Below are 105,374 nucleotides of genomic sequence, written 5' to 3' on the forward strand. Positions count from 1 at the left end.
TTTTTAATAGTTGCATAGATCTAGCAGTTTTCATACCTCTGTGTCGCTCTGCATGGTCATGTCGCTGTGAAAGTGTTGCATCGCGTCTAGTGTGTGGCAGCCCTAACACCTCCCAGTCTGTTCTTTCACAAGTAACATGCTACAATATCATTGTTTGAACATAATCGGTACATTATATGGTAACTGCAAATGCTTTATGGTATTGTATGCAGAGTTGCCCTGTTGGTTTGTATACATTTTCTTTTTTAATAAAAACAGCCAAAGGATATTTTCAAAGATCAAGACTTACTGGCTTGTACAGTAACAAGAATCATAAGCAAGAGAAACCAAATGACCTGCAGCCAAGTGAATATAATCTGAAGACCACAGAGACATCTGTTTTATTTATGTATTTATTTATTTATTTTGTATTTCTTTGTTTCTGTCTGCTGTAGAATGTTAACATCCGCCTTCCTAAATGCACAGAATTCTCATATTTAAAGAGATTTTGCTTTGTTATGCTAGTCCACTCATGGGAGAGGACAGTGCTACAGAGACCGAAAAATGAGAAATGAGAATATTGAGAAAGTGCTATATTAACTAGAGAGAAAGTTGCAATTACTGTAATTTGATTTCAGTTTTCAGTAACTTGTAACTGTAATGGTTCCTTTTTCCGACGGGTAACAAAATGCGGTGATGGATGAGATTTTATATTAAAAAAAGGTCTACAGCTGATGCATAACATGGAAATCTGAAAGCACTTCAACAGCGCAAGTCAAACCTCACATGTCACTTCAACATGCTTCTAATATCTTGCTGGAAAATGGCATCAGAGGAGTGGATTAGATAGCTGGATCTTCAAAGATATTTCGAGCTGTGCCTGACCAAACTGAAAACATAACTCTGTAAAATGTATACCGCATCTGAGAAGTAACTAGTTGTTTTGGCCGTGTGCTAGAGCCACTAAACACAGTCACTGGTTCCTTGTTCCTGTAGTCCCGCTTCTCTTCGGCACTCTTTCTCTCACTACAGTTTTTCTCTCTGTCTCAGCAGCAGCACCCCGCTATGTATCCACCAATCCCAAGCAGACACGGCTTCCCACTCTCGATCCCCTGATGGTTGCAACATCTTGTCCCTTGGTTTGTGCCAGCAATGTTGCAGCGGGGTACCACTCACGGTCAAGCTGAGCCCCTGATTGATGGTGATTCTTCCATCACTGATGTCCCTGAACACCTGCTGCAATTGAACTGTGACCTTGGGCTACAGAACCTTCCCCGATGTGGCTATAGCAGGCCCAGGGTCGTTACAATATCATGCATCTATTTCTTTGATATTGTTATAATAAGCATATATACTTTTGATACTATCTTGCTGTTTTATTAGATTTCCTATTCCTATCAAGAAATATGCAAGTGTTTGCAAGAAAGACATTACTTTGCCTTTTCTGTATCCTGTTTTGTCCATTTGTTTTTCAACATATTCCCAATTTTGCAGATATTTTTTAATCACACATCAAAGGGAAAATAAACTCAATCAACTTTTATTCACAGTGTATGCAGTTGTAATAGATAAAGTGACAATACACTGCAATCCTTAAGCCGGAGATACACAAGCAATGTTTTAAGCACTCAAATTAACAAAAACCATTGCTAGAATAGGCACTGCTCTATTTTTAGGAAATCAGTTGTCTGTTTTGTGTTGCTTGTGTACCTCTGAATCTCTCTTAGAAGAATAAGCTCCTGAGTAAATGTTTAGCATTATATCGCCCAGTTGACGTATTACACATGATGTGTGATTAAAACTTTCAAAAGAGCCTGCAATATGTTAGAAAATATAATGCTGAGATACAGACAACACATCATATTTTTCTTGTAAACTTTGCAGGGTGTTCTGTAACTCTGTAATATGTGGAATTTAATGATGGATACTAATTTTAAAAAACAATACAATAACTATAAGAAAAAGCCTCTTGTATACAAGTTTGAAATCAAGCTATAGCATACATAAATAAGCAATACAGATTATATTGCAGCAAACTGTTTATCCACAAGGCTTAGCACTTGTTAAAAAGACAGGAAAAACATACTGATATGAATTACTATTTTAACTATGACTGTGAAGCAATAATTATTTATGTTTGTGTCTGAACCGAAAGACAATACAACTTAAATTATAAAATTAATAAATAAATAAATAAAAGTTTTGACTACCCTCCTCTCTACTATGAGAATGTTGCCACGGCAGCCTAATTGCTGTATAATTGTTCAACAATTCCAGAAGAGCTGAAGGAAAATGTCAGAATATTTTTCTCGTACCACTGTATAAGTGCTTAGACTGAAGCCAATATATATATATCAGAAACTCAATATTAATAACTAATAATAATAATGACTAAACCATTCAACATGTCACATACAACATACATTTGTATGCCAATAAAACCTCAAATCAAGCACATTTTCAGAAGAGGCTGAGGTTTGTTCAGCTTTGTTTTTCATGCCTCTTTATGTCCTCATTTGTATTTTACAGTTCATGTGATTTCCAGATGGAACCCAGGAATTGACACCACTCACCTCTGAAACATTTGTATTCCCAGAACAAAATTACTAAATAAATAAATGTGGACAAAGACAAGATATATGAAAGTGCAGACACCTCATGGCCACTACAAGAAGAGAACCAAATAAAAATCTAAGATGGGGATGAGCAACTTGAGCTAATTTGTGGGCCACATTATATCAAAGCCAAAATACAGTATGATGACCCTCTTACCTGATTTGCCCATATTTTCAAAAACAGAATGAATAACTCATAGCCCTAGGCATCTTTTTGCTGATGTAAACAGCGCTTTCTTCCTTGCATTACATAATTTAGCATCCCTGTGTGCCTTTTATGTTCTGAGGGGATGCATACAAGTCGCTGTTGTTGGGTCTTATTTGGCTAAAACAAATAAACTAATAATCTGTGAGAATATTTCTACCAAAACCCTCCACAAATTGTGTTTCAATATATTTTTTTAAAAAATATTGAGATTTTCACAAATGCCCCTCGTATAGACCATTTTTTGAAAGGATTAAAAAAGACCTGTGAATGCTAAATCATTTAGTATAATAAATTCAGGGTGACCTAAAATGGTTTCAGCAACCACAATACATCTGTAATGTTGACTGTGGTGCACTTACAGTCCCTGTGTAGGTCATACAGTGTGCTCAGAGAAACATATTTATTTCAATGTACATGGCAGTGTCCTAGTTTAAAGAAATCTCTGTTACAGGTGGTTGTGCATTCCCTGTTTCATTTAACCTGTAGTGTGATCACACCTCTTCTGTGCTTTATTTCCAGCCATTTACACTATTGACTACCATGCTTTGAACCCAGAAACACAGCCGTCTTGAAGAGAAAGTTACTTCAAATGTCATTTAAATTGTTTTTTGTTATATTTCCTTGACTTGTTTTCCAGTGTTGGCAATCATTCAGTAGTTCAGGGTTCTGTAACTCCAATATTGAATTGGATTAAGTCACCTCTGAAAACAAGTCAGTCATAACAAAGTCATGATCAGAACTCAAATGCAAGCTATTATGTCTAGCTTCTGGGAATTATTTAAAAGAAAATAAATGACAAACATTTTGAACTATATATATATATATCTTTTTAAAAGCAAGAGTCATTGCCTAAAAACAAACTATAGGTTGAGAATTGTTTTTCCTACAAGGAATCTACATAGTTTAAGTTAGTAAGCTTTTACCAGAACAAAGTTTTTGCAGCTATTTGTTTGCAAGCGCTTGGTGCCCCAAAAAGATTAAAGAGGCCATAAAACTCAATTAGTCGAATCCAATTTGTATTGATAATGTCCATGATCAATTAGAGTCCAATTAAAAGAAAGGCTGACGTTAGAAACGATTGACCAGAGGGCTAAACAAACAATTGAATTCACCCAACAAACCAAATCTAATTAGCCGAAATCTGAGAGGCAGCTGCATCAGGGAGCACATAAATGGCAAAGAGTGGATGAGAGATAGTGCAAGTGAGAAAGAGAGAGACACAAGAAAACTCATCACTTTCTGAGAATGCAAACTGGAGGAGAAAGGTCCTGCCTCCAAAATTACAGAATGAGAAAGCTGCTGTCCATCTACTTCACCATGCTGGCTGTGGTGGTCGTGATCCTGCTGGCTTCATTCCAGGGAGCCAGCCCTCGCGGAGATTACTTCCCTTTTCGAGTGCCCCTGGACCCACTTGGGACCTTGGAGCTCTCCTGGAACGTCAGTTACCCCCAGCAGGAGGTCTGCTTCCAGCTTCTAGTGAAGGAACTCCACTTCGGAATTGTGTTCGGCATGTCGGATCGAGGGGAGCTAGAAAATGCTGACCTTGCAATCCTGTGGAGCGATGGGCACAAATCCTACTTTGGGGTAAGGTCAAAAGGTCAGGTTTACCACATGTAACTATAGCATAACATCACATTTTCGCTTTTTTAAGAGTTGCCCCGCGTCGGTAGATGTCTGCTTTTTGAATTGCAACAGATCTATACATCACTGAAAGATGTGCATTAAACAATCTGAATATTGGACCTGATTATCTGAATAATCTGAATATTATTGTTGTGAAAAATTGCTACTACTGTGAATTTTACCAGTAGTATTTGATTTGTCTTCTTGAACCTTCCATTAGCATGCAAATAGGAAAACGAGGATTTGACGACAACATGACACTGAAACAGGCATATTAAGTGGTTGTAAGAGTGCCCATTGTAAGGCAAAGCAACACCCTTGTGAATTACCACATCTGCTACCATGAAAAAAAAATCAGTTCGGGGACAGTATTTAGTATAGCAGTTGTACCATTAAACATCCTCCAAAGAGCTTTTTAAAAATGTATTTAGAAATACTGAAAACAAAAGTAATAGATTCAATAACAAACATTTCGTCAAGAAATCTTTCTCAATGTCTTTAATATATGTTTCGGCTAGAAGTCTTTCTCAATGTCTTTAATATATGTTTCGGCTAGAAGTCGTTCTCAAATTCTTCAATGAAGACATTAAGAAACATCTCTAGTTGAAATGTTTGTCAGTGATTTTAATATGTTTCTTTAAGAATTTCTAAATGCAGTAATAGTGAGATGACATTTAATTTACTGAAAGCAGCTTGCTCTACATCAGCAGTGGATTGAAAAAGGCTGAAGATGATGATGATATATATATATATATATATATATATATATATATATATATATACACACACTGCTGTGCAAAAGTCTTAGACATGTTGCATTTTTCTACTCTGATGCATTATGAGCATCAACAATTTACTCAAAGCCTACACTAGTGTTTTCTACTATTATAACAACTTGACTTGCACAAAGAAGGAAAAACATTGAGTGAAATAGCTCGCATCACTCGATTTTCAAGGTGTGGTATCTGAAGCATAATGAACAAGTACAGAGAAACATCATCTGTAATTGACAAACCCAGGACTGGAAGACATAAAAAGTTGTCTAACAAGGATGAACAATACTTGAAGATAATATCCTTAAGGAATAGAAAGAAGACAAGATTGAATTGACAACAGAACTGGCAGAAGGCACATGTGTATGTAATGTTTTAATTGTTGAGATAAGTAGCTGATTGTTTTTTTTTTCTCTTTTTGTCAGTGTTCAGTTTTTATATCAAGTCATTGGTTAGCTCAGTCACTCAAGCAATTCTACAGACAAACATTGAAGCAACTTGAAGGTGTCATTTCCACTGAGTTACTCATATGAAGAATCTAGAACTTTGCTTCAAAAGCTGCCAGGAATAAAACTGTACCTGGTATTTTGATGACATAATGTCCACAGAAAACAATTGCTTACGACCTTAACCTCTAGCTGTATTCGATCAATCTGAAATGCCTCTCACGCAGGGGTATTGTAAAAGGTTAATGCATGTGTGTCTCCTCAGGACGCCTGGAGCGATGCTCAGGGACACATTCGATTGGACAGCAAGCAGGATTACCAGCTGCTAGAGGCCCATAGGGCTCCGGAGGGGTTCTACCTCACCTTCAAGAGGCCTTTCAGCACCTGTGACCCTAACGACTATCTCATCGAGGTACTGACAGGCAGGCCATCCCTGTCACTTACCCTAAATACACTGTACACTTGAAATTAATTGCAGCTTAAAGTAAGTGTAGCTAACAAGATCATTTCATATCCCATTTCTGTCACATGCTATTATTTTATTAGTTGAACAGGTAAAAGTATAAATATAACACTTGAGCAAATACTTTTGTGAGCACCTATACACGTACCTTACTGAAGGTTAATCACAGTTAAAATTAAATTGCTTTTGTTCTGCGCTGTCTAATTCTGTTTGTGATTACTCACTGCTGTCTGGCTGACCGTTGCCTTCCGATTCTCTCTGCTGCAGGATGGAACTGTTCATCTCATCTATGGTGTCCTGGACAGGCCAGTGACCTCCCTCCCGGCTGTAAACATGACCGTGGTCAGCAGGGGTCTCCAGAGGGTGCAGCTCCTCAAGCCCAATATCTCCAGTCCTGAGCTGCCTCCGGATGTCCAGACCTTAGAAGTGCTTGCTCCCAACGTGTCCATCCCTGGCCAGGAGACCACCTACTGGTGCTACATCACAGAGCTGCCCAAAAACATGCCCAAGAACCACATCGTCATGGTAATCTTTTGCTTTACTCCACAACAGCCCATGCTAGTGGTTTTAATAAAATTGTATTAATACATTCATTGGCTTTTGTGAAAAGCCTTTGAATGGGAAATAATGAACCCGCCAAACACTGAAACAGAGGCACTATAGAGTTGCAATGATATAAAGTCACTCATGTCTTCCATCCTCAGTATGAGTCGGTGATCACGCCTGGCAATGAGGCCCTGGTTCACCACATGGAAGTGTTCCAGTGCGCCCCGCAGTTCGACTCCATCCCCCACTACAGTGGACCCTGTGACTCCAAGATGAAACCCCAGCGCCTCAACTACTGCCGACATGTGCTGGCAGCCTTGGGGGCCAAGGTAGGAGATGTTAATTCCTACTGACTTTCCACACTTAGATCACACACAAAAGATACCTACTTGCTCACACACTCGGGCAGACAATAAACTTTGTTGAAACTTTATGACAAAGTTTATTTTGTGAGATTTTGTATTTTATTTTCTATTCTTGGACTAGCTTACCTAAGTTGATATTGAGTAGTCTAAGATTAGTGCTAATTGGGGTCTTTGAAACTAGCCATAAATTATAGATTAAATATTGGCTTGAATCTTGATGGGCTCATGCCTTGTGATATGTATTTAATCTTAACTGACACCTTATGCAGTGGTATTAGAGTTCTGTTCAGCCCTCTGATTGGGTGTCACACACAATCCCAATACAAGGAGCTTCCAGCCAGGGACATGTGTTACACAGCATCTGCCACTTGCACCCACCTAAATATTAAGGCTTGTGTCACTGTAACATCGCAAGCAGGAAGGATACACAGATGGCAGTGACGAAAAGGGTTTCTGCGTGACGAGACATAATTTACAGGTTTTGTCCTTGTTTGATAGAAGCAGTGAGACCCATAATTTTTAATGACATGGGCGGTACCATGATGCTTTCTGTAACCTTCTGGATTGGATAAGATAAAACACCCATTTTATGCTCTGTAGACTCTTCAAGTAGGCTAGTTTTGCCAAAGAGATCTAATGTGACTGTTGACACTGCAAAAGTCCATCACAACACAATAAAAAAGAATGCACAGATGAGACCTCACTCTGAGTATGGCGTACAGTTCTGGTCACCACAGTACCAAAAGGACATTGTGGCCCAGGAGAGTCCAACAAAGAACAACCAGACTAATCCCAGGGCTAAAGGAATGAGCAATGAAGATATGCTGAACAAGATCTGATTAGCCTAAAAAAGAGAATAAGGGGGGCTATAGAAGTTTTTAAAATCTTAAAAGGAATTGACAAAGTTAATCCTAACCAGAGGTGCAGCACAGACAGTAGGAGACACTTCTTCATATACAAAGTGATGAGAGTATGGGATGGGTTAAGTAGACATGTTGTGATCCCAACTTGACAAACTTGATCAATCAGCTACTTTGTACTGGACAGGCATAAATGGTCCGAATGTCCTCCTCTCATTAGTTCTTATGTTCTTATATTCTTAGGTGAGTATGTAAGTAAGTCACTAAATAAATACAATCTTTATATGTATATAGTATGGGGAAGATGGATTTGATTTGAACATTTAAATCAAATTGAAAGAGTATTTGAAATGGGAATTGCCTGTAATATTTCTAAGGATGAAGCTGGAATCGAAATAAGATTACTGTTTATCTTCTGCCCATAAAACCCATGAAGTAAACTGTTGTGATGGATAAGGGCAATGCCAACAAGCTTCAAGTAGGCGGCATTTAGTGTGGAGGCAGAGCATTGAATGGATTATTTATAAAGGGTGAAATAAATGCAAATCATGCTTGTTACAAATTGTACAGCCAAAGCTGAAATGATGAGATTAAGATTGCAATATTTGTAAATGTAAGTATGGTTTAAAACAAAAATATTTAAATAGTATTTACAAAGTATCTGCATTTGCAGGACAAAAATATGGTTTTATAAATAATGAATACATGATCATGGAAATGTTTTATAAATCTGAAGCATTGAAAGATCAGATAAGGATCAAGACTTCTTCTACACTGTTTATCGCAATAATGTACACTGAATTAAAACAAAACAAAAAAGTTAGAGTCAAATTCTGAGGATGAGACAATATTTAATTATATGGCTGTTGCAAGTTGTGCATGTGTGTGTTTAATAGAGAGAATACATGCATGACTCCAGTTTTTCACTATCATGTCACATTAAGTTCTAGCCAAATTTGTAGATATTCATTACTGCCATAGCCTTATCTTTTCGCCTATTGATTCGCCCTGTTGCCACTGTACTTTATGCATCCCTTCCTGCGATGTCATTGGGCAGTGTGTTCCGGGCTTAAAGTTACAAATTGTTAAAACAAGTGAAGAAATCTCATTCATAACCACAAGTATATAAAAGTCTAATTAAATATAAAAGTTTGTTAAGTTTCTTTTTCAAGGTGAGTTAGAGTTGTTAATTTAAACCCTCCAATGGGTTTTCAAACACTTAAAAAATGTAAATGTAGATGTTAAAACATATCCTTAGCCCCTGCATTTGTATTAGTAAACTGGATTATTTTACTGTGCACACGGGTTGTAGAGTGCAGTGGCGTATGGGAGGGGTACCTGTTGGTAAAAGACAGGTAGGGAATGGTAAACAGCATCAGCACTGACCTTCTGAACTTTGGCACTTTGGTTAAGCATAGAACAGGGATCACGATAGAATCAATCAAGCAAACATAAATGTCAAAGCAAATGTTAAGGAGCCTGTAACAGAAAATGTGTATCTCACACTTTAAGAACCGTTTTTAAGTGAAAAACTTTAATACCAAAATAATGATTACATTAAAAACAGGCTTTAACTTTTTCAACACTGCAGACCTTTAAATGGCCTCTATAAGTATACCCACACTCACACACAATTTGTATTACTTTTTCAAAATACAGTAGGACACTGACACTTAATTAGTTGTTATTATTAGTGGTATTGTTCTGTATAATCACCCAAGGATTCAATAGGTTTGCATGCCTGCTGTGCCACGTGTCCTAGGCTGGTAGCGTACTGAAATCTGCAGTCAAACTTGTGGGTGTTTGTGGCATGGCGGTGGGATAGGATGATGCCTCTGACTTTCATTTCATTGTTGGATGGAATGGAATTTGACATTCTAAATTGGGCACAAGAATGGGTAAAAAACAAATAATATCCATAAGGATTTATATCTCGAATCATATCATGAATTCTAAGATTAAACTTGAAAGAAAGTGATTCAGGTAGACAAATGTTCGAGTCAGTGATGTAATAATGTAAGCATAATCTATTTTGAAAAGAAAGGGCAAGACAGCAGAAATAGGCTGTGTGGTCTAGTGGTTAAAGAAACTGGCTTGTAACAAGCAGGTCCCCAGTTTAAATCCCAGCTGAATCATTGACTTGTGTGACCCTGAGCAAGTCACTTAACCTGCTTGTGCTCTGTCTTTTGGGTGAAATGTTGTTTTAAATGACTGCAGCTGATGCACAGTTCACACACCTTAGTCTCATATCTTGTAAAGCACTTTGTGATGGTGGTCCACTATGAAAGGCGCTATATAAAGATTATTATTATTATTATTATTATTATTATTATTATTATTATTATTATTATTATTAAAGGGAAGCTTTGTAAGACCTGCCTATGCTCTGCCGTTTCAGGCCTTCTACTACCCTGAGGAAGCAGGGCTAGCTATTGGGGGGCCTGATTCCTCCAAATATCTCCGTTTGGAAGTCCACTACCACAATCCACTACAGCTAAAAGGTAGTCTTTCTGTTGTTGTCTGCCACTACAACAAGCAGCCAGGCTAATGAGGCTTTGAGCAGTCAATCTACAGGTTACTATTACTGTATCTGTAAACAGTTGAGGGTTGCACAAGTCAAAAAGTGAATGCCAAAAATTAAAAGCAAAAGGCAGGATGCCAGAGTTAGAAAAACATCAGAAAGTAAGATGCATTGCTCATTTTATTATTCCAATGCAGTGCTTATGTTTTGATATATCTTCAATAGTCCAGGATTGGCTTCTATAATTGGTAAGAGGTTAAATGCATTTGCTTTTTAAACAGCGATGGTGGGATAATTGCACAGATTCTCAACCTATTAGTTACGTTCATACCTGAAATATGCAACCGACTTATTTTTCAACTTCATATTCAGTCCAATGCAAATACTTGCTGTATTGTATTGTAAGGTTGAATTACATTTGCTATATTTAATGCTTTACTAAAGAATATGGATCTGCAGCATGCTGTATGTTTCTTTATTTTTAAAGAAATAAATGTTACAGGTCCTTATCTGAAGGATATCAGATATATTGATTGACTAGCTACCCTGTAGGTTTAATTTCACCATTTTTTAAAAGGAAAAAAAATGTGACTGTAGTATATTATAAATATTTTGAAAAATGTGTTCTTTCAGTGAAACAGCTGTCTAAAAATAGACTTGTAATATTCCTCATTATCACCCCAGAATGTGTTATTAACACCTAGACTGTTCATTAGCAGGTTGGTTAGAAGTGCAATGTGTTTGATGACGTTCAACTTCCTCTGTAGGCAGCTTTGACTCATCAGGAATCCGTCTGTATTACACCCCCACCCTTCGCAAGTACGATGGTGGGATAATGGAGCTGGGGCTGGTGTACACACCAGTAATGGCTATCCCACCTCACGAGGACCACTTCCAACTAACAGGATACTGCACTGAGAAATGCACAGCTACAGTAAGTGCAGCTTTCAAACAGTTTGTTGCAGGCAATGGATTGCAGGTTTGACCTTTCACTTCATTAGTATTGCAACGTTTTATTCCTTACTCTCTGGAATATTCAGGACAGCAGGTTAGGTTTTGGATATTTTAAGGTCAATTTAGTACTAAATTGCTAAATAACATTGCATTTCACCTCCCAGAGTGGAGAGACAAATAGAAAAGGATCTCTCAGTGCAGTACCTCTTTGCTGGTAACAGCTTCAGTACCACACTCTCACACTCTCCCCTTCTCTCACTTCCAGGTAGGCTGCCAAGCAGGCCTTTCTTTTCATGAACTCTTGCATTGTTTTTTCACTATTCACAGAAATTGTATACAGAAGTCACACTGTTTTCATGCACAGGGTCATTTCCATACCAATATTAGATATAGATGTTGGTGCCACATCCAAAGTAAACCCTCAAGGAATTTACTATTTTACTATTCGCGAAAACACCCACACAGATTCAGACTCTCACTTCATCTTAAATCAAGAGACTTTGCACTGACAGTATTGACCACAGGAAAGTATTCTTTTTGTTAGAAAACAGACATCAGAGAAATAATGCAATTGAAGTAGATGAGTTCTCAGAGGCTTTTATTTCCATGATCTGTACATGAAGTGTGCTCTATCAGCAATAGACAGGAGATGGAAGAAAAGCACCGGTATGCCAAATGCTGCACAGTAATTGGCATAGTTCTCATAGCACATAACTAAGCTTGCTCAGGGGCTTACAAAATGCCATAATAACCCTTTCAGAGTATGTGTTCCACTGGGGTTCTCAATTGGAACACCATGAAACATGTCTAGCCACTTTCAGTTTAGGAGTTGTTTGTGACTAGCTGAGCTGAGAACATGTCGTGATTGAGTAGGGCCTCATTGAGTCAACAATAGGAAAGTGTCGGGTAGAACTGACACACATTTCATTTGCTTTGATTTCCCTTAAATCCTACATCTCCCCTGGCTACATTTGGCCAGCTGCTGGTCAGAAGCAGAGAATAAATGGAAAATTATTGCATTAGGTTGCCCCTGCAACCCATTACAAATATATATCTTGATTGAAATATCAGTTTTCATGATATTTAATTAAAGAACCTGAAAATAAGTCCTCTAAAAGGTGAGTGAAAAATAAGCACCGAAAAGGTGCCAGTCTAAAGATAACTTTCCCACAAGGACCTTTTACTGTCATGTTCTTTTTGTGCTCCAGACTTCCTCGTCACTACCATCTACTGGTGGGAGAATGATTGTCTGGCCAATAATTATCAATGAATCTTATACTTGTCGTACCTCTGTTCTTTCTACAGGAGATCCGCATGTTGAAGAAGATGGTCACAGTGCTACCTGTAAGTACATTTATAACATACTTCATTTGAATGCTAAGTTTCTCAAATCAATTTCTTACCTCTTATTAGCTGTAGCAAAATGAACACACATCTCTCATTTGATTGTTTGTTAACCTTCAATTAGGAATATGCACGTTTTTCAAAGACAACACCATAGTTGAAAAGTTGTTGCTGCTTATTCACTTTTGTGTTGTAAATCTCGAAAAACTACTCACTTCTAAATCTTTTGTACTCGTATTACTTTAGTATAAATACATGTTAATTTGGATTCATATGTTGTTTTGTTCTGACTTTATGTGAACGAAAAGACACACATTTGCCCGTTTTCCCATTGGAAATAGTGATATTTTGAAATATCACTGTCCTGGTCACAAAAGCAAAGTTTGTGTGGAATAATAGCCATTTTTTGTACTTTTGAGGCATAAGCAATTAGGAAATAACACTTACTACCCAGGAACAAAAAAAATTTTAAAAATTGTTACACGGTGTTAATTGTTGCACCACTAATGATTAGTTTACCTTCACTGAAATAAGTATTCTGAAAAGCTATTATGTATGATACATTTTTATTAGCTATTTAACAAGACTATCATAGGACTATTCTCATTGCTCTTTAAGATACTTTGATTTCTCAGAATATCAGTTTGGCTAGCGGCCATGGGCACCCACTCATTTCAATAAGCTGTGGCTTTGCCCTGGGAAGACAGGAGGCTGCAGCAGCAGAATGCTGTGACCTCAGGAAAAGAAGCAGAGCAGACCAGGGACCAGGGCATAATGACTAGGAGAAGTCTGTCTGAGACTGATATTTTACAACTTAACATTTGTTGTTTATATTATGCAGGGAGATGTCCTTTTAACATCCTGCACTTACAACACACAGGACAGAGAGAAGGCTACAGTGGTAAGTGTAAAATACTTTTAGATCTGAATTCGTTGCAATATTACATCTGCAAAATGTATTCCTGTTAACGCATTCCTCTTAACGTATTCCTTCTCATCATCCTTTCTCTACTCAATGAGACGACACTTCTAGTTAATAAGCTTTCTCTTTAACAAGATGCATTTGCAAGATCATGAAATGGATCCCTTTCTGTGGAACTGTGTCCAGCTCTGGCACATGCGCCCCATCTGCTTTGTGACTTTCTGTGGGAAACCAGTGATTCTGTATCTTCCTTATGTCAACTGTCACTGTCAATAACAGTTCTTGTGCATTTTATAAAATATGAATCTTATACATTTAGCCAGTTTGTATTTACACAACAGCATTTGACTTGCATTTAGATTAACATGATATGAAAACTCAGATTAAAATATAATAACCGTACAGGAATAACTAGTTATACTGGTACCACCGCTTAGCCCCTTGAACACATTTATTGTCTTATAAGGATCTTACAGGATCTGATCACACTGCGTGCGTGAAACATCGACTGTTTTTTAAACTGTTAAAATGCAACATCGTCAAGTTGAGTAATATAACAAGGGCTTTAAACACATGTATCTTTAAAAAAAAAAAAAAAAAATTAACATGTGTTTAGACTTAAAGTAGGACCAACATATGATTTTTTGCAAAAATGTTCTGGGGACATAATTAGTTAAAAGACAAAAATGTCAAAAGGAGAGTATGATGTCCTCTGAATTTATGACAGAGCCCAGTTTACCAGAATCTTCATGTGTGGCACAGTTAACGGGAAGGATATGCCACCAAACTAATTACAATTCCAGAATAAACACAGTTATGCAAACACAGGTGGCTGAGAGCAATGCTGAATATCAGTCTGCCGAGAGGGCGTAAGTAACTTGGGAAATGTATTTCTTGTATACATTTTCAAGGTCAGATGAGAATTCAGAAATTAATATGAAGATGTTATAAACAATGTGTCTAGAAGTCTACAGTTCTCTGTCCTCAGTTGCTCAAATCCATTTCCTGTGTTTCATGCATTTCATTCTGTGATTATACAGGGTGGCTTTGGAATCCTGGAGGAGATGTGTGTTAACTACATTCATTACTATCCACGTACAGAGCTGGAGCTCTGCAAGAGTGCTGTGGATTACGGATACCTGCAGAAATATTTTGCCTTCATGAACAGGTGTGTAAAACCAGGCAGAGTTCTCATTTGTGGACAGTGGGGTGGGTGGACTGGGTTGGAGGATGAGGACGTAAAGTTTTTCTGGCTGGTTGAAGAAAGAATCCTAGCCACACCATGCATTACACTGAGTAACCGTGTTCACAACTTAGACAAGACTCAGTAACACGGAAACAGAACATGGAAGCAAACATGTCACAGATTATGCTCTTTAAAATCCAGTAACCAGGGTGTTTCCATCATGCAGCCACTGGATCAGGGCCCATGCAGTCTCTAAGAGTGCTGCACAGCTAGGGACTTGTCTGATCAGGACCCATTTTTCACTTCTTCTTAAACATCAAGTGCCAATTCTGCCTGTTCTTAGCATCTGTCTTCCTCCTTCTCATCTCATCCCAACCACAGTTCTTCTTCTCTAGTCCTCTCAAGGGGATCTTATACACTTGTTACAATATCTATTCAGTTGGAATTCTTTGTTTAAGAAACTGACTCACTTACTGTAAAATAAGTCATCAGCCACAGTTTGGTTGTGTTTTTTTTAGTTTTACTCCTGGTTTTATGCATGAGTGTTTGAAGTTATGGATGAATTCTGTTGTTGCTGATTTTACTAATCCTTTAATAGCAAATGGTTGCTATGACTATATAGGAGCCAAACCAGTCTGTGTAACTTTGCACTAAATAACTCTTTAGAAACACTACTCTAGCAATTCAATAGTTTCTGTGTGCTATAGTCTAGTTCTAGAATCATTCCTCCCAAAACTCTTCTGGTTCCAAGTAGCTGATTGATCCCAAACTTTGTCACTGTCAGGTCTTAAAGTATCCCAATATTCAGCATCAAGAACATGGTAACCAATCCATTCACCTCCCCTTGAACATGCATGTCGTATCAACATGCATCGTATCAATTAGTAATTACGCTTTATTGTCATTTTATAAGGATGTTTTGCTTACAGGATGCACAAAATGTGATCACACTGCGTGCGTGATCTCCACTTAAAGTCTTCCGTTCCTCTTATCTGTGCTGTGCTTAAAGCAGTTGTTAGGGTTAACTTTGTCAACTCCTATAAACAATTTTAAAGACTTTAATCTAGTCCCCCCCCCCAATTCTTCTTTTTTGAAGACTAAATAAATTCAGTTCAGTTCCATCCAGGGCTTAAGGAGCTGCAAAGATAGCGTTGTGTAGTTTTGAGTGTTCTGCAGTGACATCAGGAAGTTCATCTCTCTCTTTGTTGTGGTAGGTTCCATGAGGATGAGATATGCAGCTGTCCTCAGGCTGCAGTTTCTGAACAGTTTGCTGCTATTCCCTGGGACCCCTTCAGCAAAGACGTACTGCGGGCACTCTACAGCACTTCTCCCATCTCTATGCACTGCAACCAGTCCTCTGCCACACGTTTCCCAGTGAGTGCATGAGCTGAACTGGGATTTGATCATCTCAAGTAAAGCATGTGCAATTAGAATGAAACTGAAATTAACGTTTGCGAAAAACAATTCCTGCCATGACATCACTAAAACACAAAGCTGTATTTCAGGCTTAGCTGGTACTGGAAACCATAGGATGACATGTGTATCTTTAAGAATGTAATATTTTAGGATGGGTTTCCAAAGCAGCTACTTTCCTCCTGTGGCTTGTTTTCTTGAGTGATTTGGCTGTAAATTTGAAATTTAGAAACTTGTGATTCAACTGCTGTTCAATAGGGCTTTGCTTCACACATTCTATGAAGTTTCAGGTTTGTTGTAAAATGTATTCAAGTTATTGCGGAGGCATACCAGGGGCAGATGACACAGTGATCATTGGTACGAGTGCCCATAATAAATATTTTTCAATCTTTATTTTTTTTAAATGTGTTTTGGCTTTTGTCAGAACTAAAGCAATGTCAGAAAGTCTCAGTTTTGAGATTCTGTAATGTTTATAGACCAATCAGTTTAGTTAGTCAATAGCTCTCTTTTAACCAGGTAAACCCACTGAAGACAGGTTCAGAGCTGGATCTTTTTAAACTGGTATTCTACCCAAGGTGGCTCACAAAACTGCAGCAATCCAAAGTAGAAAAACAATGACTGACCTCAAATTTAAAAGCCTTCAATATTAAAATATGAACATCAGCTGTCTCTTGTGTACAGTATAGTCTCACTGACGATTTTGGAAGGACAACATCCTATCAGTTAAAGCCAGCCAGGTCATAAAGGTAGAAAACAATCGTTATTGCATTTGAGAAAGTGGAGAGAAAGGCAACTAGAACAAATAGTATACAAGGAAAGGATTCAATAATTTATAAAATGGCCTGGATAAATGAAATGCTGTGATTGGCTGAACAAGTTTACTGCAGCAGGATGTTTCTAGGAGGACATCCTTGAGTGGGGAGAAGCATCCAGCGTGTTGACAGGACTCCAGGACGCCTTTGTGATGGATCGTTTGGAAGATGGTTGGAGCAGATCTGTTAACTGCGAGTAACGAAGGCGACTGTCAACCTGTTTAGTAACGTTTATCGTAGGGAGACATGAATTGCCTTAAGTAAGCAAAAGCCATCGATTCTATAGTGGAATTTTTAGTAGTCAACATGACCGAGCATGATCGAACCGCGATTAACAAGTGGTATTGTAATCTGATGAGTAATGACATATGTGAAGAGATACACAAATTGCATTGAGTAAAGCTAAAGTAAAATTCTATAATAGGGTTTTCAGTATGCAACCTGAAAGTATGATTGAGTACAGAATCTGGTAACAATTGCCAATCTGTATTATTGGATCCTCAGTGCTTTGGGAACCTAATTTGCCATGTGTTGAATGCCAGACCATAATGCATGTCTTTGAAAAGGGGGTTTCATTCGTACATGACGCTGTTTTGAACATTGGCCGTGAATCCTGTAGAGTCTTGAGCTGGAAGGCGTTACAAGCCGCAGCACAAGCCCTGCTCTGGAAAGGACCCTCCTTACTGACACCACAGTGCAAGCCACACACAGGAGGCTTGTTCTGTACTGAAGGCTGGAGCCGTTAATTATTGTCACAATAGATTATAATGAATCCAGCACGAGCTTCAAGGGAATTAAAATAAGGGGCTGCTCCTACATTTGTGTGTAAAGCATACTGCTAATTATAATAGATTTTCTATTGAATCTGTTCAGATGGTATGTTGCTCTGGAGGATTGGTGAATCAGTGAATGATAGAACGTCCAGTTCATCTAGTGTTAGAATCAATACATTTGAGAAAGCAAGCATAATAGATTCTAAGGTGGCAAGCAGCTTTTGTGAAAACATGTAGAAATGTCTTTGTAACTTAACTAAAGTACCACAGGTAGAAGATCCTGCTCAGAATATTTTTAGCCCAGTCTCATCAGAATATTTTTTTCGTAATTCCCTTCTGGCAAGTTCATGTAAGCCTGTGGCTTTTCCAGAATCAATAGGAAAAATTAAATCGAGATTTTAAAATACTGTAGATTTTGGAACAAACATCATACCATGTTATTTCAGGAAGAATTTTAAGCGAATTTCGACACAGGTAGTATTTTTATTGTAGTAGACAGCAGTGAAATGAGATATGTGTCTGTGGCAAAGTGGTTTGTAATGCACAGATATAGAGGTGATGCAACAGTTCAATGGTGAAAACGAAGCTTTATCAATTGCTTAAATAATAATACTGGCTATACACAGCGATGTGTAAAGATTTTACTACAGTAAAGTGCTGCCTTTTGTATTGAAATCTATGTGAATGGCAAGGTAACAAGGTGGAAACAGCTGATTGGTGGATTAGTAAGAGCGATTACTGCACTAATAAGCAATGCATTAGTTATTGAAATCTATGTGAATGTTATATAACGAGATCCAAACAGCATAAATGATGCCTTTGTTATTGAATCAGCGGGAATGGCAAATGCTCTTTGTCCGATATAAACGGCTGCCTGAAATAACCCTGTACGATGTAAGTGGTGGATACTGTATTGATACTATAGATGTCCTACCTGAAAACCTCACAAGCTTTATATTCTCTTCTCATTCCCAACATTAAATCAATTCGTACCCCAGTTTAAAATGCCCATTTCAAATGCAACCCCACTTACCCTTCTGGAAGCCCTCCGTGCCCCATGTCAAGCTGTCCCTTTTTACCCATGATCGTAAGCAACGAATGATTCCAAGCTACAGAATGCTGGAGTCTGTCAGAGCTCGCTGGCTGTCAGACCAGCAGGGGTCAAGCAGGAGTTTAAGGCCCATTCAGCGCTATCTGTGAATCCCCAGCCACAGCTGGTGTGAACTCGCCCTGCATTCTTAAAGGCAGAGCTTTTTTACTTTGAAAGATATGACATCATACAGAATGTGCTCTTTATAATACTGTTGACATGCTAGTAGTTAACATGCTTTTGTAGAAAACAATCCATTGTATTTTTATGCACAATTGTACTGTAATTGATGTAAATGCACAACTAAACAAGTCAAAGATTTTCCAAATCCACACCTGTGATTTTCACACTGGTAAACTAAATGACTTACCTACAGCAGTATGTGAAATGTGACAGACAGACAGAGGATATAATTTCAGAATGAACATAACCCCTCCCACCTTCCCCTATGCTAATTAACTATCTCATGGGCTGAATTTTTTTCATGGTGAAAAATGGCTTATTTCATGGCACATCAGTCTATAAATAGATGTCATTGTATTTCACAATTTAAATGTAATATTTCTTAAAGTAGCAAAACATAGCATTGTCACATTCAAAATTGATAACACATGTTCATAAACATTTATATACTTACCTGAACAGTAAATGCTAAATTGCAGAATATTTTATTTATGTCCACAAAGCCATCCAACATGCACCAGCAGTTAAATATCCAACAAAAAACTCCAACCCCCCAAAAAAATAACAAGGATGTCATACCTGACAGAGCGATCTTTAGCAAAATATTTCCAATAATTGATGCAGCTCTGTCTTTGCTGAAGTCATTTTAATGAACTTATGCAGCGCTATGAAATGTGTTTAATCATTTTAATGAAATCGTGCAGCGCTATTCAATGTGTTTAATCATTTTAATGAAATCGTGCAGCTCTATGCAATGTGTTTAATCATTTTAATGAAATCGTGCAGCTCTATGCAATGTGTTTAATCATTTTAATGAAATCGTGCAGCGCTATGAAATGTGTTTAATTATTTTAATGAAATCGTGCAGCTCTATTCAATGTGTTTAATCATTTTAATGAAATCGTGTAGCTCTATGCAATGTGTTTAATCATTTTAATGAAATCGTGCAGCTCTATGCAATGCGTTTAATCATTTTCGGAAGCAAAAGGTTTCTAAAAGTTTCTAAATGTGACAGGTAATGTGTCAAACATTAGCTGTATTTACTTTTAAATGGTAAATAACGTATGTACATTTGTACATTTATTTCAGAAATGGGAGTTTTCACGGGGAACTGCATATTGCACAATAACAGGTAAACTTGAATAAATGACAGCCTCTTGTATATTTCAGGGTGACTGGGAGAGACAGTCTTTACCACAGGTCACCACCAGCCTCCCCAAACCCCAGTACAAGTGCGAGACGACCAGGGACCCTCAACCACAGCCTCAGCCTCCTACAGTCATTGAGGTTCGGACCCACAGCAAACTCTAACACCCAGGGTGCAATGGATTGGTAGGCCCTCTTCCCACAGAGGATCACTGGGAAACACCACAAGCATTATCCTGTACAATCATGCATATATCATGGCTGCTCCCGCCCCAGTCTCTTCAACAGGACTTGCTGGGAGAGTCTTCTATGGGGAGGATATTCAGTCCTGACACTCTGATAAGGGGAACTGTCTGGAAAAGAAGCTTCTCCAAGATAACAGACTAAAACAATGCCACCCTTGTTCAGATATTCAGTGATGGGAACATAGGTTTGAAGGGTAGTGAACAAAAAAAAAAAAAGAAAACTTTTTTTTTTTTTTTTTTTAATGCATTTGCATATTAAAACAGAATATGAAGCCAAAACTTAGTCACTGTGTTTATTTGTCACACAATTCATAACAGAACTGGAACATGATCAGCTCTATGGCGGCAGGCTTTCTTGTCGGGTCTGATGCATATGGTGGAGTCTGGGGGGGGGGGGATAGGGATGAAGCACAAAGTAAAGAAATAGATTGAAGAAAAGGTTTACTTCTACATAATGTGAGAAACTGAAATACACAGGTTATACAACCCTGCCCAAGGCTAACCTCCAAAATACAAATCCTGTTTTATTATTATTATTATTATTATTATTATTATTATTATTATTATTATCATCATCATCATCCTCCTCTTTGCTCCAAAGACCCAGCTTCATATAGGTACAGATTACCTATGTTTCTTATGGGATTCACAAGTTCCCCATGGTAACGGCATTATTTTTCCTGGTTCGTATTTAAATTTACAGCCATGTTTTGATATTTTATTCTAAAGTACATGATGGGTTTTTTAAACTAATCAATTGTAAAGTTACTACATGACTGCTGGGTGACATGTCACTAAAACAATTAACACTTGAACTGCACTACCTCAGTAAATAACATTTGATTCTTCAGTTATTCAGATTATAAATACGCTTTCATTTCAACTGGTTGATAAATATAAACTGCAACAAAATTAATAATGGTTTTTGAGAGAGAAATGGATGTTCACAGAAACATTATTCAAGAGGCAGTTAAGTTCTAACACATTGCTAGGTGTCATTACTCACACTGTAATGATAAATGCAGTTGTGCAGTTTAGCATAGTCACGTGTTATTCCACTTTATAAAATAGCCTGGATAAAGCTGTCACTTGGATTTGCCGTAAAGGATTCCCATGCATGTAAATGTTTCAATATAATCACACAGGTCCACACCTTAAATGCACCTCACACTAACATCATTTTAAATAGTTCAGGCCATTTTATAAGTAGAGTAACACATTTTAAGGTGGGTATTTGTACTGAGACAACATCATGCTGCTTCGCTTCAAAACCAAGTGCACTTGAAATAAAGTGGCATCCACTGCACAACTGCAAGGAACCCTTGCAAAGACGGGGATTGGGAAAGATACTTCCACTCAGTTCAGAAGCAGCAGTGGTCATAGCCCAGTCCGCTGTAGGAGAGGGGACACTGAAGCATTCACAGCTGCACATCTTTCAGGGGCAGGTCACTGGAGAGTTCAGTATATCCCCTTCACCCTCTTGTTGTCGGGATCGAAGGGGGACTTCAGGTGGGCTTTGGCAGCATAAACTACGCCCATCCTCTCCAGTGTAAACTCCCCATTTCTCACAAAATCAGGACTGACCTATAACACAGAAATAACAACCTGATCAGATAACCAGGGGAAGTGCACATGACTACATCATTTTCTATTGATCACATGCCGAGCATCATTGCAGGTGTAGCTAGTTCAGTCTTGATTGGTTGAACGGCCTCTAAAGATCCTTGGTGGGATTCATAGTTTGTACATATGCAGAAGATTATACAGGTAATGTCATTCACTGCAAACAAGGCTTCTCTTCTTAATTACTTCAAATGAGTGTCATCTCATCAAGAATCTCTCTATATGGAATCAAGTTCAACAAAAAAGAAAAACTATGACCATGCTAACTGCTACCAGTTGCATACCCAGTGTAATCCTATATTTTTGGAACATAGATCCAACTGCCCCATTTGTGTGCATGTGTGTTATTTTTTGTAATTAATAATTTTCCTATGCAGTGCTATATGGATATAATAGAATGGCTTACAGAGCTTTGCTGACTGAACCTAAGAGATAAATGTTTAAATCAAATGTTTTAGCACATATAGGGGTTCCATTATAGCTAATATATTTATTACGTTCAAACTGCAACGACCAACTAAACATGAACAGTCTCAAATCCTGAATCTAGTCTTCGCTGGTGTTTATTACACAAAGAGCTATACATCAGTAGTTCACAATATTCTAAGTGGTTGGGGACTGGTTAGCTACCAGTTGAAGTTGCCTGCCAGATGAATCTTGGCTCGGAGGTCCAGTTGACACATTCAAGGGCCCCCGTGTCCGGATTTATCCATTCCTCTACTAGATTATTAAGATCATCTCTAAACACTTTAAAAACACGTCCTTCAGTGTGTGTAGCCATGAGCCATGCTGTAAATCTGGCAGCTGTGTAGATGCACTGTCCATACAGAGATGCTGCAGGTCCCCAGCAGACAGCAGACATCATCACAATGACGCAAATTAATTAAACAATTGACCTCCTTCATTCAGCAGCATATACAGCAGCTGGTACACAGAGCACACAGCAGTAACTCAGAACTTTTCTTTTGACTGCGAGTCACTGCAGAGGTTTGTGCTGCACTCAGAAAGGTTGTATCACAATGTCATGTCACAATCACAAGTGCCTGATGAGAAGTGACATGTTTGTATCCCACTCCCTGTCTCATCTGAACGCTATCGTCTGTTAGACATTTAACTGCACAGCAGAAACTGTTTTGCAAAAGCATTATTGTTGCAGACGTCTGGTTTACTTCATCAGCCAACAATCATTTATCCCAGATGTGAAAACTTGTCCAAAAAAAATGGGGGCACAGCGGCTTAGTAAATGAATTTCTTTTTTTAAATATGAATTCCCAGATTTCTGTTCTGTGCCTATTTATGTATGTCCTTGAACCCTGATGTCAGTAATACACAGAGGACCCAGTTCTAATACCTAGCTGTGAAAAACTGAAATTAAAACTGTGTATAAGAACCAATACATATACTTTTTTTTTTTCTCTACCAAATTTGAAAATGGTGAATACAGTGCTTGCTGACGGTCCCCGGGAAAAACACTATAAAATATTTGTTTCATGGATTTTTTTTGAAAGCCCTTTTTTTTCCCAACTACTGAAATGTTAACAGAATTGGTCCAATTGACATGCATTATTCTGGCTTCTGATTTCTAACATTTTCCTTAGCTAAGCCTTCAGTGCACCCTCCGGGATCAAAGACATTGCTGTTTTCACTTTAGGTACTGTGAAATTCTATCATTTCTGCTCAAATACGTTATATTCATAATATTTGTACTTGTGTATAATTGTTCCAATTGTGGAATGTGATTTAAAGTCCCAGGTATAACTGTAGCGCTTGCCATATTAAACAGAGAGTAGTACTGCAGATGGCTGAGAGTGTATTACAACACTGTACATTGGAATAAAGCCTCTTCACATTGGGTGATGTGGCAGAAAGGGAAAAAAAAATCTGGCAGCATATTTGTGAACACGTGCAGTTCATCAGCAGTACCCTGTGCAACTTGGTCAGCTGCCACAAGAAGTGGCAAGATCAGGGAAGAGCAGTAAAAAACAAAAAAAAAATAAGAGATGTCAACCCTCCACCACACTGCAGTTGGGCATTAACCCTAGGGGTCACAGGGAAGACCAAAGGGCTTATTTACGGCACCACATATTCACATTTCAGCACAGCCACTTTCTCACAAATCATTCAATTAGCATTTTTGCAGTTTCAACCCATTACCCAGCCAACAGAAAAGTCAAACAATGATTTAGTTTAACTTCCTGTTTTTTGAACAATAAATGGCACTTAAGTTCACTTCTGCCATCGCTATCATCACTTGTCAAGAGCATTAATTGGTAAGCCATCATGGTTGTGTCAATGTCTATTGTGTCTAATCATAGCAATACCAATTGTTACCGCATTGGAACAGGAATATTGGACCCTGTCCGACATCATTGAAAAGGCATCAGTCACAGGTCCCTAGTCGTTTTTTCTCTAGAAAAAGATGAGAAAAACTGAGAGGGCCGAGAGAAACCGGAAAATAAAAACTGAAGTGGATCTGAGCAATACGTACAGTCACTTCACCACAGACACAACACAGACACAAACAAACAAGACAGCTGCTTCCGCATCCAGCGCTCAAAGAAAATCACAGACATTTACCAAGCTTTTTGAGAGGTTATAGTAATAAAACAATTACTTGGTTTTTTCTTTAAATACATTAACAACTCATGTTTTAGTCTTTTAGTATTTTTTCATCTTTTTCATTTTAGTTTTATTCTTTTTCATTTAATCTTATGTGTCTACTGTTGACAGTTTCTTTTTCACGTGGATTACTGTCTTCACTAGGACAGCTGGTGCTGTACAAGTACTCTGGAGTTTCATCCCCAAATATATTGAAGTAAATGGGTAGAATGTCACTCATTTTGTGGCAGTGATTTTACGTACCTCCATACCTTAAAAATAATAATTTTTAAAATATTTCAACACGCATGTGCCTAAAAATTGTCACAACTGTGCAGTATAATCTTAGACCATCAGTTATGACCATCTGTACACAGTACAAATTGGTTAGTCTCCAACAAAAAAGTTCGGCTTATTTATTATAATATATATATATATTATATATATATATATATATATATATATATATATATATATAAACAATTAATAAACCATTACCTAACAGTACACATTAAGTAGTAATCCGTACATAATATACAGGGATGGGACTTTTAAACTTTTAAATGCATAAACTCTAAAGTGGCTAAACGTTTAATAATATGCTAGATGTATAACCGGTCACATGGCACATGTCACCAAACGCATAGTGCAATGCAACATTTCTTCTTGTTTGTGGTTGTAAATCTGCTTCCAGCATTGCAAACATTTGAAAGACAGAATTTCGGTCAAATCAATCGACTTTCCCTCCATCTGAAAATCCTTCTGTCAAGTGCGGTGCCATTAACTCTTTTTTTGTTTTGTTTTTTGACTTAAGGGACCTCAATGGGACACTTAAGTATTTTCACTTAATTGTCCCCTTAAGTCGTTTTGTGCAACGGATAACTGACTTAAGGAAAATACTTTACAGGTCTGTAGTTTTCAAATGTTTATGAACCACTTAAAATTTAAACCCGAAAGAAACTTTAATTTTATTTTTTTGCTGTAACTCACTTGAATATGGTTCAACTGCCATTATACCCTTATTTTAATTACCTTTTTTTTTTATCACAATGAAGCCAAGGCGGTAGGAAATACTTTTTCTACATTGTATTACAGTGTTTATTATCATTACTTGTCCATCTTATAATAAAGTTTATGTTTTTTCAGTTCATCCATAAATGCAACACAGCACCTCAGGAACGATATTTCAGAGTTTAGCTCATTTTGCACTGCGTGCTATTAAAACTGAACAAAATGGTCCCATGGCGTAGCGATAAAAGCCCATGCTTTCAGGCTGGATTGCAATATTCCAAGGTATTCCAAGGTAAGGATTGGTATTCACATGATCAATGGCTTTAAAGAATAATATGGAATCATCTTAATGTAGATGCAGTAATAAAATTCTAACTCTATGGAGGTTCCCTCCAGAAATGTGTAAGATCTGTGAAAGAGTCATTAGTAGTCATAGTACCAATCTAGCATGCTATACATCTGCAGTGTTACAGCAATATTTTACATTATTTTCTTAATAGTACCCATGCTAGTGTAGCTAGCATATGGGCCTGTAACAAACAGGTTGACCATGGTACAAAAGAGGTGTGTGTACGTGCATGCACCTTCAACAATAAAGGCACGCATTCAGTAGAACAGCAACAGGTAAATAGGGAGCTTTCTACTTTTAGAAACAATTCAAGTATTTAAACCAGGGCTTCCTGGGCCTCCTGCTCTCATGTCTCTGATATACTCACTGTCCCGCCCTCGGGGTCCCTAACGTAGCCGTAGCCGATGGTCTTGTCAATGGCAAATCCAAAGTCTGCTCTACGCAGGTGACCTACTGGCTGTCCATTCCTGAAGATGGCCTCTAGTCCAAACATAGGCACTTTCCTGGAAAGCAAAACAAAAAAACTACTTACATTTTATGGACATGACATTTACAGTACAGTAAACTTTCAACATTAGGAGTAAATTGGAGCAACAGGGCAGTATGTGTCTCTTGTGTGTTTTGCACCTGAGTTTCATAGTCTTGTGATACAGGAATTATTTGCAGAACTTCACCCCTGTAGAAATGATTCAGCTCTGGGGAATTTTTGACAGAGGCGCTGTGTTACCTTTTAAATGTAATAGAGCTGAACTGACAAAAACAAAAAAATACTTTTTAATATATTTTGTTGTGAATACTTTGACATTTGGTGCCAGTAACTGATTATTTTACATATAAATATCCCCAGACAGACAATAAAGACACATCTGTGTCCACAGAAAGGTTATTCTCAGGATGTCTGTTACACCCGGGTCATTTCACCTCAGCAGTAGCTTCTGGGTCAAAGCATGTTATTGGCATGTCAGATCAGTAAGAGAAGCAGCTGACTGGTTAACAGACAGGAAGGAAAGCCGTGAAAGGGATGGGGACAATTTCAACCTGCAGGTGAAATGGCCCAGGAAGTGCAAGACAATCTGAAAGCATGTCTTCTCAAAACAGACTTCTTTAACCTGTTTCATGTTTTAAAACTAAATGCTAAAACATGTGTTTCTTTCAAAACTGCACACCTGAGACCTATACAGTGAAATGATATGCATGGTGGGAAGACTTATGGAACTACTGTATACTGTGAACTACAATTATTTTAAGGGATTGTACTTTAAATCCTGCAGACAATGCCCAATGCCTGCTAAGCCTGGCCCTTGACGGTGCCTGACTGTGTTCCATTACCACACTCAACTCATCGATGGTGAAGCAGACAAGGCGGTGCCGCAGTCCTTGTGCCTTCTGTGCCTCCAGAGCCTCCCGTCCCAGGAAGGGAGTGCTCCCTTTCAGCTTGCAGGTGAAGGCAAGGCCAGCCTGCAGCGGGGAATCGTCAGGGCGTAGATCAGCGTGCCAGTGTCGGTACCCTGGGAGTGGAGAATGGAGAATGGAGAATGGAATGGAGTGGAGAAACTGCTGGCGAGTTCAATCACAAGGTTTCTATTTCCTGAACAGCACATGTATTTACTTTCATGTATTACCTAAATCTTAAACAGTTAAATTAAATATAACTTACATTCAATTGTAGGAAATGCAACTAATACCTCCATGCTGTATTTTTATTTAAAAAAAAACAAAAAAACACTACCTTGACATACATTCTGTAGTAAATACACATATTATTAAATAAAGGAAAACATTTCAGAAAGTCTAAACATTTTTTTATTCTGCTGCTGTTTCTCACAAGATGTGCTCACCGACTATTATAACGAATGTGTCCATGAAGCTCAGATCATACACTTATGAATACATAATAGCATACAATACACTTACTGGCTCAACACAGCCATAATACTGTTTAAAGTGGGAATCCAGGGTTCAGGCAGTAAATATTTCATGCATGTTTTTTGGGGGTTTTTTTCCAACAAGGTAGACAAGACATTAAATGGAACAGAAGCGAGTAGTGCTATAAATAGTTTTATTGAGAGTAGCCTGCCTAAACAAGCCTAAATGAGTGGATCTATACTTCAGTGGTTCAGTTTTTTTTTAACTAATAGGTGTTTAACTTCTTGATGTCACGGTGTGGCTGTTTTGTGCTTGCTGCGATTCTTTTAATATTTTGATGTGCTGGCGCTGCGCTGATCTTTGCTGAGTTGAGACTGTGTGCCCGGGTTGACCCAGTAGTGTTCACGCTGGTGTTTGTGCAATGCCCACCCTTTAATCTCGCACTGACTCAGAGATGCTTTAAAGTAGAGTGCTGGGAAAGTTTTGCTGGATGTGCATAATAACAAGGTCTCTGGTAGAAAACACTGACAAATTATGACAATACCTAATTGTTAAGAAAAATGCTGCTTTCTGAGCACAGTCCCATACTGTGACATAAGCACAGTAACATGACCCTTCACTCGCTGTCAGCCCCTAGCCAAGATCTGGAACTGTGTGACTGCAATTCAAACCAAAGGTCTTGATCACCTTGTATCAACCCTTGACTGCTTTTAATAGGTGAGGAATTGGAGTACGTAAGCATTTGTGAACTAAAACAAAAAGATACATAACCAGACCAGAAGAAATACTATCGTTCCACTGGATTGGTTATCGATTCACAGATCGGCTCACACTATGCTCAGCTAGGCAGCTCTTTTCTGCAGTCATAAAGCCTGATGCACACTCAAACCAACTCTACAATATGCTTCAGTTTCGTGGCAACTTTAAAATGGAGCTGGGAACTTGTACGGGTTTGACAACAGACTCACTTGGTCAAACTGGTATCTTCTTAACCCAGTTTTTGGCAACTAAAGGACAATACTGGATATACAGAGGTCTGATTGCAACTGTGTTGCAGATGTGTACAGTAACTTCAAAACCAATGTCTATGATTATTAAGAAAAGAAAGATTCGCGTTTCAGACTTTTATGAAAATACCTGAGAAATTGCACTAAATTGACTGCTGTGTAAAATGTAGAGGGCATACAGGAGCCAGTGGTCTATTTGACACAGGATGCCTTTAGTATATCTTGGTTATAAAACATTATAAACTACTGGCCAGATCTTGTAATAGTTTGTTTCCAGCATGCCTGTGGCTTTTTGTGTGGGTTCAGCAAGAGGGAGCAGGGTCTACAGAGAAATGAAGGTGATGTGCTGCTAACTTAGACTGACTGCTGTGATACTTTCAGCTCATATTTATTTTTGTAACTCAATTTTTCATGATGATTTAGAAAAAAAATACAATATATATTTAAAATAGATTAGAGCATGCACTACAGTATACATGCACTACCGTACTTTGGTGTCTTAGATACTGATGTTAACCTGGCATCCACCTTTTTCAATGCTGAGGGAGTCGATAGCTCTGTAGCCGGCGTTGCATATCCCATGCTTGGCCCCGGCCTCCATCACTGCTTGATACACAGGAACACAGGCCTCTCTAGGTGTGTGCAGCTCCCAGCCCATCTCACCCACGAAGGACAGACGCATGGCGCGAACCTGAAACAAGCAGGCAGTTACAGCAGAGCTACAGTGCATATCCACTGTCTGCTGTTACTAAGCTCGGCGCAGGTTCACAGATATATTATGTCATGATACCATGTTGATTAACGCTGTGATTTAATCCATTTCTACTGATTGTTGCCATATGGCTATACCCTGTGGTGCCCACACTAATTCAATTTATATTGAACTGGTGTTGCTGACTTGTGAATACAATCAACAATCAGTTTGTATTTTGTATACTGACAAGCAGTAAGCAGTTTGAAGAACTTATTGGAGCATGTACTCAGTGGGGCCAGAGGGATCAGTGACGGACCCCTGATTTTTTAACTACATAAATGAACTCAACAGGGGGCTAATGGGCAAGCCTGTAAAATTACAGCTCATTGATGCAGAATTAAAGATCACATTCATTAATAACATCAACCACTCTGCGTTTTATGGTGGGAGATAAAAAACATTTCCACTGGCAGCAGCAGTCTCCTAAACCATCAAAAATTACATTTTTGTTTTATAATTAACTGCTGTAATAAACCCATCAATAAATCACATTTACAATGGTCAAACATTAACTAAAAAAATAATAATCTTGGCCAGATGTAACTTGTAATATTCTGCAAGCCAAAGGCAGCCAAAAAAACAAAGGGCTTGGCTGCTGGCAGCATGTCTTATTAAAGCACTGTGACAGAGAGCGAACAAATCCAAGTCAACAATCTCCCTCCTGACCTGTAAGGGCGCTGTGTAACAGGAACAGTGTGCATGGTTTGGCAGTTCATTCCTGGGTCAGTTGGAAGCTGGCCATCCAGGAAGGGGCGGAGCCACTATACTAGAAGTCATCGCCTTAATACGGTAGGCAATGTGTCAGTCACGGATTGGAAGATATGGGGGGGGGGGGGGGGATTTGGTTGAGCTATCAGTTCCTTTGTTATGGTTGCGAGAGAACCGCTGAAGGAAAGTAAAAAGTACTGTGACTGTTTAGTGTTTGTTTGTTTTATCGATTCTAATTGTACTTGTTTGTTCTTGTTAAGACCAGCACCAAACCCGGACAACACTTCACCACTTGCACGTTAGCACTCACTCTGGACTTGTGATTGTGTGTTGTGTGTGTGTGTGTGTGTCTTGTGTGTGTTTAATACTGTGTTTATTATTTTGGGACTGTAATCCATGGTTTAACAGTGCAATACATATTACACCCGAGTGCAGAGAAACTGATTGATCGAGCTGATCTCTCACTCCCTGATAAACAGGAGCCTGTGTTTTACGGCCCAGCGTGGGAGTCAGCACAGTGTAATTCTACCTTCTATTGATTTCACATCTTGCATTGCGTGTCTTTGCCCGGCAACAGATGGGGCTGCTCTAATTTATATGGTTTTGTCTTTTCCCTGTAATTCTCCTTATCTTAAATGTGCTGCTCCCACTCGCCCAAGAGTGCCTCCTAGCTGGGAGCTGGTGGAACTGCAACTGCAAACCAGTGACTGCTGCTGGAAAAAATATTCTTTTTTATAATTACTGTAGGGTCCTGAAAAGCTGGAACAACGATTCAGATATGAGAGTAGATTGTTATTTATTGAACATAGCAGAGCTCTGGAGAGACAATCATACACGACCAATGGAGTAGTAAATTGCTCTATGGTTATGTTCTTAAGGGCCTGCTTTATACATTTTGTTGGTACCAATCAGTGGTAACTATGCAGTAAGAAATATATGTTTCACCAATCAACATTCAGCACGCAGTTATGTTAGTAAATTTGCAATAACACCATTAGCATATTAACAGTTTGCATAAGTAACCTTGAACATTCTCCACAGGGGTTGCATCACTCAGTGTCGGCACTTCATCTATTTACTTTCGTCTATTGAAGTTTTGCACACATTCCACACTTTGTAACCTTCCATTGTTCTTGCACTCTTTATAAAGTCAAATACAAGTCAATTGCTGGCATTTTTCGATCCTCTGTTCTTAGTCTCTTCATTGCACATGTGCAGTGTGTCAGAAAAGCAAATTGGCTCCTACAATTACTACAACCTGTTTAAATCAAACAAATTTCAAGAGGTAATTGTTTTGTCCCTGTGGAAGACATTTCTTGATTTCCTTTCATTCTTTCTTCTTCAAGGAATATAAAAAATGTTAACTGCCATTTGGGCAAGACAAAATATTACGACTATATCTTGATCACTTTTTTTTTAAATTATATGTTTAAAAAAAAAGATTAAAGAAAAAAATGTATTTGAGCTTCTTCAAATTAAGATATGCTTATCCTTCTTTGACCGATGATATGCACACTGGGTGTAGCCATCACTGACCTGGCCCCTGTGGTCCTTCTCAAATCTGCTGTGTGTCACTTAAGCAGCTTTCCACAATAACCCTCAGATATAATTCACAACAGTTTTTATTAATATAATAATTTTAATAAGTAATAACCTAACGTTCAGTTTCAAGTATGAAATGTAGCCATTACCACAGGGGTAAATGTACCAAAGCCATCATAAGGGCAATACTGCAGAAGGACTAGAATGCTACAAGGCTAAGCCGAGAGGCTGCCCTGTTCATTAACACATGCAAACCCAGTAACAAAGAGCTAGGGCTAAAAAACTGAGGGAGAAACTCACCTCTCTGCCTGAGTAAAAAAAAAAAAAAAAAGTGCCTCCTACTTTCTCTTCTGAATGCCCCTTTATCTAATCTCCATTTGTGACCTCTGGTGCTTGTTTCTTTCTTCAGGTCGAAAAAGTCCCCTGGGTCGACAATGTCAATAGAATTTTGAATGATAACATAAGAAAGGTTACAAACGAGAGGAGGCCATTCTGCCCATCTTGCTCGTTTGGTTGTTAGTAGCTTATTGATCCCAGAATCTCATCAAGCAGCTTCTTGAAGGATCCCCGGGTGTCAGCTTCAACACCATTACTGGGGAGCTGATTTCACTCCCACAATTCCCCATGTTGTAAGGGCAGATTGATAAGCCGTCCTTAACCCTTAGCGGTCCATTTATTCAGCGCCTGTCAGGCACTCCAGATCCAATTTATTTTCACACTCGCTGTTTAAAGGTATTTTTTTTCCCCACAGTAAAACAGGTTTAAAAGGGCACTGCATATAAAAAGGCAACTCACGACAGCATCTCCAGCCCCGCACCACCCCTTGTTTACTGTATTTATCACATACGTCTTTATAGACGTGCATATTGATAAATCCTCTCCTGATCACTCAATAATGCGATCCAAGTCATTATTTTATTACTATAACATCTCAAAAAGCTCTGCCAATGTCTGTGATATTCTTTGAGCGCTGGATGTAGAAGCAGCTACCTCCTTTGTTTATGTCCGTGTTATCTCTGTGGTGCAGGGGCTATGAGATACGCCCTTTTTTTCAGCTTCATCCGGCTCCTATCAGTCTCACATGGCCATTGAACGGTTTTCTTGGCTTTTTCCGGACAAAAAAAACGACTAGAGACCTGTGCTTTACATCTTTCGGACAGGGTCCGACATTGGACTGGAAAGGGTAAATAAGCTTTCTTTAGGGGAAAATGTTGATTATGCTGAATGATGTCAGGAAAAGCAACAGAAAGCCATATTAATTGTAAAAAGCTTGTATGACACAATTGTGCCCTTGGCTCCTGCGTGGCCAGCAGTACTGCCTGGACAGTTTTGGTAACACTTTAGTTTAGGTATCTGTTATTACAAACAATTGCAAAAAAAAATAAAAATAAAATAAAAACAATGGCAAAATTGCATAATAACAATTTTGCCTCAGACAAACAATCATCTGCCAGCTGCTTCAGGCTGACCTGGAAGGAGACATGCGGAGAGCACACTGCTTGCCAGTAGCACTAAGGGTACCTGCTGCACTAACATTTTATGCCACTGTCTCCTTTGTTCTGTTTTTTATGTGTTTCAAAAATGCCCTCCGTTTGCTATCTCAGATGCATAGATGCTCTAAAAGGGAATGTTGAATCCTTATTGGTTGTAACCTTACTCCCCCCCCACTGTGCTTTGATTGGCTGGGCGCATGATTCGCTGTTTGATATGCGTTAGCCCATGCATGAGACCAGACTTGTAAATCACGCTTTCGTATGCTATCACGGTGGTTCGCTAACGTTGTCATTTTTGCCCGAGCGGAAGCGGGCATATTTATTAAATATGGCACCACATCTGTTATAACCGTTTATAAACAATAGCAAAGAAATAAATGAAATAAAAAACAATGCCAAAAGTATTTAATAATCCATATTACTTCTAATCATATTCTATAATTGTTAATAGCATAATTAATAAGGTGTTTATAATAACTTGTAACCGATACATAAAGTGTTACACAGTTTTTAACCCTTAAGGTACAAGGGACATACGTGACAAATAAATATGATAACTTTCGAATTTTTGCAACGAGTTGCATGAAACAGGGTTTAAAATGTACTGAGGTTGGATCATCCAGATTGTCAGTTTCCTTGTGATAATTGAGCCACTCTCTAATGCATTTTAGAAGAACCCATTTAAAGAACCGCTGAATTCCTTGTGTACCCTAAGGGGTTAATGCCAGGTACTGCCCTCTTACATTTTAAACGATAGCAGCCGAGCAATATTAGCAACCTGTATTTGTTGTATCTGTTAGGATTATTTTCTTAAGAATGTCACAATGGGGCTAAAATCAATGTAATCTTTTTTGCTGGATTCATTTAAAAAAACAGATGCCACTGGCTGTTACTCTTCTATAGGCATGCTGTCTTGTCTAGCATGGGCTATTTGCCTATTTCAAAATTGATTGTATTTTTTTCTACACAATGCTTTATGCTACATATAAAAACATCCTTTTAAATGGCTAATAAAAATCAGACTGGTTCATAATTAATGTCAAATATGGATAAATGGCAGCTCTAAATCCAGAGACGCAACCCACGGTGCTAAAGGGTTATCAGTGTCCAAACTGTTCCATTATTCAAGAGCAATGCTTCACTTGCTGAAATTATATTGGTTCTAGGTATGAGTATAACCGTGGCGGTTCTAGGTATGAGTAGAGCCACGGCGGTTCTAGGTATGAGTATAACCGAGATGGTTCTAGGTATGAGTATAGCCATGAAGGTTCTAGGTATGAGTATAACCGAGATGGTTCTAGGTATGAGTAGAGCCGCGGTGGTTCTAGGTATGAGTATAACCGAGATGGTTCTAGGTGTTAGTAGAGCCGCAGCGGTTCTAGGTATGAGTAGAACCGTGGTGGTTCTAGGTATGAGTAGAGCCGCGGCATTTCTAGGTATGAGTATTACCGTAATGGTTCTAGTGTTAAATGGTGAAATACAAAGTAAAGGGTTTGTCTGAAAAAAGAGTGCTGCATAAGTCCACTGTAATGTAATTTTAAATGTTCATAAAACACACATTAACCATTAAAGCTGAGGTCTATTTAAAAATAAATAAAAAATAAATAAATACACTGTATCTTAACAGGAAAGCGTAATCAGACTATTTTGTCGGATCCAAAACGAAAAGCGCTTACAATTTATTCAAATTGATGCACAGAGCAACTACCGTACTGCTTGTTCTACACACTTGAAGTGCCAGATTTGCAATGTCAGGCATTACTTGCACATGGTTATTTTTTATTTTAGTTTTTTGCGCATGGTTATTAGAAACGGTAAAAAAAACACAACATTGTTTCTATTAATTGGGCATCTCTATATTCTTTAAGTGAGGGGTTATATAAATACGGATGTCTACAAAACTTCTTCTATTAAAAGTTCCTCGATGGTTACCAGCATACGAACATGCAGCAAAAGCTGACATTTTTCAACATCATTCGACCCCATGTGATTTCAGGTCACAGACGCGTGAGAAAAGGCTGTACGACATTCCAAAAATGACGCACGTCGCAAGAGTGTGGATGACTTAATTGGAGACCTTCAATACCGACCAGAAATGATCATTTTAGGAGATGGAGCGTATCATCCCTCATGCCCAGGGTCCTAAAGCCCTTTATATATATATATAAAGCCATATATATGCCTAATTACTTTCCCTCTGTTTTTTTCTCCCCACAATGTCCAGTTACACAGCAATTGCCCACAACAGCCCAGGAGACCTCAAAGTCAGTGGGGGTCTTCCAACCCCATAACCAAGCCAACTGCTGCTTCTCACAGATTCTGGAGGAAAAGACCTGCCCTTCATGTTGCCTTGAGCTTAACAAATCTTTAACCTGAACAAGGTAACAAGTCCCTGCCCTGTGCATCTTCATCAGATATTGGAACGTGTGCCACTTACTTCGTAGCCAGCTGCCTTCACTATCTTGTGTGTAGAGAAAGGGAATGCCTCATTACTCAGGTCAGTGTCCAGGACCTCCTGTAGCACACAGCGGCTGGAGAGAAAAATAGTCTTTTTAAACTACAGAAAACCATGAAAGCTCAATTGCTTTCCCTTTGTTATGGAAGCTTTTGTTCTTAAGTGTTGTGACAGTAAAACAAAACAAAGAAAACACTGTACCCCGGTACCCCAAATCCCACACGTACTTTGTTTGTTATCACTAAAAAAAGCACAGAATATATTAAGTAGAATTAACACAACATTGGCAGGAACAATCACAGCTAGAAAGATCATACGGAGCATTTGTTAACATGAAAAAACAATTTTCAAAACAGCACAATCTTGGAAAAGCAATTATATGAAGATGTTCTTTCTCTCTCCCTGGGATTTCAGTCTGCATTAGAGAAGATATTTAATATATGTGTGGGCCTCTGTGTTCAATAGAACAGCAATGGAGCAAAGCTGATTTACTGAGCCCTTAAACTCAGGGGTAGATGTAAGGATTGCAGCTGTCTGCAATAGTCGCAAATCAGCTGCAAATGAGTCGGAAGTCTAGTATGAAATATACTAAACAGGCACAATGCTGTTTGCGACTTTTTAGGGAATGCTTTGCGGGAGCAGTTTTTCTTTGCAGTTCAGCCTAGATTAACATTTAATTATGGGTGTTCCTACATAAATTTGCAAAAAAAGGGGTGGAGACAGTGCAAATGTTATAATGAGATGTACTAAAGAAGACAGCAATTGTGATAATAAATTAAAAAAATTAAAATACAGGAATAGTATTCACAGAGACTAAAAGCTTGCTGCTTGACTATTGGCCATATATATTGCCCACACGTTAGAGCATCTAATCAACACATGGAAACTTATACATGACACGTTGGGAGTCCCAGGCTAGCAACCCATTTACCTCGGGTCAGTCTAATGCAATCTAATGCCCAGGGTATAATAGATATATATATATATTTTTAATATTCCATGTGTTTGAGTCTGCCACTTTTTAGATGAAAGTGTGCACTACCTGCTATAAACTTACAGGCAACATTTAAATGGCGGCTGGGCTCTTTCCACTTTGAACCACACCCTTGCACACACACACACGGCTAAGAACTCCAAAACACTGTCTCTATTCCAGTAGGGGGAGGATTCCTATTCTTTCAACTCTACTGTGTGAAGTCATTCTGACTCATGATCACAGATTGCGCAGTGCTATAAATGCCAGATGGCATGCAGATTTCTATAAGTAGAACTGTAGTCACAAAACATTTATCCATAGCATAGCCACAGTACTGCTTTTTCATGCGTATCATACTTTTAGCATTTCATTCCATCCGTACTGTTTGCAGTGGCTTACAAAGCATGATCATTTTCCATTTGGCTTAATTTACGTCGGTGTGAATGCAAATTGAATGCACATTAATGGTCGTGCAAGGTTGAATGCTATTTAAATTCATCACGCAGCATACATTTTGAAGGAAGAACAATGTCAGAAGTTGCAGAAGAGGCAGCTCAAGGTTTATTGAGAAGGACGTGGGCAGCTTAATTGAGATATGCAGCATTGAGTGACTCAGGAGGGCAGGATGCTGTCATGATACATCATTTAAAAAAAAAAAAAAAAAGAATAAAGTTAACCACTGATAGTGACAACATAATACATGCATTAAATAAAGCATTTGGAAAGATCAATCATCTCTTGTAATAATAGAGTTTCATGACTTGCCTTGCTAATGTCCTCCCATTAATCACTATATGAAATTGGCAGTATCTTGTATATATTCTCAGTCTGATTTAACTTTTGCTGGTATCTGTAGATCCTGCATGTTTCCCTTCCACCTTGTCACTAAGCGCAAGACAGCATCGTAGAGATGCCTTGAACTCAAAGCAAATCCAATGCATTCCCTGTGTAATGATTGCAACAGCCTTTCTAGCTACTATAATATTTATTGCATTCGTTTCTTCCATCTCCTGATGTCCCTGTTTAACCGTATATGGTTAACTGATTTCATTATCTTAACCAACTTCACTAGAATGAGCCTTATGAGGGTTCTGAATAGAGACATATCAGTACCTCGTATTCCTCAAACCAGTATCTCTCCTCTACAGTGATACTACAGTCATTAGTATTGCAGTAACAGTTTAGAACATTGTATGTTTGGTTGTAATTCTAAAAGAACAATGAACAAAACATTCTCAGTGGCGTCTTCCATACTGGCAAGAAAGGAAAGGCAACTTATGAAGCTCTGAATATACTGGACCATAAGAAAGACTGTTAGTGAAAACATCTGTCCTTTCATTTTATAGTTGCTTTTAGTATCACTCCATGTGAGGACATACGTTCACAACATTGCTTGTATTGTTTCAGTGCCTGCATACAAAAACAGCAGCAAAAACTGTCTTCTTGTTTATCTTTGGGATTTAGGAAAAAAAACATTTCTTAATTTCATTTCAAATGAATAATCTAGCCAAATACAGAGTGGGATGACCTGCCAAGCAACGGCTGTCACTCCCAATTTCTCTTTGCTGTATCTGTGATAAACACGAGGACTGATCTCGTTATTACTCATTCTTCATCCTTACATAACTTAATCAAAAACATCTCAGTAAACAGAAGAAATTGTGTAGTCTTCACAGGCATTTCCCATTGAAAGAGGTCAGACTTCCGTCAGGAACTGACTGTTAAAATATGGTGGGAAACCCCCCCCCCTTGGGAATACCCTCATTTACATGTTGCACCAGGTTAACAGCAGGCAGTTTGCACTTTTATTAAAAAAGTGGCCGGCTCAAACACACAGAATATTAAAAATACCTATTATGCTGTGACGGGGTACACCTTGCCTCTGTGTGTGTGTGTGTGTGTGTGTGTGTGTGTGTGTGTGTGTGTGTGTGTGTGTGTACAGCTCTGGAAAAAATTAAGAGACCACTGCAAAATTATCCGTTTCTCTGGTTTTACTATTTATAGGTATGTGTTTGGGTAAAATGAACATTTTTGTTTTATTCTATAAACTACTGACAACATTTCTCCCAAATTCCAAATAAAAATATTGTCATTTAGAGCATTTATTTGCAGAAAATGATAACTGGTCAAAATAACAAAAAAGATGCAGTGTTGTCAGACCTCAAATAATGCAAAGAAAATAAGTTCATATTCATTTTTAAACAACACAATACTAATGTTTTAACTTAGGAAGAGTTCAGAAATCAATATTTGGTGGAATAACCCTGATTTTCAATCACAGCTTTCATGCGTCTTGGCATGCTCTCCACCACTCTTTCACATTGATGTTTGGTGACTTTATGCCACTCCTGGCGCAAAAATTCAAGCAGCTCGGCTTTGTTTGATGGCTTGTGACCATCCATCTTCCTCTTGATCACATTCCAGAGGTTTTCAATGGGGTTCAGGTCTGGAGATTGGGCTGGCCATGACAGGGTCTTGATCTGGTGGTCCTCCATCCACACCTTGATTGACCTGGCTGTGTGGCATGGAGCATTGTCCTGCTGGAAAAACCAATCCTCAGAGTTGGGGAACATTGTTAGAGCAGAAGGAAGCAAGTTTTCTTCCAGGACAACCTTGTACTTGGCTTGATTCATGCGTCCTTCACAAAGACAAATCTGCCCGATTCCAGCCTTGCTGAAGCACCCCCAGATGAGTCCAATTTTCAGCTTTGCCCAACACCTGGTCGTCTAATGGTTAGACGGAGACCTGGAGAGGCCTAAAAGCCACAGTGTCTCGCACCCACTGTGAAATGTGGTGGAGGATCGGTGATGATCTGGGGTGCTTCAGCAAGGCTGGAATCGGGCAGCTTTGGCATGAATCAAGCCAAGTACAAGGTTGTCCTGAAAGAAAACTTGCTTCCTTCTGCTCTGACAATGTTCCCCTGTGAGGAACGGGCATCCTCGGGCGGTTCGGGAAGCGGCAATGCTGACAGCAGCATGGGGCACTCCAGGAAGTGGCACTGCTAACCTGCCCATCTCCCTCATCTCCTCCTCGAGGATGGTGTACTGCTGCCTCCTCTCCTTCCTTCTGCTGTGCATCACTGGCATGTTGCCTCTCTCTCTCTCTGCCCTCCTCCTCCACTGGTGTCCACTATGGCAACCTGCATACTTGCATCCATTTTATTTATTTTTCAAGCTTAAAAAAAAAAACTCAAAAATTCACCTGCAGTACCTCTCCTGGCCTGGGTACGTGAAGGCGCTGTTATTCAACGTACAACACCATATGTGAACAGGATGACTGGGCGGGTGGTGTCTCAGTACTGCAGGGTGCGATGCAAATGCGCTCATTCTTTAATTAGAAATAATAACAAAATAAACATAGGGGCAGGTGTACCCCATCACAGACACCTTAACCATGGCCACAAATCCTGTTACCTTGGAGTCACCCTCAAATCAGATTCTCAGCTATCGCCAACACCTTGAAGCCACCAGCAAGAAGATGAAATCAAGGGTCAACATCACACAAAAGCTGGCAGAGACTTCCTGGGGACGCTGGGACCCTTCAGACATCAACACAAGCCCTGGTCCATTCTAAGGCAGAGTACTGCACACCTGTCTGGTGCAACAGCTCTCCCATCACACTCGATACCCAAATAAACACTGAGCTGCATGTGGTAAGCGGCTCCCTAAAATCTACACAGTTGCCATGGCTGCCAGTGCTTGAGAACATCCCGATTTCGAACATCCGACTGGTGTTAAGAAGATTTTGGAAAATCTCCCTTTGTACACCGACATCAAATCACCACCACCCTCCCGTTTGAAGTCGAGACGGCCATTCTGGATACATGTCTCGACTCTTCTGTCAGCTGGAAAGGACCCTGCCACCCAATGGCATGAGATGTGGAAAAACAGTGTTTTCCCAAACAAGGACGTTATGGAAGATCCTAGGAAGTTTCTCCTTGCCCAGACGACAGTGGAGCACACAGTATTTCTCAATCGTGTTTCAACAATGCATGGGAGGCGTGGACATCAAGAACTCACCAAGCTGAGAATGTGGTGAGGTGCAAACCATCAGGAACATCACTGATGATTGCTAACTGTAGCCCGTTGCTTTTGAAATGCCATACAAAAGAGAGAGAACACTTTATACACAGCACAGAACCCAGGACAGGAGGTCACAGCTAGAGATTAAGTGGAGAGAGACATAGGACACAGGGTACAAGACACTTCTTGACAGGAGTGGTGAGGGTATGGAATGGGTAAGCTAGCAATGTCACTGATGCTAAATCATTGAGATACTTTAAGACCCAACTTGACAAGATCAATCAGCTACTAGAAACAGGATGAGCACTGATGTCTTGAATGGCCTACTGTCATGTGTTCTGTATTTCAAAGGTTTTCCTAAATTTAATGACATATGACAAACACCTAATCATTTTACAAAACCTGTATCAAAGAACATGTAATATAATTGAATGTTTTTTTGTGCACTCAGTTTTTATTATTATTATTATTATTATTATTATTATTATTATTATTATTATTATTATTATTATTATTATTATTATTATTATTTTATTTGTTGCATAACAATCTTTTGCAAAACATTGAGGTAACTAAAGACAGAGACCATCGTGATGCTTGAAAACAACAACATCAATGGAAGCTGTGCCCCTACCTCTGTGGTCCTTGAATGCTGATCATACCCATATCCTCAGAGCAATCTAGGAGCTTGCACTTGAACTTCATATCCTGCAGTACAGTAGTTATGTGCGTCCAGTTGTGCTGCGCCACAGCGCCCCCTATTGCCAGGTAGTAGCCATCGCCTGTAATTGAAGGGACAGAGCAAAGCACAGCATCAGTAAAGATATTAAAGCAGCATGTCTGTTTGAGACCGTTCCAGAAACAAATTTACAAAGAAAAAAAGCAAATAACTCCCAGAAACACACTCATTAACCCTCGTAAGGACACGTTGGAAAGCTGACTTTCCTGGTAACCCCAAACAACAAAACAACATATAACTAACAACTGGAGTAAAGGAATGAATGCAAATCTGTATAGGAACACTATTTTGCTTTTCCTTTACTTCTAGCCATCGTTTGGTATATCGTGTTGTTTATGCTATGCAAAATGGATAAGACGCCCAATGCACACAGCTGCCTCCTAGCAAGTGAAGGCACCATTATATATAGATATATTTTCTTTAAAAGAAAGCATTGATTTTATGAAGCTTGCTTTGTTTAATTCAAATGCATTTAAAAGCTACAACAACACTCTGCCAATATCTGCAAGCATGCTCTCCATCATATAAACACATTGCACAAAAAAAAGAGTAAAACACAAAGCTTTCACAACTGGTGAACTGAAACTTCACTGCTACACACAGCCCATCTCCCTTAAAGGGGATGCTCCAAAAGGCTGATTGCTATAACGCTTTCTTTCTGTTTCCATTGCGGTTAAACTGATAAAGGTGGTTATGTGACAGTCGGATATGCGACTTTCATTGTGGCAAAGCGTAAGCCCTGAGCGTGTGAATAGTACTGTGTGTGTGTAAGTTTGGGAGGGATGGGATCTCTGCCAACAATCATAGGTGGAATGTGGCCATTTCCCAATTGGGTAACTGAGTGCTAATTGTGGAATGGCCACATGCACATAAAGGAAGTGCAAATCCTTTGCTAGGGTGCTGTTTTGGATGAGAGAAGTGAAGGTGAATGCCCAGCCTGATCTCCGTAAGTGTTGTATGGTACAGCAAAAAGACAAAACTAGAATTCTTGAATTATAAATTGTATAATAAAAAAAAACAAAGCAAAATAAATTCTGCTTGATGTATTTATGTGTGGACAGCTGCCTTTGACAAAGGGGCTTTGAAATCCCAGCTGGTCGTTTCCCAGAGGAGAAAACTAAATATGATGTGATAGAAAGTGTGGTCATCCTGTAAGTCCTGTAACTGCCGTTTCCCACATATCTGATCTAACTGGTGAATAGCTCTGCTGTTAAAAATCACACAAATACATTCTCTCTAGCATGCCTGTGGATTGAGCTAATCAAACCCACAACTGCTTTACTGATTAAACCTGGCCCACAGCACGCTTTCATCATGCCAAACTGACCTGGAACAACCCGCACTTTAACTGAAATGAAACGATGCGGAACACTCTTATTAAACCACTGACATGGAACACGCTTATAGATGCACCTCGAGCACATTTCAGAAGGAACATCATTTGTTTATTATTACTTCATCTTTTGCATTTAGGTAAAGAAAACCAATCATTATGTAATCTTGTGGAAACAAACAATGTATAGAAATGAAACATCAATCATTAAACGTGTTACCTCATAAATATTTACCATACCTCCAGTCTGTCGCTCTGTATTATAAAACCCAGGATACAGTCATTAATCTGGATGAGGGGACATGAATTAAATAATACTGGCAGGAGCATATGGAATAAAACAAACCTATTTAGAAAAAAATAATTGCTAAATACAGACTCTGTTTGCCCATCTCTTCAAATATGCACAAGCTTGTGATTTAACAGCAAAGTTCTTGATTGCTGAATGCACTACTTTAGACTGGTCCAAATGCAGTTGTCCAACTTCACATGTGCCCAGTTCTCAATCCATATCTATGCTAAATAGGACACCCTGTGTATACTTTAAGTATTTACTTTCTACTAAAGTATTTACCATACAAATTGCTGTATAAGCCGATTTTCTAAAAAGGGGGGAGCGACTAATACACTGGTGTGGCATATGCCAGTGTGTTTCTGGATCTACAGCATTCAGGTCATGTTGCTAGGTAGAAACACAAAACCACTGTTCTAATTAAAAGTTTTAATTCGTTATCTCAATACCATTAGTCATTTTGAATGTTAAATGCAAGCTTTTAGACTCTTGACTGACCTCCATAGTGGTTAAAGTTATCAATCTTCGGAATATGAAAACAGCTGTACTGTTTCGCTGTTAACACTACAGCTGTCCATCTTGGAATTTCCTTATTCCCACCCTCCCAAGCCATTGATTTGTCAACATTTAGACTGAACCCTCCCTGGGATCCATAGCAAACAGCTACTGGTTAGAAAGCTGAATAAACTTATAAAGTCTTGCGCTCGTTGTAACTGCAATGGAATATTATAATGCAGTTGTCTTGAGATTGGATAAAGTAGGACAGTCACATGTCAGAGCCAATGTGACACATCCCCCTCGGGGTCCCCAGTAAACTTCGGCATCTTTACACAGCCTGGACTCGAACTGCCGCTGTCCGAGCTGTATAACTCACCTTGCACTCCCAGCGGCAGTGCTTTACCTGCCATTCGGGAACCCATTATATCTATATTCAGATGTATTTTGACGCTGCTTTTAAAAAAAAGCTTTTACTTATTGCAAAAAACATATACATTCTCAACAACAGTACCCAGTAGAAACCATATGCATCACTGCAAAATGTGTTAATTAATAACTAAGTCTAACTGTAAAAGCAGACAATAATAAGAATGGTAGAACAATTCAAACAATAAGTAGTTTATCTTGGTACTTTAATGTAAATTGTTCTCGCCAGGTGTTCATGGTTTTCTACACTACTGAAGATCTACAGAGTGAATGTTCACACATGCTTACACAGACAAACCCTCGCAAAGACATCTACACTTACCCTTATCCCCTCTCACTCACTGCACTGCAACTCTTTACATCAGCATCTACTGGACTGTGAATAAGTACACTGAATGAGAAATTACCTTTAACAGATGCAGCCTGGCAAACCATAGCTAATTCATTTTCTGCAATAAAACCTCTTCAAGCATCAGCATCAATTAGCCCCCTTGCCCCATATTAGAATGTGTGATTGCCCAGCTATATTTTTAATGACACTATACAATTTGTTAAGGTTATTCAAGAAACTAGACTTCTAGTTACAAAATAATAGGTCATTGTGACTTACAGTCAGAGTATATGACAGTGCAGGAGAGCTGAGTCTGAAGGCACCTTAGTTCATATCTCTATAGGTACATGTATGCTACTGGCGTGTGAAACGACTGTTAGACACACACGGTATAGTAAATGTACATACGTTCCACACGGTGCATTGGATGTGTCCAGTATTTACTGCACTCAAGTCTGGACTATGTGGAGTTCACAGCATGTGTATAAACTTACTTGGCTTCTGTCAAACCAGCCACCTACAACTACAGTACAATAAGAACCACAGGGGTCAAGAAAGAGTAGAGATTATGTAGAGATTCACTTCAATTCAGGCCACTAAGATATCAATTGAAAAATCAACATTGACAAGAATGCCTTTCGAGGGTCCACGAACGGCTCATTGGTAAAACCAGTGCCACGCGGTGTGCAGGGCGAGTCACACAAGCAGAGATCGCAAGTTCGAATCCTGGGTGTGGGAGGCAGCCGGTCTTCGCTGGGGACTCCCAGGGTTGGGGAGGTGGGATCCAGCTTAGACTGTTTCTCCTCACTGCACTGCGGTGACCCCTACAGGCCGAGTGAGCTTGTGGGCACAGATTTGCTGGGCTGGTCTTTGTCCACCAGAGGCCAGTAGCCTGCGCACATTCGGTCTTTTGCTCCTGGATGTAAAAAGACAGCGATTGGCTTGTGGGATAGGAGGACGCCCACTGGAGCCTCAGGTCCCTGAGCTGTGTAGGGAATCGTCGTGGTTAAGGAGAAAAATAATAAGGAATTCCAAATTGGGAGAAAATTTTAAATGTTCTCCGATATATTGGTTAGTCTCTTTTTTGCCATTAGGCGATTCCAAATTTAAAAAAAATAAACAAAACATAGCTTTTACAATTTCCTGGTGGGGTAATGACCTGCCGTAATTCCCAGCCTCTCTTCTGTGTGGGGTACTGACTTGCCCTAACTCCCAGACTCTCCTCTGTGCGGGGTACTGACCTTCGAAAGCAGGTGCCAATACAGAGCTTTTTGGTCCAGGTTCGATGCGGCTCACTGTAAGGTCACTCTCAGTCCCACCCTTCTTATTCAACATGCAGGTGTAGACAGTTGTACCTAGGAAAAATAAACCACTTTCCTGTCTTAAAACATTCTCCATGCCATACACTCACCACTCTGGGAAAATGTTTTCCTACCCTCTGTCCTATGTTTGTCTCTGCTTGTGTCCTCTGGTGCTGGACACAGTGCTGTGCTTAAACCTTAGCCAATGTATTAAGCAAAGCACAGACACCAGGACCAGAAGAATATTAAGACACTTTTTACCATTTTGTCAATACCAAATCATTGAGCTCTTTTAAGATCTGACTTGACAAAGTTTTGGGATCAATGAGTTTCTAGGAATCGGAAAAGTAAAGTTCATTAATTTTCTTATGTTCTTATGTCTTCTCTTTTCTCCTTCTCCTCCGTTATGTTGCATAGTTAAGTCTTTCAATCATACTCATCTGCAGTGGTGAGAAGGTTCACGTCACTGTCAAGGAAAAACATATTTTGCCAGGGTGAAGCTTCCTAGAACCTTCAACTAACATGGGCACTTATATAAGGTATGTTAGTAACGTACACATCATTTTAACCTCTGATTACAGTTCAAAGTTAATTTTGCAGATGACTGCTTACCAAGTGGCTTATTCAGATCTGCTGTGAACAGCCAGTCCGCTGCCTTTTTAGCATCAATTCCCACCAGGTAGAACTTGCCGAAATAAGACATGTCAAACACTGCCACAGCATGCCTGCATGTCAAGCAGTCGCTCTTTATCTGGAAGAAAAGGAAGAAACCAAAAACGTTATATACCAGAGTACAAGAATGAAGGTTTCAGGTCTGTCCATCTGTGCCTTCAACATGCAACCTCTAACTCTGTATCCAAGTGGCAAATATCTCTTTCATTCTGAAAGTCAATACCTACAGGTCTCCAATACACTGTTATACACAGATATCCCCTTCATTCTGAAAGTCTCAGTGCATACAGGTCTTCAAGACACTGTTCTACACAGACATCCCCTTCATTCTGAAAATCTCAGTACATACAGTACACACTTTTTCTTTATATTTATTTTAAAACAAACATCCCTATAAAAAGGGGTTATGATCAAGGAAACTAAGGAGAACTTTCAGTTTTAAGTGACAGGCATTCGTGCTGTATAATAAATCCTGTTTGAAGAGTAAAGTGAAAAGGGAGCCGGCTTTCTCTCCTTAAAACCAAGCTGCCAGAATGTCAACCATGGCCTTGTCAGCCTGTATTTTATCAGGCTCCGCATTTACTACATTGACAGTAGTATAGTGGAAAACAAGATGCCCACTGTCTAATACTCTTAGCCATTCCGTGTTTTACTATGAACACTGGTGAACTGGTAGATACGGACTGGTAGAGGCATCTGCAAATTAATACAGTGGTACTCCTGTTATTAATTTCACTTAACTCTACTTGGACGTCCATCACTCTTTGGTCTACATTTCTTGGAAAATAAAAAAAGAGATGCTGGTAAATCGAATTAAACTCAGTGGGATCTGTTTGTCAAAATAAGCCCATGACCAAATCTCTAATGGCTTGATGTGTAACGAGTGTGTACTTTGCAAATACACACAGAAAAATGGAGCTGCTAAACAAAGAAACATCACCTTAAACCAGGTAAATAAAATTCTTGTTTTCAACAGAAACATGAAATCACCATTAACAAAAACTAAAACAAATCAAACAGTGGGGACACAGAGCTTTTCTTTCTGTCACTGAGTGTTCGTACTCACAATGTCATGATGTGGTGGGAAGTCGAAGGTGTACTCTCTCCCAAGCAGCTGCTTGTACCTGTAATCAGTGTGTCGGGGGAAATCATAGCCTCCGTAGTAATCATAGTCCAAGACCTGTCCATGTGGAAGCAGAAAGAATTGTATCTAATGAGCTATACTGACATAAGAACACTAACATGCCCAGATGGGGTATTGTTTGGTTTAATGGAGATTCACTTCATGTGCTGTAGCTGACTGCAGTAACTACAACATAGAAGGTTACTACAGAACAGAATGACCGTCCTCACCCCATCCCTAAATCCACAGTGCTGCACTTACAAAATCTGCAACAGAACCTTTGTTGTGCAAAACCATGGTAAATACATTTTGAATAGGACTTTAATCTTAAAGTTTTCTTTAAACAGTTTTAAATCCAGTACTGGTCACAGAGATAGTGAGAGAGCATGCCTACCGGTGCAGGGCCTTCCCGACTGAACCACCCTGGGCGCTCCCAGCCGTGCCGCTCCTGAAACACACAGCCCTGCTTCTCCAGCTCCTGCAACAACACCAACATTTAGCCATGAGGACTCCGCTGTCTCAATTTTCCATTTAAGATTCACACGCTGAACTGCCCTGAACTTGTGTGGACCTGTGAATAGGATGGTTTTGTAGGGGTGACGTCAGACCAGAACAAGGACAAAGAACAACAAAGGTAGAGCGGTGAATCTGTGACGCTACGGCGTCCAAAGTTTTATTGTAAATAACAACAATCACAAACAAAAGGTTTAAGCAAAACACACAAAACAGGACACGGCACTCGAGGCCAAAATAAAAAGGTAAACAAACAGATAACACTAAACAAGGCAGTGGACGAACAGACAAACAAGTACTATGCTGGCACTTCCACCACACTGTAGCAATTGCTCTCAAAACCCCAAAAATCTCCTTCTCTCTCCCGTTCTCCACTCACGAACACACAACCCCAAGTGAGTGAAAACATGCAGCTTTTATGCAGCTGTACCGAGACTCGATTGCTAATCAATCATTCAATTGGAGTCTCGGTACAACAGCACATGAGTTAATAAAAGTGCAATTCCCAGTGCTCACATATTATTTTACTTGCACATGAAGTGCTGTGCAATCCTCGTGCCTAAATACAAAATATGCATTTTAAACACTTGTGCTCGCAACCCATATTTATATCCTGTGTATTTTATACATAAAACACCAACATTAAAACCCACCACATACAACAGAAAACACTTATAAACATAAAGGGGCAGGACACTCCGCCACAGGACCCTAAATGAATAGTAATGAACTACAGACCTGCCTAAAAGCTGCATAGCTGTTGTGGATCAGCTTCGAGGTGCAACATTATATTTTAGTCTTAAAGAGTAAGTAGCAGGGTTCTGAAAAATATAGCGTTATACATTCCCACGTGTTGCTACAACTGTTTAAATAATGTACCTGTAATTGTTCTTTTCATTGGTAATATCCCCACAACTTCTTACACTCTTATTCTGTTTCAAATCTATTTTTAAAATGGTTGCTCTAGTGCACTGGGATTTGAGATCTGTCCTCTAAATCACTGCAGGAAAAAAAAAAACAACCTAAAAAACATAACTGCTCTGGCTTTTCTTTTCCACAGCACATCATTGATAAAACTTGACTGTTTTAGCAAGATGCAACATTAATAGTATTTTTACTATAGAGGACCCTCTTTTAAAAAATAAATAAATAAATAAATAAATAGCTGCCCATCTGCCTGTGTATCTCTGCCAACATCAGGTGACCAGGTGGGCTGCCATCTTTATGCTCCACTGATGTCTGGGAGCAGAGATGTTATAATTCAGTGCGACGTAAATACGAAGGCTTTTAAAATGCTGTCCGTTAAGTGAACTGGAGAAATCATTAATAAACAATGTCCTGTCGCAGAATGGAGCACTGTTGGTTAGGAATCATGAATGTGCAGGAATTCAAAAACATAAAATATGCCATCTAAGAAGTGGTTTAAGAGGCTCTAGATCTGACCTACAGACACAGTAGGTACCCTTGCAAACCTGTCATTTAATCTTGAACATTAACATTTTGATCCTGGGAATAGTCCATGTGATTGGGATGGAACTAACCCGCCCCGTTTATTCTCCTGTTACAATCTGGTTGCAACAGCATCATTTATTAAATGTATTTATTGTAACTTTATGACATGCTTTTGCTCCAAATAGGATTCCTGCTGCTGCATTCAAAAAGCATTCTAGCTCATTTTTAGAATTATTTTAGAATGAATTCCTTTGTATTGTATATACCATTAATTTAAAACATGCTATTTAAATCCTTGTTACCCATTTCAAATCTAGTTTAAATACCCAATAAATGCAAGATGGAAAGAATGAATGCTTTTGAATCTAATTATCATGGTTAAAATAGCCCCCTGGACTGCTCTCCCTTAAGGCTGGAGGCATGGTGTTTCAATGGCAGCAGCCCTCCCTCCATCCCTCACTCCTGCAGAGATTTATCAGGCATGTCAAACAATGCAGCATGACTCTTCTTCACACTTGCCATCCCTGCACTTAAACATCATAAGACCTTCATCATTCTTTATGACTCAGGATGGCATTGGTGTGATTTTCTGTTTTAAATCTGGCCCAGTTCTGTCGCAAGAAATTTAGTAGGGCCCTTTTTTTTGCAGTGAGAAGCAGAACTCTTTAAATCTGCAGTTCCCCATATTAATGCTTGCTTAAACAGCCATGATGACCTTTTAGACACCTTTAATATTTTAGCATTTATATTAATACAGTTTGTGCTGAAATGAGAACTAATACCCAGCTGACAAACAGCATACTGTGCTGTGCAGACCTGCCTGCTTCATTTTAAAACACACAGTGCTTTCTGCACTATATTAACTGTGTTTATTTATTCATTTGTTTTCTACAGAGTGGCACTTACACTTTGCATAATTTATACCTTTACAATATTGAAGAGTATTAAACAGATACTTTGCTGCTTCGCAAGTAATACACAGGCATTTGATGTAAATTAATTTAAATTGGTTCATTTTGTAGAAAGCCGTTATGATGAACTGTAACCTACTTGGGGTTCTCATAGATGGGTGGTAACTAGGGAAGAAAGCTCCCTGAGAGGAGTCTCAAAAGATGGGGCAAGTGCTAAGGCATCCCAGTCATACAAACCAAAGCTTACATTCTTTGGGAGTTTTCTTTTTAGTGTAAACAGAAAATAAATAACATTAAAATAATTCTCCTGGTGAGCTAGCCTTTCATGACTACAGCTGTGATGTGGTTTTTGTTCTCTTTTATTAGATACGAGTTTTAGCTAATAAGTTATCAGGCAACGTCAGTGGCATAAGGGTCCCCATTTTGCATGCAGATCCAAAATAACTGCTTTAATGAAATCTGCCCATGCTACCGATACAGAACTGTCACACATAAATACAATTTAAAAAGAAATTACAGCAATAAAAACAGACCGCACAAAAATGAACAGTAAGTAATGAGTTCATTATAAAAATACAATCTTCTGTAGACATTTTGGAAAGTTATCTTTAATTTCTAACCAAGGTGATTACACAGTCACTGAGCAATCAGGTTGAGAATCATAAATGAAATCAATCCCCAAATAATTTCCAGATAATACATCTATACCCCGTTTCATTCAGTAATGCAGATCCAGGCTAATTAAACTGTATAAATCTAAATATCTGATTTTTAGACAGAAAAATAATGATTAAAAATATATTTTTTTAAATGTTTGAGGTATATAAATATTAGGACACTCCTACATTCTGAATAAAACTGTAAACTGCAGGGCTGAAAGTTTTAAAGACTACTAGATTTTGGGCAACATCTACAAAAGAGTGCTATTGTGAACAGAAGCAAAGCATCCCCAGAGACTGCAAAGAAATGGCATCTCTGGTAGAATGACTTGTAAACATGATGTAAAACCGACATGTGAAGAAAAATCAGATGTGGTTGCAAAATTAAAGAAATATGGTGCAAGGTCAAAACAAACGTACCCACAAAACAGTTATGGAGCTGTTACATATGAGGGATTTCCACAGCACTGCAAGATGAACACTTTTGTGAGATTTTAGCAGTTGTACAAGCGTGGCGACAAACTTAAAATTCATACAAGCCCACCTAACAGAGATGTTTAAGTAAAAAATGAATAGGACTAGAAAGTGCTTGGAAAGTTTGGGCTTCAGTGTTTAGTTTGGGCTTCAAAGCACAGAATACAGGTTTCTACCAAGTATGACACCAGTATCTCCAAGCATTGGGTCTTTATCATCTGGAAAAGGCACACGACCACAATATAAGTGGCCATATTAGGACACAGGTCAATATTAAGAACGCCTTTGGATTTTTCCCTGACAGTTCCAGAACACTGAAAATATGAATGAATATTACACTCATGCAACCTCACAGGGTGTATAATCAAAAACATGGTCTCTAAAAATGTGGTAGTGGAGATGAAAAGGAATGGCCTGGCTCTGCTGTGAAACACACACCCTGTTAAATCTGACCCAATCATTTTGTCTTGCTTGTTTTTTACTAGGTTTTTTTTTTTTTTTTTTTTTTTTTTTTTTTTAAAGAAAAGTGGAACAGACGTAAGGCAACATGTGATGTTATTTTTGGAGCACTATTTTTGGAGTATCCACGTCACCGTGTAGCCTAGCAACACGTTTCCCAGATATACACTCTAACATTCACACATCCACCCTCGCACCACAAAATCACAATTAAACATTATATAGTGTGACAGTGGCATTTGTTAAAGAATTACGCTAATTATTTTTGGAGGAAAAAAATACAGTAGAAAATGGTATAAATTAGATGTTAATAGGGGCGGCGAAGGGATGTGAAGTCTAATTATTGGCTCCTTTGTGCCACTAATGGAAGATTTATAAAAGTTCCATAATCTATTTCTGTCATTAGGATTAATTTTCTAGCTAAGTACGAATTACAGCCTCCTTGGTCAGGCAGTATAAAGATGGGCATATATATGATATATATATATATATATATATATATATATATATATATATATATATATATATATATATATATATATATATATATATATATATATATACACACACACACATAGACCACACATATATATATATACATACATACATACATACATACAGTGGCTTGCGAAAGTATTGACCCCCCTTGGCATTTTTCATATTTTGTTGCCTTACAACCTGGAATTAAAATTGATTTTTATTTGGATTTCATGTAATGGACATACACAAAATAGTCCAAATTGGTGAAGTGAAATGAAAAAAATAACTTGTTTCAAAAAATTCTAAAAAATAAATAACGGAAAAGTGGTGCGTGCATATGTATTCACCCCCTTTGCTATTAAGCCTCTAAATAAGATCTGGTGCAACCAATTACCTTCAGAAGTCACATAATTAGTTAAATAAAGTCCACCTGTGTGCAATCTAAGTGTCACATGATCTCAGTATATATACACCTGTTCTGAAAGGCCCCAGAGTCTGCAACACCACTAAGCAAGGGGCACCACCAAGCAAGCAGCACCATGAAGACCAAGGAGCTCTCCAAACAGGTCAGGGACAAAGTTGTGGAGAAGTACAGATCAGGGTTGGGTTATAAAAAAATATCCGAAACTTTGAACATCCCACGGAGCACCATTAAAGCCATTATTAAAAAATGGAAAGAATATGGCACCACAACAAACCTGGCAAGAGAGGGCCGCCCACCAAAACTCACGGACCAGGCAAGGAGGGCATTAATCAGAGAGGCAACAAAGAGACCAAAGATAACCCTGAAGGAGCTGCAAAGCTCCACAGCGGAGATTGGAGTATCTGTCCATAGGACCACTTTAAGCCGTACACTCCACAGAGCTGGGCTTTATGGAAGAGTGGCCAGAAAAAAGCCATTGCTTAAAGAAAAAAATAAGCAAACACGTTTGGTGTTCGCCAAAAGGCATGTAGGAGACTGCCCAAACATATGGAAGAAGGTACTCTGGTCAGATGAGACTAAAATTGAGCTTTTTGGCCATCAAGGAAAACGCTATGTCTGGCACAAACCCAACACCTCTCATCACCCCGAGAACACCATCCCCACAGTGAAGCATGGTGGTGGCAGCATCACGCTGTGGGGATGTTTTTCATCGGCAGGGACTGGGAAACTGGTCAGAATTGAAGGAATGATGGATGGCGCTAAATACAGGGAAATTCTTGAGGGAAACCTGTTTCAGTCTTCCAGAGATTTGAGACTGGGACGGAGGTTCGTCTTCCAGCAGGACAATGACCTTAAGCATACTGCTAAAGCAACACTTGAGTGGTTTAAGGGGAAACATTTAAATGTGAATGGCCTAGTCAAAGCCCAGACCTCAATCCAATTGAGAATCTGTGGTATGACTTAAAGATTGCTGTACACCAGCTGAACCCTTCCAACTTGCTGGAGCTGGAGCAGTTTTGCCTTGAAGAATGGGCAAAAATCCCAGTGGCTAGATGTGCCAAGCTTATAGATACATACCTCAAGAGACTTGCAGCTGTAATTGCTGCAAAAGGTGGCTCTACAAAGTATTGACTTTGGGGGGGTGAATACTTATGCACGCTCAAGTTTTTTGTTTTTTTGTCTTATTTCTTGTTTGTTTCACAATAAAAAATATTTTGCATCTTCAAAGTGGTAGGCATGTTATGTAAATCAAATGATACAAACCCCCAAAAAATCCATTTTAATTCCAGGTTGTAAGGCAACAAAATAGGAAAAATGCCAAGGGGGGGTCAATACTTTCGCAAGCCACTGTATATATATATATATATATTTACCATGTGTGACTTATATAAAAATTCAACAGCACTAAATGCATCTCTTGCAAAAGGAAGGGTAATAATAAGAAAAAATAAATCTAGCCATTTTAGAACATCAGTGATGTGGTAATGTGACTGTTGTGTGCTGATACAACACCTCGTGCAGGGGGTCCCGCCTCATATTTCTACTGGCCAGCGGCTCATCAAATGGAAACACCACAGAGTAGTTTTTGGCATAGGATTCATGGCTCCGCTCCCGAATCCAGCGGTTATTATCAGTCAGAGAGTGATGGAATCTCCTGCAATTAAAAAAGCAAAGAAACAGCTAAAACAGATCCACAGGGGTGAAGGCACTAACTTTAAACCACATCAAGGGGCCAGGGAGTCAAATCTGGTCTTTTTAAATTCATTTAGATATCTCACCAACCGAAGTGCTGTCATTGACATCACAAGAATTTCAATGAAATGCCATGAACAAATCTTACTGTCAACATGGGGGAGCTAGGTCCATGATGTAGATAGTTACATTACATTCATGAACCAGGCTAACGAGTTATAGCTAATACTGTGGAGTTTATTGAATTGGTTTGAGCAGCAATTCTAAATACCATGTTCCTATGTTTAAAATAGGGCCCTTTGTGTTCCAAGACTATCAGTATCTGTAATCAAGAGTCAGTGCTTTAAACAGCGGTGCTATTAGGTGTCATTCAAGTATGTGCTGAGTTAACTTCTTCATGATAAAGTACCTCCAGTTTTCATTATTATTCACAACAATCCATAAAGCAGGTTTAAAAAAAACCCTTCTTGCCACCATACTGACAGTTAAGGACTTGAGGCCATTAAGATATTCAGCAGTTGTATATCTGTTTTATTGACAAACACTAACAGACATTAAAATAGAATCATACAACATTAAAATGCTAATTACATTCCTTGTATTTATTTTCTTTTAAATCTCAATCTATTTGGCCACGATAATAGTGCTGTAAAGCCCCGGGCTAAAGTACAAAAATCAGCTGAACTGCAGGGTCTGAAATCGGCACAGAGAGCAGCTGTGTTGGACCTAGGTTCATTTTCAAGAATGTGGTATAAAAGCTCAATACATGACAATAATTGCAGGCGGCAGTGTGTATTATTATACAGTGAGCAGTTTTGTTCAGGTTGGCTGTCCGAGAGACATTCTGCATGATATTTTGTAATGGAACTTATAGTTTAAATAACTAATCAAAATTTATATATATTATATATAATATATATATATTATATATATCTATATATTATATATATATATATATATATATATATATATTTTCACAGCAGTAATACGCTTTTACAGAAAATTCGTAGCTTCAAAAGGATACATTCAAAACTTAAATTTTAAAATCTTATTATATCTTTGTTTTCTTTTTATAAAAATAGAAAATAGAAATAGAGAGCACAATAACCCACTCCAGATATCTTTCCACACTTCTATGTGGTTATGAAAGGGTAGTGTTGTGGCAAGGCTGGTTATCGGCAGGAAGTAGCCCCAGAGCACACAATAAAATCTGTTTTGTTTCTCTAGTTCAGATGTCCCTAAACTGGGGGCAACATACTGGTTTCAGAGGTGCCCCCGGAAAAACACGCTTTTAGGTTTTTGGGGTCATTTAGAATGTAACACTTACTATCTTGACATTAGTTACCATACATTTAAAATCTTCATTCCTAATGTTAACAGTACAGCAAAACTGAGTGTTAGCAGAACAGAGTTTACATTTCTATGTATTCATTGGGAGGGCTCCTCCATCAAGATGTCATGGGGGGGGGGGGGGGGGGGGGGGGGGGGGGGGGGGGGGGGGGGGGGGGCATGAGAACATTTACTGACCCCTGCTCTATTGCAGGAATGCTTGTATAAATGTATGTGTCTTCCAAAGCAGTTCTGAAAACTAGAAATTTGGGACTTATACAATTGCACACAACAGCAGGTGCTGATGTTTTCTGTGAAATAAGGAGATGCTCAAAGTTTTGCCTTCTCTAGGAGCTAAGTATTACTTCTCTATTGTGGAACTGGCAACCAGTAGCAGTAAGCTGATCCAAGGCGCCTCTCTCAAGACTCAATGCTGTGCTGTTAATCTGGCTGTGACTCATGAGCTAATACAGCTTCACACCCACAGCTCCCTGCAACACACTCCTCCACACTATAAGAATTACACAGTGTAACACCTCTTAAGAATGTCTTCATTACTGAGGAGGCGAAGAACCCAGCACACATTGATAGGCTCCGTTTCAAATGATTACGGGAAGCAAGCAAAGTGTTCTTATAGCTGACGTGTTCTCTAAGACGGAGTTAGCCACCAGACACAATATGAATAAATAAATAAATAAAACAGATATGTATTACTTGTCATGACAACACATGTGCATCAACATATGGAATGAACCAAGTAAGTAAAAGCAATAGGCAAGTGTATATTAATAAACTATAATAAAAGTAACAGACACACTAACTTTAATAAAACTAAAGCAAAAAACATGGTCAAAAAGCTGTAATCGCTATGTTCTATGAAAATTAGCTGACGGGTGTGTTTCAGGCTATCACAGTGACAGAGGCAAAAATAATGGTTGTTACTGGGGGTTAACTTAACATTAATAAACTAACTGTCAAACTAAATGAACACAGCATCCCTACACACGTTTATACAATATACAAGACACGCACATTATTTAACAGAATGGTGAAGCAACTCAAAAGAATGGGAAACATCAAATTGCTCAGCGAATTGTGTCTGTTTCAAATTTTTTTCAAGAGCTCGAACAATTTCCAGCTTTTTGTAACAAGAGAAACAGCGGCACATTTTTCTGTTTGTTTACATCCCATTTTGTAGCGATGAGGTGCGCTCGTGAAAATCAGAATACAAAACAATTCAATGATACGACGGTGGTTCTGGAAAGATTTAATAAACCAATCGCTGTCCTTCAAGACACTTTCACGATGACAGTGTTGTACAAAACAGTACTGTATCAGTTGTGAATGAGTGTGAAGGGTTAAGATATGAAGTACGAACAAAACGGTTTGCTCTCTCAGCATCCCGATTAACAAAAAGGCACCAATTTAATTATAATCAATTAATCTCTAAAAACGAAACATTCTTAGCATTCCCATGAAGTTAGATGTTTATTTTCAGTAGTTGAAAGGTCCTGTACATAAGTGTTTCTTAACTGGGAGTTCGATCTGTGTCACTGACCAAGCAGTGATGACGTAGTATGAACCATGCTTAGTGATAAACTTACAAAGTACTGTATTGTCTTAAGTACGTGTGGAGCAACTGAAATAAGAGAACGCTTAGTTATAAACTAACTAGTGACAACTAAGGACTTAACAGAGACTTTACGTTCTAATTTAGGGATTAACTTACGCATAGCTGGTGCAACCCAGCCCAGACCTATATATCAGAGTGTAAATCCACTCAGTGGAAATCACACATGTGTAAATGTGGAACATACAGCCATGACAGAGTCTGTTTTTTCTTTCATCTGCGGTTCACTTTGAGCTGCTAAACAAAAGTGAAATATTTACGCACAGTAGTTTAGAGATCATATATAATACTGTAAAAAAAAAAAAATTCAATACCATTATTTATTTTTTTTTTTAGCTAATTTTTATTTGCATTTCTGAGTCGTTCTGCATACCACCTATGACCCTTAGAAGAATCCCTAGAGGTACGTCTACCCCCGGTTGAAAACCCCTGACAAAGGATCGACAAACAAATCACTACAAAATTGAAATAAAAAAAAAATAGTAACTAAAACAAAGTAACTATTTCACATATATATGTGTGCATGGAGATACTTGCTTCAAATATTTGGACGTTAAAATATTCATGTGTAGGTGTCTATGAACACATAATCTTGTCGTGTCCCACGTGTAAATCTGCACACACACGGAACAGCATAAGAACAATGGCTGAAACGAGGATTCCATTTTAATCATTAGAGAAAGTTAAGGCTCAGATCATAAGCCACATATTCGCCCACATCAAAGACAAGATTTTGCTGAAAGTAAAGCAATACAGTACACTCTGTTCATTGAAGTGAGGAACGATGCAGTGCCTGGGAAGAAATGACCTGAAAGAAGCTTTTTTTTTTGACAACGTCATTGCAGGAAATATGAATTTCCGTGGGTTTAAATTAATGGGCTTGTCAGTTCCAATTGTGTTAATTATCTAACGCCTGTCAGCGGTTATTTTTTACATAAGAAGGACTGAGAGAGACAGAGTGGAACCAGGCAGCATGAACTGCCAGTACATTTATGTAAGAACTGCATCTTCCTGAAATATAAAAGTATTAAAATATAAAAAATGCATTTTTAATAACTACATGACAAACGGTACTAAAGCTTCAGAACTCTATAAAGAATTCTGGTTTGACACCACAAAACGCACACACTTACTCACAGCAGCAGGTGCTTGCTTCAGAGAATAAACCCTGGAATCAAAATGACTTTTTTTGAAAGGTTTTTAACAGGTTATACAACCTGGTTATGACAAAGACACATTTTCTTAGGAGAGTTCCCATAATTAGGAGCACTATGCATTGGTTTTCAGTACATTAATCAGTTATCTGCACCTTTCTCACGAAGACAAAAGGAGATACCCACACACCTCGGGTTCATTGTCAGACCCTTTAGAAAAAGTACGAAGAGGAGGACAATATTGAGCAGTCAACATAGAAAGATTGATCTAGCTAATAGATTCCATGCACTGAGCAATGACGACCTAGTGCTGGATGAACACAGGGGGGAGGTGTTGTTAGCAGGTGATTCAATTATAATCTATGTCAACCACAGTGATTTTAGCTGTAAAGATCCCGTAAACAGGGTTGTTACCTGCCTCCCTGGAGCAAAAGTAAAGGACATTGACTCAAGATGCACAGATTGTTAAATCACAAGAGAGAGTCTGTGGTCATTGTACGGGCTGGTACAAATGACATGAGGAACAGAAAAACTGAGATTCTGAAAGAGGATTTTAAATCATTAACAAGACAGCTGAAAAAGTTTGGATGCAGAATTATTCTTTCAGGTCTAGTGCCTGTTGCTAGTGGTGAGGATGAAGTATTCAGTAGAACTAGGGCCTTAAATACTTGGCTGGCTGGTTGGTGTGTGCAAGAAGGGCTGGGATTTATAAACAATTGGGACTGCTTTTAGAAAAGAAATAGGTGTTATAGAAAAGATGGACTACAGGGGCAAGCAGGCTAGCTGATAACATCCAGCAAGGTATATCAACTAGGAACTGGGGAGGGGAGGGAATCTAAAGAGGCATGTCAAATTCAGGTTAAAGTATCCTGCCATTCCCGCTACCCGCTGAGTAACACAGAGACGTGTGCTACAGTAACCTTGGTCATATTACCCCTGCTCAATCACATGCTCTTGATTGGACCAATTTATACCCAGGTTTATTTAATGCCAGGTCTCTGTCTAACAAGGCTCTGTTAATTAGTGATTTTATTCAGGATTATAACATTGATACTGTACTCTATTCTTTCTTCCAGAAAGCTCGCTCTACTCGGCGGGGAGGTGGATTTGCTACTCTTTTCCGTAGTGAACTTAGAATCAAACATGAAATTGTTGAAGGTTATTCATCTTTTGAAGTTTTAGCCTTGACAATAAACAGTCCATTACCTGTTCATATTGTAATTATTTATCAACCACCTAAATCAAACCCGCTACTTCTGACTCAATTAGGGGATCTGTTTTCTATATTAACAGTCAATTATGATAGGATTCTTTTATTGGGTGATTTTAACCTTCATGTTGACATTGATTCTGATTCTCCTTGGAATTTTTGAGGCTACTGGATTCCTTAGATTATAACCTGCATGCCAAAGGTCCTACGCACAATCGTGGCCATACTTTAGATCTGGTAATTTCTTGTGGTTTAGCTGTTAAGAACGTCATGCCCCCTTGACTAGTATCTTAGATATTGTAGCGCCAATCAAAACTCAGAGAGTGTCTTTAAAAAAAAAAAAAGCTCACCGTGGTTCAATGATACAACTCGAAAGATGAAATATGAGAGTCGTAAACTAGAATGGAGGTGGCGGGAATCTAAACTGCACGTTCATTACATCTCATGGAAGGGCCACCTGGTTAAATATAGGAAGGCTCTTGCATTGGCTAGATCATCATATTATTTTAATTTAATTGAAACAAATAAAAATAACCCTAGATTTCTTTTTGCTACCCTAGATACATTAAGTAATCCTTCCCCTAATAGTCCTACCCTTGACACTGGCTCCTCTCGCAGCTACAACAACTTCTTATATTTCTTTAAAAATAAAATACTAAACATCAGAAATGAGATTCCACAGACACCTTCTATTAAGGAGGCAGAATTTTACAAACTACACCTATTAAGGCTACTTTTTCTTTGATTACTTTACAGGAAGTGACAGATTGACATATGAGAGTTACTACAGGCTCTCTTGATCCTATTCCTACAAAACTATTAAAGATGTTTTTGATGTTATTAATACCCACATTTTAAACATTATAAATGGTTCCCTTTCGTCCGGTATAGTTCCCTCAGCTCTTAAGGTAGCTGTGGTAAAGCCTATGCTTAAGAAACACAGTTTGGACCCTAAAGTCCTCAATAACTATGGGCCAATCTCCAACCTACCATTATTAGATAAAGTTCTAGAGAGAGTTGTTGCAATTCAATTACAAACGTTTCTAACACTTAATGGTATACTCGAGAGGTTTCAGTCTGGTTTTCGGGCTGCACATGGCACCAAGATGGCCCTTGTCAGAGGTAAATGATCTTCTTGTTGATCTAAGTGCTGCCTTTGATACTGTAGACCATTCAATCCTACTGAATCGTCTTGAAAGCACAGTAGGATTGTCTGGCCTTGTCCTATCCTGGTTCAAATCTTTTTCAGGGGAGGTAAAACTGGCATTATTGGAAGTTGTCTGTGGTGTTCCACAGGGCTCCATTCTAGGTCCCCACAGAATTTTCTAATGTTGAATTCCGATAAAACAGAGGTTATGCTAACGGGACCACAGAACCAACTAAAAGGAAATGTGGGACTACATGAGCTTGACCCTTGCAGTCTCTCTTCAAAACTTAAACCAGAAATTAAGAGTTTGGGGGTCATCTTTGATCCTGATCTATCACGTGAAACTCACATTAGGGAAGCATAGCCAAACTTAGACCAATTATTTCAGAATCTGATGCCGAGAGACTAATGAATGCCTTTGTTTCATCTAGAATGGATTATTGTAATGTACTTTTTTTCTGGTGTGTGATATTCCACATGCAGCTTGTTTAGAAAACCAACGCTAGAATTCTGACTAAAACCAGGAAAAGTGAACATATTACACCTGTTTTGGCCTCTTTACACAGGCTACCTGTGCAGTATAGAACTGACTTTGATGTTAAACTACAATGCCCTGAATGGATTAACACCTTGTTAGTTACTGACCCAATATCTTCCAAACCGCACACTGAGATCACAGAATGCAGGGCTGCTGGTTATTCCTAGGGTCAACAAAAGCAAGATGGGAGGTACGGCTTTTCCTTGTAGAGCTCCTAAATTATGGAATGCGCTGCATTCGTTTGTCAAGACTAAAAATGCACTTTTATAAAATGGCCTTCTTATCTTAATGAGTTTTAATGTAACTTTAAAATTGCTGCTTTTGTATTATTATGTGTATACTGTTATTTAAATGGTCTGACTGTGGTAGTTGTATGTGTTACATGCTATTCAAATGTATTGTGGTTTGTTCTTTTTTCTGCTATGTACTGTACAGTGCTTTGTGATGTGATACTTTTGTATAAAAAGTGCTATATAAATGCAATATATAATATATAATAATACACACACATTATATACACCACACATATATATAATATATATATAGATATATATATATAATATATATATATATAATATATATATATATATATATATATATATTAACAAACAATGATTTTCAGCAACATTCAATCAGACTTTACATGTATTTGTTTTTTTGTTTTTTTAAGATTTTGAACCTTTTACAAACATGGTGGTGTTTGAGGGGTGTCCTCCTATGTATGGTTTGATTGACTAGCACCAGGAAAATAACACCGGTCATAAAACAGCACTACTTGTTAACTGTATCTAAATCCATGGTTTGTAGTCGAATTGTAAAATGACTTGGACTACAAGATAAAAGTATGACATCATTAAAAGGTTTTAAGCAGAATGACTGGATAAGATAAAGGCTGGTGCTCAAACCCAGAACTCCGATGGCATGTACAGACTGCATTCTCAGCAGCAGCTTGTGGATCACGTTGATATTGATTAACATGACAACTTGCCACAGAGCATGCAGGCGCCTGCGAGACCAGAGTGAGCTAATGCCATCTGGGGACATGTCATGTCACAACACAATGCACATGTTAATATTTTATATGCTTCTTTAAAAACTGTTTTCAGAAATGTAGTAACTTATGAGCCTGCTTTATCAAGGTTTCTGCATTCTTTTGTATTTGCTTACAATTTATCAACAGACTCTTTATTTTGCTGCAGGAGCAAGTTAACATCTGTAAAAGTATCTGAATGTGCAGTATAATAGCATGCAAGACAATAGTTTCCTACTGTTTCCAGTAAAACAATACTTATTAGATATCTGGTTTCCAGCACAGCCAAAGGTAAGAAAGACCAAGTGTATTCTGCTCTATACCAGTAACTGGTGTGGTTACAAAAACCTTGATAATCTGCATAACTGCTCTGTGTAATTGATGTTTGTAAAGCACTATAAAAACACTAAATATAAATGTAATGATACTGTTGTGTAACTCATATCTTCCCTGCAATATATCCATGTTCACTTACAGACAAAACCTCTCTGGGGGAAAAAAAAAACAGTTGCTTAGCAACCCAAAACCTCAGTCAGGCCTTTCCACTTAAACAGCATCATTTCTCTGATAATGCTGTTAAGTTTCAGTAATCTAGTTTCAAAAGGATTTTTGAAAAACAAACAGAACAGGCATCTACTTTAGGGGCCTCCTTGGCTAACAGAAGCAGATATTTAAGGAGGATGTAGAAGGACCACAGAATTGTGGGATAGATGTAAGCATAGGCATAGTGCAAATAATTGCGGATGCAAAATTCAAATTGCATTGAGGCCAGGCAATTATTTAGCACTGTGCCCTATGTAAGTTTAAGAGCAATGCAAATTACTCAACACGCACAAATAATGAGCCGCAACTGTGATACTGAGGGTATCAATGAGGGCATCAGTCTATACAGCGGCCACACTTGCAGCCCAGAGGTGATGGAGTTTGGAGTAGAGAGAGCAGTAGGCGCTGTAAGATATTTGTAGAGCCCAAAAATACAAACCAAAAAAATAAAAAATAAATGTCAGAGGAAGGGCAGCAATGTCCTCTTGGTGCACGAAAAACAAAAGGAATGTTTTCTGAGAAGGAGCCGAGAGTCCTTAAGGCTGAGGTCACTCAGTATGAAACAGTTGTTTGGAAAAGCCTCAGCCAACATCAATTATGCTAGAATCCTTTGGACATGATATGCATTGGCCTAACCTTTTCAGCATGACATCCAGAAATTTGCTTAGCACTCTGGAAAAGGTGGATTGGGCCAATTCAGCTATTAGGTCTAGGATGATCTGCGGAGTGAGACAATAACAGTTTAGCACCGAATCCTCCGGAATCCCAAACAAAGTGACCCTTGGATTGAATATATGGGGTCTTCGTCGTCTTGCCCTTCTCCTCAAAACGTGTTCCTGCCTCTCCCCAACAAGAGCCAAGAGTCGCCGCATCAGGAAGTGAACCACAGCAGCCATCCTGAAGCCAATGTCAGGTCTCTGCAGGTGTGTGCTTTTATACAGCTCTTAGTTACTCGCTTCTACAATGGTTTGCATCTTGTATAAGAAGTGTAAAGTTTTTGGAAGGTCAGCATCTGCCTAAGTGCAGGGCAAAATCATTGCATCACATTATAATACTTGCAGCCACTTAGCATCCAGACCCCGCCCAATTCCAGGCTCTTCATTTGAATGCACTTTAACATCATTTTAATGGATTAATGATGGCAAAGTGAAGATTTGATTGCGGGTGCAGAACAGCAGGTGAACACCATTCTTTACACATGCCACATTTTTAGCGGCTGCTAAAATCAGAGTTTAAGGCTTCTAAACATGCATTGTGAGGGTTTTGCACCCACAAATCACTTTGCGCATATTCTTACATCGACCCTTGTATGAGCTGCAGATAAGCTCTCAATTACTGAATTTTTAGTGAATAATACTCATATAGAGTATAAGGTAGATAGATCGGTTTACAGATAGATTTGATTGTTAGAAAAATAAAATAGTACTATCTATAATTAAGGAGAACATGCACAAAAATCACTAGAAATACTTTGGAGATGAAGAATAATTTATACAAAAAAAAAACCTAGAAACAGTGCCAGAAAACAAAACAACAACAACAAAAAAACAGTGCTGCATTATTTTCCAGTTTCAAAAGTGCTATTCAATAAAATGTCAAGGTTCACCACGCCACCCTCCCCCCAAAAAAACAGTGCATTTGCAAGTTATAATTCTAATCATGTCCTTACTTTCATCATATCTATACACACTAGGGACATAAGAACATCAGAAAATGCATAAATGAGGAGAGGCCACTTGTCCCATCAATGCTCGTCCAGGTCCTAGTACTGTACTTATCTCAAAACTTAAGTTGGATCTTAAAGGATCCCAGTGATTTAGCATCAACAGCATGACTTTTCCACAGTAACCCATTCCATACCCGCACCACACTGTGTAAAGAAGTGTCCCCAACCCTCTGTCTATCTCCACTTAATTTCAAACAGTGTCCTCTGGTCCTGGTTTCTGTGCTACGCTAAAAGTATCGGTTAGGGTTAACTTTGTCAACTCCTTTTAAGAGTCTGACTATTTTAATAATGCAATACTGAAACAGTAACACTATTAAGGGGAACAGTGCAGAGGCCAACACTTACTGAACTGAATCGAAAGAGGTGTTTTCTAAACATGACATCTTATCAAACAAGAGATCTCTTGATGCATTGTACGGGCACTGCAGTATGAGTGTCTCTTCCACACAGAAATCCAAGTGTTTGAAGCAGAACACAATCAGAATGATGCAATACTTTAAATGGTATCAATACTTAATTGGAATAAATCCCTCTGTGAAAAGCTAATTCATGACATAAATTAACATGCATCATGAAGTATCTTCTGCCTTCGGTCGTTTACAGAGATACACAGTCCAGCATTAGCCTTCATTCTTGCATGCACATTAAACAGAGAGCATAGCTTTCTAGTAGCCCAGAAGAGGAAGGCAAGGGAGAGTACCTGATGTCATATCCATACATATCCTTCTCTGGACGGCCATGGATTATCCAGTGTGCAAGCTCCTTTCCACAGCCTCCTCCAAGCATCATCCCTAGAGAAAGACAGCACTCATTATTCACAAACTCCCCTCCATACCCACCCAAGTGAGAGGTGACTACATAAATATTAATTAAACATTAAAAACCTCTCATGCAGTTAAATAACAACTATGGTAGGGGTTAGGTGGCTCAGCGGTTGGTTTGGTGAATTTAATTTAAGCCTCATCTCAATCTTGTAGTCTTTGCATAGCACAGATTCATGTAGTCAAGTATGCAGAGGGTGGTGAGGAATTTTAACCATAATTGTCTAAATAATTTGCACCAGTCTTCACTCCTATGTTGTTTAAAAGGAAAACAAAATCTCAATAATCTTCAATTTTCTATTGTTGTGCCAGTACTGTTGACATTCCTGGTACTACTCAAATAAGTGTCAGTGGCATCCATCCGCCACGGCTGTAAATTCAAAATCAGTAATGTGAAAAAGTAAAGTGATTGTTACCTATATCAAACTCAAAAACAAGATTAAGGCCATTGGGCTCACCTATGCTTGCTCGCTTTGGTGCCAGTGTGGTCCGTTACCCCAAAACTCTGATGTGAGAATACAATGACTTCTCCTAAAATAATGTCATGAAAACTGCTAGGTCAATTGTAAATGGGTCGTCTCCCTAGATATTAGGAACGTAACGATACACATATCACAATATGACATGCATCACGCTATGCAGACCGTGGTATGATAGGTATCCTGATGGGCTCCTTGTATGATACTGTGGCGCAGCTTCTCGGGCAAAGCTGGACTGAGCCCTTTGAAACAGTAGGACCCTGACACAGAACCTGGAGTTTAGCACTCCCACACCTTTATTGAACAAATCAAAACAGACAAACAAAACACAGGAACAAAACAAAAGGTTTGAACAAAACACTACAAACAAAACACTACAAAATTAAACACAATACAACACCCAAGCACAGGTTATCCAGGGCACAAACAATGAGCACAGCCTGCTGCTCTCTGTCTTTTTCTCTGCTCTCCACGCCACACTCTCATAAACACACATTTATTTGGTCTTTTTATAGCATGTTGGCAGGGGTGATTGAACATTAATCATCCAATCACCACCTGGCAACATTCCACACTTTTCCAATGACACAATTAAACAATGAAATAATCAAATAAACGTGATTGTGCAAACGGTGGCCATCTTGACTCCAGGCTGTTTCTTCACTCCTGAGCCAAGATGGCCAGCAGACACCAAATACACACCCATGTGCAGAGCCTCTGCTCTGCCACACATCCTCCCCCTTGTGTAAAACACACATGACCATAACCACCCCTTCCCTTTAAAAGTCCCACATTGTCCATCTTCTCCATCTCTTCTTCGGGGTGGGTTGGAGGGTGGGCTGGCCCCCATGCTGCCTCCTCCAGCAAGAGATCCGAGAACAGGCGACAGGGGACTTGGGCGAACGACTGTGCCTGGTGGTGCAGTGACCTGAAAACTAGGCCCAGACATACAGGGGTTGCACAGGGGTGGTGGTCGGGGCTGTGGTGGAGGTGGCCTCAACTCCTCCTCCTCTTCCCCCTCATCCTCTGAATCTGGAACTGGAGACGGCATCAGCTCCTACCGTTCTGACTCTGGAGACGGCATCAGCTCCTCCCCCTCAGGCACTGGATACGGCAGCAGATCATCTCCCTCTAGCACTGGAGACACCATTGTCTCCTCCCCCATGGCTCTGGAGATGGCAGTGGCTCCTCCCCTTTGGCTTTGGATATTACAGCTGCTATGTTTGATTCCACGCTATGCCTCCTTTCTCAGGTGGGTAACCCATTAAGCATTAATCTACTGTTAAAACTAAACATTAACAGAACAAGATTATATCTGGTAGACTTGCCGGTCCAGTGGTTAAAGAAAAGGGCTTGATCCCTGGTTCAAATCCTGGCTCAGCCACGGACACTGAACAAGTCACAACCTCCCCATGCTCCGTCCTTCAGTTCATTGGTACGTGACTCTGCAGCAACAATTGTTGATGCATAGTTCACCCACTAACTAAGTTTTTTTTTAACAAAAGCATCCGCTAAATGACTACTTATTAACAATAATAATAATAATAATAATAATAATACATTTTCAGGGGTACAGTTCCTGTGCATGTCTCAGTAGTGTGAAATAGCAGCACATTTGCCTTTTGGGCAGATTTGATACAAGCACACACACACAGATTAATGACATCACACAGGGGTCGTCTTCCTCCAAGACAGACCTGCTCCAGGGTGATGCTGTCATTGAATCTATTGCTTTTATAATAGATAGGATTGTGTGAACTATGACAAGACAGCGACCTCGGCACAAGGCTAATAGATTTCGAGGACATCCTCACCGGGAGTGGGAGATCTACCTTGGGGGAAGATGGCCCCTGTTGGATGTAATTTGTTTGTGTGCTCTTTGATCAAATCAAGTCCAAGGGCAAAAAAAAATATTCTGTAAGTAATTGTAAGTAACTGTGGGTAAGCTGGAATGTAATAACCCTACAGCAGCCCTTTCTAGAGAAGCTCACCCAGTAGCCTTTGTAATTGATGTTGGCTTATCTCTCCACCCCTGCTGTACATGTATGACAATGACACTGTGCATTACCCTCTATACAGTCACTCTGTCTCAGATTCTCTCCCATGCCAGTCGTGATCATCCATCTCCATGATCCCATGGGCACTGACCTGTACTCATATTGCTTAATCAATCATTACAGGAACTACAACTTACTTAGGCTAAACAAACAAACACACAAACAAACGCATGTTATTATCCCTGAAGTAGTGCTGTTTACACAATCTGTAATCTCTAACCACAAATCTTTGACATTATTGTGCACTTGATTTCAGTCTTCTCATACTAAATTAAGAAGCAGCATCAGGATAACAATGTGGGAGATGAAACCCACGTGTAACCCAGCCCCTCCCACTGTACCTGCACTGTTGAATCCACACCCCAAGAAGAACCCTCGCACCTCCGGGGCCTCTCCCATGAGGGGCTTGTGGTCAGCCGTGAAAGATTCTGGGGGAAAAAATGAGACCGTTACCAAAAGCTGAATTTAGAGTAACTACTGTAACTCGTCCCCCCTCTCAGCAGAATTTATTTTTTTCCAGACAGATTAAACAATCACATACACACATGGCATGACGGGCTTTAATGACCAGTCAAGTAACCACTCTAGTGTTCTTCAGTGTTCTTCCAATATTATGCTTGTGTGAAGCGATTTGCCAAACTGCCTAAACCTTACTCAGGTAAAGAGCACTTTATCCACTGATTCACTAATCATTCAGAAAATTTGCAGGACGCACTAATCCCAGCTTAGATTCTCCTTATTCAAAACATAACTACATACTATAGGATCTCTACCAATAGCATTACTAGTTAAACTCCAAGTTTGTCGACAACATGTATACATAGAGGAAACTCCAGGACAGCTCATAGAGTACTGTTATTCTGCGAGTGAGGATGGCTGAATAACCAATGAGCCCCTTATATCACGCTTCGTATCTACTTATCAACACAACATAATTTGGAACAGAGTGATTCACTCTGCCATTGGGTTCGATGAATACAAAGTACTGTAGATTTAAAAATATATTATAATGAAGCCTTTATTACAATGAGAGTTAGAACATGGATAAGCAGCAGAGGCACATGAAGACCCAGAGCAGGAAATTAAACGCAGAGCAAGGAAAGGAAAGACATATCATTTATTCATATTCCTTTAAGTGCACATTAGGGTGAGGTGCATGCAAGTCTAACCCACATGATTATCTTTAAGTATTTGTTTTTATTTCCTTTTTTGCACTGCAAAAATAAATAAATTAATTAATTAATTGAAGTCATGAAATATTATCTTCCACTGGGACACAATGTCAGATCATATAGTTTGTATTGTAGAGACATGCAGCTATTCTGTGCAGATCCACAGAGTATAACTGGTGTACTGTTTTATCAAGATCTAGTTAATTCAAAAACATGGACTGTTGGAGGTTCCTGAGGACTAGGAGTAGGAGCCATGGCTATAAGACACAGGAAACACTAACTCCTCAGCTAGGGTTTGAGACTCCTAGCTACCATGTCAGTTAGTGAGCGGCTGCAGTGAGCGAGCTCTGGCTCTGGCGAAAGTGCCACTGTGTACCTGTCATGTTTCATTAGCCTGGGCTGAATGCGCAGGCCAGCTTCCCAGGCAGTACTGATATGGATTAGGCCCAGGGGACAGACAGCAGCTTTCTCTACTTAAAGCTCCTCATTCATTTTTAATCTCCATTCTGCCTCCAACTTGGGCTCTTAAATCACTTACCGGCTCACCACTGTGGGGATATGTGCAACCTGTAAACTCAGGTAGATTTACAGTGTGGTCCAGACATGGTGTGTAAAAGTGAATTGATGCACCACTGTAACACACAGAAGTCTTAAGTCCAGCAGCAAAACTTAACAAGTATGATCAAAATACCTTCGGGCCAGTATTAAACTTTCATATGTATTGTAGTTTAATCACCCCGGCCACACTACCAGTAGGGGGCGCATTTTCACATTTTTGGGCAGCACAAAATTCTAACCGCAGATAAAGCAGTAATATATTTATGTGATTCACCCTTTTTGTTGTGTATCCTTTACTTATACACGTTTGTTTACAGTGTACACGCACACACACACACACACACACACACACACACAGGCCACACAGATATTAATGTCCAGCCGTACAGAGGCTGGAGCTGTCCAGTACCTGGCCCACAGACAGTAGATTTAATACCAGTTGTCTCCAGTGCAGGAACACGGTTGATGGCTCCCTCTATGTGCTGAGTGAAGACATCCCAGTTCAGATCAAACAGACTGAATGCAAAGCGGTCGGACACCTTCAACAGAAAAACTTTGATTAGCTTTAGCACAGCTTTCTCCTCATAGTTGAGGAGCTTCATATTTGAGGTGTTCTAGGTGTGCTTGTATGGGTGGTGGGCAGCTAGATACAGTTCCAGTGCGTTTAGATCACGATTGGGCAATAAAAGAAAACAAATTATTAGAAAACTAGTTATAAAAACCAAAAATAAAAAGTACTATTTTATATCTGTTAACCAAAGAAAAAAAAAAGAGAGACCATCACTTTGGAGTAAAAGACCTTGGCACATGTTTGGAATTGCTTAAACTGTGGGTTACAATGAGGTGAATTTACATTGCAATCAAGACTTTTCCAGTTTAGTCAAGTTTATGCAGACAATGAACCATTATTTGTATAATGTAAAAGAAAGCCAAGTGACCCTTAGAATCTCATTCTTCATAAAGACAGCACACTTCTGAGCTTTCCTAAAGGTTCCTGTGCAATAAAACCAATTTGTCTGCCAAATATTTTGAAATCCTGACGGTTATACCAGTAAATGCTGAACACAGAAAGGTTATTTAAAAAAATGGCCTGCATTCATTTAATAGGAACATTTTAATAAAACACTTTATGAATTTTGTCTGGCTTGATCTCTAAATGTAATTAAAAAAATAATAATGAAAACTAAAACTAAAAGGGTTTAGTGCTCCAGACACTATAATAAATCATGCTTTCATTCTGGCTGTACATTTCTACATGAAATGACACACTGTATACTGCATATTTACCAGTTTAATATATTGCATGCAGAACAATGTAGTTATTTTACTTGTTTCTTTTTTTAAGCATTATATCACCATCTTTATATTCATAGTGAGTATCAGCTGGCAATGGCCTGGATTCCAACTTCACAACTCACAGGCAAGCACACCAGCACTGCTCTTAGTGGTACTTTCTGCAGTGCCAAAGCGCACAATTACACTTTAAAATAGTGGCTGCAAACTCACATGAATTTCAATAGCGCTTCACAGGATTGCATAGGAGTAACAAATTAATACAAATGTTTTGTAATGTAATGATTATCATGAATATGAGCAATTCTTTATTTATTGTAGGGCTGTGCTCAATGAGGTTCCTTTACAAGCCATGCCTGCTTCACAGTCACTGCACTGGCTGACTTTTGTAAGTTAGTATTTGTGTAAATGATTTTGGTTCTATTGAATATTTCTCAGAAGATAGCATTGGAGACTGAAGTCCTATGCATTGTTCACTGAACACTAGTAATGTGAGTGAACCTTCAGGCTCCTGTCAGTACAAAGCCTGCCCTGGAGGGACTCAGCCCCTATGCCCATCCAATTATTGGTTTATCTTTTTAAGACCTACTGTAATACTCTTGTTGTTTGTGTGTTAAAACCAGTAAAGTTTGTACCATGTGTTTTGTAATATATCCAGGATTACCGAATATCCAGACTCTATTCTCACAATGTTTTTATGGACGTCAGCCAATCTGTTATAACTCAATAACTCAAACGCTTAAATTAACTACAACTGTTCCAAAACCAGTTTGTACTGATAAAATACACCACAGGGACGATTATGCCCTGCTCTCAAAAATTTAACCCTTTCAGTGGACTTCAAGGATGATTTCAGACAAACAGGTAAATACATAAATAACTATGAAAAGCTCTAGCATCAGGGGGTCGTAAAGTCTTATCACTTTGCAGAGTCACAGCTGAGACACGGTAGAACATATCGAGGAGGTTGAAACCATCCAATATGAACTGGGGAATGCAAGCTTCTTCACGTCGAATTGCATCCATCAGTATGGGTTGCGATTGAAAAGCACCCCGATAAACATGAGCCCTGAGGTGACCCTATAATCAGTAATCTGCCGGGATGAGATCAGGGATCAAGGTGGCCACTGACTGTAAAATCTGCTAATGACTTGACAAGCAGGTGCATGTCAGCGCGCTTTCTCTTCTGCTGCATATGCAGTTTCAGCAAGTGCTTCCACAGGGGCTGCTGACTGTCCTCTCCAAGACTGGTCACAAGCTCTTCCTGTTTCTTCAATTTCACAGCTAGATTTAGTACGGTTTGCGCAATACAGGGACCTGGACGAAGACCTCTTTGTGTGTGGTGGCAGCGCAAGGCTTTTCCTGCAATGCTCCCATTTTCATAGAAATGCTTCACTAACGTTGCCTTCTCTTGTGGAATCACACTGACAGTTATTGTATCCAGCATCCTGCTGCAGCATTTCCTTTTATTTGATGAATTATGCACATTAGGGCTACTACTAACTTGTTTAACATTGATAAAGGTGTTTTATTTTAGTGCTTCATCTACTGTTATAGAGACAGGAACATATTCTGTACTGTGGACTACTGCGGATATATGAGACAGAACTTTTAAAACACCTGCACACTGCTTTCCTCAATGCAACTGGACTGGTGCAAGTACTTAAAATCTCAAAAACATGAAGACATGTCTGTCCTGTCATAACTAATCTGGAGTTGCTGTTGAGCTGTATGTTAGCACAAGAATACAGGGCACAAAGAGTATACAACATTGCCTTTGCATCAGACCTTGATAAAACTAGAGGAACAGGCTCTCACATTTATTGATTAATTTATTTTTGTTTTTAAAAAGATACAGAGACTGAAATTACTTTTCATCTACACCCAGACAGCTGCACCACATCTTACCTGGGAGGAAAGACAATGGAATGCCTAACCTTCGGATACTGCAGTTCCACAGGAGGTGGAGCTGATTTTTCCAGAGTAGGTTGTTAAGTTCAAGTTTGAATGTAAAGAGTACTGGTCGGTATTTCTTTCACTGTCCTTTTAGCGTTGTTATGATGTTTACAATCATTCTAGTTATTGCTGCAAATTCTCCAATTATGTGTTCATATCTGTCAACTCTTCAGAATTTCCTGTATGTCTTAGTTTTATATTTTTTCTTTCAAATTTTTTGATACTATGATTTTCGAGACAGAGATGAATTTCTTAAAGTTTGGAAGCATTCCTCAAGGGTTTGAAAGCTCTGGTATACAAGCTGGGCTCAAAAAGGGTTGGGATGTTTTTGTATTGCTGGCAATAACAGAGCTGTGCAGTCAATGTCGACTCTTGTTTAAAGACATTTTGGCTGATCTACCTTGGATTTGTCTATGTAAAGCAACTTGGAACAGAAGAGCAGTTCCTGAACTTGGCTCTATGCACCTTAACACTGGAAATATCAAAATAAAAATGTTTTAACAATTCAGGATTACATTATAAAAAGGCAAAGGGACAAGTAATTTACCTACTTTCTGATACTGTGAGGCTTATAAGAAAGTTTATGAATGAGAGGAGGCAATTCAGCCAATCAATGCTCATCCAGTTCCTATTGTATAGCAGACTGATCCCAAAAATTTGCCAGGCTGGGTCTTAAATCCTGTTTACAGCCCCACAGAAACCACGACATGCAGCTTGCCCAATCATCAGCACCAAGTGGAAGGCCAACAGCTAGATTCACAGGGCTTCCTAAGGTCTGAGAAAACAGCTGTAGGATTTCTACTGAACACCTTACACAGCAATAGATGTACATACCTGCTGAAAAGGTTATTTGAATATGCATTTTTCATGTAAAAATACAATCCTTATAAAATTACCAGAATGACATGCAGTATAAACATATGGAGCACAATGAACACAGACTGAAATGCTGATTAATAATAGTCCAGGTGTTCTGTTTTCCTCTTCTATTTTTCATCAGAAAGTTTACTTCGGGTCCCAGCCCAGTCTTACCTCATCCCAGAAGATCGGGTTAGACTCATAGCCTCCCACAGAGAGAGCATCGCCTTGGAGACGCAGGTACACAGAGGCATCATGGTCCCGTACATTAGGCATGTTCTACAAAAGAAAGAAGACAAAAGCATTGTACATGTACAATTTCTGGAGCCCTGTTCCCAATGTAGTTTTACATCTCAGTTCTGATAAGTTACTGTATACTGTACAGCAAATTGCACTGAGTTTTGGGATAGTCCCAAAAATCTGAAACAGTCAATCAGAGTCAAACTGTGAACCTGTCAATGCAGCTGTTAGTGCTATGGATAAACCCAACCCAAGTCACTACTTTTGTATCTTGACAGATACCAATTAAAACTATAAACAGAAAACTAGAGCTCAAGGGAAGATACCTTTTCACTATTGTTATTGAACAGTAGTGTGCCTAATGTTTTAGCAGCAACACGCAGATCTGAGTAACTGTTATGAGTCTGCTGTGCTTTAAAATCAACCTAGTAGAAGACTGCCCTCTGCTGGCACCTACATGCTATATCTGGACAATAGAAAGCTATACATTTTGTTGTATTTCAAGTATTCCAGAGCTATCTCCGGCTCACTTTGCTGTGGGGCATAGACAACAAAGAGTGTCGGAGAAGCCACCCACCTCAGCATTCTTATAGACAGCCATATTTACGAAAGCACTCCCCATTGTTCTGCCTGCAGTACGTTACCTGGATCCCCTCTATCCTCTCCGTCACCACGTAGGCATGGTGCATGGCGATGAGAGGCACCTTCACTCCAGCCATCCTGCCCAGCCTCTGCGCCCACACGCCTGTGGAGCACAATCACACACACGCTCACACCAAGACAGGGGGCCGTCCCATTCCCAATCGCAATTCCAACTCACGTTCCCTTTTAGTCAAGTCCAATTCCTTTTACAACACAGGCTTTATTGAGCAAACGCATATACGACTTGTCAAACACACGAGAACGGGAAATGATTTTAAAAAGGAATTTAAGAAAAGGAATTGACCCCACCCTGGTCCACACACCACATTTCTTAGGCTACAGAAACATTATGAAATAACAAAACCGTGTTCGTGGGCATGCAGTTACAATGAATTATAATTATTAATGTGGTTTATATACTAGATAAGCAGGTAACCTTTTATTTTTGTAAAATCTTGGGGGATCAAGCAATACCAAAACCATTAAGACGTTTCTCTTGTTATTTTTAATATAATAATCTTTAAGGGTTTTTTTTTTGTAAATCTCATTTTAATAAAAATACAAAGGTTATTTTAATGCACATCTCAGATGTAACATTTCTGATTTCCTTGAAAACTAGTATGACAACACGTTCTACCTATTTTAAATGTGTGATTAGTACATGATGCAAACAATGTTTAATCTCAGGAGGGATGTACTGGTCTAAAATCGAGATAATGGGTTTTAGAAAAAAAAATGAAGACAAACAGGAACATTTAAAATTGGATTCTAACAAAAAGAAAAACAGCCAATAAAAAGGATGCATGTATGGCTTGACTGATTAAAATCAAGCGTGTGACTTATACATAATTTATAACAATACTAGTGTAATTTTCCTTTCACAAAGGAAGTACCGGAAAATCTCCAAAATGGAGATACCAATAGAAACACTAAGTCCAAAACAATACAGGAAACCAAGGTTTAAGGAAGGATAATTGGCTAGAACAGAAAAGTTGACCCAGTCTGCCCCCATCTGGCACAGAAACATCACAGTCAACTAAACATCTATATGAGAGCCAGCCAGCAAACCATAAAAAAAGGTCTCATTGGCTGGGGAGTAAGGTGGACAGGAGACCCATCCCTTCTGTGTGGGTCCAGAACATTGGAAAACGACACACAGACACGAAGCACCCGAAGTGAAAGTGTACTGATGAACACCACTGATTAATCTGCTGGATATGGGATGATGTGTAAAACTGCAGTGTGCCATAACAATGTGCAATTATGTAAATATAAATGTTCGGGGTTTATTTAAAACATATTCCACAAGTTAGCTGTTTGCTTATCTTAACTAAAGGGGTTACGGCTAATTTAATAATATTATATATCTTACCGGAGGTGCATTTCCTTTGGCTATGACAATGTGCTCTTTATAAAGTTCATGCCTTACTTTACGGTAGTCTGTTACACGCACACTTCCTTGGTCACTTTACCCCAGCAGTGACTGCTGGTTCACAGCATGTCATTGTCTAATATCAAGCATTAAGGGGGACATTAAGGAAAGTGTCTAGTTGGTTAATGACAGAAGACATTGATGGGATGGTGAGAAGCCCATTCTCCAGGTGTAATCACTGAGGAAGTGCAAGGCTACCCGAAAAAAAGAAGGCCTGAAAAGACAGCTTTCTTTAACCTAGTATACTTCATGTTCAGATATGTGTTAATGGGAATACAGCTTTGCTTGAGGTGCAAGACCTAAATATTAAATGCTATTGTATGGCACAATAGATTTATGAAAATAATAATTAAAAAAGTAATCAATTAAAATGACAAATGTTTTGACTGAAGACTGATACAATGTCTTTTATTGTTTTGAAGAAACTGAAAAAGACTTCTAGTTGAAAAATCAAGGCTTTTGTGAGTAAAACACATTTTTTTTTCAAACTACAATGGTCACTATTGCATTAACACACCAACCAGCTCTGATTTCCAATATTCCATTGCCTGTAAAGGAAACCGTGACGTGTGTTACCTCCACAGTTTACCACACAGGGCGTGTGGATCGTGCCATACTCAGTTTCAACAGCTTTCACTCTTTTTACCCCAAAATCGTCTGCCTGGACCTGGACTCCCGTTACAGGACAGTTCTCAATTACCTGGAACAAAAAAAGAAAATAACACACTTTGCATTAGGTTGTTTCTATTGTAACACGGTCAGTGTCTCTGCTGTTCTAACTGTATGACTAGTGTAGTGGTTTGAACCAGAGTAATACACTGTGAACAACATGTGCGATTAAGCACTCTGGCTGCAGTATTTTGAACTAGTTGGAGCCGACGCAGTTTAGAATGGGAAAGGCCAGCAAACAAAGCATTACAATCATCTAGCCAACAAATAACAAAAGCATGAACCAACATCTCAGCATCTACTAATCTACAAATTGCATAGTGCATGGGAGATAAGGAATCATTTCAGTAACTGTATTCTCTTGAAAGTGGCACAGCTTTATCTCAGTATTCAGTATTCTCTTGAAAGTGGCACAGCTTTATCTCAGTATTCAGTACCCTATTGAAAGTGGCACAGCTTTATCTCAGTATTCAGTACCCTATTGAAAGTGGCACAGCTTTATCTCAGTATTCAGTATCCTACTGAAAGTGGCATGGTTTTATCTCTGGGGGGCATTTGTATAGAAAATAAAAAAGCTTAAAGCGTACGGTAGCCCCCCTTGCAGTGGCAGCCCTGGCCAGGGTGGTGCAGGTTCCAGCTGGGTCCATGGTGCCATCCTTGGGAACATACAGAGTCCCGTATAGGTCTTCCACATTCATCAGTGGATACAAATCCTTTGTCTCAGCGGGAGACAGCACATAGGATTCAATCCCATACACCTTCCCGAGCTGAAATAATGACCAGACAACCAGTTCACAAGGAAGCATTAACATCATGGTGCAATTTAAACTGGGTTTAAACTTTATTATAAGTCAGGTTCCAGTTGTAACCTATAAGTAAACAACTACACTTACAATTTTTTCTGTGCACTCAGAATGTAATGACATTTAAATCCCAACAGGTTCAACATAAACCAATAAAATATATTAATATCAGCTTTGTCCGTTTTTTTACATTTAATGACTTTTTTAAGTGTTCAATGGCTATCTCTAACAGTGCATTTTCTCTTGCAATTTTTGTACTACAGACCCATCAAAGAATGCATGACAAATACACTCTCAACTTGATTAGAGGAAGCCAACAAACACTTAGAAACATACATTTAAACGATGTAGAGAAAATGACTTCCATTCTAAGGCGATGAAAAGGCAACTTAATCATTTTCTAACATTTGTTTTTTAACCAGTCTACTCTTTGCCCTTAAAATATCTGTTACCTTATGCAAAGCAATCTAATTTCACATGCCCGTTCTGTGATCAGCTGTAAAGTCTCCTAAATCATTTTTAAAAAGGTCTGCCTGTGTTGTAGCGGACATACTGTCATGAGGCGCTTGTACTCATCCAGTCGCTGCTTGTTGGAGGCGATGAAGAGCCCCCCGTTCTGGATCCAGCCTGTGTGGAGGCCCGTTTCCTGCTCTAGGTCACTGCTCACAACCTGCCGAGTGTGGGCCAGCAGCTCCACCTCTACATCGCTAGGCCGCAGCTGCCACAACAGACCTGCAGGAAAGAACGCAAACAAAAAAAAATGACTTCAAGGGGTACTTTATGTCTATATTTTCATGTTATTGAAATTATCAACCTGTTTATTTTCCTATTATGTGTGCTCCCTATTGTTGCTTCCTATTTACCATGCTATGCTTACTAAATATTCCAACAAAAAATAAATTTTTACAGGCATAATTTCAACCACAGTTTCTGAAGTAAGGCGTTTTGAAAAACCCCCAAAGGTGTGCAGCTGTCATTGCAGCTGTCTCCTCAGAAACTGTATTTTTGTACAGAGGTTTTTCAATTCAAAACTGTAGAGAGACATTAAACAACTAAGAAAGTCAGCAGTCTGAGTTGGTTAAAATGGGCAACGAATGCAGCACCCTCAACCACCACAATTTAGCAGGGGTGGTCTACCACTTTTCCAGGCTGCTGTACTTTCTAAATATCTTGTCACATTGCCTCCACTTACAATTCAACACAGAGCTTAACTTCTACCTTACACTGAACAACCAATATATTGTCATTCCCTACCCGCTGTGTGCCAGGTGGTCCCAGCAGTCAGGCGGTCCCTCTCTAGGAGCACCACGTTGGTCATGCCCATTTTAGCCAGGTGATACACTGTCTGGCAGCCTAAGCTACCTCCTCCAATCACAACTGCATCTGCTGACTTGGGAAGAGGCTTGGTAGGGCCGCTGGTTTTGCCGGTTTCCTCTTTCAAGGTCTTGGCGTACGGGACGCTCTTCTCTGTGGTCTGTCCCGCTGCACTGCAGTACCAGCGGGAGGTGGTGGAGCGGGCAGCGCTCTGGATCGGCCAAAAGCAGACAGTACTGCGGACAGCAGTGCTTAGAAAGGCCATGGTGCCCTTTTACCTGCAACACACAGACAGCAGCAAAGGAGCAGAGTGAATATGAACTGCACACACATGACTGAATATGGAGGTCATCTGGAGGTCTTTATTTGTCATTACACAACGAAAATGAATTTCCCTTGGGAAGTTTGTACCTCCTGGAACTTCCTGCATACACATCTAACAGATTATATTGATTATATTGCCCAAAACAATTATCTTTAACATGCAAGATGTGGCCAAAAACACAAAAAAGTTAGAACCATCAGGATCATGAAAATGTAGCTCACCATGACCTATACCTATTGTATATAACATAAAGCAATGTACAATTTTAAGTGTGGCCTCCACACACTCCCTCTCGCCAGGGATATGCATTCTCCACAGGTAATGTTCTGCATCTGAGGTGGAAAGGGTTTTCAGGTAGGTGGAATACTGTATATTTCTGTTCCCAAAAAGAAAGGCTGTTTTTTGTATTATTATTGTAAATATGTCCATAATATAGATCCCCTGCCGCAGCTGTAAATTTAAAACTAGAGCTGCATATGACTACACAGACAAGGACCATGATGAGTATCAGCAGCGTACAGAACAGTATACTGTACGGTAACAATTAGCAATAACATGTTTAATCAAACATCTTTAACCTTAAACAAGGAGTTGAGCTGCTGCTTCTTAAAATACATTTGAAAGTATCAGGAGGAAACTGACAATTTGGATGTTCCAACCCGTCAGTAAATTTTAAACCCTGTTTCGTGCAGCTCCTTGCAAAAATAAGAAAGTTAGCATCATTTTTATTTGTGGAACAAATATGTCCCTTGTACTTTAAAGGGTTAAGTGACTCCCCAAATACTGTATTGCAAAAACTGAAGTATAACTAATGATGTGCATTTCTGGAGAATTTTGGAATCGAGTCCGAACCGGGTATCTGTCAACGGAACCGGGTATTATGAGTCCGCTTCCGGTCCCCAAACTATTTAGAAAAACATGTGCGTATGTCAATGTGTGAACTCCTCACAGCTGCGATCAGTCAGTAGTCCAAAACAAGGACAACAAAACACAAATATACAGCCTAGTGGAGTGCATGTTTTTTTTTTTGTTGTTGTTTTTCACAGGGGATTTAATTCCCAACATAGGGTAATAATTGCTATATTTTCAGAGTATGCCGCACATATAGACTCTGCGTCTTTGGACACCCACTGCTTCTGTGGGTCCTACTTTCATGACCTATAGACAGTAATAGAATGTGTCCTCCATTTGAAAATTTCATATCAAGGGCTATTCCACCTGTTTCTGTGCAGCGCTATAGTATTTCAATAGTGCTTTTTAAACTGGACAGCAAAGTACTTTAGTGCTGTATGTGCTGCACATTGAACTCTGTCAGCGTGTGAAAGCAAGTTGAACAACATGCAGGAGGGGGTTTGAGTAGGAGACACATTCTAGTTGGTGTAACTTTCCACTCAGTTCTGGTATAAAGTTTAACTAACTAAATACAACAGCAGGAGCTCGCTCAACTGATGCAGTAAATGTGAAACAGATGAAAATGCAAATTACCCCAAAGATCCACAGAACTGTTTTGTGTTGGGAATTAATTCTCAGCTTGTCAACAATCATGTGGATGCAACATAATGCTACAGACTGATCAGCTTGAACATTCGTGACTTGTACAGTATGTCCTGTAATAGATGGCCAAATATGCAACTATCCAACTCCTTGTACTATCCATGTTCCTGTATTCTCGTTAGCAAAAAAAAAAGAACAAAAAAGCTGAAATGGTTATGACAGTTGTAAATATTTGTACACTTTGGAAAAGTACACAATACATAACTTGTCTTGCTCCAGGTGTTACAACTTGGCAGGAACATTCTGTAATGTGTTTAGCGACCATAACACAATGTACTGTATTTGAGATTCTAGTATTATTAAGCTGAAATCTAAAATGATCTATAAAAGAACTTTAACAAGCAGTGTTTTCTATCTTCATTGGCTCAAGATATCAAAATTGCCTGGAACTTTTTCTTGGCTGAATTTACCTCAGTTATAAATGACTAAGGCTCGCTCAAAAAAATGTTGTGTAAAAACATACAACTGCCCCTGGTTTCCTAGTGAAATAACACATGCTTTAGAGGCTGGGGGCAACTGCAGACCTGGAGCATGTAAAACAAAGACACAACATGATTGCCAACAATTTCATGCCCAAAGGAATACAATTGTACTTGTAATTAAAAACAAAAACCTAAATCTGATTATTTTTTGAGGTTTATTACTAATAACGTGAACGACCCACAAACATTCGGAAACCGTGACCAGCATACAATGTGCTGGTGTCTCATCAGATTTGCCCAGATTGTGACATTTAATGATTGTATTACACTGATAGTAAAGACAGCACTGGTGTCTTTAACAAGCATCTTATTAGAGCTAGTTTGGCACTTATCAAATCTTTTATACAGATGTTGCTAGGTCCTGTAAAATCAATGATCAACCAGATATTGATTCTAATTTAGCTGTTCAAAGACAACACAACATTACAGCTACGTTTTAAGGAGGCAGTGTAGTCCAATGGTTAAAGTCCAGCGCTTGTAACCAGAAGGTCACTGGTTCAAATTCCACCTCTGCCACGGACGGTCACCGGTTCAAATCCCACCTCTGCCACTGACTGGCTCACGGTGTGACCCTGAACAATTTACTTAACCTCCTTGTGCTCCATCCTGCGGATGAGATGTTAAATCAATGTCCTAGTGTAAGTGACTCTGCATATAATGCGCAGTTCACAGCCTACCTCTGTAAAGTGCTTTGTGATGGTGTTACATTATGAAAGGCGCTATATAAAAGAAAAATAGACATTTTATTTGTGTACTATTAAAGCACAAAAAGTACTGAAGCTATTCATGTGTCTTGATCATAAAGAAATCAGCTGCCCAGATAAATTGGAGCCACATTTTATAGGTAGCAGCATAGACTGTCGCTCAGCCAAATTCAATCCCATCAATTTGAAAATCTGCTTATGTTGTCTAAAGGAGTTGACCCCTCAAATTATAGACCTAGATCTGTATTCCCAGTTATGGCCAAAGCATATGAGTTTAGTAATTAAACAATTAAAGAGTTTCTTAGAACAGAATAACATCCTATCAGATCATCAGTCTGGATTTCATTTGAAATATAGTACACAAACTGCAGTCCTTAAAGTGATTAGTGATATACCATTTGCTTTGGATGCTGGTAAATGTGTTGGTGCATTATTACTGGATGGATCTAAATTCTGTGGATAACACAATTTTGTGTATAAATTTATGTTGTTTAGGATTTACAGAGAGGGCTATGGATTGGTTCAAGGATTAGCTAAAATATCGAACACAAGCAATGAGAACTGATGAGCTTCTATGCAAGGGGGCACCTCAGAGTTCAGTCCCCGGACCAATCTTCTTTACCCTCTATGTAAATGACCTGGGATCTGATTTGGGATATTTGGGTAATACTAATATACATCTATATGCTGACGATCCTATTTTGTATACGGCAGGACACCCCATACAGGCAGTACTGAGGGAGCTGCAGACTGCATTTAATATTGTAACTTGACTATTTCAGGACAGATTATTACTCTGACAAGACAAAAACAATGCTGTTCTGTTCTAACAGGAGGAAGATTAGAAATCTGACTTGGGCTAGCGTTACATTATATGGTGAGTTATTAGAGAAAGTATTTTTTATAAACAATTACATGGATAATTGATAAATGGTATTAAAATTAGGACCTAAATTAGGATTTTTTGGAACAAAGCGGCTTTTTCACTCCACCAGGTTAATGTTTGTGACTGCTACTATTTTCCCTGTTTTTGTTTGTCTCTACATGAACTAGATGTTTTGTATCATTCATGATGCAGATTTGTGCCCCCACATCATTGTTATATGGCCCTCACTTACAAATTGGATGCTTTTTCATTGGATTGTTTTACATTTAAGGTCTAGCATTGGTTATAGTTTACGCTCTCAGGATTCTGTTCATTTGGCCGCTCTAACGGTTTGTACAAGCTTGGGAGCATTCTCCTTTGCTCCCAAAGACATGCAATTGTTTCAATCACAGTATGAAGATGGAATGTGATAATCTTTCTTTCTTTGGTTATAAAGATCGGATTTGGAAATCGGATGTGGGCATCTCTGAGACACAAAGAGTTTAATTGTGATACATAACAGTTATGAAGGGAGATTGCACAGCCTGTTTTCCTAAATGGTACCATCGTTATACCAGAATTAGCCCAGGAGAGCCGGTCAATATCTTTGATGGAAAAGAAATAGTGAGGACTAGCTACTACAGCTTGATATTAACTGACAGCACTCCACTTTACAAGTCAGCAAACATATACAGTACAGGCATTTACATCATACTGAGTCATGCTGTATGTTTTTTAATACCTGGAAAAAATGGCAAAAGGTCAATATCAATTCCTTTATATAGCCACAACAAAACAATTACTTTAAGCAAAAAACAGCAAGGCCTTACATCCGTCCCCTTTATAGTACATTATAAGTTTGTGCACTCTTTATAACAAAGATCTGCATGAGCCAAACATGAATCAACAAAAAGTAAAAGAACACTGGAAATGTTTCTGTGCACTTTGTATCACTCGCTTGATCCACAGCATTCACTGAAGGTTACAGAGTAACAGGTTGTGAAACTTGTTTTCTGGCTGCAGCTATGCACTCTGAAACTGATAGCGAGTCGAAGCAGCTCTCTTCCATGACTAAATGACACGTGGACAAAGCCGAGAAACCTTCCTTGGAACAGTTTAAGAAATATTGGCTGCAGCGGAAACAATAAAATGTAGGATCCAAAAACATCTAAACATGCAACAGATTTCCAAAATTCAATATGTCACAAACCATTTCCTTCTGAATTGAAATAACACAATTCTAAAACTACAAAAGCTACTGGTGTCTGTTTAAACTGACATCATCTTAAGCAGTTGGTACCCAACATTTTTTTTTTTTTTTTTTGTAATTCTTAGTTTCATCCTAATTTGGTTAGCCCAACTATTGTTTATTTCACCCCCACGCTGTCTCGGGAGGGACGAAGACAGACACACGCGTCCTCCAAAACGTGTGCCATCAGCCGTCCGCTCCTTTTCACTCTGCAGACCCGCCATGCAATCACCTCAGAGCTACAGTGTCGGAGGACCACGCAGCTCTGGGCAACTTACAGGCAGACCCACAGGCGCCCAGCCAGTCTACAGGGGTAGCTAGTGTGTGGTGAGCCGAGGACACCGTGGCTGACCCCTCATCCCAATGTGGACACTAAAATGACAGTGGTCACCTTCATTTTACAGAACAACCTAGATCCAGACATTTTCTATGGAACTCTCCAGATTTCAGAATACATATAAACTAACAGTAGAATCAGAATGTGACTTGATGGGGGATGGGGGGGGGGGGGTCCCTGGCTCTGGTTTCAAAAGTTCAAAGTAGGGACCGTATCGTTGTCGTATAGTTGTCGTATAGCTAATGGTACAGAAAGACGATCTAAATGTCATATTATCGAGATTATTATTATCAATTTGTAGGCCAGTAAATAAATAATCTTTGTTGGTCATACAGTCTACAAATTTAGCTGGTTTGAATTAATGCACCGTTGGACACCCTGGCTGACCCCTCATCCCAATGTGGACACTAAAATGACAGTGGTCACCTTCATTTTACAGAACAACCTAGATCCAGACATTTTCTATGGAACTCTCCAGATTTCAGAATACATATAAACTAACAGTAGAATCAGAATGTGACTTGATGGGGGATGGGGGGGGGGGGGGGGGTTATTGTGGATTTCTCAAAGCCAAACGAATTAGTTACCAGAAGCCACATGGAAATCAGGGGCATTTGTGGTCTCACTGGACCCTTAAAGTTAATGGCAAATTCAGTACTTTCCCTTATCTGCAACATGATAGCGTTTTAATGATGCATTCAACGCTGTAAAACCCTTCGCAAAATGCTTTGCCGTGTCAGGTGAGCAGTGCATTTCTGAACAGTAAATGCAGGTAAACAAGGTACTACTTACTTTAAACTGCGGTGGTATTTCTTTTACTCCTCTAATGCACTATACATTCACACCCTCACCTCTACTCTGAAGTAGCACTGTACTGAAATAGCAACTATGTATCATTATAGTTATAAAAAACACCACAACATTGTTCACTAGACAAGTGCACGTTGTTTCTGTTGCACCCAGACATGTGCTAACATAAATGGCTACTATAAGTTACCGTTTGCATGAGCAGTCAGTTGCACCAATGTGCACTGAAACAAACATATAAATGCAAATGCATACGTGTCATTAAACACTGGCTAGACTGTGCATAAACACTGCATTTCTTTTTTTTTTTTTTTTTTTACAGTTTCTAAAATTCTTTTTTTTTTTTTTTTTTTTTTCGTAAACACCAGATTAATTCTGGCAAATGTACTTACCATTCGATCACAAAACGAGCTGCTGGAATCCAGGGAAAGGCAATAACATCACATGTTAACACTGAACCAGTTCCGACTTCCTACAAAACAAACACTCCAAAGCATTGGGGATGGCTTTTGGGAACTTTATGTTTAAAAGAGCAAGCACGTTCTGAAGTAGAAGTAAACATAGCTCTTCCTGCGTGCACTGTGGACACTTAATACCTATTCGTTTTCAAAATTTCAGACCTTACCTTTTTATTTTATGTTTATATTATTTTTTCGCGTCCAAATTATTTCATTTGTTAAAACTCAAGACCGCACAAATATGTATGCAGCCCCAGAAGCGAACTGAGCAGCTGCCTCGCCAGAAAGAATTAATGAGGTATGCAACGACTTGACAGCTGTGTATCTCTACACTGCTCTGCAAACCTCGGTAGTTTTCTACATGCTTATAGAAAGCATAAACAAACTGATTATGTTACAGGACTGGGTATATGTATGAGTGTGTGTGTGTGTGTGTGTGTGCTTCTAGAACCCTAGATAATAGATGTGACCTTTCAAATATGTTGGCCCCCATCTTCTCTGCATAGTTTAAGAAGAGCATAAAACTACAGTGGAAATTATTGGGTAATGTAAACAGAAATATGCTTTGTAATAAAGTAAAGCTACCTAGGAAACCTAGAGCAACTGTGGAAGTTGCTATTATAGCTTTGTGTGGAAAGAACACTAATGCCATAAAGACTTTTCCTTGAAATGTTTGTAGAAAAAAAAAGTTGGTATTTCTACACAGGTTACAACTGAGTGGTTTTCTGAAAAACAAAAATAAACACTACATTGAAAGCGTTTGTTTGGCAAGACGTATTTGTATAGCATGTGTATCTTTCAAAACTGCACATTTGAGACCTATGTGGTGAATGAAAGTGTACGACAGGTAAGATTCATGAAAGCATTGTATTTTATTTATATTGGTTGCAGTTTATAAATTCACATTACGCTTTTGTTGTTAATGGATTACTGGAAGAAAACTTGCTTCCTTCTGCTCTGACAATGTTCCCCAACTCTGAGGATTGGTTTTTCCAGCAGGACAATGCTCCATGCCACACAGCCAGGTCAATCAAGGTGTGGATGGAGGACCACCAGATCAAGACCCTGTCATGGCCAGCCCAATCTCCAGACCTGAACCCCATTGAAAACCTCTGGAATGTGATCAAGAGGAAGATGGATGGTCACAAGCCATTAAACAAAGCCGAGCTGCTTGAATTTTTGTGCCAGGAGTGGCATAAAGTCACCCAACATTAATGTGAAAGACTGGTGGAGAGCATGCCAAGACGCTGTGATTGAAAATCAGGGTTATTCCACCAAATATTGATTTCTGAACTCTTCCTAAGTTAAAACATTAGTACTGTGTTGTTTAAAAATGAATATGAACTTATTTTCTTTGCATTATTTGAGGTCTGACAACACTGCATCTTTTTAGTTATTTTGACCAGTTGTCATTTTCTGCAAATAAATGCTCTAAATAACAATATTTTTATTTAGAATTTGGGAGAAATGTTGTCAGTAGTTTATAGAATAAAACAAAAATGTTCATTTTGTAGATTTTATTTATTAAATTTTAGTACCTATACCGTTTGGCGTAATCTCCAATTCTTTCCCATACTCGACATATGTATACTTGTATATGTATATATATATATATATATATATATATATATATATATATATATAGATATATATATATATATATATATATATATGTATATATATATATATATATATATATATATATATATATATATATATATATATATATATATGGAAATGTAAAACTAAACAGCAGTAGTTGAGAGTAGTTTAGCCAGGAACAAATAAAATGCATGAAAAAGTAAAGCATAATATATACATACATGACCTTTCAATAGAGGTTACAGCATTACATGACCTTTTGGACTGAAGCAGTGGAAGACAGGTTAGTCAAATAGCAGTTAACAAACAGTGACTTTAGCTACATATATTGTAGGTAAAGACAGATATATGAGGAGCATAGGGATTTGAAAAATGATGTATTGGAGGAAGGGCTATGAGAGGGTAATGAAAGGTTGCTCACGGTTTAAACCAGTGAAATTAAGGTCACTCTAAACCCAGCTGTTCACTGGCGCTGGATCCAAAACGTAGTGAACATGTTGCATTGCCACACTCCCCTGAAGGGCAGAAGCTGCATCTGTATTTGTGTTTGGTCGATTTAATTTTACAATCATACAGTATGTTGACATGAGAGTATACAGAAAAGGGCACAATGGACATTAACGTGCTTAAGGGGAAAAAAAAAAAAAACTTTTTTCTCACTAAGATTTGAATTAGATCACATTTAAAGTTGTGTAAACTAAGACTTTAAAACCATTTGTATAGCTCTTATTAGCATTAACATTAGCTTACTTCTATTACCCCATTCTGTTTGGGCTGAATATAGATATTTATATTAGACTATATATATATATATATATATATATATATATATATATATATATATATATATATATACGTATTTTTGTTCAGATATTTGTTCCATGCAAGCCTTGACTCCTATTCTAAATCCACTTTGCACGCTGCAGGGCACAATCCAGAAAAGAAAAAGGATCTTCCATCTATATAAGGGATGGTTGCTATAATAGCAAAGTTCTACCTGCCAGGGGCTTTTAGAAAACATAGAGACTGCCTGCCTGCCTGTCTTCCTGCCTGCCTGCCTGCCTGCCTGCCTCCCTGACTGCCTATGTGCCTGCCTGTTTCCCTGCCTGCCTGCCTGTCTCCCTGGTTGCCTGCCTGCCTGCCTGCCTACCTGATTCCCTGCCTGCCTGCCTGCCTGCCTGCCTGTCTGCCTGCCTGTCTGCCTGTGCTGCCTGCCTGCCTGCCTGTCTGCCTGCCTCCCTGCCTGCCTGCCTGCCTGCCTGTCTGTCTGCCTGCCTGTCTCCCTGCCTGCCAAAGCCTTGGTTCTTACTCCTTTAGCAGGAGGATTCAGTATACCAGGCACAGTCCCAATGCAGGCTGTATTTAGATTAAGACTGACCCCTTAACCCCAGTGTGAAAGTTGAGCTGCTCTTTATAATAGATGGGTATATTGCTCTCTGTGCTCAGCTGTTTCTCACTCTGGATCTCATTAACTTTCCCTTCTCACAATCTTCTCATCTTAGATGCATCCTGCCTCCTGCTCTCGTCCAATCAGAAGACCAATCCCCGCCTCCTCCCCCAGAAGAATCAGCAGCATTCAAGGGGGCAGGCCGGGACTCTGAACCACATTCACACGGATATCCAGAGAGTTCCCACTACCAATAGTTGAATGCTTCTATAAGGCAAATCCAAAATCTTTGAGTTATTTAAATAAACTTTGTTTTGAAGAACTAAATAGTGTTTGGTATTGATAACACTGTAATAGACTATTGTTAAAAAGTTGCATGAATAGTAAATATTATTTAGTATATCAAAATTCTTTAAATTACTCAGTTATTAAATGTCTCGATTTATTTAAGTAACTAAGCTTGTGATTCACTAATGGAGAGGGAAGAGTCTTGAAGCTGTAAGTAGTGTTTTTGGTGGTTGTTGGCAGGGATGGGGTTAACATTGTGTTTTTTATTTTTTAGTCATTGCCAATTAGTTATCCTGGTTTTTGGGAAGCTGGTCATGGTCAGCCTGGATTTGAATCTGTGATTTCCAGGCTATAGGTCACATCCTATGCTCTAATCAAAACGGCGTTACTGGATGTGCCACTTGTGAACCTTAATGTTCTCTTTTATTATTATCTGTTTTTTGTGTGTTCACAGCTTTGTTCTTAAGTGAATTGAATTTGAACAGTTAGGTCATCTTGGTATCTGGCATTGGTATTTTGATGGCTCTTCACCTGCATGTGGACTCTTCCAGGTGCTGCGTTCCATTGATTTAATAGAGAACCTGATGCAGACCTGCTGCCACACCTTTGGACTGCTCTTGTTAAGACATAATCTTTCATAATCTTTCTTAATCACTTAAATACTATTTATAACATATTTTCATGACTCTTCTTCCTAACCAAGTACTGAAATATAAATTCAGTGTTTCTAAATTTCCAGTTTGTGTCCCTCCAAAATTACAGTGATTTTAAGATCAAGCTGTTGGGAAGGTTAAAACACCCTTGTGTTTTGTTAAGTACATAAGAACATAAGAAGGTTTACAAATGAGAGGAAGCCATTCGGCCCTTCTTGCTTGTTTCGTTGTTAGTAGCTTATTGAGCCAAGAATCTCATCAAGATTCAACAACATTACTGGGGAGTTGGTTCCAGACCCTGTGGTGGGAAAATTACAATGTTGCTACTGTGATTGTTCAGGGTTTCCATGCTCAGGTTTAAATGCTATTACGGGTTATAAGATTTAGGTATAATATAATAATAATGTATTATTATCGGAAGTTATGAACATACTTCCTCATTCTTGCTACAGGGCAGGTGGCCCATATAAGGGATGGAAAGATACTGACTACTAGCTAGACAGAGGAAGATATCTTTATTTAGCAACCACAAGCTGCTTCTGTGGCACTTCACAGAAATGTCACCGACTTACTTATTATTTTAGGGTGCTTGCAATTTAAATAAGTTGTTATTGTTGTATATGATTGGTCTCATCTTAATCTTACAAGTTGTTGCTATCCACAAATATTAAGTTGAGCTTCTGTAATTGGCTCGCAATAACTGTAGGTTACAAGGTATATATTATGCTTACTGGCTCTGCGTAGTCAGAAGTTTGCTCGGTTTCATAACACCTCCGTTTGTTGAGAGTGTTCTTGGGTTTACAAACCATTAAACTTACTTACTCAATCTTGTTTGTTCTACTGAGTCTCTCTCTTACAGGAGTTTGAGTTGTAAACTTCCATCACAACCCTCACAATTCTCTGTGAAAAAGTGCCTCCTATTTTCTGTTCTGAATGTCCATTTGTGACCCCTGGTCCTTGTTTCTTTTTTCGGGTCAAAAAAGTTCCCTGGGTCGACATTGTCAATACCTTTTAGAATTTTGAATGCTTGAATCAGATCACCGCATAGTCGTCTCTTTTCAAGAATAAATAGATTCAATTCTTTCAGCCTGTCTGTATATGACTACCTTTTAAACCTGGAATAATTCAGGTTGCTCTTCTTTGCACTCTTTCTAGAGCAGCAATATCCTTTTTGTAGCGAGATGACCAAAACTGAGCACAGTATTCTAGATGAGGTCTTCCTAATGCATTGTAAAGTTTTTAACATTACTTCATTCTTTCATTCTTTGTTATTGCAGCTGTTAGTTGTTTTAATTATTTGACTGTTTAGTTAAAAATATAGTTCAGTAACACATGTACCTACCAGGTTTTAATTCATATTAGCACTAGCATTATCATTGCTCTCTTCATATTAACTCTTGAACAGTCACACGAATGAGTAAAAGGTGAGAGTATGTGAGCAGCCCCATCTACTGGTAGATGGGTTTAGCTCTCCTGACAAGAATCTGATTGTGAGTTCTATTTGATCGTTTGAACATATAATAAAATACACAATCAGTTGTTGTGCTAACAGTAATACTGCTTCTGCTTGTGTGTCTATTTTAATATTTGCATGTACAGGGCAATATGTTTTTTAACTGATTTTAAAATCGTATTTAAATGATGGTGGTATGTCAGCACAGTTTCTCAGTGATCTTAAAAGGAGTTGGCATAGTTAACATTAACCAATAATTTGTGCAGCACAGTTGGAAATCAAGTAGAAATAGATCAGAGAGAAAGAGACACTTCTTCACATAAAGAGTGGTGAGGGCATAGGATGGACTACCTAGTCATGTTGTTAAGGCAGAATCACTTGGATCCTTGACAAAGATCAGACATTAATCAGCTACTAAGAAGTGGACAAGCTTAGATGGGATGAATTGCCTCTTTCTCATTCTTAATGATGGTCAGACCCAATGACAATGAACAACTGTAAGTGCTCCATGAAGTTTATTTATACAATCAATATGTTCACTCCACTGATACATTTGCAAATATCAGTAAAATGAAATGACATGTACAAGGTTGTGCAATTAACAGTTTAAAATTAAAAGTTGTGAAAGTTGTCTTTCTGATTTAAACATTTGGACATGGTTCAGCATCAACTATGGGTTGGCACCGATCTACCACTGCTTTCAGCTCCCCTATCTGTACACCATTGTACTTTCCTATAACGGTGGTCCAGTGAGTTTCTCCATTTGAGTACGTGCGGCTCAGTCGTGCTATGAAGGGAATATCGGAAGTAATCTTTTTACCTTCCATCCTCATTGTACATGAGTGATTGGGTGGTATATTTATTTCAAGGGAGATTGAATGACTAATGGACTCTACAAGTGCAGTGCCTTTAGAAAATTGAAACGTTTTCTCAGCCGTGAAGTCTACAGACGTAGAACCGATCAAGGGAATTTTTGTACTGATACCGGAAGTTATACCAAGCATAGTTGAGCGGCCTATATCCCAGCTAGTCTCCATTTCAGTGGTTTTTTCTATCTTAACTGTCTTTTTCACAGTTTGACATTCGTTGTTGGTGACAGAGGACAATCTTAATGTTTCAGGAGGGTGGTGAAACAACTCTATCTGGTCTATTCCATACTGAACATGGGATATATGCTGGCTGTAGGATTCTCTATTGATGGAAAGAACTTGGTATTTCTTGTACCAGTACTCATCACCCTCCCATGGCAGGAAGAAAGCTTCATACTGAGTGACTACCTTTCCTAAACCATACTTATTCTTTCCTACATAGATACCAACCCCTGAACAGGTTTTGATGGCATTTGTTGGAACAGAACCATACGATCCATCAATCCACTCTACAAATTCAAAGTGGTCCTGATTGACAAGTAGTTCAAAATTAGGGGCATTATATTCTTTATTAGCATATGGATACCGACAGTATGGGCCTTTGCTTGGGTTGTAAAAACCAGCTTCACAGTTGAATTTACAGACATAGTCTACCCGTTCAGCATACCCATTCCAGATTGACATTGCTCCATTAGGGAGTGTCCCGTTCCAACTAACCCATTTCAGATTAATGTTATCACCAAAAATTGAATGAGAATTCTCCCAATTCTGCTCCAGAAGCTCGGCCAGAGCCCCATGTTCTACTACAGAGTTGAAGACAAGCGGTGGAACGATTCCCTCAAGACTGGGGTTGAGAATCGGTCCTAAGAGAAGAAACAGACAGAAGAATGGAAAATGTCGATACATTTTCAAATTCAAATCTAATCAAATTTTATTTATATAGTGCCTTTCATGCAAAAAGTACTGCACAATACAAAGAAAATGACAATAAAAAACATGTGTATAAGGATCCCAAGGCGTACACAAAATCATTTCAACAATACAATCAACAATAATACGTCAACAATAATAAGGGATATGTTGAAAATAGCGATTAAAAAATAAATTATGCACAGATAGAGATGATGGTTTGCATAACAAAGGACGCTTTTTAATTGCACTCAAGGAGGTGGTATGTAGATCAGCCACTATCAGATCGATTGACTGCCACTTGATTAAACTTGCATTTTTGACTAGCTATTGTATGAGATTTACCAAGCTTTAGTCTTGGTAAATTAGGAAGCGATTAACCAAATACATTATGCAAATAAGCTGTCAAGACACATCCCAGTAAGGACTCTCAGTTTTAATGCAATATAATCAAAATGAATTTTCAGCCATATTCACTATGAGTACAAATAGAAATTTGGATTCAGACTCAGTATGGTACTACTGATATTTGCAATGACCCTCCTCTTCTTTTTAGAAACAGCATTTACCTGGTTTAGTTTTTGCTGGCTTCTCAGCAATTTCCTTCAAGCTATTGGGTGGAGCGGATGATGGATGGACACATTTTACACTCAGTTGCATAAGAGCAAGGACAGCCAACAGTATTGGCTTCATCTAGAATGAAAGTGACAAAAAAGGTCTTAATGTTGAAATCATGTGCATTTTGTCCCAAGATTCAAATTTTACAACTCATATGAATCACATAAAGCAGACAACTATAATTCATTGAACGGATGTTTTTTTTAAAAAATGGGAAACACTTATTTTGCTTATTAGTTCAATTTGTAAAAAAGACTGATACTACATTAAACAATAATTCTCTTTTCTCTGTTGTGTAAAAATACAAAACTACACAAATTGCATTGCATGACTGAATTGTAAAATTACAATAGCTAATTCTGTCAGTTTGAATATTCCACTAATAAATTACCCAGTTTAAATCTGCAATGTTCATAGAAGCAAATAGTTTAATTAGACAAGCTATAAACATATAGTGTTTCTGTATATTGTAATTACATTTTATTCAAAAGAATTACATTTTCTCAAAAGAATTGCATTTTTTTTCAAAGAATATATTAGACAGAAAAACCTTGCACGCTTAGCTATATTATTTGTATGTTTTTCAAATAAGCAGAGCTAGCACACAGTAATAGACAGTACTCTACCTTGCACTGCTCCACTCCAAGTGCTAAGATTGAAACTCTTCAAAGGTTTTATATAAGCCATATTTATTGCCACTCATAAAGCTTATGGCATTGTAACATAAATTTCCTATTGGAACAGGTGTTGATTTTATTGAATGCAAAGAAATAAGAAACAATAGGACCACTGCCCCAATCAACACTTCTGTGTCTTAATAGCTGATATAATTTTAAGATATTGAAACTTGGTGAAATGTTATTAATCAAAAAAAAATAAAAATAAATCATATATCTTTGCGATTTTGAACATCCATTAGCTGCATAGGTTTTAAATTAAAATTGTATTTTCATTTTAAAATATCTGGTACTACTCTAGGTTAAAGGAAGTTCTCAGTTTCTTTGGCTTGCCTTCCAGGAAGTATATTTCTGCTTTGATTTCTTGGCCATTTCAGCTCGGCATTGTCTTCTGGGTCAAAGCAAGCTACTGCTGGAACGCATGAAGGTCAATAGGGGAAGCGGCTGTTTGGTTATTGACATGTCCTTTGTTGTTATTGCGATTGGTGTATCGTGCATAGTATTGATTCGGCTGTAATTGTTTTTTTATCAACAGGCTGCCGGGTGCAGGTTGTCATGACGTAGAGTCAGCAGGGTTGTCACTTCCTGGCCTGGTAGAATAAAGTCCTTTGATATGTACTGGTGCTTTTGGATCACCATAGATTGTGATTGTAACGGCGCCAAGTACAGGGAACAGAGTACCCTGGACTGGATGGCCTGACAATTCATTCCCAGGGTTGAAAGGAAGTAGGTCATCTAGAAAGGGAGTGGAACTCCGGTGCACTACCTCATCGACCCAGAGGGGAAACGATGTGGCAGCTGCAGATTCGAGGAGCTGCTGCAATCGTTTACCAAGGGGTCATACGTGACGGTACAAATAGGGGATGGAGCGGCGACGTCATCTGTTCCTTGTTTATGATTAAGGAAATGACCAGGAAGGACCTGAAGGACTGTGTTTATTATTTGGGACTGCAAACCCTTTATTTTGAACAGTGCAATACACACTGTTTGAGGTCACCAGACCTGGATTACAATATTAAAAGCCTTTCCATTGGATTATCACTGTTTTGTCTCCTGGTTAAGCACCACATCACTTTTGCACATGTATATAATAGAAATTATGATTCATAATCACCAGCTTCATCCAGTACATAATAAACATACGGAAAGGGATACCGGAGTTCCACTTGGTCATATTTCCAGACATGGAAGGGACCGACCTTGATTTAAAAAGAGACTGAATGGACTGTTATTGTTTCCAAGCCTTTCTTGTGTTATGTTCCTATGGAGCTCAAACTGATTATCCTGACAATATTCTGGTATTAGTTTTTTATTTCAGCATGCAATTTAGGTTAACTGATCCATAGTCCAGGGTTGATATCGTGGCAAAGAGCATGATAAGGACTGGATAAATTTCTCAGTGAAGGTTGAAGGATTGATCCAGTTATGTTTGATTATCTTACATTGCCATGTCACAGATAATGAAATAGCAGGCATTGTTTTCTATTTAACTCTATCAGCGGTTGAGTTGGTGCTAAGTTTTGAGAGATGAATGAGCAGACGTTAATCCTGTCAAGTATACACAACAAGTTCAGATGCTCTTGGACATATCTAGATCCTAGACTGCTGGAACTTCTTTTATCTCTGTTTTTGTCTTTTCTATATGGTATTCAACACAAACATTTGGATTTTGAAGGAGAAATCTGATTGGGGTTTTGTAAGATTAATTCTAAATGCACAGCATATGTGTGTGCAATTGCAAAAAAAAAAAAAAAAAAAAAAAAAAAAATGTGTGATTGCATTTACTTGCTATAGCAATCCGCATGTGTGACAGGATGACGTCACTGGCAATGGTGTTTAGTCCATGAAGGGAGACTCAGACACAGTTAAAGCTTAAGTAAAACGCATGTTTAATTATACACAAACAAAAATAACACTGACAGAAACTCTGAGCAAAACACAATTAACAAAATAAAAGGCTATACAAAACACTGACGAACCATAAACAAACAGGACACGTACACAGCAACACAAAACATATCCACTGACATTAAAGCCAACACTAACCAAACTAACACTTTTAACTCCCTCCCTGCCACCTCTATATTCCCCCACACGTACACATATACTCCCCGTATATACATATGGCACAAAATACACACAGGGGCGGAGATACCCAGCCACAGCATGTTTTGACAGCTGGGTTGCAGGGTCCGACATGCTGTGCACCTGGGCTCTCACACTGCATGCAAAATGCTGTGGCAGTACAATAGAAATACGATGGATGTGTCAAGATAGAAAACATAGAGCCGTCAATCAGAGAAGAACAAATTGAATGAGACATACCATTTAAATTTTGCAAGCCACTTTTCCCATTTAAATCAAAGTGCTCTGGTATCCAAATTTACATCAAACTATCAAGAAAAGCAATCTTTTCAGCTTTACATTAATCAGAATTGATATTATACTGACACAGCAGTTCATAGTGAGCAATCATTTTGCACATGTACCGGCTGTAAAAAAAAAAAACTCCTGTTGGTACAATATTTATCAACTTATGAAAGGTAGTCTTTGGTTTTACAAATTTGTAACCTTGGACTAAGTGATAAGATCTTGGCTTTGATTATTGTCAAAAGTGTTTACTACAAGTTATTTGTAATCTTGGACTAAGTGATAAGATATTGGATTTGATTATGTCAGAAGTGTTTACTACAGTTTATTTTCAAACTAGTCAATTTTACACTCTTTAAGTCACATCAGTGTTGCATAGCTTGAGAATCGATTGTCCAATTGAAGTGAAAGTCTATTCCATGTATTATATTCTAGGGCAGTGCTCCCCGCTAATATATTGTGGAGGGCCTCATAAGTAACTCTGCGATCATTGGTGGGCCACATATAAATATTATAACCCCCTAATCCCCAAACATTGAAAACATAATACGTTTTTCATTTACCCATACTAGAATTCAGGCTCGGAATATGTCGAATGTGTTGTTTGCATATCAAAAGTCAGCTTGAAGTTCCAAAAAATTCAGAGTCTGACTTGACAGTTTCCACCCTCATTTGTGTGAGTTCAGTATAGGTGGCTCTCACAGGTATGAGACCCCCCGACCTGTGAGGGCGCTGTGTAAAGGGAACAGGTAAACATATTATTTATGAGTGGCAATAAACAGTCGCTATATAAACCTTTAGAGATAGGCAGTCTTTGCACTCGGAGTGGAGCAGTGGAAGGTAGAGTACCGTGTATTACTATCTGTTATACATCTGATCAAAACATTTCTTATTTAAATGTTAAAATAACATAGGTATTTGTACTATTTTCTTGTGATTTATTTAAGGGATGTATGTTCCTAACATGTTTTCCACTTTAGAAAAAAAAACCATCTAATCAATTTTGGTATTCTGTAATTTAAATTTAAAGAAATATAATATAAATTTTCAAGGCTGGCAGATTTCACATGTTCTCAGGAAGACAGCAAAAATGACAATGACAGACGTCTGATATAGTTCTGCTTTGTTTAAATAATCTAGTATTTGCAGGGATAACTATTTCAAGGGATACTTATTCAAAATTGACACTTAGTGATTATGAAGGTGTTATGAGTGCTCCCTTGTAAAGTTTATCACAGTAAATTTGCACAGTAATTTAACAACTTCCCCATGCTTTGCCTAGTATGTATTTACCCAACTTTATCACACTTTGCTATGGTTTAATTATGCTTTACCATAGCTCTCTGGTCTTCACAATGCACCATGCTTTCAATAAGTTTTAGCACACTTTGCTAAGCTTTTATTCTGGGAAACTTTTATAAGAGTAACTCCAATTCAAATAAAGCATTTGAGGAAAAACCAATTGAAAAAACAAGCAATTCACTTCTGTTCTTCAGATTGTCGCTTTTAATCTATACTGGTAGTTTTCTAACCAATCCTGTTTTTCATGTTCTATTTCAAGCATTAACAGTTTCCAGTTTAATTAGAAACTATTACCATGTAATCTGTACAAATAACGACCTTAAAAATGTCCCCAGTCACACTATCACCATAATGACAGTAAGTGGGAACATCAATTGAAAATGATTGATGATACCCGGCTTAATTCAATTATTTCTAGATGAAGTCAACACTGGTGGTTGTCCTGATCCTCTTGCAACTAAGCTTAAAATGTGTCCATCCATCCTCCATTCCACCCAAAAATCTAAAGGAAATCGTTGAGAAGACAGCAAAAACCGATTCAGCAGGTAAACTGTGATTCTTTATTTAACATTGCTAGCACTGTAGCAACCGCAGCCAATGTGTTTGTGTGTCTAATGCTCTCTTCAGATATATACTAGGGGTGTGCAGATAGATACTCTGGCTAATTCCCTTTAACTTGTTTTTGCTGTCAGGTATTAAAACGAAGCCTGTTAAAAGTATGTTCAATTCACAAGAAAAGCTGCCTTTTCATAGCTTGCCCTCATCTATACAACTGCATACCAATTAATGGTAATTCACTTTGAGTGATGTAAAGTCCTCTTACAATACACTCTTTCATCCAGAGCTCTCACATTTTTATTATCTCACACAGGTAAACTGACAAGTCGCGAAACTATCAAATAGCACCAATTCATCATGTATACTGGCAAATGAAATGTATCATAAGATATACAGTAGTACTACAATTAAGCTAGCATTCTGAAACACATATACAGTACTGTGTTGCCATTGAATGTAGAATGCAGGTGCAGTATATTTTTCATTGAATGTAGCCGTAAGTTTCTTTTTACTGTATATTTTATGATTGATCATTTTAATATATGGCAGTATAAACAGCAATGAAATGCGTGTTTCTGATGTGCTTTCACTCAATCTGGACTGAAGACCTTGGTATTTCCTTCAGAATGGGACAAATAGCAAAAAACACCAAAGAATGACACTATTCAACAATAAAGCAACTGTGATAAAGATAACTGATGGTTTAGGGCATGTTATGAAGTGAAAATTGTAATTGCTATTGTAGTTTTTGTTATTTGGTACTTTCTAAAAAGCTGGTAAAAATATAAAGGTGCCATAACAACAATTGTACAAAATACATACCTGAGAGTAGAAAACAGCTGTGTGCAGAGAGAGTCATACAGTCAAGGGAGCACAGGTTGAAGTTGTCTGTTGTCGCTGGGGATTCCAGAGGGTGTCACATTGGCTCTGAGAGGCAAAGGCAGCTGGAACTGTTTCTTCTCATTATGCTACCCTTACTGGCCAGACACGTATTGAGCTCAGGTGGACATCTGCAGGGCTGGCCTTTCCTCCACAGGCCAGTAGCTGTCGAGTTCCCGGGTGTAAATAGGTAGTTGGTTTGGTTGCGAGGGAATCTATTGATCTTCAGTTCTCCATTCTAAACTGCGGACAAAATTGAGGGTAAACTAATTGTGCACTCTAAATTAAAAGAAAGAAAACATGCAATATAACTATAACCCATGCAAAATGAACATCAAAGAGAAATTGACACATTTAAATCAGCACAAACCGAGTGGTCTACAACCCAGAATTAGAAGCCTATTCCACTCCAAGCTAATTAGGTAGAATTACATATTGATCTGCTTTACAACCTGGATGGAGATAGAGATTAAAATCAGTTCAATTAAACAATTTAAAACAGGGTCTGAAAAAAGACCTGGACAAGTGCTGGAATGGTTAAAACTGTTTTTTCAAAGAGGGGTTGCTATAATCATTAATCACCAAAAAGCATGATTTAAAAAACACAATTATTTGTTTCTTTTCTTAGAGCGGAGTCTCAACCCCAATCTCGCAGAAATCATTCCACCGCTTGTCCTCGACTCTGCGGTAGAACATGAAGCCAAGCTTCCGGAGCAGAATTGGGAGAAGTCGCATTCTATTTTCGGTGATAACATTAATCTGAAATGGTTTAGTTGGAATGGGACACTCCCTAATGGAGCAATGTCAATCTGGAACGGGTATGCTGAACGGGTAGACTATGTCTGTAAATTCAACTGTGAAGCTGGTTTTTACAACCCAAGCAAAGGCCCATACTGTCGGTATCCATATGCTGATAAAGAATATAACGCCCCTAATTTTGAAGTACTGGTCAATCAGGACCACTTTGAATTTGTAGAGTGGATTGATGGATCGTATGGTTCTGTTCCAACAAACGCCATCAAAACCTGTTCAGGGGTTGGTATCTATGTAGGAAAGAATAAGTATGGTTTAGGAAAGGTAGTCACTCATTATGAAGCTTTCTTCCTGCCATGGGAGGGTTACGAGTACTGGTACAAGAAATACCAAGTTCTTTCCATCAATAGAGAATCCTACAGCCAGCATATATCCCATGTTCAGTATGGAATAGACCAGATAGAGTTGTTTCACCACCCTCCTGAAACATTAAGATTGTCCTCTGTCACCAACAACGAATGTCAAACTGTGAAAAAGACAGTCAACTTAGAGAAAAACACTGAAGTTAGGACTAGCTGGGATATAGGTCGCTCAACTATGAATAGCTCAGCATCCAGTATCACTGCAGCAATACCCCTTATTGGCAGCGCATCTGTGGGGTTCACAAAGGAGAAAACTCTTCACTTTTCTGAAGGCACTTCTATAGTAGAATCCATAGGTCACTCAATCTCCCTGGAAATAGACATACCACCCAATCACTCTTGCACAGTGAAAATGGAAGCTAAAAAGATGACCGCAGATATTCCCTTCACAGCACGGCTGAGCCGCACGTACATTAATGGGGATACTCACTGGACCACAGTTGTAGGCAAGTATGATGGTGTGCAGATAGGGGAGCTGAAAGCAGTGGTGGATCGCTGTCAGCCCATCGCTGATGCTAAACCATGTACAAACACTTAATCAGACTAGACTCTGATGTGTGAAAGAATAGATGTTTAGAATGGCAAAGTTAATGTCAGGAAACACCCAGGAAATAAAAAAAAAATGTGAATGGTTTCTTATGTTAAAATAAAAAAATAAAAAAAATTGACTTGTGTGATGATCAAGCTGAGTATTTGGTACCTTTTTTTTAAACCTCTTTTTACCTCTGTCAGTAAAAGGCATCCCTGGCCACAGCAGTATTTACATAATTAGAGCTATCATTATCATGACAAAAATGAGCTACATGCAATCTGGGAATATATGAAGGTGTCTGTGTATACTTTGCAATGGATCTCCTCCTAGCGGCTGAGTTAATAATGCTGACATCAGCATAAGACACGTACTTACTTCACAACATCAGACTTGTTCCAGGCCCTGCCTTCCATTTAATGCAACGCTCCGAGAAGCCAATTCTTTACAACTTACTGATGTCACAACAACCAGGGGATAATAAAGTACATATTTACTTGCCAACTAAGACAGAATATAGAAAAAATAATACATTTCAAACTAGTAATTTTAAAGGAAAAACATTAAAAAAGAAAAACACTTCCATTTGCGCCTTATTAATCATATAAATCATGCAATAAAAGTATTCTGGTGACATCATTAAAAAAGTAGAATAAGCACAATCTGGATTTGCAGCCTTATAAAGTACATTGAGTGTGTTACACCTCGAGTTGTGTAACACGCAGTAACAGGACAAGAACAACAGGAGACAATTGCTATACACATTTACAGGCTGGCTTTCAAACATTTTGCTCTGTTCTATTTCTTTGTACGTCAATATGCTCCAACTTGGTCTAATGTACTACAGAGCAAAGCCTCTTACGTGATCAGCTATTCATGTGTTCATTCCTATGGTACTGAAGGACACACTCTCTTAAATTCACAGGAACAAACACCAATATTAAGGGTCCTCATAATAATAAGTGCAGGGTTATAGTGAAACGCATTCTGAAACTTCTATAGGAGGCAATGCAAAATGAATACCCTTATTACACCATCTAGTGGTTATGTGTGTCCTCAAACAAAGAGGCCTTGCCAAATTCTCCAAAGTAAATGCTATATAATTATACACAATTTGTTTTCTTTTTTTTCTTATATACAAAAAGGAGTAGATCATATCCTGTGTTATTTTATAAATTCAGTTAAGAGTTCTCCTCTCGTTTGTAAACTTTCTTATGTCCCCCCCAATGCATTTACTGCATTATTTAACTCCTATTTAAGACAATTTAAATGTAATAAGAAACAAACAATGCTTAAACCTTCTACTACACGACTTAGCTGTTTAATACTAATTTTGTAAAGTCAATAGATGTTTATTCTCCTTACAAGAAATAGTAGTTAAATAGGAATAACCTTATCAAGATAGCCTGTGTAACACTACATCGTATCAGCCATTCTAACACTTCATAATTGTAAAATTTTATTTTGTTAAAAGAAAATGTACAAAACAAGAGGAAACCGTTTAGCCCATCAGTGCATGTCTGTGTTCCCAGTGTGCAATGTTGGAGGGTAACACATTGCATGCAACACCTTAGTGGAACACATTACATGCAATATCTTACTGGAATAGATTGCATGCAACACCTACCTGGAACACATTACATGCAACACCTAACTTGAACAGATTGCATGCAACACCTAGCTGGAACACTGATACAATTTTTAGGATTTTGTAAGGCAAAATTAGGTAATGTATTACAAGTGTTCAACAGGGCAAGACACTTGATGATTATGTGAATGCACTTTTTATATCATCTTGTATTCCACTTGGATCTTGAAAGAATATTTCAAGCTGCAGCCTCCCCAAACTTGAAAAAAAATCTTTGTATAATGTTAACTGTGTCTGGGAAGTAACTATTTGCAACTGTAACTAACTAGTTACATTTTTTCAAAGTAGTAAGTTACTGTAACTAGTTAAAATGTTGTTCAAGTAACTTTAAAAATGTAAAACCATTACTTTTTGAAAAGTAACTTCCACGACACTGCCTGCTGAAAAATATCTTAAAAGAATGTTTCCCCTGATGTCTTCAAGCTGAACCACACCAACATACTGACTGCCAAACTGTACACTGTCGGGCTAGGCATAGTTTGCAAATGCAGAAACCTCATGTGGAACTAAACTGATCGCCTCTTAAAGGAATGAAATGTCTTAATCCAATGATACTGTATCTGGAGAAGCCATGTTTAACAATGCAAGTTGTGTTAATTGAACCACCCCCACATAACAGCAAGGTACTGGACCATCTGTCGACAATATTAGAACATCTGAAACAAAACATATACTCTCAAATTTTATTGTAAAAAAATAAGGACAACACCATTATAAAATCTATTTGTATATTCAAACCTTTTACATACACAATTGAATCCTGATATTGTAATTGTGAAATCTAGAACTGAAAATAAATAACATTCTACTGCATCCTTACACAGAAATTAAATTTCTAAAACAAAAGGTGTTGCACTGAGAAATGGAATTGTGTCAAATGTTTATCAGAGCATGACATGCTGTGAAGCAAACTGAGAGCATGTTTTCCTCACTCACCAACACTGTACCCTACTTGGCATTCCTAATGTGACATCCTGTCTTCAATGTTTTAAAAGATAGCCGTAAGGAAATCCCATTCTTCAAAAACAACCCTGACTAACGATGTAGGTGTCCAGGGGGTAGTGTTCTTAACTAAGAAAACTGTCCTGGAGTAAACAGCCTCGCCTTCATCAGGACAGACACCTGGGCCTAATCAAACACTACCGTTCATGCCTCCCACATTCATCCATCCTAGTGATTTAGAAAACAATACAACACAACATGGTGTTTAAATATGATGTTCAAACATGGTCGCTTAGGGGTGTTTGACACAGGGCTAAACCAAGTGCTGTAAACAGTCTACATAGATCTGGGGATTTGTGACCATATTTGAACATCCTGGAAAGTGGAATTGTATTATAAAATAGCAAATTGGTTGAATTGAATTGCTTGTCAAGTGAATCAGGTAGAGTGGTTCTTAAAGTTTCAAGCTGTGCTGGTATGGTGGTGACATAACTGCACAGGCTAGAACACTTGTCAGCCAATGAGATTGCTGTCTCTGTTTGATTACAAATGCAGACACAGCCGATTTGTATTGCCTCTCCACACTAAAACCCCAAAGAAACCAACAATAGCACAAGTGAGTTGACTGTTTTATTAAAAGCAGTGGAGGAAGTCAAACAACAGTGGACAGATCTTCATCTCCACTAGAGCTGGGTTTTACAGAACATAGCCCAATTTGTTGCTGAACTGAACATAAATACAAAGCATTATATACATATGGCAGTAAAGTCAAATGCATACCTTTTAATACAAACCCACATGGCTAGCTTCAGCCACAAATTAGTTTATTAGATGCTATAGTCAAGTAAACGCCCTTAAATTGAACTGTCTGCTCAGGCCCTGGGTGTCTCCACCCCTCAATTGGAACCAATGTTACCTCTAAGGCTCAAATGCGCACATTTTTCGCAATAACTGGCAACAATCTTTGCACAAGTCAACTTTCACAAGTTATTATCATAAATATCGACCTCAGTCAAGATGCCAGCATCTCGAGGTTTGAGAGAATTCTTGCAAAGCATAACATAAACATGTTCACGCCTGTCTTGCAGCTGATTTTCTGTAAAAATGTGCATCACATTACTGCATTATTGTTTAGTTTATTTCTTTCCATGCTACCTGCTTTTAATAAAGCTACAATTAGCAATGTTAAACCATGGCCGTTTCTTAATTGAATTATGTTTTTTGATGATGAAAAAATTTGCTCAAAACTTTTTATTTTTGTTAGCTATACATTCCTTAAAGGAAACTGATCACTTTACTGTGTAAAGGATGTGGTCACTATACTACACACATGTTGGTTTCATAAAGACATTCTGTCTGAAGACACGCCTCTTTTTAAATCTTGCAAATAACAAGGCAGAATTAGCAAAGAAACAACTGAGAGGGTTAATTTTGCGTTTACATTAAAAGGGACGCTATTTAAATCGGGTAATGCACAGCAGGG

General features: G+C 38.7%; 4 protein-coding genes across 4 annotated transcripts; 2 read left to right on the forward strand and 2 right to left on the reverse strand.

Annotated features, from left to right (window-relative positions):
- Positions 1-4,083: 4,083 nt before the first annotated feature.
- On the forward strand, positions 4,084-20,875 carry LOC121303526 (dopamine beta-hydroxylase-like). Its single transcript, XM_041234280.1, has 11 exons — positions 4,084-4,386; positions 5,910-6,056; positions 6,375-6,632; positions 6,812-6,982; positions 10,277-10,379; positions 11,167-11,333; positions 12,632-12,697; positions 13,539-13,598; positions 14,660-14,787; positions 16,020-16,179; positions 20,247-20,875. Exons 1-11 carry the CDS (start codon positions 4,090-4,092, stop codon positions 20,385-20,387), a joined length of 1,698 nt encoding a protein of 565 aa, XP_041090214.1. The 5' UTR covers positions 4,084-4,089; the 3' UTR covers positions 20,388-20,875.
- Positions 20,747-86,514, reverse strand: sardh (sarcosine dehydrogenase). The gene is made up of 22 exons (XM_041234256.1): positions 86,200-86,514; positions 85,967-86,046; positions 79,192-79,529; positions 78,491-78,669; positions 77,722-77,901; positions 77,042-77,165; positions 75,036-75,136; positions 74,326-74,430; positions 70,454-70,583; positions 68,656-68,742; positions 65,658-65,748; positions 54,471-54,612; positions 47,981-48,064; positions 47,530-47,643; positions 46,404-46,542; positions 45,732-45,845; positions 41,506-41,653; positions 35,856-35,949; positions 29,450-29,612; positions 27,388-27,556; positions 26,416-26,551; positions 20,747-22,051 (listed from the first exon to the last, which is right to left on the reverse strand). The coding sequence occupies exons 3-22, from the start codon at positions 79,514-79,516 to the stop codon at positions 21,926-21,928; spliced, it is 2,751 nt and encodes a 916-aa protein (XP_041090190.1). The 5' UTR covers positions 79,517-79,529; positions 85,967-86,046; positions 86,200-86,514; the 3' UTR covers positions 20,747-21,925.
- Positions 86,515-91,765: 5,251 nt separating this feature from the next.
- LOC121303527 (natterin-3-like) lies at positions 91,766-95,662 on the reverse strand. Its single transcript, XM_041234281.1, has 2 exons — positions 95,644-95,662; positions 91,766-93,147 (listed from the first exon to the last, which is right to left on the reverse strand). Exons 1-2 carry the CDS (start codon positions 95,660-95,662, stop codon positions 92,057-92,059), a joined length of 1,110 nt encoding a protein of 369 aa, XP_041090215.1. The 3' UTR covers positions 91,766-92,056.
- A 4,550-nt stretch (positions 95,663-100,212) lies between these two features.
- Positions 100,213-101,376, forward strand: LOC121303528 (natterin-3-like; the record flags this gene model as incomplete). The annotated part of the gene is made up of 1 exon (XM_041234282.1): positions 100,213-101,376. A coding segment is annotated over one exon (1,098 nt), but the record flags the coding sequence as incomplete, so codon positions are not given.
- Between the last annotated feature and the right edge of the window lie 3,998 nt (positions 101,377-105,374).

The sequence above is a fragment of the Polyodon spathula genome, chromosome 33, assembly GCF_017654505.1.
Source record: "Polyodon spathula isolate WHYD16114869_AA chromosome 33, ASM1765450v1, whole genome shotgun sequence".
In the NCBI taxonomy this organism is placed as follows: Eukaryota; Metazoa; Chordata; class Actinopteri; order Acipenseriformes; family Polyodontidae; genus Polyodon; species Polyodon spathula.

Bases quoted from the DNA above. Each gene is read 5' to 3' on its own strand.
- LOC121303526 (XM_041234280.1), top strand. From the start codon at position 4,090: ATGAGAAAGCTGCTGTCCATCTACTTCACCATGCTGGCTGTGGTGGTC. The intron at 6,983-10,276 runs GTAGGAGATGTT...CTGCCGTTTCAG, and splicing joins TGGCAGCCTTGGGGGCCAAG to GCCTTCTACTACCCTGAGGA. The intron at 14,788-16,019 runs GTGTGTAAAACC...TTGTTGTGGTAG, and splicing joins TATTTTGCCTTCATGAACAG to GTTCCATGAGGATGAGATAT.
- sardh (XM_041234256.1), bottom strand. From the start codon at position 79,516: ATGGCCTTTCTAAGCACTGCTGTCCGCAGTACTGTCTGCTTTTGGCCG. The intron at 77,166-77,721 runs GTACGCTTTAAG...TTTTTGTTCCAG, and splicing joins CCACTGCAAGGGGGGCTACC to GTAATTGAGAACTGTCCTGT. The intron at 22,052-26,415 runs GTGAGTATATCA...TCTGTGTTATAG, and splicing joins GGGACCCCGAGGGCGGGACA to GTCAGTCCTGATTTTGTGAG.